Here is a 121,896-nt window from a genome sequence, read left to right on the forward strand (position 1 = left end):
CGCTGGACACAACCGCAAATGCAGCGGGTCTTGGGCTCAGACGAGAAGGACTGTTTCTGTTCAAGATGGATTCGATGGAGAAAGGACTACTGAACTTCACCCCGCTTCTCTTCTGGATATGAAGCCTAGTGTGGGTTGGTGTTGTTGAGGTGGCAAAGCGCTCTGATATCTGTTCTGCCTCCATTCGCACTTTGGTGGACAACTCCGGGAACAAGTCCAGTATGCCCTTGAAGTGGCGTCTTGCCATCTTCGCTGTAATTGGACTCTCGTCGACTTTCCAGAAATTCTTCTTTGAGTGTGGCAAATATGGACTAACTGGAACCTGAAATAGATAAACAAGATAAACAAATTAATGTCTATTAATCTCAGGGTGGTTGAATCAAGCATACAATAAGTACTGTCTGATACGGTTGATATACTTGTTGTGGACATACCTTGACAAAACAATCGTTGGATGATAAGCAGACCCTGATGTTGTTCTCGATGCCTTTTCTGTCTCCTGAGAGGAAAGCTCCCAACTTGTCCATCAACTGCAAATGATAGCACTCGTCATTAATTAAGCACCAGTAATTCCTTTTCAGATCAACATTGAAATGACACCCTGGGTGATAAAATATTGGTTTTACCTGACTAAATGTGAGCATCTTGTCTGGAGAGTCCTGAATGACATAAGCAATCAGTCCCAGATAGGTGGTGCTCTTCTTCTTGCCATAACGTTGGTTCTTCCTTCGCTGAACAACGTTGGACGGAGCCTGTGGAGGTAGGAGAGTTCCCATGATGTTCTCTGTCGTGTTCTGCATCTTTGACGGACCCTGTGGAGGTAGGAGAGTTCCCATGATATTCTCTGTCGTGTTCGGCATCTTTGACGGAGCCTGTGGAGGTAGGAGAGTTCCCATGATGTTCTCTGTCGTGTTCTGCATCTTTTTCGTTGTAGAGTTCTTCTCACACCAAGTCACACACAGAGCACTGATATCAGGACCTTCTCAGATGAACTGTTAACCTGGAATGATGCCGTTCCAGACCTCTGGATATATGTCCTGCTAGAACAATAGGACAACGGAAGGTGCGCATTCTACATTAACTAGGCCTATAGGACCTTTTCATACTGAGAGAAGGTGTTAAACGGCGGGGCGGGGCGCTGAGGGGGGACATGTAGAGTTTGTCCTTCTCTTTAGGATTTTCTTATTTTTAGATTACCATGGTTCGACTATAATTTTCGTTATTATGAAATAATCAGTTATATGACAAACGTGCGGCCTGTTTACTCAAAATGCTGATATTGTCCAGTACTAGGTCATGCGTTGTGTGTGCTTTATTTGTTCCCCATTATAAGTCGGTAGAGTCCCACTGTTGCCCTGGCATGATTTAAGACTTTTAACCCCTTGTGAACATTGTGTGGTTACAGACTTCTGGTTTGTACCATTGGATTCGTCTAGTGTGTCTGGGTCAACCATTAGTCTATCTGATTAACTGAGCTAGAGCGGTGATGGTGAGACACTGAGTCTTTTTTGTTGTTGACAAAAACGTATGTAGAGTCAGAATTAAAAGCTATTAAAAGTTATCTATGTAAAGTTGACACTCTCACGAACATTCATGCAGCATGCTTTGATCATTTAGGCTCACAAACTACAGAAGAGTAACGGCGGGTGAGTGAAATGAGTGAGGAGTCAAATGCAGAGAGCGAAATGAACGGGAAAACGCTTTAATGTCCTTCAAAAACGTAACAGGTCCAAACATGGGTGAATGCCCAAAACACTGGCGCTAAACAAAACCCAAACCTTGTTAAAAACACTGGACAGCGAAAAACCCAAAACAAGACACGCTACATCACCAAACGTAACAACCAATAAGCCCGCACAAACACTAGCGGGCAAAACGAACCTAAATAGCACCCATCCCAAAACGCCAACAAGGAACAGGTGAAAACAATTAGACCGAAATAAACGAAAAGGAAAAAGGGATCGGTGGCAGCTAGTAGACCGGTGACGACGACCGCCGAGCGCCACCCGAACAGGAAGGGGAGCCACCTTCGGTGGTATTCGTGACAAGAAGAGTAATTTGTAGGTAAGGGGTTCTTCATAGAAGATCATAGAAAATCCTAGAACATAGTGTCTATAATATTTTAATAAGCTCAAATAGTTGCTGTCACAAACCCTTAACTCCCAACAACAAAACTCCACACAGTTGTCACTGACTATAGTCATCTCCGTCTGAGCAAACCATTTCTGTACTTACAGCATTCGGGAAAAAATCATTTGTATCAGATTTTTGCTTTGGCTGACCTTTTTTTAAATGTATTGACATTTGTCAATGAAACTCATGAATGCAATTATTTTGTCTGTGCAGTTGTAGCTAACTGGTGGTGAAGGCGTATGAGTATTTCCTTTGATAACAAATTCTTTGAAAGTGGCCCATGTAGCAGTACCTTAATAAATCTTTCACTAAGACTTTCATCTTCTTTGACATAACTGTACTCTACCAGCCCTGGCTATGTGTCTACTGTGTATTGATTCTGTAACATTACTGTGTGATTTTATTGCACTTTTAAAATACATAATCAAGCAATTTATTGGTCATTCACAGTCAGAAAACAATCTAAATAAATCAAACCTATAAAATCCATTCTTCTTAGAGTAATGTGTACACTCCAACATCCACAGTCACAGCACTCACCACCATGTCCCCCTCCAACATTTTAGTTTTCTAACCTTGAAGACAGAGGGGGTTGATGTGATGGGGAGAGAGAGAGACTACTATTAGCCAGACATTGAACACTGAGGCCTTTAATCATAGGACATATTAAATATATGCATGGGTGTTTAATATATAGTTGACATATTTTACATATACAATAGTAGTAGGCCTAAGTAATGATATTATGTTTAAATATACAGTCTATTTAGCTACATATGTTTAGTAACATGATGTAAATGTAAACCCAGGATAGCCCTCTCCTTTGCTGAACACCTCTGATTCACAAACTGTCTCACTATATAGACTCCACTGTCCTGTCGTTCTCCTTGTTAAGTGACTGTGACTGTTAACATGGGGAGAGGAATTTACAACCACGTTGCCAAGTTGGGCTCCATAAAACACCCTGTTTTATTAATCCAATTGAGATGCAGGGGAGTAGGTGTGTCCAAACCTTTGACTGGTAATGTGTATATATACAGTACCAGTCAAAAGTTTGGACACACCTACTCATTCAAGGGTTTTTTATTTTTTATTTCTACATTGTAGAATAATAGTGAATACATCAAAACTATGAAATAACACATGGAATCATGTATTAACCAAAAAGTGTTAAACAAATCAAAATCGATTTTATATTTGAGATTCTCAACCAGCTTCATGAGGTAGTCACCTGGAATGCGTTTCAAATAACAGGTGTGTTTTGTTAAAAGTTAATTTGTGGAATTTATTTCCTTATTAGTGCGTTTGAGCCAATCAGTTGTGTTGTGACATGGTAGGGGTGGTATACAGAAGATAGCCATATTTGGTGAAAGACCAATTCTATATTATTGCAAGAACAGCTAAAATGAGCAAAGAGAAACGACAGTCACTACTTTAAGACATGAAGTTCAGTCAATGCGGAAAATGTCAAGAACCTTGAAAGTTTCTTTTAGTGCAGTCGCAAAAACTATCAAGCTCTATGATGAAACTGGCTCTCATGAGGAGGAGAACAGATGATCTCTGCATGTATGGTTCCCACCATGAAGCATGGAGGAGGTGTGATGGTGTGGGGGTGCTTTGCTGCCATTAGGCTGACACTTAACCACAAGTGGATCTTCCAGCAAGACAATAATCCCAAGCACACATCAAAATCTACAAATAAATAGTTAATTGACCATAAAATCAACATTTTGCGATGGCCATCAGTCTCCGGATTTAAACCCTATCGAAAACAGGGGTGCCAATCATTTTGGCACTTATCTTTTTGAGAAAAAAATAATGAATTGTTAAACAAAATATCTTTCTCTGAGTAATTGTATTACTATAAAAGTATGTATTTCCCAAATTTTTGGAGCGTACAATATAGCTCAGTATTGGTATTATTTATAGACAAAAGGCCCATACACCTGGCCCACCATTGGACTACTATCCCTCCATTGGACTACATTTATTTTGTAATAATCAAATGTTTAGACCCCTAAAACTCAACTCTGGACCTTGAAGCCAGTTCCACTGCATATATTTGTTCCCCCTCTAGTCAGGGACTGATTTATTTAAACCTCTGACACCAGGTGGCTCCTGAGTGGTGCAGCGGTCTAAGGCACTTCATCTCAGCCCAAGAAGAGTCAATACAGTCCCCTGGCTGTATCACATCCAGCTGTGATTGGGAGTCCCATAGGGCAAAACACAAATGGCCCAGCAATGTCTGCTTAGGCTGTCATTGTAAATACAAATTTGTTCTTAACTGACTTGACTGGATTAAATAAAGGTTACATTTAAGAAAGAAAAACATATATTATCAGGTAGAACAGAAAACCAGCAGGCTCCTGACCTCGTGGGGGAGGAGTTGAGTACACCTGGTTTAGACCCCTGTCCCTAAAGACAAACAAACGGTGAAAAAAAATGTAAATAATCTGTGGATGGGTCGGGGTAAGGTCAAAACTGTGATTTCGAAACGTTCCAATGTGAAAAACTATTTACTGCATGTGAATGGTACAGGTAGCCTCATCAGTAAGCCCTTTTTTCCCTGGACAATGGAACTGATAGGCCTAAATGGGGGAGAATAATTGGACTATAGGTAGGGCCTTTAGGCTCCAGTTTTTGTGTAAAATAGTAGTCGAGCCACATTAAATAATGCCTGGGATAAATATTTAGTAGACTGGATAAAGTATGTTTATAATTTATTCCGTATAGGCTTACAAAACCAAAATTACATATTAAATTAACTTCAAATGTATATTGTTTTCAAACGATTTAGACTACTAGCTATATGTAGAAGGAAGGTTTTTAAAAAACAGCGTCGTCAATCTCATGTAAGGCTTATCTATTACAGTCTAATACAGTTATTTGAGTAAAACGAAAGAAAATAAACAGCCCATTTGAACCAACAATATTTAAAGCTTACTCGATGATTACAAAACAACATGGACTGCACTGACTGTTTTATCAAATGACATGTGAATTATAAGACGTGCTTACAAAGATGTCCTGAACTTCAGGGATAGATCTTGCATTGAGAATTTCGACCATTATTGTTTTAAAATAACCATATAATGAATCAATGAAACACAAAAAACATTGTTTTAATTAAAAACCAGGAGGATCCAGTTAAGTCTGAGGGACATTTCCTCAGGGCCCCGCCCCGCTGTTTCCCACCTTCTCCTGGTATGAAAAGGTCCTATAGGCCTAGTTAACCTGGAATGCACACCTGTAGGTGTAGTTATACCCTGTGCCTACATATGCTTATGATGATCACCGTTTTACATGGTAAAAAACGTTTTTCACTTCTCATTATGCACCTTTAAGTCGTTTTTGTCTCATTATAGTGTATAACAACTTAATAAGCTACTTTTACCCATTCATGTGCTCCCATCCCTGATTAAATTGGTAACATTTTTATATACATTGTTATTCTATAACCTTGACAATGTCAATGTATGCGTTTCAGTAGACAATGTCAATGTATGCGTTTATAAATGTCTGTTGACACAGTTTGAACCTCTCATTTAAAGAAAACATCTAAGAAAAACTTGGACATTTGTAGCCAGCTGGTGTTTTTTCTTACAGGTTGATGTTATATTTCGTAGACATAGAAATCAGATTCGTTCTTTGTTCAAATCTAATTCGCAATAAAAGTAGGATGGTCCTAATCTGATTATATGATCATTTGGGTATCTATACAAAAACGAAGTTCAATGTAAGACCTAAGGTTCAATGGCTACAATATCAAGGATTTAAGGGCAGATTTAAAAACGTTTTGTTCATCACCTCATGTCTTGTTGTAGTCATTATGTTTTGTACTCTTTAAGAATTTATTTATAAAATGTTTTTTTTCTTTCATTCTACCTAAATAACTGGACATTTTTATCAAATGGATGATTTAAGTTGTTTGGTCAGCTATTTTCCACAAACAACGTTTTTTTTATTTTTAAGTTCGTTATATACAAAGGACCCTAACCTCATTGAAATGATGTTCACCTCACTCATCTCTTCCATTGTCCCAGCTAATGCGTTCTGTATAACAAAGGCTTCTGTGTCATTTGCATCCACTAAATATGTATTAGACATTCACAGGACTACAACATTCGGAATGCTGTGAAGTGCTTCCTTGCCACTCACAGTTTTAGCCTATAATTGAAAAGCAGATAAACAGGGGACTGTTTTATAAATGCTTTTTTCCTTGCCTGTGTATCGTTTAGGCAATCCTGCTTTGTATAGCTTTCTCCATCCTAACATTCCATTGAATGTGATTCAACAATTCTTCACTAGATGGAAATGTTGGACAGGAAATGAACTACTGTTCAGCGAAAAGTAACCTCAATTCTAGGACTACACTGAGATATTTTGTAGGCTGATTGATAGGCCAGGCCTGCCAATGCAGTTTCAATAACGCGTGCTACTTTAGGTTAACCCTGCAGTGATGTCTAGTTTATAAATAATGAACGTAATTTTTTTAATTCATTTTTTCACGACTATGAAGATTGTGTTTTGGATAGCTCTAGGTAATAGTAAATGGGCTAGGCCTACATGGGCTTGAACCGGCTTGAACTCATCACATTAGTATGCTATAATAGGCCTGCAGAGAAATATCCATTGTCATCTCCAAGTCCTGTGCATTTTACATTTATTTAACTAAGCAAGTCAGTTAAGAACTAATTCTTATTTACAATGAAGGCCTACCCCAGCCAAACCCTAACTACGCTGGGCCAATTGTGCGCCACCCTATGGGACTCCCAATCACGGCCGGTTGCGATACAGCCTGGAATCGAACCAGAGTCTGTAGTGACGCCTCTAGCACTGAGATGCAGTGCCTTAGACCGATGCGCCACTCGGGAGCCCATCTGGTCCACAGCATAGGGTTTGTGTAGCCCAGTCCAGCCGGCGATTCGAATTCCCGCCATAACGACTTCATTCTTTTCCCATTTGTCCCAAAATCATGCATTCAGAATCTTGACTGAGGCACGTAGCTAGTGGGATGAACGTCAGTGCATATGAACCCAATACTCCGCCTTAGAATTGATATTATCTACTAATCACAAACCTACACCAGTAGGCTAATAACTTGTTTAGACACTACTCTATCTGTTGACAAATAGTCTATTGCAGGCCAGACTGGTGCACATAGCTCGAAATATAACGTTATGACAATTTCCAACAGCCATGCGCTGAGATCGCCATGCAATGCACGCGTTCTGCTTGCGCTAGTGCTGGGTGTCTTCCTGCTTCTTGGTCAGGGTAGCTTGGCAACATTAGCTATAGCCTAGTAAGTTAGTGGCAAGCAAGTTTGAAATGATAACGATTGATTAGATGGCGACTGAACTTGAGATTGTATAGAGTTCTCAATCACGACTAATCGAATGCGGCCGATGCAGACAGACTAAACATGATTCCACATGTCTCTTGTTCTGTTATCTCCTTTTGTCGAAGTAGCAACAATGCGATACAATGTAACGTTTGAGTGGAAGGATAGTGTAATGTCTTGCTACTTTGTAACCACCATGTAGACAACATTCTGTCACAATCTATAATGGGCTATGGACATTTGTAGCATTGTTGCAATCATTGAAGGCAGAAGTAGGGCAGTTCTTGCAGGTTATTTTATTCTTCAACCATGAAACTAACGTCGATAGTAAGTAAGGTCATTCCATATGATTTCAATCACTTTCTGACTGCATCCCTTTTGATTTGAACGAAACTTTCCGTAGGCCAACATGTTTTCCCCATAGTAGAAGTGGTCACAAATATACTTTTTGGACCTGAATGCCAAAACATTCCGGAGATAGGTGCTCAAAGTTGACCCATTATCAATACCCCATCCATGTCTTCATCACTGAAAAAGTTAAACGGTTGATATCATTTGAAAGCTGACAAACAGGCTTGTTAAACTGTTTTATGATTTATATAAAAATATAATTTTGTCATTTTTTAAAAACTTTAACAGCAATTATCAAAAAAAGTGTACAAAACATTTTTAAAAACCTGCTCTTTCCATCACATAAATTGACCAGGTGAAAGGTATGACCCCTAATTGATGCCACTGATTAAATCCACTTCAAACAGTGTAGATGAAGGGGAGGAGACGGGTTAAAGAAATATATATTTTTATGTCTTGAGACAATTGAGACATGGATTGTGTGTGTGCGCCATTCAAAGTGTGAATGGGCAAGACAAAATATTTGAGTTTGTGTCAAGACCTGCGACGATGCTGGGTTTTTCATGCTGAACAGTTTTCCGTGTGTATCAAGAATGGTCCACCACCCAAAGGACATCCAGCCAACTTGACACAACTGTGGGAATCATTGGATTGAACATGGGCCAGCATCCCTGTGGAATGCTTTCGACCCCTTGGACTATGCCCCGACGAATTGAGGCTATTTTGAGGGTAAAGGGGAGGTGGGGGGTGTATGTTGTAGCTTGGACCCTGTTTTACATAAACTGAGGTGCTTGTTGTGCCTGCCATCAGTTGAGACATGACATACTCTTAAATACAGGGTGGGTGTCATGTTTGGGTTAATAAATGTACTAACATTTTAAATGGTACCTCAAAGATGTTTTTAGGTCCACACATCAGAGAATGTTGGCTTGAATGGGGATATCCATTGTTATAAATTCAACTGTCAATCTTCCATAGGAAACTGATTGAGATAATAGAAATATAGACAATAGAATAAACATTCCCATTCAAATTGACATTTGAAAATGGGTGGACCAGCGGCCATCTTTCTGGTAGTAATTGGAAGTTAAAGTTTCAATTCAATTTAAATGTCAATGGTTTACCAGCTATATTTCAAGGGTCTGAAAGGATAGGCCTATGAATTCGATTTATATGATTTAACTGACGACCACCTTGTATTCAGCAGTATACTGTGTCTCAACCGATGATGGATGGGCACAACACAAACATTTAAGATGATGTCAAATAGGGTATAAGCTACAATATTTGTGAAAATAAGAGGTGACCATAACACTTCTAATGGTTTCCCCTGTAATGATCCAATATGCCTTATCATCTTGAGTGTAGGTTATACAGCTGGAGACTACAATTGACCATTTGGTTGACTTGGGTGTTGAGAGGTCGTACCACTGCGTAAGAGGAGGAGTATGTGGTGCAATTTGTCCTCCAATACAAATTCTGGTGAGTCAAGAGTTGGGCTGTTTCTTTGTGCTCTTAAATGGTTTACACTTTTTATATTGAAATGTGATCTCTACATATACACATTGCTGCATTTCTTTGGGATTCCAGTGAGAATTGCTTGACCACAACCTCTTCTACACATCCACCACGAGAGGGACCTCACAAGGAAGCTTTACCAAGTGCTTTGGTCCTACCTGTAGAGCCACTGAGAATTCAGCAGCTCCTTGCCCCCTGCATTGCCCCCCTCCCCACCCCTCTCTTTCAAAAGGGTCCACATGACCCCCTGTCCCCATGCCAGAGAAAGGAGCGGTGGTTTCTCCACTCAGTCTAAATGACGTTCGAGATGCCTCCAGACGTCTAGTTGTGGTTGTTTTTGAGGTCTGGTCTTGGCCAGATGCCTGCTGCTCCTCTTAGGACGGGGTCATATTCAGTAGGCACATAATGGTATAAAATCATGTGAAACAGGGAGATACTACCTGAAACTTTACAATGAGAAGCACTTGTTTTTATTTTCTCTTGTGCCCTAATGGAGGGTTTCCCAAACTCTGTCCTCGAACTTGATGATTAGTTGGTTATTTGAATCAGCTGTGTAGTGCTAGGGCAAAAAACAAACTGTGCCGGAGGCCCCAGGACCGAGTTTGGGAAACCCTACCCTAATGAACACAACCCTTTTATTTTAGCCTAATTTAGCCTGTTTCTGCATTTCTACTCTACATTCAGCTCTGTACCTTTCCAATGAGAAACACTTGTTTTCTTTCTCTTAGTACCTAATGAACACAACCCTGTATTTAGTGAAGTTGCTGCTCTACATCTGGTCTTTCAGAAAATAAACAGCGACTTCCACAAAATCAGTGTGTCGTTCCACATCAAAAAGCACAGGAGGATTTTGACTGTCAGATTGTGTTGGAATTCATTTGTTAGTCAAGTAAGATTAGTGTCCCTGAAACATTAATTTGTAGAAATATAATTTAATCGGAGAGATTAAGCTAATTGATTGCCCCCAAATTAGTTATTTTAATTTATAGGATTCATATAGTATTAATTAAATATAGTACCTAACATCTAATTCGGACCAAACTCCTTCCTATCATTAAGTACGACATGGGGTATTCAATAAACTGATCAAAAGCCACCCACAGACCTCCATGCCAATCCAACCCAAACAACCAGTATATAGTATCAGTTCTCTATGTCTGACAAGTAGTATGGAGCTGTGGCTTGGAGTATTGCTTCTTCATACTATGACATGTATTCCCTGTGAATCTGGTCGTTCACCCCCCCCCCCCCCCCCCCCCACCACCGTTCAGAGAAATTAGCCATTGAAGTCACTTGCATTATTTACCATAGTAAATGAGTTTGAATTACCAGATTGCCACACTAGATGCTGCTGTACCTGCCACACCCTTTTATCGATGTTGTCTTTAGTGTTTATTATATAGATCACAACATTTTCTTTGCAACTTTGGGTAGAAAACCAATAGCTTTTGCTCATGATGACAATAAATTGTGTGGTCAACCTCACAATTTAAGCCAGTCCTCCATAGAGCGAGACACAAAGGAAAGAGAGGGGAGGGGGTTGTCCAGACTGTTTTCACACTCTTGCTTTGACCACCATGCGACAGAAAGAGAAAGAAAACATTGAGCTGCCAGTGGATGGGAGTACAGTAGCAGGTGGCCCATTGGTTAGAGCGTTGGAATAGTTACGGAAAGGTTGCAAGATCGAGTCTTGGAAGAACCTTTTGGGGGCAATTTTCAGTGCCAAGAACAGTAAGATTCTTCAAAGAACTTTGAGGATCTTAGATGAACCCTTGTTGAACCCTTAATTTTTAGAGTGCATTGTGATAAATATTAGGCTGACATAAAACATCTACATATTAAATGTAATATCATTATGTGTCTAGTACACTTTTTTTATAGTGCTACATCTAATTTGTGATCAATGTAATGCCAAACAGGGTCCTTTATCTCATTACTCTATTTATTTATTGGTATTTTATTTAACCAGGTAAGTCCTTGAGACCACGTTCTCTTTTACAATAACGACCTGACCAAGATGGAACAGTGTAATAACTATCAATAACATTTCAGCTGTCTGTTTAGCAATCAGTTATTAGTCAAATGAAGGAAAAATAAAAAGCCTGTTTGAGAAGGAAATCAGACAATGATTAGAAAACAACATGGACTGCGCTGACTGTTTTATCACAGGACGTGATAAATCAAAATACATATAGTATATAACATGAACCTCAGATAGGCCTAGATCTTGTATTTATGATCATTTTGATCTGTTTTGTTTTAAAAGAACCTCGTAGCCTAATGAATAAATGAAAAACAACATCCTCTACCACCCGCCACCTGAACCGTTACTTTTATAATTCATCCTAATAAAGTTTGTTTTAAATAAAATAATTTCGGGAAAGAACAATAGTTGAATTTATAGTTAGTTATTTTTTTAATCAACAACCCATTTAGGCTGGGTGGATGTCTTGCTTTGACCACACCCTCCTTCCTTCCTCCTGGTCTGCCTCTCCCACCCATCCATGTGTTTATATGGACAGAAAAGAGCAGCTCCGAGCTGTCCAATCAGGCTCAGTGTCTAGTGTCTCCATCATTCCACGTCCACAGTTCATCTGAGAAGGTCCTGATATCAGTGCTCTGTGTGTGACTTGGTGTGAGAAGAACTCTACAACGAACAAGATGCAGAACGTAACAGAGGACACCATGGGAACTCTCATACCTCACAAGTGTCCATCCACGTATATTGCCTGAAGAGTGTTCAGCGAAGGTGTTAGTGGCGGTTCTAGCTTGTATGTCTCCCTTCAGCACCTTCATGTTTTATTTACACATTTTGAACAACACAAATAAATAATCATAACATTTAAAACTATATAACTATAAATATATATATACAAAAATAAGACTCATAAATATCAAAAATATGTATCAAAAACAAAGAGAAACAAATTGTAGTATATAAATACAAATAAAAAAGAGATTCGAATTATTACACTACTGCCCTATTGCTAACAAAAAACACTAATAAAACTAAATTGCACAAATCCTATATCACACAAATACACAAATAGAATAACACGTTTAACATTTTTAACATTTATATATATATGTTTTCAATAAAGTTTATTTGGAAGATAAAATGTTGCCATATCTATTGATTTTAATTGATATATAAGAAATGGTTAAAAGGCATAGGCCTACTTGATGCGTGCAGTATATCAGGGGTGTCAAACCCATTCCATGGAGGGCCTAGTGTCTGCAGGTTTTTGATTTTTCCTTTCAATGAAGCCCTAGACAACCAGGTGTTGGAAGTACTTTACTAATTAGTGACCTTAATTCATCAATCAAGTACAAGGGTGAAGCGAAACCCCCAGGGTCTCTGTGGAATGAGTTTGAAACCTGTGCAGTATATGTTCCAAATAAATGTCACTTGGAAACAGCTTAAGAAAATGCGGCTACTTTGTTGTTATTCTGGCTGCACTTTTTGACTGTAAGTTAGCCGTAGTTGGTTAGCTAGCAAGTAAGGAATAAGAACGTCGGCAGCAAGTATGGCAATGGTACATTTAGAACAAACGACTGGGTCGCATCCATAGATACAGAAACTGAACGACTGCGTCACGTCTCTAGCAACCGAACCTATAGAACGAACAACCAGCCGGCTTGGTTAGCAACCCTAGATTTGTGTCGGGACTATATCTTGTGGAAGGATGAAATAGTGTGAATAAATTCATCAAAATAACGTTTTTAACGAAAATATGTCAATAATTATTTGAATATGTTGGTAACCTGTGGTATAAAAGTGATAATGCCCACGAAGCCGATGTTGGAGGGTATATTGGCATGGTTTGACAAATATTGGCCAAAATATCCTCCAAACACTGGCTTCGAGGGCATAATGAAGCAATAAGGCAAATACATAATACGGCTAAGCGCTGTTATAACGCAGGACGCAACGTGGAGTGCCTGGATACAGCCCTTAGCCGTGGTATATTGGCCATACTGTATACCACTAACTTCTTAGGTGCCTTATTGCTAGTATAAACTGGTTATTAACGCAATTAGAGCAGTAAAAATACATGATTTGTCATACGCATGGTATAGGTCTGATGTACCACGGCTGTCAGCCAATCAGCATTCAGTGCTTGAAACACCCAGTTTATAATAATTTAAATAGGTCTATGCAACTTCAAATACAAGTTAATAATGTGTAACAACATTCATTAATGAACAAAGTTAATTAGATTTTGTATAGAAAGTGTGTATAGACTAAATATTGTCTATTTAGCCATGGACATCTCTTGAAATTGTGGCGGCAGCGTAGCATAGTGGTTAGAGCGTTGGAATAGTAACCAATCGAATCCCGAGCTGACAAGGTTCATAATCTGTCGTTCTGCCCCTGAACAACCCATTGTTCCTAGTCCTTCATTTAAAATAAGAATTTGTTCTGAACTTACTTGCCTAGTTCCGCCAAAGCCGTCCCTCTAGAAAATGTGTGGGTTAAATTAGTGTTCCACATTGCCACTGCAGGGCGCCTTTTAACCAGTTATCACATCAATTAAAATAATTAGATTACATAATTTTCTTTTCCAAGTAGACTTTATTGAAAACATATACAAAAGTTAAAAGTCCACAATGACAATAAATGAAAAAAAGTTTGTTACAACTCAAAAATGTAAATCAAATATGGAGGTCGAACTGATGTCTGTGCCCAGCAGGGCGCCAGTTATCACATCAATTAAAATAATTCGATTACATAATTATATTTACCAAGGATTCCTTATTGAAAACATATACAAAAGTTAAAAGTCCACAATGACAATAAAAGAAAAAAAAAGTTTGTTACAATCCAAAATAGTGAGCATCAAAAGCGTTAATCAGTGTTCCGCATTGCCACTGTCTAATAACGGATGTAAAAAAAGAACGATAGCAAAAATTTGTTATGAAAAAATTATTTCATATTCCACATTTAGGGGGGGCCACAATTGTTGACACAGGGGCACCCCCCCGAACCGCTAGTGCGATTGCATTTCGTAATTTTTTCAATAAACTTTTAACCTAGTTTAAACATTTAACCTAGTTTTAACCAAGTTTGTTACAATCCAAAATAGTGAGCATCACAAGCGTATGTGGGCAAAGGGTACTTCAAATAACAGTTAAGTGGTGGGTCGGCAAAACGAGGAGCAACGCTGGGTCTGGAGTGGATCAGATAGGAGGGCTCAGCACACATGCACATCTTCTTGATATGCCTTACATCACCATCACCAATGAGTCCGTGGACTGTGGTTGCCACTGTCGTGTAGCTGGGCGCGCTGGACACAACCGCAAATGCAGTGGGTCTTGGGCTCAGACGAGAAGGACTGTTTCTGTTCAAGATGGATTCGATGGAGAAAGGACTACTGAACTTCACCCCGCTTCTCTTCTGGATATGAAGCCTAGTGTGGGTTGGTGTTGTTGAGGTGGCAAAGCGCTCTGATATCTGTTCTGCCTCCATTCGCACTTTGGTGGACAACTCCGGGAACAAGTCCAGTATGCCCTTGAAGTGGCGTCTTGCCATCTTCGCTGTAATTGGACTCTCGTCGACTTTCCAGAAATTCTTCTTTGAGTGTGGCAAATATGGACTAACTGGAACCTGAAATAGATAAACAAGATAAACAAATGAATGTCTATTAATCTCAGGGTGGTTGAATCAAGCATACAATAAGTACTGTCTGATACGGTTGATATACTTGTTGTGGACATACCTTGACAAAACAATCGTTGGATGATAAGCAGACCCTGATGTTGTTCTCGATGCCTTTTCTGTCTCCTGAGAGGAAAGCTCCCAACTTGTCCATCAACTGCAAATGATAGCACTCGTCATTAATTAAGCACCAGTAATTCCTTTTCAGATCAACATTGAAATGACACCCTGGGTGATAAAATATTGGTTTTACCTGACTAAATGTGAGCATCTTGTCTGGAGAGTCCTGAATGACATAAGCAATCAGTCCCAGATAGGTGGTGCTCTTCTTCTTGCCATAACGTTGGTTCTTCCTTCGCTGAACAACGTTGGACGGAGCCTGTGGAGGTAGGAGAGTTCCCATGATGTTCTCTGTCGTGTTCTGCATCTTTGACGGACCCTGTGGAGGTAGGAGAGTTCCCATGATATTCTCTGTCGTGTTCGGCATCTTTGACGGAGCCTGTGGAGGTAGGAGAGTTCCCATGATGTTCTCTGTCGTGTTCTGCATCTTTTTCGTTGTAGAGTTCTTCTCACACCAAGTCACACACAGAGCACTGATATCAGGACCTTCTCAGATGAACTGTTAACCTGGAATGATGCCGTTCCAGACCTCTGGATATATGTCCTGCTAGAACAATAGGACAACGGAAGGTGCGCATTCTACATTAACTAGGCCTATAGGACCTTTTCATACTGAGAGAAGGTGTTAAACGGCGGGGCGGGGCGCTGAGGGGGGACATGTAGAGTTTGTCCTTCTCTTTAGGATTTTCTTATTTTTAGATTACCATGGTTCGACTATAATTTTCGTTATTATGAAATAATCAGTTATATGACAAACGTGCGGCCTGTTTACTCAAAATGCTGATATTGTCCAGTACTAGGTCATGCGTTGTGTGTGCTTTATTTGTTCCCCATTATAAGTCGGTAGAGTCCCACTGTTGCCCTGGCATGATTTAAGACTTTTAACCCCTTGTGAACATTGTGTGGTTACAGACTTCTGGTTTGTACCATTGGATTCGTCTAGTGTGTCTGGGTCAACCATTAGTCTATCTGATTAACTGAGCTAGAGCGGTGATGGTGAGACACTGAGTCTTTTTTGTTGTTGACAAAAACGTATGTAGAGTCAGAATTAAAAGCTATTAAAAGTTATCTATGTAAAGTTGACACTCTCACGAACATTCATGCAGCATGCTTTGATCATTTAGGCTCACAAACTACAGAAGAGTAACGGCGGGTGAGTGAAATGAGTGAGGAGTCAAATGCAGAGAGCGAAATGAACGGGAAAACGCTTTAATGTCCTTCAAAAACGTAACAGGTCCAAACATGGGTGAATGCCCAAAACACTGGCGCTAAACAAAACCCAAACCTTGTTAAAAACACTGGACAGCGAAAAACCCAAAACAAGACACGCTACATCACCAAACGTAACAACCAATAAGCCCGCACAAACACTAGCGGGCAAAACGAACCTAAATAGCACCCATCCCAAAACGCCAACAAGGAACAGGTGAAAACAATTAGACCGAAATAAACGAAAAGGAAAAAGGGATCGGTGGCAGCTAGTAGACCGGTGACGACGACCGCCGAGCGCCACCCGAACAGGAAGGGGAGCCACCTTCGGTGGTATTCGTGACAAGAAGAGTAATTTGTAGGTAAGGGGTTCTTCATAGAAGATCATAGAAAATCCTAGAACATAGTGTCTATAATATTTTAATAAGCTCAAATAGTTGCTGTCACAAACCCTTAACTCCCAACAACAAAACTCCACACAGTTGTCACTGACTATAGTCATCTCCGTCTGAGCAAACCATTTCTGTACTTACAGCATTCGGGAAAAAATCATTTGTATCAGATTTTTGCTTTGGCTGACCTTTTTTTAAATGTATTGACATTTGTCAATGAAACTCATGAATGCAATTATTTTGTCTGTGCAGTTGTAGCTAACTGGTGGTGAAGGCGTATGAGTATTTCCTTTGATAACAAATTCTTTGAAAGTGGCCCATGTAGCAGTACCTTAATAAATCTTTCACTAAGACTTTCATCTTCTTTGACATAACTGTACTCTACCAGCCCTGGCTATGTGTCTACTGTGTATTGATTCTGTAACATTACTGTGTGATTTTATTGCACTTTTAAAATACATAATCAAGCAATTTATTGGTCATTCACAGTCAGAAAACAATCTAAATAAATCAAACCTATAAAATCCATTCTTCTTAGAGTAATGTGTACACTCCAACATCCACAGTCACAGCACTCACCACCATGTCCCCCTCCAACATTTTAGTTTTCTAACCTTGAAGACAGAGGGGGTTGATGTGATGGGGAGAGAGAGAGACTACTATTAGCCAGACATTGAACACTGAGGCCTTTAATCATAGGACATATTAAATATATGCATGGGTGTTTAATATATAGTTGACATATTTTACATATACAATAGTAGTAGGCCTAAGTAATGATATTATGTTTAAATATACAGTCTATTTAGCTACATATGTTTAGTAACATGATGTAAATGTAAACCCAGGATAGCCCTCTCCTTTGCTGAACACCTCTGATTCACAAACTGTCTCACTATATAGACTCCACTGTCCTGTCGTTCTCCTTGTTAAGTGACTGTGACTGTTAACATGGGGAGAGGAATTTACAACCACGTTGCCAAGTTGGGCTCCATAAAACACCCTGTTTTATTAATCCAATTGAGATGCAGGGGAGTAGGTGTGTCCAAACCTTTGACTGGTAATGTGTATATATACAGTACCAGTCAAAAGTTTGGACACACCTACTCATTCAAGGGTTTTTTATTTTTTATTTCTACATTGTAGAATAATAGTGAATACATCAAAACTATGAAATAACACATGGAATCATGTATTAACCAAAAAGTGTTAAACAAATCAAAATCGATTTTATATTTGAGATTCTCAACCAGCTTCATGAGGTAGTCACCTGGAATGCGTTTCAAATAACAGGTGTGTTTTGTTAAAAGTTAATTTGTGGAATTTATTTCCTTATTAGTGCGTTTGAGCCAATCAGTTGTGTTGTGACATGGTAGGGGTGGTATACAGAAGATAGCCATATTTGGTGAAAGACCAATTCTATATTATTGCAAGAACAGCTAAAATGAGCAAAGAGAAACGACAGTCACTACTTTAAGACATGAAGTTCAGTCAATGCGGAAAATGTCAAGAACCTTGAAAGTTTCTTTTAGTGCAGTCGCAAAAACTATCAAGCTCTATGATGAAACTGGCTCTCATGAGGAGGAGAACAGATGATCTCTGCATGTATGGTTCCCACCATGAAGCATGGAGGAGGTGTGATGGTGTGGGGGTGCTTTGCTGCCATTAGGCTGACACTTAACCACAAGTGGATCTTCCAGCAAGACAATAATCCCAAGCACACATCAAAATCTACAAATAAATAGTTAATTGACCATAAAATCAACATTTTGCGATGGCCATCAGTCTCCGGATTTAAACCCTATCGAAAACAGGGGTGCCAATCATTTTGGCACTTATCTTTTTGAGAAAAAAATAATGAATTGTTAAACAAAATATCTTTCTCTGAGTAATTGTATTACTATAAAAGTATGTATTTCCCAAATTTTTGGAGCGTACAATATAGCTCAGTATTGGTATTATTTATAGACAAAAGGCCCATACACCTGGCCCACCATTGGACTACTATCCCTCCATTGGACTACATTTATTTTGTAATAATCAAATGTTTAGACCCCTAAAACTCAACTCTGGACCTTGAAGCCAGTTCCACTGCATATATTTGTTCCCCCTCTAGTCAGGGACTGATTTATTTAAACCTCTGACACCAGGTGGCTCCTGAGTGGTGCAGCGGTCTAAGGCACTTCATCTCAGCCCAAGAAGAGTCAATACAGTCCCCTGGCTGTATCACATCCAGCTGTGATTGGGAGTCCCATAGGGCAAAACACAAATGGCCCAGCAATGTCTGCTTAGGCTGTCATTGTAAATACAAATTTGTTCTTAACTGACTTGACTAGATTAAATAAAGGTTACATTTAAGAAAGTAAAACATATATTATCAGGTAGAACAGAAAACCAGCAGGCTCCTGACCTCGTGGGGGAGGAGTTGAGTACACCTGGTTTAGACCCCTGTCCCTAAAGACAAACAAACGGTGAAAAAAAATGTAAATAATCTGTGGATGGGTCGGGGTAAGGTCAAAGCCGTGATTTCGAAACGTTCCAATGTGAAAAACTATTTACTGCATGTGAATGGTACAGGTAGCCTCATCAGTAAGCCCTTTTTTCCCTGGACAATGGAACTGATAGGCCTAAATGGGGGAGAATAATTGGACTATAGGTAGGGCCTTTAGGCTCCAGTTTTTGTGTAAAATAGTAGTCTAGCCACATTAAATAATGCCTGGGATAAATATTTAGTAGACTGGATAAAGTATGTTAGAATTTATTCCGTATAGGCTTACAAAACCAAAATTACATATTAAATTAACTTCAAATGTATATTGTTTTCAAACGATTTAGACTACTAGCTATATGTAGAAGGAAGGTTTTTAAAAAACAGCGTCGTTAATCTCATGTAAGGCTTATCTATTACAGTCTAATACAGTTATTTGAGTAAAACGAAAGAAAATAAACAGCCCATTTGAACCAACAATATTTAAAGCTTACTCGATGATTACAAAACAACATGGACTGCACTGACTGTTTTATCAAATGACATGTGAATTATAAGACGTGCTTACAAAGATGTCCTGAACTTCAGGGATAGATCTTGCATTGAGAATTTCGACCATTATTGTTTTAAAATAACCATATAATGAATCAATGAAACACAAAAAAACATTGTTTTAATTAAAAACCACGAGGATCCAGTTAAGTCTGAGGGACATTTCCTCCTCAGGGCCCCGCCCCGCTGTTTCCCACCTTCTCCTGGTATGAAAAGGTCCTATAGGCCTAGTTAACCTGGAATGCACACCTGTAGGTGTAGTTGTACCCTGTGCCTACATATGCTTATGATGATCACCATTTTACATGGTAAAAAACGTTTTTCACTTCTCATTATGCACCTTTAAGTCGTTTTTGTCTCATTATAGTGTATAACAACTTAATAAGCTACTTTTACCCATTCATATGCTCCCATCCCTGATTAAATTGGTAACATTTTTATATACATTGTTATTCTATAACCTTGACAATGTCAATGTATGCGTTTCAGTAGACAATGTCAATGTATGCGTTTATAAATGTCTGTTGACACAGTTTGAACCTCTCATTTAAAGAAAACATCTAAGAAAAACTTGGACATTTGTAGCCAGCTGGTGTTTTTTCTTACAGGTTGATGTTATATTTCGTAGACATAGAAATCAGATTCGTTCTTTGTTCAAATCTAATTCGCAATAAAAGTAGGATGGTCCTAATCTGATTATATGATCATTTGGGTATCTATACAAAAACGAAGTTCAATGTAAGACCTAAGGTTCAATGGCTACAATATCAAGGATTTAAGGGCAGATTTAAAAACTTTTTATTCATCACCTCATGTCTTGTTGTAGTCATTATGTTTTGTACTCTTTAAGAATTTATTTATAAAATGTTTTTTTTCTTTCATTCTACCTAAATAACTGGACATTTTTATCAAATGGATGATTTAAGTTGTTTTGTCAGCTATTTTCCACAAACAACGTTTTTTTTTTTTTTTAAGTTCGTTATATACAAAGGACCCTAACCTCATTGAAATGATGTTCACCTCACTCATCTCTTCCATTGTCCCAGCTAATGCGTTCTGTATAACAAAGGCTTCTGTGTCATTTGCATCCACTAAATATGTATTAGACATTCACAGGACTATAACATTCGGAATGCTGTGAAGTGCTTCCTTTCCACTCACAGTTTTAGCCTATAATTGAAAAGCAGATAAACAGGGGACTGTTTTATAAATGCTTTTTTCCTTGCCTGTGTATCGTTTAGGCAATCCTGCTTTGTATAGCTTTCTCCATCCTAACATTCCATTGAATGTGATTCAACAATTCTTCACTAGATGGAAATGTTGGACAGGAAATGAACTACTGTTCAGCGAAAAGTAACCTCAATTCTAGGACTACACTGAGATATTTTGTAGGCTGATTGATAGGCCAGGCCTGCCAATGCAGTTTCAATAACGCGTGCTACTTTAGGTTAACCCTGCAGTGATGTCTAGTTTATAAATAATGAACGTAATTTTTTTAATTCATTTTTTCACGACTATGAAGATTGTGTTTTGGATAGCTCTAGGTAATAGTAAATGGGCTAGGCCTACATGGGCTTGAACCGGCTTGAACTCATCACATTAGTATGCTATAATAGGCCTGCAGAGAAATATCCATTGTCATCTCCAAGTCCTGTGCATTTTACATTTATTTAACTAAGCAAGTCAGTTAAGAACTAATTCTTATTTACAATGAAGGCCTACCCCAGCCAAACCCTAACTACGCTGGGCCAATTGTGCGCCACCCTATGGGACTCCCAATCACGGCCGGTTGCGATACAGCCTGGAATCGAACCAGAGTCTGTAGTGACGCCTCTAGCACTGAGATGCAGTGCCTTAGACCGATGCGCCACTCGGGAGCCCATCTGGTCCACAGCATAGGGTTTGTGTAGCCCAGTCCAGCCGGCGATTCGAATTCCCGCCATAACAACTTCATTCTTTTCCCATTTGTCCCGAAATCATGCATTCAGAATCTTGACTGACGCACGTAGCTAGTGGGATGAACGTCAGTGCATATGAACCCAATACTCCGCCTTAGACCTACCGGTATTATCAGCCCAGATTTTATCAGCAGGAAAACGACTGGTGAGTAAACTACTAATCACAAACCTACACCAGTAGGCTAATAACTTGTTTAGACACTACTCTATCTGTTGACAAATAGTCTATTGCAGGCCAGACTGGTGCACATAGCTCGAAATATAACGTTATGACAATTTCCAACAGCCATGCGCTGAGATCGCCATGCAATGCATGCGTTCTGCTTGCGCTAGTGCTGGGTGTCTTCCTGCTTCTTGGTCAGGGTAGCTTGGCAACATTAGCTATAGCCTAGTAATTTAGTGGCAAGCAAGTTTGAAATGATAACGATTGATTAGATGGCGACTGAACTTGAGATTGTATAGAGTTCTCAATCACGACTAATCGAATGCGGCCGATGCAGACAGACTAAACATGATTCCACATGTCTCTTGTTCTGTTATCTCATTTTGTCGAAGTAGCAACAATGCGATACAATGTAACGTTTGAGTGGAAGGATCGTGTAATGTCTTGCTACTTTGTAACCACCATGTAGACAACATTCTGTCACAATCTATAATGGGCTATGGACATTTGTAGCATTGTTGCAATCATTGAAGGCAGAAGTAGGGCAGTTCTTGCAGGTTATTTTATTCTTCAACCATGAAACTAACGTCGATAGTAAGTAAGGTCATTCCATATGATTTCAATCACTTTCTGACTGCATCCCTTTTGATTTGAACGAAACTTTCCGTAGGCCAACATGTTTTCCCCATAGTAGAAGTGGTCACAAATATACTTTTTGGACCTGAATGCCAAAACATTCCGGAGATAGGTGCTCAAAGTTGACCCATTATCAATACCCCATCCATGTCTTCATCACTGAAAAAGATAAACGGTTGATATCATTTGAAAGCTGACAAACAGGCTTGTTAAACTGTTTTATGATTTCTATAAAGATAGAATTTTGTTATTTTTTTTTACTTTAACAGCAATTATCAAAAAAAGTGTACAAAACATTTTTAAAAACCTGCTCTTTCCATCACATAAATTGACCAGGTGAAAGGTATGACCCCTAATTGATGCCACTGATTAAATCCACTTCAAACAGTGTAGATGAAGGGGAGGAGACGGGTTAAAGAAATATGTATTTTTATGTATTGAGACAATTGAGACATGGATTGTGTGTGTGCGCCATTCAAAGTGTGAATGGGCAAGACAAAATATTTGAGTTTGTGTCAAGACCTGCGACGATGCTGGGTTTTTCATGCTGAACAGTTTTCCGTGTGTATCAAGAATGGTCCACCACCCAAAGGACATCCAGCCAATTTGACACAACTGTGGGAAGCATTGGATTGAACATGGGCCAGCATCCCTGTGGAATGCTTTCGACCCCTTGGACTATGCCCCGACGGATTTAGGCTATTTTGAGGGTAAAGGGGAGGTGGGGGGTGTATGTTGTAGCTTGGACCCTGTTTTACATAAACTGAGGTGCTTGTTGTGCCTGCCATCAGTTGAGACATGACATACTCTTAAATACAGGGTGGGTGTCATGTTTTGGTTAATAAATGTACTAACATTTTAAATGGTACCTCAAATATGTTTTTAGGTCCACACATCAGAGAATGTTGGCTTGAATGGGGATATCCATTGTTATAAATTCAACTGTCAATCTTCCATAGGAAACTGATTGAGATAATAGAAATATAGACAATAGAATAAACATTCCCATTCAAATTGACATTTGAAAATGGGTGGACCAGCGGCCATCTTTCTGGTAGTAATTGGAAGTTAAAGTTTCAATTCAATTTAAATGTCAATGGTTTACCAGCTAAATTTCAAGGGTCTGAGAGGATAGGCCTATGAATTCGATTTATATGATTTAACTGACAACCACCTTGTATTCAGCAGTATACTGTGTCTCAACCGATGATGGATGGGCACAACACAAACATTTAAGATGATGTCAAATAGGGTATAAGCTACAATATTTGTGAAAATGAGAGGTGACCATAACACCTCTAATGGTTTCCCCTGTAATGATCCAATATGCCTTATCATCTTGAGTGTAGGTTATTGTCACGTCCTGACCAGAGTTCTTATGTGTTGTGCTTGTTTTAGTGTTGGTCAGGACGTGAGCTGGGTGGGCATTCTATGTTGTGTGTCTAGTTTGTCTGTTTCTGTGTTCAGCCTAATATGGTTCTCAATCAGAGGCAGCTGTCAATCGTTGTCCCTGATTGAGAATCATATATAGGTGGCTTGTTTTGTGTTGGGATTTTGTGGGTGGTTGTTTTCTGTGTCAGTGTTTGTGCCACACGGGACGGTTAGTTTGTTTTGTTATTTTGTAATTCTATATTGTTTTCATGTTATTAAATCATGGAAACTTACCACGCTGTACATTGGTCCTCCGATCCTTCTCGCCTCTCCTCGTCCGATGAGAGGACGAAATAGACTGCCGTTACAGAACCACCCACCAAACTCGGACCAAACAGCGTGGCTACGGGCAGCGACAGCAGCGACAGCAGCGGCAGCAGGAGCAGAGAAAGGAGGAATGGACATGGGAAGACGTTTTGGACGGCAAGGGTTGCTACACATGGGAGGAGATCCTGGCCGGAAAGGATCGCCTCCCATGGGAACAGCTGGAGGCAGCTAGGAGAGCAGAGGCACCCGGAGAGAGGAACCGGCGTTATGAAGGTACGCGGCTAGCACGGAAACCCGAGAAGAAATCGCAAAAATTTCTTGGGGGGGGGGGGGCTAAAGGGTAGTGTGGCGAAGGCAGGTAGGAAACCTGCGCCCACTTCCCATGCTTACCGTGGAGAGCGGGAGTACGGGCAGACACCGTGTTATGCGGAAGAGCGCACGGTGTCTCCTGTACGTGTGCATAGCCCTGGCCGGGCTAGATTGAGCATTGAGCCAAGTGCCATGAAGCCGGCTCAACATATCTGGCCTCCAGTACGTCTCCTCGGGCCGGTGTACATGGCACCAGCCTTACGTATGGTGTCCCCGGTTCGCCAACACAGCCCAGTGCGGGTTATTCCACCTCCCCGCACTGGTCGGGCTACGGGGAGCATTCAACCAGGTAAGGTTGGGCAGGCTCGGTGCTCAAGGGAGCCAGTACGCCTGCACGGTCCGGTATATCCGGCGCCACCTTCCCGCCCCAGCCCAGTACCACCAGTGCCTACACCACGCACCAGGCTTCCAGTGCGTCTCCAGAGCCCTGTTCCTCCTCCACGCACTCTCCCTGTGGTGCGTGTCTGCAGCCCAGTACCTCCAGTTCCGGCACCACGCACCAAGCCTCCTGTGCGTCTCCAGAGCCCTGTTCCTGCTCCCCGCACTAGCTTTGAGGTGCGTGTCTCCAGCCCAGTACTACCAGTTCCGGTACCACGCACCAGGCCTATAGTGCGCCTCGAGAGTCCAGTGTGCCCTGTTCCTGCTCCCCGCACTAGCCTTGAGGTGCGTGTCTCCAGTCCGGTACCACCAGTTCCGGCACCACGCACCAGGCCTACTGTGCGCCTCAGCAGGTCAGAGTCGTCCGTCTGCCCAACGCCGCCTGCACTGCTCGTCTGCTCAACGCCGCCTGCACTGCTCGTCTGCCCAGCGCCGTCTGAGCTGCCTGCCTGCCCAGCGCCGTCTGAGCCATCCGTCTGCCCAGCGCCGTCTGAGCCATCCGTCTGCCCAGCGCCGTCTGAGCCATCCGTCTGCCCAGCGCCGTCTGAGCCATCCGTCTGCCCAGCGCCGTCTGAGCCGCCCGTCTGCCCAGCGCCGTCTGAGCCGCCCGTCTGCCCAGCGCCGTCTGAGCCGCCCGTCTGTCCCGAGCCGTCTGAGCCGCCCGTCAGTCCTGAGCCGTCAGAGCCGTCCGTCAGTCAGGAGCCGCTAGAGCGTCCGTCAGTCAGGAGCCGCCAGAGCCGCCAGCCAGTCAGGAGCCGCCAGCCAGTCAGGAGCCGCCAGAGCCGCCAGCCAGTCAGGAGCCGCCAGAGCCGCCAGCCAGTCAGGAGCCGCCAGAGCCGCCAGCCAGTCAGGAGCCGCCAGCCAGTCAGGAGCCGCCAGAGCCGCCTGCCAGTCATGAGCTGCCCTCCAGTCATGAGCTGCCCTCCAGTCATGAGCTGCCTTCCAGTCATGAGCCGCCATTCAGTCAGGAGCTGCCAGAGCTGCCCTCCAGTCATGAGCTGCCCGCCAGTCATGAGCTGCCTTCCAGTCATGAGCTGCCTTCCAGTCCGGAGCTGCCTTCAGTCCGGAGCTGCCCTTCAGTCCAGAGCTGCCTCTCTGTCCGGAGTTGCCCCTCTGTCCTGAGCTGCCCCTCTGTCCTGAGCTACCTCTCTGTCCTGAGCTACCTCTCTGTCCTGAGCTACCTCTCTGTCCTGAGCTACCTCTCTGTCCTGAGATACCTCTCTGTCCTGAGCTGTCTCCTAAATCATGTGGGGGCCTTTTGGAGGATTCCTAGGCCAAGGTCGGGGGCGAGGGTCGCCACTCAAAGGACGCTAAGGAGGGGGACAAAGACAGTGGTAGAGTGGTGTCCTCGTCCTGCGCCGGAGCCGCCACCGCGGACAGATGCCCACCCAGACCCTCCCCTTGAGTTTTAGGGGTGCGTTCGGAGTCCGCACCTCAGGAGGGGGGTACTGTCACGTCCTGACCAGAGTTCTTATGTGTTGTGCTTGTTTTAGTGTTGGTCAGGACGTGAGCTGGGTGGGCATTCTATGTTGTGTGTCTAGTTTGTCTGTTTCTGTGTTCAGCCTAATATGGTTCTCAATCAGAGGCAGCTATCAATCGTTGACCCTGATTGAGAATCATATATAGGTGGCTTGTTTTGTGTTGGGATTTTGTGGGTGGTTGTTTTCTGTGTCAGTGTTTGTGACACACGGGACGGTTAGTTTGTTTTGTTATTTTGTAATTCTATATTGTTTTCATGTTATTAAATCATGGAAACTTACCACGCTGTACATTGGTCCTCCGATCCTTCTCGCCTCTCCTCGTCCGATGAGGAGGACGAAATAGACTGCCGTTACAGTTATACAGCTGGAGACTACAATTGACCATTTGGTTGACTTGGGTGTTGCGAGGTCGTACCACTGCGTAAGAGGAGGAGTATGTGGTGCAATTTGTCCTCCAATACAAATTCTGGTGAGTCAAGAGTTGGGCTGTTTCTTTGTGCTCTTAAATGGTTTACACTTTTTATATTGAAATGTGATCTCTACATATACACATTGCTGCATTTCTTTGGGATTCCAGTGAGAATTGCTTGACCACAACCTCTTCTACACATCCACCACGAGAGGGACCTCACAAGGAAGCTTTACCAAGTGCTTTGGTCCTACCTGTAGAGCCACTGAGAATTCAGCAGCTCCTTGCCCCCTGCATTGCCCCCCTCCCCACCCCTCTCTTTCAAAAGGGTCCACATGACCCCCTGTCCCCATGCCAGAGAAAGGAGCGGTGGTTTCTCCACTCAGTCTAAATGACGTTCGAGATGCCTCCAGACGTCTAGTTGTGGTTGTTTTTGAGGTCTGGTCTTGGCCAGATGCCTGCTGCTCCTCTTAGGACGGGGTCGTATTCAGTAGGCACATAATGGTATAAAATCATGTGAAACAGGGAGATACTACCTGAAACTGTACAATGAGAAGCACCTGTTTTTATTTTCTCTTGTGCCCTAATGGAGGGATTCCCAAACTCTGTCCTCGAACTTGATGATGAGTTGGTTATTTGAATCAGCTGTGTAGTGCTAGGGCAAAAAACAAACTGTGCCGGAGGCCCCAGGACCGAGTTTGGGAAACCCTACCCTAATGAACACAACCCTTTTATTTTAGCCTAATTTAGCCTGTTTCTGCATTTCTACTCTACATTCAGCTCTGTACCTTTCCAATGAGAAACACTTGTTTTCTTTCTCTTAGTACCTAATGAACACAACCCTGTATTTAGTGAAGTTGCTGCTCTACATCTGGTCTTTCAGAAAATAAACAGCGACTTCCACAAAATCAGTGTGTCGTTCCACATCAAAAAGCACAGGAGGATTTTGACTGTCAGATTGTGTTGGAATTCATTTGTTAGTCAGAAACAAATAAGATTAGTGTCCCTGAAACATTAATTTGTAGAAATATAATTTGATCGGAGAGATTAAGCTAATTGATTGCCCCCAAATTAGTTATTTTAATTTATAGGATTCATATAGTATTAATTAAATATAGTACCTAACATCTAATTCGGACCAAACTTCTTCCTATCATTAAGTACGACATGGGGAATTCAATAAACTGATCAAAAGCCACCCACAGACCTCCATGCCAATCCAACCCAAACAACCAGTATATAGTATCAGTTCTCCTCTATGCCTGACAAGTAGTATGGAGCTGTGGCTTGGAGTATTGCTTCTTCATACTATGACATGTATTCCCTGTGAATCTGGTCGTTCACCCCCCCCCCCCCCCCCCCACCGTTCAGAGAAATTAGCCATTGAAGTCACTTGCATTATTTACCATAGTAAATGAGTTTGAATTACCAGATTTTGCCCACTAGATGCTGCTGTACCTGCCACACCCTTTTATCGATGTTGTCTTTAGTGTTTATTATATAGATCACAACATTTTCTTTGCAACTTTGGGTAGAAAACCAATAGCTTTTGCTCATGATGACAATAAATTGTGTGGTCAACCTCACAATTTAAGCCAGTCCTCCATGAATGCAATTCAGTTTGTCCTTCTCTTAGGCTAAATCTGTGTCCAGGAAACGGCCCCTGTGTGTGTGGTTTATTCCCTTCAAAAAAGGTCTGGATTAGTTGGACCATTCATAGTGAACAACTAAACCATTGGGCTACAGCAGTTCTAATGACTTCAATGTTATGGTCTTCAATGGTAAAAGTCCCAAACATACCAATGTATAGTGCTTTGTAATGGTATGAGTCAATGTACGCGTGGAAATCTAATCAGCATAATAGAAAAATACCCATCTAATTCCATCTGTTTAATTCATTGTAAATGTCAGTAATGTTTTCTAATAATTTTCCTGCCTGCGTCTCTGTCTCTGAGTCTCTCACCAGTTTACCCGTTGCAGCATATATTTTCCCATTGAATGTAATGTATTGACTTAGGCATCATGAGTCATGACGTTCATATTTTGCGAACTGCATTTCTTTCATGGAGGACTGGCTTGACCTGTGTGGTTGACCACAACATTTATTTTCACGATGAGCAAAAGCTATTTGTTTTCTACCCAAAGTTGCAAAGAAAATGTTGTAATCCATTAAATAAACACAAGAAACCAGCAAAACTGATGAAAGGGCATCTAGTGGGCAAAACATGGTACTTTCTCCAACCCTAATCTAGCGCCACTGATTCTAATAAAAACAGTTTGTCCCCAGCGGTGTTAATGGTACTCTCCGTGCGTATAACCAGGCATAACAGGACACTAGGGAGGACCTCCTTTAGGGCTGTGTGGTGTTGGGTGTGTATAAAGCAGGCTGGTATGGTGGTGACGACGATGATGATGATGATGATGAAGCAATGTCTTAACTAGGCTCTCGTTAGGTGAAGCCAGTTTTGGGCCCCATTTTATAAAATGTTCTTAATTTTTATAGTACATTTCAGTGTATTTATTTTGTAAAATATGAGAACATTTTGTTTATATAATGTTACATGGAGAGGATGGGTGGCTGGGTTAACCCCTTGTGCACCACCATTGGGTTGGCTGCATGTTTGTGAGACTGTTTTACACTACGGAGTCCATGTCTCTCCTTCCTCCCAAAGTGCGCACTTATTCACTTCCCTTCACTGATTTGAAATGACTGATATAAGAAAAATGGTAGAAACTCCCACCAGCCCATGCCTCCACCAATCCAATGCTTTTAGGTTTGTGGGAATTAGTGAACGAGTGCACACTTCAGGAGAAAGGACATATTATTGGGACAACTCTATGCTTGCTGGAAAGGATGTGGAAGTTAAAAAGATTGGATGTAGATGACAAGAAGCTGCCATAGTTGTCAGGTTTTGGCCAGGACTGTTCAGGTTTTGGTCACTAGATGTCCCCATTGCACCTTTTTTGTACCTTTTGTTTTTTCCTTGCTCTAATTATTGTTTGCACCTGTGTGTCGTTCCCTTGTTAGTATTTAAACCCTGTGTGTTCCTCAGTTCTTTGCTCAGTGTTTGTATGTTAGCACCCAGCCCCAGCCTTGTTGTGAACATATATTTCTCTTATTGGATTTTCCAGAGGTTCTCTGGTTTAGTGCTTGTGTATTTTTGAGTAGTCTTTTGAGGTTTGTTTTTCCCTGCTGTTTTTACCACTTTGTGGAGTTTCTTTGTATTTTGGAGGATATCCATTTTGTGCCTCTTGGCTTTATTTTTGGACGTGGTGGATTTATATTCTTTGCCTGAAGATCTTGTCCTTTTATTAAACCACCATCTCTAGTACTGCTGAGTCTGCCTCATCTTCTGGGTTCTGCCGACTATTAGTGACTGTTTCTCTCACCGGGTCCTGACAATAGTGAAATGTTCCACGGTGGGGTCAGACTTCCCTGCTGTCATCTCACCAGGATTCATTCAAATTGGCCAGATTGCTGTTATCCAATGTATCAGATTCAGACCTTGGTTCAAAATCAAATACTATTTGAAATCTTTCAAATATGTTGAGCGTTTGCTCTAGTCTGGCTGGAGTGGAAGATGAGCAGGGTTTTGGGACTATTCTATTGGTCCATTAAGCTAGGCAAGCTCAACCAAGTCACATTGAGTAACATGAAAAACAAAGCAGGCTTTTCTAGATAGGTAGGTGGTAACAGGATGTGGTGGTGGAATGGACTTAGTTTTGTAAGTTTTTTGACAACGCTATGGTTTCAGCATGTACACAACACATGCTCCAGGACATTTTGGCTGTTCATGTTTTCTCTGGTTTCACCACAGTCTAATGTCTGACGTCATGCTGTGCAAAGGGTCATTTCCATGTAAAAGCCCCATGAGCACTAACGTGAAGTTCAAATGAAAGCTGACTTTTTAAAATATATTAATTACATATAATTATTTAAACCATTTTCCATCCTAAAAAGGAATAAGCATAGGTTTTGATTTCGGGTTTAACAGATGGAAAAGGGGTCTTATAAAACATCTAGCAGAAAAAGTCTTAAGGTATTAGAAATTCATCAAAACACTAAAATGTTGACGCAAAGACCCCCGCCAGTGCCAACTAATTACAATATTTAGATTTCGTTTTGCAGAAACTATTTGATTCTGTAAGTTTAAGTTCATGAGGAGGGAGGATAATGAAAGTTCACAGAAGTAACAAGTAAAGTTAAACCTACCAATTACTTTGTTTTTACTGTTGATAATTTGGTTTAGGATTTATTAAGTAATTAACCTTTTACTTCAGTGGGCTAAATCAGGGTCACGCAGAGTGTTTCTTGGTAGTCTTAAACAAATCTACTTTGAAACAAAAGTATACACCTCACACACATGGTTATGAGCTTAAAAAAATAAGACACCTGTACCATGTCAGATATAGAGTTTAAATACATTTTGAGTTTGCATCCCAATATTACACGTTATATACATCACAGAGGATCAAAATATAACAAAACCATTTGACATATAAACACCAGATTTTGGCGTGTTTTTAAATATAGAATTATGTAACATTCCACCCATGCAACTAGGAATTCATAGTAGTCACACACCACAGTTGGGCCACCTGCTACTGTACTCCCTTCCACTGGCAGCTCAATGTTTTCTTTCTCTTTCTGTCGCATGGTGGTCAAAGCAAGAGTGTGAAAACAGTCTGAACAACCCCCTCCCCTCTCTTTCCTTTGTGTCTCGCTCTCTCTCCCCCTGTCTCTTCTCTCTCTCTCGCTCTCTCTCCCCCTGTCTCTTCTCTCTCTCGCTCTCTCTCCCCCTGTCTCTTCTCTCTCTCTCTCTCTCTCTCTCTCTCTCTCTCTCTCTCTCTCTCTCTCTCTCTCTCTCCCCCTGTCTCTTCGCTCTCTCTCCCCCTGTCTCTTCTCTCTCTCTCGCTCTCTCTCCCCCTGTCTCTTCTCTCTCTCTCGCTCTCTCACCCCCTGTCTCTTCTCTCTCTCCCCCTGTCTCTTCGCTCTCTCTCCCCCTGTCTCTTCTCTCTCTCGCTCTCTCTCCCCCTGTCTCTTCGCTCTCTCTCCCCCTGTCTCTTCGCTCTCTCTCTCGCTCTCTCTCCCCCTGTGTCTTCGCTCTCTCTCGCTCTCTCTCCCCTTGTCTCTTCGCTCTCTCTCTTCTCTCTCCCCCTGTCTCCCTCCCCTCTCTCTCTCTCTCTCTCTCTCTCTCTCCCCCTGTCTCTTCTGTCTCTTCCCTCTCTCTCCCTCCTTCCCTCTCTCTCTCTCCCCCCTGTCTATTCTCTCTCTCTCCCCCTGTCTCTCCCCCCCTGTCTCTTCCCTCTCTCTCTTCCCTCTCTCCCCCTGTCTCTTCTCTCTCTCTCTTTCTCTTTCTCTCTCTCTCTTTCTCTCTCTCTAATTCAAGCTGCTTTATTGGCATGAAAAACATTGTTGCTTTGGCAATATTGACAATGTATACAATATACATTGTAATAAAATTATAAACAACAAATAATAATATAAAATGGCAGTAAATAATAATACAAAATTAAATACAAAAATAATAACAATAAAATGGTAACAGTCAATAGTAGAATGTCATGTAATAAATATGGAAAATGAAACTATAACTAACTTATAACTAAATAACGGTCATCTTCACCATTACAACTACTATCATCATTACCACTACTACCACCATCACTAAACTGCTATCATTACCATTACCACCCATACCACTACTATTTGGAATGATAAACAATAATAATAGTAATAACAATAATAGTAATAATAAGTAAGTTACTGCTTACTATGCAGATGTTATTATTCAGTGTAGCCATGTTCTCCTCTTTTGGTAGCCATGTCTTTTTATGTCTGCCGGTTTCTATTGCCAATCGGTGGTCACTTAGCCTGTACTTGGTAAGGATCTGTCTCTGCTTCGTATCTCTGACAGAGTAGAGATAATCAGCCAATTCATATTCTCTGTTTAGGGTCAGATAGCAATTTAGTCGGCTTTGGGATTTTGTTTCGTTTTTCCAATGTTGTAAATATGAGTCCTTTGATTGGTTCATGATTTTGTTTATTGGAATTCTTTCTTTTGAAGCAGTGCTGGTGTCAGCTTGGTTGGTTAGGTCCAACACCAGCTTACTGAGAGGGCTTGTTTCTGGGCTCAGCTCTTGGGTTTGAAGTGCTTTAAATTGCAGACTTGAATTTGGACTTGAATTTAGATGGAGCCAAAATTTTCATGATCTTTTCTGTGTTTTCATTACTACTGGAAAGCGGCCCAATTCTGCCTACATGCATTAGTTGGTCTCTCTCAATTCAATTTGCTTTATTGGCATGACGTAACAATGTACATATTGCCAAAGCTTATTTTGGATATTTACAATAAAAAAAATCTCGCTCTCTCCCCACCATGAGCCCTCATAGGGAATAGTGTTACATTTGTAATGCAGACAGACATGGTGTTTTCTATGCAGATTGGGGCTCCGGCTGTGACTCTCTGAGACCGGAAGCTCTGTGACATTAGCCTAGCTTTGTGTGTCTCATTTGAAATCATCCAGCTGCAGGGAATGGGAATATCCCCTTGAACACACAGCCAGAATGTGAGCCGCTTCCTTTGGTTTCTGAATCAAAGCTGTGGTGTAGCCCAAAGCCGGAGCAAGTGAGTGGAGTAGGACAATTTTGGTGTGTGACGAGGCTATCCCTCTGCGATGGTGTGTGACAAGGCTATCCCTCTGCGATGGTGTGTGACAAGGCTATCCCTCTGCGATGGTGTGTGACAAGGCTATCCCTCTGCGATGGTGTGTGACGAGGCTATCCCTCTGCGATGGTGTGTGACGAGGCTATCCCTCTGCGATGGTGTGTGTGACAAGGCTATCCCTCTGCGATGGTGTGTGACGAGGCTATCCCTCTGCGATGGTGTGTGACGAGGCGATCCCTCTGCGATGGTGTATGACGAGGCTATCCCAGAGAAGCCTGAGCAGCTCTTAGTGTAGCTTGACCACTTGAGCCAAGTAGTTCAACTACCAGGACTTTCTTTAGCACACTGTTGACCCATTACTGACAACATGGGGGGTTTGGGGGGGGCTCACCAAAACCACGATGGGACAATCCTGACCTACTGATAACTGTGGGAATTCTGACTCCCAGAGCAACTAGGGGAAAAAAGAGATTGATTTTATAATGTCAAATAAAAATACATACAGAGAGAGAGAAATCTCTTGTTGCCAAATCCCCAGCCCTTTCATTCTAGCCTACATTTAGCTCCTCTCTCTTTCACTGTCTTTCCTTTCTCTGATCCCTCTCAAATTCTTTCATATTCTGGAATGATCTCACTCTCAATCCATCTCTTTCTCCCTCTCCCTCTTCCTATAATCTATTTTCCTTCCTCCATCCTCCTTGCTTTCAGTTCACCCATTGTCTGTCTGTCTGTCTGTCTGTCTGTCTGTCTGTCTGTCTGTCTGTCTGTCTGTCTGTCTGTCTGTCGCTAGGGGAAGGGGTTCTCTGCTGTTGTCGAGTATAGTGTGTGTGCCTGCCTGTAACTCTGGACCTGTTCTTCTGCATCAATAGCCTTGGCTTTGACACAGTTCACAGTCAAGTGAACACAAGGTTAAAAACAATCTTGATTCAAAACAATGACTGGAATCGGGGTCAGATTTATCTGTGGAGAACAACAAAGGTAGTGACTGTGATGGACGTTCACCATGTACACTACATGGACATTTTCTCATTTAAAGGCCTATAGCCAATGTTTACTTGACCAAAAGGCACGGCCAGGCTGTTAGGCACCTCTGTTCCAAGTGCCGGCACTAATTTGCAAACCGATTCTATATGTAGAAACGGGCGAAAATTACGTCTGTCTGTTTCCCACTGGCGGTCCCTATAACACACCACACAGACAGCAAGCGAACAGACAGCAAATGGATGGCCCCCTACTGTACAGACTGACTTTTAATGCGGTGTGTTTTCTCCATAACATAGCACCTGCATTCAGTATGTTGTTGTGATGAATGAGTGGTCTTTAAACCCCCATCCTCTCATTTTAGTTTGATTTGAATTCCCTCTGCTCAGAGCCCTCAAGCAAAGTGATGTGACTAGTGTAGGGTGAAGTGGCCCGTAGACGCTGATCTGGAGTCCGTTTAGCGTTTTCTCCTCTAATGGTTAAGGTTACGATTGGTGGAGGGGAAGCTGATCCTAGATCTGTACATAGGGGAATCTTCAACAGAGTTGGTTCAGGGCTGTAAAGATGCACTGCTTGTGGCTGTGATTGGACCCAGAGGAGCTGCTGCGAGCGTTGTCGTGAGCACTGTCAGAGAAATCTGTTTGCCGCTCTGCTCGCACACTGAGAGAAAGTTCTGTAATAGCTGACTGAGTTACAATTCAGGGAAACGAGAGCGAGAATGGTAGAGGGGGAGGGAACGGGAGGGAGAATGGTAGAGGGAGAATGGTAGAGGGGGAGGGAACGGGAGGGAGTATGGTAGAGCGGGAGGGAACGGGAGGGAGAATGGTAGAGCGGGAGGGAGAATGGTAGAGCGGGAGGGAACGGGAGGGAGAATGGTAGAGGGGGAGGGAGAATGGTAGAGCGGGAGGGAGAATGGTAGAGGGGGAGGGAACGGGAGGGAGAATGGTAGAGCGGGAGGGAACGGGAGGGAGAATGGTAGAGGGGGAGGGAACGGGAGGGAGAATGGTAGAGGGGGAGGGAACGGGAGGGAGAATGGTAGAGGGGGAGGGAACGGGAGGGAGAATGGTAGAACGGGAGGGAGAATGGTAGAGGGGGAGGGAGAATGGTAGAGGGGGAGGGAGAATGGTAGAGGGGGAGGGAGAATGGTAGAGGGGGAGGGAACGGGAGAGACTCCTGGTTGGTGTCTGTGTTTAGTCACGACTCAGCCTGACTGACCTGTTTTTCCTCAGACTCTACGTAATGCAGAAATTAAACACAGACACACACCCACACACAGAATGAGTCACTGTGCCACCTAGACACCCAAAGCCCCCCTGCTTAACAGTAACACACACCCAGTCATTGTGGGGTGTGCTGTCTGAAAACGCCCGGCCGGCCTGGTGACAAATGCCAAGTAGAGGTTTTAATATGTGGTCCTGTGGCGTCTGAGGCACTTGGAAAAATCAGAAATCAGCCACTAGGCTATAGCTGCTAAGAAGATGGCGCCGACAGACATGGCAGCTCTGCTTCTAGCTCCTGAGCAACTTTGCAGTATTACATTATTAGCACAGAACGTTTTTTTGTGTTATTACATAGACTACTGTTCAAAAGTTTTAGAACACCTACTCATTCAAGAGCTATCCCCCCCACCCCACCATATCACAACACAACTGATTGGCTAAAATGCATTAAGAAGGAAAGATATTCCACAAATTAATTTTTAAGAATGGTGTCCCGTCATATTTCTCTGGGAGGGATACACAGGCATCGCTGAGCTGAGCGGGTTGCTGAATGGGCTGGTGTGCTGACTTGTTGGGTAGACTGGCTCTAGAATATCCTCCGCTGTTGAGACGGTGTAGACTGTGGAGAACCTCTTCCATGGCCGTCCCCAGTTGAGCCAGCTGATCATAGTGTTGACAAAGAAGGTCACCTTGTTCATTGATCGTCTGGGAGATGTCCGGTTGTCCTCCTCGCGCAGACCTCTTCTAAATAACGTGCTGAGCGCCGGCTCATTCCATCCACTGGAAGCTGCTACTGTCGCGCATACTCACCAGACTCAGCAGCCGTCTGGTTCCCAGGGATCTTCCCTTGGGTTGGTGTCCTGCGTCTGGAGCCGAACGCGCCGGGGAGGGGGTAACGTCAGGTATGCTCTCTCTCCGGCGTTCTAGGTCGCCATGCTCCTGCGTCTCAGCCAGAATGACAGGTTTCCTGCGCCTCTGCAGAGGTGTCCACTCCTGATCCCCGGGATCGTCATTTTGGTCGGCGTCCTGCGGCTGGAGCTGCGCGTCGGGGAGGGGGTACTGACACGTGTGCTCCCTCTCCGGCCTCTTGGTCACCAGGCTGCTCATTATGGCGCACACCTGTCACCATCGTTACGCGCACCTGCGCGTCATCAGACTCACCTGGACTCCATCACTTCCCTGATTACCTTCCCTATATATGTCACTCCTTTTGGTTCCTTCTCCAGGTGTTATTGTTTCTGTTTCATGTCTGTTCGTGTTTCTTGTTTTGTATTAAGTTGCGTTTTATTTATTAAAACACTCACTCCCTGAACTTGCTTCCCGACTCTCAGCGCACATCGTCACAGTGGACTTCTAGTCCGACTCTCAGCGCACATCGTCACAGTGGACTTCTAGTCCGACTCTCAGCGCACATCGTCACAGTGGACTTCTAGTCCGACTCTCAGCGGACATCGTCACAGTGGACTTCTAGTCCGACTCTCAGCGCACATCGTCACAGTGGACTTCTAGTCCGACTCTCAGCGCACATCGTCACAGTGGACTTCTAGTCCGACTCTCAGCGCACATCGTCACAGTGGACTTCTAGTCCGACTCTCAGCGCACATCGTCACAGTGGACTTCTAGTCCGACTCTCAGCGCACATCGTCACAGTGGACTTCTAGTCCGACTCTCAGCGCACATCGTCACAGTGGACTTCTAGTCCGACTCTCAGCGCACATCGTCACAGTGGACTTCTAGTCCGACTCGAGGCGCACATCGTCACAGTGGACTTCTAGTCCGACTCGAGGCGCACATCGTCACAGTGGACTTCTAGTCCGACTCGAGGCGCACATCGTCACAGTGGACTTCTAGTCCGACTCTCAGCGCACATCGTCACAGTGGACTTCTAGTCCGACTCGAGGCGCACATCGTCACAGTGGACTTCTAGCCCGACTCGAGGCGCACATCGTCACAGTGGACTTCTAGTCCGACTCTCAGCGCACATCGTCACAGTGGACTTCTAGTCCGACTCTCAGCGCACATCGTCACAGTGGACTTCTAGTCCGACTCGAGGCGCACATCGTCACAGTGGACTTCTAGTCCGACTCTCAGCGCACATCGTCACAGTGGACTTCTAGTCCGACTCTCAGCGCACATCGTCACAGTGGACCTCTAGTCCGACTCTCAGCGCACATCGTCACAGTGGACTTCTAGTCCGACTCGAGGCGCACATCGTCACAGTGGACTTCTAGTCCGACTCTCAGCGCACATCGTCACAGTGGACTTCTAGTCCGACTCTCAGCGCACATCGTCACAGTGGACTTGCTAGTCCGACTCGAGGCGCACATCGTCACAGTGGACTTCTAGTCCGACTCTCAGCGCACATCGTCACAGTGGACTTCTAGTCCGACTCGAGGCGCACATCGTCACAGTGGACTTCTAGTCCGACTCGAGGCGCACATCGTCACAGTGGACTTCTAGTCCGACTCGAGGCGCACATCGTCACAGTGGACTTCTAGTCCGACTCGAGGCGCACATCGTCACAGTGGACTTCTAGTCCGACTCGAGGCGCACATCGTCACAGTGGACTTCTAGTCCGACTCGAGGCGCACATCGTCACAGTGGACTTCTAGTCCGACTCTCAGCGCACATCGTCACAGTGGACTTCTAGTCCGACTCGAGGCGCACATCGTCACAGTGGACTTCTAGTCCGACTCTCAGCGCACATCGTCACAGTGGACTTCTAGTCCGACTCTCAGCGCACATCGTCACAGTGGACTTCTAGTCCGACTCGAGGCGCACATCGTCACAGTGGACTTCTAGTCCGACTCGAGGCGCACATCGTCACAGTGGACTTCTAGTCCGACTCGAGGCGCACATCGTCACAGTGGACTTCTAGTCCGACTCGAGGCGTGCACACCATACACTGTTTCCGAGTATATTAATAGCTAATGTTCAGTTTTGAAACATTTATTTTTAACCTTAATTTAACTAGGCAAGTCAGTTAAGAACAAATTCTTATTTACAATGACGACCTACTGAGGAACAGTAGGTTAACTGCCTTGTTCAGGGGCATAACGACAGATATTTACCTTGTCAGCTCGGGGATTCGATCCAGCAACCTTTCGGTTACTGGCCCAACACTCTAACCACTAGGCCAGTGGTCACCAACATTTTCTGAGTCAAGATCACTTTCTGAGTCAAAATGCTTGCCGAGATCTACCGCTCAGATTTTTTATTAATATGACTTTAAAAAATGTAAGCTTATGCAACATTAACCAATTAACAACAGTACTGTACCAATGAGGTGTGTGCAGTAAGCTATAGGCCCAATACATTATCACCGCATATTGGCTTTGCTTGAATTTACCTGCCAAAGCATTGTTGTTCGGGACATTTAAAAAAAACAATATTTCAAAATTTGAGGTAGGCTATATGATCACACCTGTAGTAGATCCATTGTTGTATTACTTGTGAGGCACAGCTGAGTGAACATATATTTTAAATAATTTGCTTTTTATTTTACTGGGCTGATGGTGCCTGCATCTGATGGTCAGTCTCAGCGGAGGGAGAGAGCAGCAGACTGAGGGTCTGTCTCAGCGGAGGGAGAGAGCAGCAGACTGAGGGTCTGTCTCAGCGGCAGGATAGAGCAGCAGACTGAGGGTCTGTCTCAGCGGAGGGAGAGAGCAGCAGACTGAGGGTCTGTCTCAGCGGCGGGATAGAGCAGCAGACTGAGGGTCTGTCTCAGCGGCGGGATAGAGCAGCAGACTGAGGGTCTGTCTCAGCGGAGGGATAGAGCAGCAGACTGAGGGTCTGTCTCAGCGGAGGGAGAGAGCAGCAGACTGAGGGTCTGTCTCAGCGGCGGGATAGAGCAGCAGACTGAGGGTCTGTCTCAGCGGCGGGATAGAGCAGCAGACTGAGGGTCTGTCTCAGCGGAGGGATAGAGCAGCAGACTGAGGGTCTGTCTCAGCGGAGAGAGAGAGCAGCAGACTGAGGGTCTGTCTCAGCGGAGGGATAGAGCAGCAGACTGAGGGTCTGTCTCAGCGGAGGGAGAGAGCAGCAGACTGAGGGTCTGTCTCAGCGGAGGGAGAGAGCAGCAGACTGAGGGTCTGTCTCAGCGGAGGGATAGAGCAGCAGACTGAGGGTCTGTCTCAGCGGAGAGAGAGAGCAGCAGACTGAGGGTCTGTCTCAGCGGAGGGATAGAGCAGCAGACTGAGGGTCTGTCTCAGCGGAGGGAGAGAGCAGCAGACTGAGGGTCTGTCTCAGCGGAGGGAGAGAGCAGCAGACTGAGGGTCTGTCTCAGCGGAGGGATAGAGCAGCAGACTGAGGGTCTGTCTCAGCGGAGGGAGAGAGCAGCAGACTGATGGTCAGTCTCAGCGGAGGGAGAGGGCAGCAGACTGAGGGTCTGTCTCAGCGGAGGGAGAGGGCAGCAGACTGAGGGTCTGTCTCAGCGGAGGGAGAGAGCAGCAGACTGAGGGTCTGTCTCAGCGGAGGGAGAGAGCAGCAGACTGAGGGTCTGTCTCAGCGGAGGGAGAGAGCAGCAGACTGATGGTCTGTCTCAGCGGAGGGAGAGAGCAGCAGACTGAGGGTCTGTCTCTCAACATCCCTCCGCTCTCCCTTTCCTCTACTGACACTGACCAAAAAGAGACCATTTTCTGGGTTATAAGTGTTAAATACAAAGTGTTGACAGTGCTGAGTAAGAACTTAAACACGAACTCACTCAAAAATAGCAGCTCTTTGCTGTATTTGTTGACAGTCTCTCTCTAGTCATGGTTTTGAAATCTCAGGGTTACTCAACCCTGCACCTTAGAGGCTGATTGATGCCTTTATGTACATAGACATGGAATCACTGGTCACTTTAATAATGTTTACATACTGCTTTACTCATGCCATATAATTGAAGTCAGAAGTTTACATACACCTTAGCCAAATACATTTAAACTCAGTTTTTCACAATTCCTGACATTTAATCCTAGTAAAAAATTCCCCGTTTTAGGTCAGTTAGGATCACCACTTTATTTTAAGAATGTGAAATGTCAGAATAATAGTTGAGAGAATTATTTATTTCTTCACATTCCCAGTGGGTCAGAAGTTTACATACACTCAATTAGTATTTGGTAACATTGCCTTAAAATTGTTTAACTTCAAACGATCAAACGTTTTGGGTAGCCTTCCACAAGCTTCCCACAATAAGTTGGGTGAATTTTCACCCATTCCTCCTGACAGAGCTGGTGTAACTCAGTCAGGTTTGTATGCCTCCTTGCTCGCACACGCTTTTCCAGTTCTGCCCACACATTTTCTATGGGATTGAGGTCAGGGCTTTGTGATGGCCACTCCAATACCTTGACCTTGATGTCCTTAAGCCATTTTGCCACAACTTTGGAAGTATGCTTGGGGTCATTTTCCATTTGGAAGGCCCATTTGCAACCAAGCTGTAACTTCCTGACTGATGTCTTGAGATGTTGCTTCAATATATCCACATAATCTTCCTGCCTCATGATGCCATCTATTTTGTGAAGGGCACTAGTCCCTCCTGCAGCAAAGCTCCCCCACAACATGATGCTGCCACCCCCATGCTTCACGGTTGGGATGGTGTTCTTCGGCTTGTAAGCGTCCCCCTTTTTCCTCCAAACGTAACAATGGTCATTATGGCCAAACAGTTCTATATTTGTTTCATCAGACCAGAGGACATTTCTCCAAAAAGTACGATCTTTGTCCCCATGTGCAGTTGCAATCCGTAGTCTGGCTTTTTTATGGCGGTTTTGGAGCAGTGGCTTTATCCTTGCTGAGCGGCCTTTCAGTTTATGTCGATATATGACTCGTTTTACTGTGGATACAGATACTTTTGTACCCGTTTCCTCCAGCATCTTCACAAGGTCCTTTGCTGTTGTTCTGGGATTGATTTGCGCTTTTTGCACCAAAGTACGTTCATTTCTAGGAGACAGAACGCGTCTCCTGCCTGAGAGGTATGACGGCTGCGTGGTCCCATGGTGTTTATGCTTGCGTACTATTGTTTTGTACAGATGAACGTGGTAACTTCAGGCATTTGGAAATTGCTCCCAAGGATGAACCAGACTTGTGGAGGTCTACAATTCTTTTTTCTGAGGTCTTGGCTAATTTCTTTTGATTGTCCCATGATGTCAAGCAAAGAGGCACTGAGTTTGAAGGTAGGCCTTGAATAAAAATTCACAGGTACACCTCTAATTGACTCAAATGATGTCAATTAGCCTATCAGAAGCTTCTAAAGCCATGACATAATTTTCTGGAATTTTCCAAGCTGTTTAAAGGCACAGTCAACTTAGTGTATGTAAAACTTCTGACCCACTGGAATTGTGATACAGTGAATTATAAGTGAAGTCTGTAAACAATTGTTGGAAAAATTACTTGTCATGCACAAAGTAGATGTCCTAACCGACTTGCCAAACTATAGTTTGTTAACAAGAAATTTGTGGAGTGGTTGAAAAATGAGTTTTAATGACTCCAACCTAAGTGTATGTAAACTTCCGACATCAACTGTATGTAAATGCTGTATTCTACTGTATTTTAGTCAATGCCATTCCGACATTGCTCATCCTAGTATTTATATATTTCTTAATTCCATTATTTTACTTTTAGATTTGTGAATTGTTCGATATTACTGCGCTGTTGGAGCTAGGAACACCAGCATTTAGCTACACCCGCAATAACATCTGCTAAATATGTGTATGTGACCAATACAATATGATTTGATTTGTTTCTTTATCCTAAAAATATGAACGCTTAGCGTAGTGTAATATCAGTCAGATTAGAATTGAGTCTAGTTACTCACATTAGGATGTTTCGGTTTTGGTTGGAAGGAGTAGATTGGCCTAGATTGTGGTAGTATATATTTTTTTCACCTTGACTGCTAGGATGCAGTGTCAGAAGTGAAAGGAGAAATAGGTTAAGTGGATCCTTGCTGTAAATTAGTGGTTTCTAAAAACTCACTCCTGTCTGTAGAAGCCACGAACAACACCCACACAAATGATCTTTCTCCTGAAGTGTGCACTTGTTCACTTCCCTTCATGGATTTAAAAGGAAATGACTAGTATATGGAAACTCCCTCTAGCCCATGCCAACACCAATCCAATGCTTTTAAATTTGTGGGGATCAGTGAACGAGTGCACACTTCAAGAGGAAGGAGAGATAATTTGGACACGCCCATTGTCTGTGACCTGCTGTGAGGGAGGCAATCTCCATAATGGGCCTTAGCTATGGGACACAACATCGGGAGTGTGTGCATTGGTTGAACTCCCAGTGTTGTGCATCGTTCTGGTGGTTAGCAACGGAAAATAACCATACCACAATATAGCCGGCTTCACCAAAGAAAAGTTTCCTGTCAACAAAAGCATATGTGTAATCTCTAGGAAGTGTATTTACCAGACAAAGTGAAATGTTTTATTTTCCTTTGGCAACCACCTTTGGCACAACTCAGGGATACCACAGTAGGCAACCAAGCTGAGCCAGCCCAGACACACTGGTCCTAGGGCCTGTCTCCTGTCCTTTCCCTCTTCCTTGTGTGTGTGTCACAGTAGACCCAGGGTCTGGTTCATTGATTGTGAGAATGGGGGAGGATGGAAATCATGATGAATCCATTTCCTCCCAATAATACAGAGCTGATCAGAGAGCGAAGCAGAGCATTGAACTCCAGACACTAGCACTCTATCATTAGGTTGGGGTAGAGATTTATCTTATGCACAGAGTTTACCCCTCATATCAACGAGCAACAGGTTCCTTAACACAGAAGGACAATAAAATGACCTACCAACTAATATTGTCTGTGTCTTGTGAAGTATGTCCTGTACACTGAGTATACCAGACATTAGGAACATCTTCCTAATATTGAGTTGCACCCCCACTTTTGCCCTCAGAACTGCTTTAATTTGGACTCTACAAGGTGTCGAAACCGTTCAACAGGGATGCTGGCCCATGTTAACTCCAATGCTTTCCACAGTTGTCAAGTTGGCTGGATGGCCTTTGGGTGGTGGACCATTCTTGAATAAAAAGAAAACGTGTCTTGCCCATTCACCCTCTGAATGGCACACATACACAATTCGTGTCTCAATGGTCTCAAGGCTTAAAAATCCTTCGTTAACCTGTCTCCTCCCCTTCATCTACACTGATTGAAGTGGATCTAACAAGTGACATCAATAAGGGATCATAGCTTTTACCTGGTCAGTCCATATCTTGGAAAGAGCAGGTGTTCCTAATGTTTTGTACATTCGGTGTATGTTGAATATAGGCTAAGTGAAGTGTCTTGTGATTTATTTTATTTTGATTTATTAGGATCAGGCGATAAAGGATTCATTCATTAAAATCCCATACTTTGTGAAATCACCATGTAATGCAGCAGATGACCATATGGAATGAAATTACAAAAGCAGCTTAATTTTGATTGGATGTTGCATGCCATTGAAACAGTGCTTTAGTTCCTTCATGTATCAGCACAGTTGATTGAGATGTCACTTGCAACTGCAACAAAAATTGTGTGAAAGTTTTTGAAAGTAGGCTTTGTTGCCTAACCATTAGGTGGGTAAATGCAAAACTGACTGAAGATCAGTGTTTGGGGCCATCATTACTGTGATCATGTATTCAGTCATGATGGCTAATGTTTTTCACTGTGGGTTGCTTGCTGACCTACTCCGTTTCCCATGGAGGAAAGGTTGTGTTCATGTGTTCAGGACATGGACATACCATGCCTGGAGTTTTGCTCCAGTTCTGTGTGCTGTTGATCGATGACAGATGTCTCTTTTGTTGCCCTCGTGATGACAGCCAGTGGAGGCCCAGCCTCGGTCAGGAAGGTTCCACTCAAAGGTCAGGGATCAAGTTATGTAAATGTCGGACGAGGGAATTCAGGAGCCATGTTGAGGCAATGAAAATCAAAGCCTCCCCACTCCCCCAACTGGTAAATACGACTCAAAATGCTAACCTCTAATGTGTGACTGGCTGCATAAAGAGTTTGTGGCGTAGTTCACTTCAGTTCAGGGTCGTGTCCACCAGGGCACACCGTAGCGGAACATTTTGCAACAGAAAGGGAAAATATGTGTGTTCATAATGGATAAATCCAGGAAGTCCTAGTCTACCTCCAGTTTCAAAACGTTCTCTCCCCTCTGAACACGACCCAGCCAAGTCACACTCTGTACATGGAGCTCCCAGGTCGGTTGTAAACCTTCACGCGTAGGCTGATGTTTCAGGCCTATAGACGTGACGCTGGTTTGAAATGGTTTAGAGGCCACCTGCATTCCTCTAGGTGGATGTATGAAATATTGCTGCTAATGACATCTGGGAGGGGGGGTGGTATTGACGCCTTCTGAAGCACTGACTTCTGGGAAAGGGCTCTCAGCTGCTGCTCCACTGCTTCTTCTGTTTGGGCACCTCCGGTTGCGACCTTTAACCCCTAGTGGAATGGTGCTGCTTTGAAGTTGGCTGCAACATCTTCATGAATGTATAGGATATTCTCACCCCATTGCTGTGTTGTGTGTTACCCTGCTACCATGACAACAGTGTTACAATGTGAAGCTTGTTGTAGCAGACCTATTTCATGCATTTGAAGTTTTATTGTTACTCTTATTGGAACGATTGGTGTGCTGTGATTTCTTGTTTTGGTAGTCTGTGTTGAAAGGTTACTGTAGGACATTTGTTAGGTATGTTGATGAAAATGGATTTGTTGCAACTAATTTAATTTCACCCCCCATATCAGTATCCATTTCCATGCCAATCATTTTTATTTCCTAATTTAGTATGGCCTGCCTTCTTAATTTTCAAATGGCAGTGGTCAGTGGATGGCTCAAAATTCATGAAGCACGTCTTTGATTTCAAAACACACACACACACACACACACACACACACACACACACACACACACACACACACACACACACACACACACACACACACACACACACACACACACACACACACACACACACACACACACACACACACAGCCTCCCTCCCCAACTCTCCCATGTTATGTCATACTGTGCAGCCCTCGGTTCTCTGTACCCACTGGCCTAAATGCATCAGAAAGCAGCTGGCAGGTTTATTTTTAGTTACGTTTCAGTTGAGAGAGCATCAGGTCCCCACTCAGGGAAATCGCTTCACTGAAGTGCCTGGTGTCAAAACAGCCCTGTTGGACATGGAGGTTACACACCGAGACACACACACACCGAGACAAACACACTGAGACACATACACGGACAAAACTCACACATAAACACACACACAGACCACATTCAGTCACAACCGTCACCCCGCCGCATGATGCTACACTCACTTGACCTCTCATATCGTGTCTCCACAACGATTAAACCATCATTCTTTGAAGAGGTCACCGCCATAATAATAAACGGCAGAATTTTAAGGAGGCCACCATCTTGGCACAGTGAAATTACTTGGCATTTCCCGAGTGGCGCAGCGGTCTAAGGCACTGCTAGCGGCATCACTACAGACCCTGGTTTGATCCCGGGCTGTATCACAACCGGCCATGATCGGGAGTCCCATAGGGCGGCGCACAATTGGCCCAGCGTCGTCTGGGTTAGGGGAAGGTTTGGTCAGGGTAGGCCGTCATTGTAAATAAGAATTTGTTCTTCACTGTCATGCCTAGTTAAATAAAGGTTAAATATTTTAGTTTTAAAAAAATATTCTCCAAAATAGCAACTCGACCTATCTGATCATCCACGTGCCTAGTCTGTCTCCTCAAACTTTTGAGAACTGAGCCTGAACTGAGGCCTCCAGGCAAGCACCTCTATGACCACCTCCAAGGTGCAGAAATAAATATCTCCAAATTCCAAGGGGACACGTTGCAACAACGTGACATGGGTGCTGAGTGCACGGGCACTAGGGATGCATCTGCACATGAAACCCCCAATGTTGATCCGGGGTGGACTGTTGGGCCCGGTGGGGGTGGCGGTGGTATCTTGAGGATGGATAGCAAATGGGCTCTCATCCCAAACCATGTTGGTCCTGAAAGGTGTGCAGTCGACCCTCCACTCCCTGGTTTCCGGTTTATTTTTAAGTGCCATCATGCCCAGGCCCCAGATGCCCACAGCTGCTCGAAAAATTGTCAGTGTAAAAAAGAGCTGGGTAATTGTTCTGAAGAGACAGCCACTCCATATTATAATGGCATATAGCCATCCCACTGGGCACAGATGTCAATTCAACATCTATTCCATTGAATGATGTGGAAATAAAGTTGACTCAACCAGTGAGTGCCCAGTGGGATGGGAGCTCAATGGAGGATAATACATGTGTGAGGGAGGGGGGGCATTTCCATCAAAAAGGACCCATGAGAACCAACGTGTACCAACAAAAACTAGTTCATAAGATCATTTCAAATTGGGTGTCAAATGAAAGGCTATTTTAAGAACAAAAAACGATGTTTTAAATGAGAAGTAGGCATTGGTCTGAAACTGAAAAAGAAAGGAAATTCTTGAAGAATTAACAAGTAATGATAGACCTGACAATTAGTTAGTGATTTTACTGATATACATTTTGTGGTTAAAATTTGAATTGGTAGTGGAATGACCAAAAACTCCTGAATTCCTGCAACTGAAAAATCATGGGAAATCATTATAGTCACAAACAACAGTTGGGTCACCTGCTACTGTCCTCCCTTCCACTGGCATACTGTTATGTTCAGCAACCTCTCTCTCTCGCAGTACAGTACATTGTAATGCACTGTACTGCACACTACTGCACTCTACACTACTGCACTGTTTGGAACTCTACCCTACTCTACTGCATTGTACTCTACACTACTGTACTGAACTCTACCCTACTTTACTCTACTGAACTCTACTCTACTGTACTGAACTCTACTGCACTGTACTGAACTCTACCCTACTTTACTCTACTGAACTCTACTCTACTGCACTGTACTGAACTCTACTGCACTGTACTGAACTCTACCCTACTTTACTCTACTGAACTCTACTCTACTGCCCTGTACTGAACTCTACTGCACTGTACTGAACTCTACCCTACTGTGCTGTACTGTACTCTACCCTACTCAGCTGCGCTGTACTGAACTCTACCCTACTCAGCTGCACTATACTGAATTCTACCCTACTGTACTGAACTCTACCCTACTTTACTCTACTGAACTCTACTCTACTGCACTGTACTGAACTCTACTGCACTGTACTGAACTCTACCCTACTTTACTCTACTGAACTCTACTCTACTGCACTGTACTGAACTCTACTGCACTGTACTGAACTCTACCCTACTGTGCTGTACTGTACTCTACCCTACTCAGCTGCACTGTACTGATACTGTACTGAACTCTACCCTACTTTACTCTACTGAACTCTACTCTACTGCACTGTACTGAACTCTACTGCACTGTACTGAAATCTACCCTACTTTACTCTACTGAACTCTACTCTACTGCACTGTACTGAACTCTACTGCACTGTACTGAACTCTACTGCACTGATCTGAACTGTACTGTACTGAACAATACTCTACTGCACTGTACTGAACTCTACTGCACTGATCTGAACTCTACTGTACTGAACAATACTCTACTGCACTGTACTGAACTCTACCCTACTCTACTGCACTGTACTGAACTCTACCCTACTTTACTGTACTGTACTGAACAATACTCTACTGCACCGTACTGAACTCTACCCTACTTTACTGTACTGTACTGAACAATACTCTACTGTACTGAACTCCACCCTACTCAGCTGCACTGTACTCTACCCTACTGTACTGAACTCTACCCTACTGTACTGAACTCTACCCTACTGTGCTGTACTGAACTCTACCCTACTCTACTGCACTATACTGAACTCTACCCTAATCTACTGTTCTGTGCTGTATTGTACTGCACTGTACTTTACTGTGTCTACTGTGCTGCGCTGTGATGTCCAAACCTGTGAAATGTGGAATTGCCCTTGGTGTGTCAACCATAGTAATAGAATGAAAACAAACTCATTCTAGTTTAGTGGTGTCAAAAGTCCTAGACCCATTAGATCGGATCCTTACATTTTTCACGTCAGTTCACGTGTTGTGTATGTGTGCATCCATCAACCTTGTACCTCCTGAGATTTACTGATCTCAACATCCCTGCCTCTCGCTTTCTCTCCTGTTGATTGCATGTGACCCTTGAGTCTAACCGGCACAAACACACAGCACAGCACCACACAATTAAGCTCCACCATAGGTCCCACTTGTACTGACTTCTGGGAATTGGACCCTCCTCAGGGACCTCAGCCTGTAATTGTGTGTTTCTGTTTGTTTAACTGCTGAGTCAATGCCCTGTGCTGCTCACCCACCTAGAATATGTTTGTCACTTCACTTTAAGATTATGGGGTTGGACTTTACTGTTTTCTCAAGCATCAAGCATGATTGTCAGGGTGGTATAGAATAGGTTTGCAATTTACTTGCCATTTAGTTGCCTGGGCATGCAAGGCAGGTAGAGGCTAGACCTAAGAGCTGTATGGCTATTGTTTAGAAAGGGTAGCTCCAGGGAAAGGGAGACCTGCTGAACAGACAAGGCAATGAACGGCGGCAATGAAAGCAAGATTGTGCCAAAAAGACATGGTCGCCCTGTTTCTAGCACCTAGCCAACTTGACAGTATTTAAAAATAATAATAATGTATTACATTATTAACTTCTTGCAACTATAGGGGGTGCTGTTCCGCATTAGCATTTTTTGGTCTCCAAATTAAACTGCCTCGTGCTCAATTCTTGATCGTACAATATGCATATTATTGTTATTATTGGATAGAAAACCCTTTCTAGTTTCTATAGCCGTTGGAATTTTGTCTGAGTGGTACAGAACTACTTCTACAGCACTTTTCCTGACAGGGAGTCAGATTTCAGAAATTTTGACCCCTGATCTGGGGTCGGTTTTAAGGTGCCTGAACATGATATGGAGAAAGCGACACTGCCTACGTCTTCCTCTGGGTGTCAGTACGTCATCACGCTTTGAATGGAGTCGATTGCACAATCAGAGCCACTATAAAACAAGAAGACGTGGAAGTACCGTCCTTTCCCTTCGCGCGTTTTACGCAAGATGAACATCGGACTTGCCTCTTTCCAAATGGTTGTTTAGCCAGTGATATTTCTCCGGTCATGTTTTTAGTCGTTAAAGTTGTTAAAAACATCATAATGTAGTTAATTTGAACCGTTTTATAGCAATTTATATCCGTTTAGTGCGATTTTGAGGAATTTCTTTGTCGTGCACTTTGAAGCTTTGGTCACGTTTCGGGGTCTCGGTCGATGTTTAGTGGACATTTCGAAGGACAGAGGACATCTATCGACCAAAAGAAGATTAGACCCAAGAAAGGATACATTGCCCAAGAATCTGATGGAAAATCACCTCATAGTAAGAAATATTTAATATGATAAATCGTTGTTCTGTCGAAATATTTTAAACGCATAATCCGCCATTTTGTTTGTTATCGCTTCACTTGGCGAACCCTGTATTGCACAGTAAGGATAATTTTAGAAATGTAAATCAGCGGTTGCATTAAGAACTAATTTGTCTTTCGATTCCTGTCAACCCTGTATTTTTTAGTCAAGTATATGATTAGCTTTCGATTAAACTATATCACTCTGAAAGATGACGTCCGACATTTTGAGGCTTGATTTGCCAGTATTGTCATTGTATAACCACGGTTTTGTATGGCTAAATATGCACATTTTCGAACAAACTCTATATGTATGTTGTAAAATGATGTTACAGGAGTGTCATCGGAAGAATTCTGAGAAGGTTAGTGAAAAAATTAATATATTTTGGCGATGATTACGTTATAGCTCTCTTTGGCTTGAATCGATGCTCTGGTAACGTTTGCACATGTGGTATGCTAACTTATCGATTTATTGTGTTTTCGCTGTAAAACGCTTAGAAAATCTGAAATATTGTCTGGAATCACAAGATCTGGGTCTTTCCATTGCTATGCTTTGTCTATTCTTATGAAATGTTTTATGATGAGTAAATTGGTCATACACGTTGCTCTCTATAGTAATTCTAGTCGAGTTGTGATGGTCGGTGCAATTGTAAACTGTGATTTCTAGCTGAAATATGCACTTTTTTCTAACAAAACCTATCCTATACCATAAATATGTTATCAGACTGTCATCTGATGAGTTTTTTTATTGGTTATTGGCTATCAATATCTTAGTTTAGCCAAATTGGTGATAGCTACTGGTGGAGAGAAAAAATGGTGGACAAAGAAATTGTGTATTTTGCTAACGTGTTTAGCTAATAGATTTACATATTGGTTCTTCCCTGTAAAACATTTTAAAAATCTGAAATGGTGGCTTTATTCACAAGATCTGTATCTTTCATCTGGTGTCTTGGACTTGTGATTTAATGATATTTAGATGCTACTATCTACTTGTGAAGCTATGCTAGCTATGCTAATCAGTGTGTGGGGGGGGTGGGGGGTGATCCCGGACCCGGGGTAGAGGCTCGTGAAAGGTTAACTACAGCCGGAAATAACCTTTGGATATTAGATCGGCGGTCACTTAACAGCATTTCCACCAGAAATTCAACTTCCCCGAGTTGGATCCTTTGTTTGAACACTAGACCCGCTACAATTTGCGTACAGCCCCAACAGATCCACGGAGGACTCGATCGTTATCGCACTGCACACTGCCCTCTCCCATCTGGACAAGAGAAATACATACACTGCACACTGCCCTCTCCCATCTGGACAAGAGAAATACATACACTGCACGCTGCCCTCTCCCATCTGGACAAGAGAAATACATACACTGCACACTGCCCTCTCCCAGTCTGGACAAGATAAATACATACACTGCACACTGCCCTCTCCCATCTGGACAAGAGAAATACATACACTGCACACTGCCCTCTCCCAGTCTGGACAAGAGAAATACATACACTGCACACTGCCCTCTCCCATCTGGACAAGAGAAATACATACACTGCACACTGCCCTCTCCCATCTGGACAAGAGAAATACATACACTGCACACTGCCCTCTCCCAGGCTGGACAAGAGAAATACATACACTGCACACTGCCCTCTCCCATCTGGACAAGATAAATACATACACTGCACACTGCCCTCTCCCATCTGGACAAGAGAAATACATACACTGCACACTGCCCTCTCCCAGTCTGGACAAGAGAAATACATACACTGCACACTGCCCTCTCCCATCTGGACAAGAGAAATACATACACTGCACACTGCCCTCTCCCATCTGGACAAGATAAATACATACACTGCACACTGCCCTCTCCCATCTGGACAAGATAAATACATACACTGCACACTGCCCTCTCCCAGTCTGGACAAGAGAAATACATACACTGCACACTGCCCTCTCCCATCTGGACAAGAGAAATACATACACTGCACACTGCCCTCTCCCAGTCTGGACAAGAGAAATACATACACTGCACACTGCCCTCTCCCATCCGGACAAGAGAAATACATACACTGCACACTGCCCTCTCCCATCTGGACAAGAGAAATACATACACTGCACACTGCCCTCTCCCAGTCTGGACAAGAGAAATACATACACTGCACACTGCCCTCTCCCATCTGGACAAGAGAAATACATACACTGCACACTGCCCTCTCCCAGTCTGGACAAGAGAAATACATACACTGCACACTGCCCTCTCCCATCTGGACAAGAGAAATACATACACTGCACACTGCCCTCTCCCATCTGGACAAGAGAAATACATACAGTGGGGCAAAAAAGTATTTAGTCAGCCACCAATTGTGCAAGTTCTCCCACTTAAAAAGATGAGAGAGGCCTGTAATTTTCATCATAGGTACACTTCAACTATGACAGACAAAATGAGAAAAGAAAATCCAGAAAATCACATTGTAGGATTTTTAATGAATTTATTTGCAAATTATGGTGGAAAATAAGTATTTGGTCACCTACAAACAAGCAAGATTTCTGGCTCTCACAGACCTGTAACTTCTTCTTTAAGAGGCTCCTCTGTCCTCCACTCGTTACCTGTATTAATGGCACCTGTTTGAACTTGTTATCAGTATAAAAGACACCTGTCCACAACCTCAAACAGTCACACTCCAAACTCCACTATGGCCAAGACCAAAGAACTGTCAAAGGACACCAGAAACAAAATTGTAGACCTGCACCAGGCTGGGAAGACTGAATCTGCAATAGGTAAGCAGCTTGGTTTGAAGAAATCAACTGTGGGAGCAATTATTAGGAAATGGAAGACATACAAGACCACTGATAATCTCCCTCGATCTGGGGCTCCACGCAAGATCTCACCCCGTGGGGTCAAAATGATCACAAGAACGGTGAGCAAAAATCCCAGAACCACCTAGTGAATGACCTGCAGAGAGCTGGGACCAAAGTAACAAAGCCTACCATCAGTAACACACTACGCCGCCAGGGACTCAAATCCTGCAGTGCCAGACGTGTCCCCCTGCTTAAGCCAGTACATGTCCAGGCCCGTCTGAAGTTTGCTAGAGAGCATTTGGATGATCCAGAAGAAGATTGGGAGAATGTCATATGGTCAGATGAAACCAAAATATAACTTTTTGGTAAAAACTCAACTCGTCGTGTTTGGAGGACAAAGAATGCTGAGTTGCATCCAAAGAACACCATACCTACTGTGAAGCATGGGGGTGTAAACATCATGCTTTGGGGCTGTTTTTCTGCAAAGGGACCAGGACGACTGATCCGTGTAAAGGAAAGAATGAATGGGGCCATGTATCGTGAGATTTTGAGTGAAAACCTCCTTCCATCAGCAAGGGCATTGAAGATGAAACGTGGCTGGGTCTTTCAGCATGACAATGATCCCAAACACACCGCCCGGGCAACGAAGGAGTGGCTTCGTAAGAAGCATTTCAAGGTCCTGGAGTGGCCTAGCCAGTCTCCAGATCTCAACCCCATAGAAAATCTTTGGAGGGAGTTGAAAGTCCGTGTTGCCCAGCAACAGCCCCAAAACATCACTGCTCTAGAGGAGATCTGCATGGAGGAATGGGCCAAAATACCAGCAACAGTGTGTGAAAACCTTGTGAAGACTTACAGAAACCGTTTGACCTCTGTCATTGCCAACAAAGGGTATATAACAAAGTATTGAGAAACTTTTGTTATTGACCAAATACTTATTTTCCACCATAATTAGCAAATAAATTCATAAAAAATCCTACAATGTGATTTTCTGGATTTTTTCCCCTCATTTTGTCTGTCATAGTTGAAGTGTACCTATGATGAAAATTACAGGCCTCTCTCATCTTTTTAAGTGGGAGAACATGCACAATTGGTGGTTGACAATACTTTTTTGCCCCACTGTATAAGCTTTTTTTATTTCAGCTCATGAAACATGCGATCAACACCTTACATGTTGCGTTTATATTTTTCTTCATTGTATATTTATATTCTAGACTGACATTGCTCGTTGTGACATTTCTTGATTTATTTACATTTTTTGGCATCTGTGTGTATTGCTCTGTATTACTGCACTGTTGGAGCCAGAAACATAAGCATTTTGCTGCACCTGCGATAAATATCTGCAAAATGTGTGTACATGACCAATAAAATGTGATTTGATTTGAAAACAACAAATGGGAACATTAGATCACTTTACTCTCATTGTTTATTTAGAGTGCAAATGGCAGGCCAAACATCATGGATTTATATGGTGCACTTTAAAAAGGAAAGGTTCCTTTAGGAGTTCTTCAAATTGAAACTGTGGGGAACCCCTATAAAATCTTTGAAGAAGAACCCCTTTTAATGGATCCTCGAACCTTTTGGGGTTAATTTTTGAACACCCCCACCATATTATGATTATTAATTATAATAATAAACATAACAGTAACACAATATTTTAGTTGTTAGTGTTTATTATGATTTTAGTGGCAAAGCAGAATACAAAAATCTAAATAGGAGGTAAACCCCCAGCAGAGCCCCAAGTCCAATGGGTATATCCTCTGGCTTGTTGATGTTAATGTGTTGATGTTCTCCGTATCCATAGCCAGAATGATTTTACAGTGCACGGGGATCGAACAGGTTTCCTGTTATACTCATCAGAGGTGTAGGAATGGTCTGTGAATCTAAAGAAAATATGTGCAGATGATTAAGAAAACATTCACACGACAGTATTTATACCTTGGTTTTTGTGGTAAATGTGAATGAAAAAAAACAGTTGATAATGGTTTTCATACACATTGTAACGGGTGTCCTCCTCTTCAGACGAAGAGGAGGAGTAGGGATTGGACCAAAGTGCAGCGTGATATTTGGACATAATGAAGTTTATTAAAGTACTGACGAAAACCGAAAACACTTCAACAAACTACAAAATAAGAAAACGACGTAGACAGACCTAAACATGGAACTTACATAAATGCACGAAGAACTCACGAACAGGAACGGACTACATCAAACGAACAAACAAACCGAAACAGTCCCATGTGGTGCAACATACACAGACACAGAAGACAATCACCCACAAACAAACAGTGTGAACAGCCAACCTATATATGGTTCTCAATCAGAGGAAACGTCAAACACCTGTCCCTGATTGAGAACCATATAAGGCTAATTACAAGTGACCTAAACATAGAAACACAAAACATAGAATGCCCACCCCAACTCACGCCCTGACCAACTAAACACATACAAAAATAACATAAAACAGGTCAGGAACGTGACACACATGCCTTGTCCATAATGTAGAGGTCTATCGAATTTTCATTGAAGAGGTAATGGAGGATGATAATGCAAGTGATCTGCATAACATACCAATTGACATACCTTTGTATACCTCCTCGTCTGTATCTGCCCCCAATACAGCTAGCCTTCAACATATTCTTATAGCATACATGTTCTTACCTCTTTGTTGATTGATATCCAATGAATCGTGTCCATTGTCAGATTTAGAAAGATTTGCACAAATATTAAAAGATAGATGGTATCATCATAAAACAATATATATTTAGATCATACAAACCTTTCCTTAAATTGAGGAGATCTTAAAAATGTTCAGGTAAGTGCCTGCACCTGCTGTCCTAACTGTCCAAATATTTCAGTTGGGCAGTTAGGTTCCTGCAAGAACCCCCACCAACTAACGAGGTTCCTTGATGAACCCCACCTCCTATGGAGTTCTTAGAAGAACCTTTTGGGGGCAATTTTCAGTGCCAAGAACCATAAGGTTCTTCAAAGAACTTTGAGGATCTTAGAAGAACCCTTGTTGAACAGCACCAGCTGTTCTGGATGACTGTGTGATAATGCTCTCTGTAGCCGATGTGAGCAAGACCTTTAAACAGGTCAACTTTCACAAAGCTGCGGGGCCAGACTGATTACCAGGACGTATACTCAAAGCATGCGCGGACCAACTGGCAAGTGTCTTCACTGACATTTTCAACCTCTCCCTGACCGAGTCTGTAATATCTACGTTTCAAGCAGACCACCATAGTCCCTGTGCACAAGAAACCGAAGGTAACCTGCCTAAATGATTACCGCCCCGTAGCACTCACGTTGGTAGCCATGATGTGCTTTGAAAAGCTGGTCATGGCTCACATCAATAGCATCTTCCCGGATACCCTAGACTCATTCCAATTCGCATACCACCCCAACAGATCCACAGATGACGCGATCTCAATCGCACTCCACACTACCCTTTCTCACCTGGACAAAAGGAACACCTATGTGAGAATGCTGTTCATTGACTACAGCTCAGCGTTCAACAATCTAGTGCCCACAAAGCTCATCACTAAGCTAAGGACCCTAGGACTAAACACCTACCTCTGCAACTGGATCCTGGACCTCCTGATGGGCCGCCCCCAGGTGGTAATGGTAGGCAACAACACATCTGCCACGCTAATCTTCAACACTGAGGCCCCTCAGGGGTGTGTACTTAGTCCCCTCCTGTACTCCCTGTTCACCCACGACTGCATGGCCAAACACGACTCCAACACCATCATTAAGTTTGCTGACGACACAACAGTGGTAGGCCTGATCACCGACAACGATGAGACAGCCTATAGGGAGGAGGTCAGAGAACTGGCAGTGTGGTGCTAGTACAACAACCTCTGCCACAATGTGAGCAAGACAAAGGAGCTGATCGTGGACTACAGGATAAGGCGGGCTGAACAGGCCCCCATTAACATCGACGGGGCTGTAGTGGAGCGGGTCGAGAGTTTCAAGTTCCTTGGTGTCCACATCACCAACACAATATCATGGTCCAAACACACCAAGACAGTCACAAAAGGGCACGACAAAACCTTTCCCCCCTCAGGAGACTGAAAAGATTTGGCATGGGTCCCCAGATCCTCCAAAAATTCTACAGCTGCACCATCGATAGCATCCTGACCGGTTGCATCACCACCTGGTATGGCAACTGCTCGGTATCTGACCGTAAGGCCCAGTACATCACTGGGAACAAGCTTCCTGCCATCCAGGACCTATATAATAGGCGGTGTCAGAGGAAAGCCCATAAAATTGTCAGAGACTCCAGTCAACCAAGTCATAGCCTTTTCCCTCTGCTACTGCACGGCAAGCAGTACCGGAGCGCCAAGTCTAGGACCAAAAGGCTCCTTAACTGCTTCTACCCCCAAGCCATAACACTGCCGGACTATTTACATTGACCCCCCCCCTACAATGCATAGTTGCTGCTACAATGCATAGTCACTTCATCCCATACCTATCCCTACCTATGTACAAATTACCTACGCACACTGACTACCCTCGTTTATTGTTATTTTATTGTGTTACTTTTTCAAATGTTTTATTTTATTTGGCAAATATTCTCTTAACTCTTTAACTGCATTGTTGGTTAAGGGCTTGTAAGTAAGCATTTCACGGTACTTATTGCATTCAGAGCATGTGACAAATACAATTTGATTTGAACCCTTAATTTTTAGAGTGTGGGGGACCTGAGCCTTTATTCATTTTAATAAACTTTCAAGAATCTCTTTACACAAAATATAAAAAATGTATGGAACATTGGCACAAATATTTCCATTGCTTTGAAGTAAGGGGAGAAATTCTCCTCAATTTCACTCTCAACCCTGGCGATTTGAATGGGTAAACTACATTGTAGGATAATCATTGGGGATAAATTAAAGATTTAGTGGAAGACGGTTGTACACTTCCCTGACAATGCTTATTTCTTCCTGCAAGTGAGAGAAACTTTTGGCGGGTTCAGCATTATTTACTGAGATGAGACTGAAGAATGAAGATGGGTGGGATAGACCGTTGTGGGCGGCTCTCTCTCCACTCGTATGAGCAGAGGCTCTGTCTGCTTTGCTGTGATATGAGCGGCAGACCCGACCGAGTGTAGCCGAGTAGGCTACGTGCCATAAATAAATCAAGTCTGAACTGTCTCAACCGAGTCAGAGAAAAGGGTATTTGGTGTCAGCTGTTTACCTCCAGTTATTCTCTTGGGAACAACAGAACAGGCTGAATTATTCCGATCAGGGAGCTAGCTGCGTAAGGTAGGCTAAAGCAGCACAGGGAGGGGCGAGAGCGCGGTAGAGACGGGCGCATAAACTCATTTGGCCACGTCTGTTCTCTCATAACCAGCCCTCTACAAGCTGAAAGCCGTTCTGCAAGAGATGTTTGGTCTGTCTTTGTCGTAGGGTGTACTCATAATTCGAGGAGCGGTCAGAGGATTCGATGTACGTGGACCAGTGCCATATATTTAGATAAATATATGGATCTGCTGTGGATTGAATGTGTTCTTCACACCGGCAGTTTTAAGTCGTCGGAGTGAACCGAGGTGCGTTTTTGCGCGGCTGGGGGTCTACCGTTGGTCAGTGTCTGTCAAACAGCGGCTCGCTGGGGGGCAGTCTTATTGGCTTTTTATGGCACTGATTGAATTGGATTTTGAGGTTATAAAGTTTATCTGTATTAGTGTGTGTCAGTGTAATGCTCCACAATTCTTCAATATTGTAGACTAGGCTAATAATTATATAATTGAATCTGGAGCAGGACTAAATGGGCAATTGTAAACAATTCCTGAAATCGTATTTTTTTATTGAACACGTATTGTATGTAGGTAGTAAAGCAGATAAATTCAGTTCTCTGTGAAAATTTTCTCATAATTGTAATGTTTTTATTGTTATTTTGACCCTTAGAGAATCATTTCCAGCATATCTAATGTGGAAAATTGGTTGGGGAAATGAAAACAGTGATGGAAGGTGAATTGAAGGCCTTTTTGTGGCTCATTTAATAAACAAACCATTATTTTATGATGCACACCATCTTGAATCATAATTTACATACAGGGCTGGCCCAAGCCTTTTGGGGGCCCTAAGCGAGATTTGGTTGCAGCCCCCCCCCCCCCCCCCCCACCTCACAGCAAACATTTTAGTGGCCCCCCTCTTGATGATGGAGAGAAAAATGTCAATTTTAAAGTTAATTTTCTTTTTACACATTTTGCCTTGGGGAGTAGAGAAAATGTTGTAGATTTAAAGCAAGCTTTCTGCAATTCTACACATTTTGCCATTGGATGGAGACATTTTTTGCAGTTTTTAAAGCTGATTTCCTGCAATTCTACAAATTTTGTGAAGACTTATGGTTGAATCAATGCTGTTTCCACGTCATTTCAACAACAAAAAAGTCAATATGATGAATTTGAATCAACACGAAAAACTAATTGAATTTGCAAAAAGTCATCAATGTAAAGGAAGATAGTATTTTTTTCACCCAACTTTTAACCTAAATTCAATGACGTGATTTTTGTTGTTGTTGTTGAATTCACATTAGTTCACAACTCAACCAAATGTAAATAAAAAATAGACGTTGAACTGACATCTGTGCCCAGTGGGATGTTAATGATATCTGAGTGAGAGTGGCAAACAAAATAAATTAGTGCCCCTAGTGACATATCCTGCATGCCCGGTCGGCATTCGGCCATGATTACTACAAGTTTAGATAGATTGGTAAATTAGTCTAGCCAGCTAAGAATTGTTAGCTGACATGGTTAATTGAGTGACTGTCAGTAGCTATGAAATATGTGCATTTTCCCACCAGTGGTGTGTTTCCACCAAACTGACTTGTTGCGGAACTCTACAGATAGTTGGTAACAAAAACTGTTGCGTTAAATAGCAAATGTGGTCTTGGCACGTGTGCTCTAGCCAACAGTGCGGCTAGGCTAGTCTACATGATGAGATTATTATGGATAAGGAGAAAAATATTTTTTGGTTGTCAAACGGCAGTCAAGTATTGATCATCATGTCACCAGAATAAGATCACTCTACATTTACTGGAAAGGTGCGTCAAACTCATCCCTGTGCACTTTCAGCACCCTGGGAAGTTCATCACAATTGATTTAATCTGTAGCTCAACAAACTGCATGGTTTCCCGTGTCTTCGTCGGAGGACCACACACCATATCATTGCGTGAGTCCAAGTTTACTTCGATATGATGGTTATTATATCACTATTTGCGCGTAAAGGAATTTACACCTCCATTTCTCGCATAATACATTTTACAGACACAAAAAGATCCCACCATGTCAAACGAACAAATGATCTGTTGGCATTTATAAAATTATGCCGAAACTTCCTGTGTCCCTCACAGCTGTCGTGATATTTATTTATTTATTTTATTTTATTTTTATACATGTTATGACTTTACTTGCATAAAAACTGTGGATGGGAACTGACTGACATAAAAAGAGAAACTGCTGATGCACAACCAAATTTTGAAATTGCACCTTGTTGTAGTCTTCTATTCTAACTCTCAACAGGAAATTGAGACCTCAACTGAGTCCGCCCCCCCATAAGAAAGTATGTGTATATACAGTCGTGGCCAAAAGTTTTGAGAATGACACAAATATAAATTTCCACAAAGTTTGCTGCTTCAGTATCTTTAGATATTTTTTGTCAGATGTTACTATGGAAAACTGAAGTATAATTTACAAGCATTTCATGTGTCAAAGCCTTTTATTGTCAATTATATGAAGTTGATGCAAAGAGTCAATATTTGCAGTGTTGACCCTTCTTTTTCAAGACCTCTGCAATCCGCCCTGGCATGCTGTCAATTAACTTCTGGGCCACATCCTGCCTGACTGGCAGCCCATTCTTGCATAATCAATGCTTGGAGTTTGTCAGAATTTGTGGGTTTTTGTTTGTCCACCCGCCTCTTGAGGATTGACCACACATTCTCAATGGGATTAAGGTCTGGGGAGTTTCCTGGCCATGGACCCAAAATATTGATGTTTTGTTCCCCGAGCCACTTAGTTATCACTTTTGCCTTATGGCAAGGTGCTCCATCATGCTGGAAAAGGTATTCTTCGTCACCAAACTGTTCCTGGGTGGTTGGGAGAAGATGCTCTCGAAGGGTGTTTTGGTATCATTCTTTATTCATGGCTGTGTTCTTAGGCAAAGTTGTGAGTGAGCCCACTCCCTTGGCTGAGAAGCAACCCCACACATGAATGGTCTCAGGATGCTTTACTGTTGGCATGACACAGGACTGATGGTAGCGCTCACCTTGTCTTCTCCGGACAAGCTTTTTTCCGGATGCCCCAAACAATCGGAAAAGGGATTCATCAGAGAAAATGACTTTACCCCAGTCCTCAGCAGTCCAATCCCTGTACCTTTTGCAGAATATCAGTCTTTCCCTGATGTTTTTCCTGGAGAGAAGTGGCTTTTCCGCCATTCTTGACACCAGGCCATCCTCAAAGTCTTCGCCTCACTGTGTGTGCAGATGCACTTACACCTGCCTGCTGCCATTCCTGAGCAAGCTCTGTACTGGTGGTGCCCCGATCCCGCAGCTGAGTCAACTTTAGACTTTCTTGGGCGCCCTGAAGCCTTCTTCACAACAATTGAACCGCTCTCCTTGAAGGTCTTGATTATCCGATAAATGGTTGATTTAGGTGCAATCTTACTGGCAGCAATATCCTTGCCTGTGAAGACCTTTTTGTGCAAAGCAATGATGACGGCACGTGTTTCCTTGCAGGTAACCATGTTTGACAGAGGAAGAACAGTGATTCCAAGCACTATCCTCCTTTTGAAGCTTCCAGTCTGTTATTCGAACTCAATCAGCATGACAGAGTGATCTCCAACCTTGTCCTCGTCAACACTCACACCTGTGTTAACGAGAGAATCACTGACATGATGTCAGCTGGTCCTTTTGTGGCAGGGCTAAAATGCAGTGGAAATGTTTTTGGGGGATTCAGTTCATTTGCATGGCAAAGAGGGACTTTGCAGTTAATTGCAATTCATCTGATCACTCTTCATAACATTCTGGAGTATATGCAAATTGCCATCATACAAACTGAGGCAGCACACTTATATTTGTGTCATTCTCAACTTTTGGCCACGACATTTTGTTAGGTTACAGCCTTATTCTATGTATATAAAAAAAAGAAATCTGTGTCAATCTACACACAATACCCCATAATGACAAAGAAATGTATTCAGACCCTTTACTCAGTACTTTGTTGAAGCACCTTACAGCAATTACATCCTTGAATCTTCTTGGGTATGACACTACAAGCTTGGCACACCTGTATTTGGGGACTATCTCCCATTCTTCTCTGCAGATCCTCAAGCACTGTCAGGTTGGATGGGGAGCGTTGCTGCACAACTATTTTCAGATCTCTCCAGAAATGTTTTCGATCGGGTTCAAGACAACGCAGGAATGCCTAAGGGACAAGTCTCTGAATGTCCTTGAGTAGCCTGGACTTGAACCCGATCAAACATCTCTGGAGAGACCTGACAATAACTGAGCAGTGATGCTCCCCATCAACTTGACAGAGCTTGAGAGGATCTGCAGAGAAGAATGGAAGGAACTCTCCAAATACAGGTGTGCCAAGCTTCTTGCGTCATACCAAAGAAGACTGGAGGCTGTAATCACTGCCAAAGGTGCTTCAACAAAGTACTGAGTAAAGGGTCTGAATACTTACGTAAATGTGATATTTCCATTTTTGTAGTTTTTTAAAATGAAAGCCTGATTCACACAGTCTCCTCTGAACAGTTGATGTTGAGATGTGTCTGTTACTTTAGCATTTATTTGGGCTGCAATTTCTGAGGCAGGTAACTCAAATGAACTTTTCCTTTCCTGTGGCGGTACGATTGAGAGACAGTTTCATCATAGCACCTGAGTAAAGTGTCTGAATATTTCCATTTCTTTATTTTTAATACATTTGACCAAAATTCTAAACCTGTTTTTGCTTTGTCATTATAGGGTATTGTGTGTGAATTGATGAGGCAATTAAAATATATATTTTTTGAGTAAGGATGTAACGTAACAAAATGTGGAAAAAGTCAAGGGGTCTGAATAATTACCGAATGCAGTGTGTGTGTGAACAGAAATGTTATTTCATCTCGTGAAACATGGGACCAACACTTTACATGTTGCGTTTATATTTTTGTTCAGTGTGTGTGTATACTGTGTATATATACCAGTCAAAAGTTTGGACACACCTACTCATTCCATGGTTTTTCTTAATTTTTACTATTTTCTACATTATAGAATAATAGTGAAGAACTTCAAGAACTTTGAAAGTTTCTTCAAGGGCAGTCGCAAAAACCTTCAAGCACTATGATGAAACTGCCTCTCATGAGGACCGCCACAGGAAAGGAAGACCCATAGTTACCTTTGCTACAGAGGATAAGTTCATTAGAATTACCAGCCTCAGAAATTGCAGCCCAAATAAATGCTTCAGAGTTCAAGTAACAGACACATCTCAACATCAACTGTTCAGAGGAGACTGCATGAAACAGGCCTTCATGGTTGAATTGCTGCAAAGAAACCACTGCTAAAACACACAATAATAAGAAGAGACATGTTTGGGCCAAGAAACACAAGTAATGGACGCTAGACCAGTGGAAATCTGTCCTTTGGTCTGATGAGTGTACATTTTAGATTTTTAGTTCCAAACGCCGTGGCTTTGTGAGAAGCAGAGTAGGTGAACGGATGATCTCCACACGTGTGGTTCCTACTGTGAAGCATGGAGGAGGTGTGATGGTGCTGTGCTGGTGACACTGTTGGTGATTTATTTAGAATTCAAGGCATACTTAGCCAGCATGGCTACCGCAGCATTCTGCAGCGATACGCCATCCCAACTGGTTTGCGCTTAGTGGGATTATCATTTGTTTTTCAACAGGACAATGACCCAACACACCTCCAGACTGTATATATCCAGCTATCCATCTATCTCTATCGCTCTCTCCTATCTATCTATCTATTTATCTATCTATTTATTTATTAATTAATGAATAATTATTATTATAAAAATGTTTTTTCTCCATTATTTGGGGTTCGGGGGCCCCCTAGCGGCCGGGGACCCTAATCAACCACTGATGTCGCTTATGCTTGGAGCCGACCCTGTTTACATAGTGCCAGTCATGTGGGAGGGGAGAGACGAGAGGGGGAGAGTGAGAAAGAGAGGGAAATATCATTGTGTAATCTGTTCTCCAGACAGTCCTTCCCGAGGATACAGCCAGTGTTTCGTGTTTGTTTCTCAGATTTATCTTGCTTGTGGTTAACTCTCTCTTCTGTCTTTCTTTGCCTCCCCCCTTTCCTCCCCGTTGGCTCTGCACAGTTTTACACCCTTGGCGCTGTGCTTTTGATGGCGTTCTTGCAGAGGACTGGAGACTACTGCCACGCTCAACATCCCAGAGCATAGGCTGATCCAGGGGAGGATGCCCACTGCTCTGCCTTCTCCGCCTAATACCCTGCACTGATCCCTGGGTACCAACGCATCGAGGGCTCCCTGCCTCCCAGGACTCTCCACACCCTAGGTCTGTCACTCTAAGACCCTCTCTCAGGAACCCTAATGGGGTGATTGGACTAACTATTCCACTACTCTTCAGTGAAAGCCCCAAGACCTCATCTAAACCAACCACAGTGACCCTCCCAAGGATCGACAAACCCGAGGACAGACTTGTATTTATCTATCTTCTTAAAGGAGGGACAGGACTGAGAACGTCTGCAAGGTTAAAGGCGACAGGAGTTTAGCCCACCAGCGACCGTGGCCACCGTGGACGACCAGTTTGTGGTCCCCTTGCGTCCCTGTCCGTGTTGCGTTCGCACCCCCAGCTGGGTAAGGGTTGTCAACATGGCCCGTATGAACCGTCCGGCGCCGGCCGAGGTGTGCTACAAGAACATGCGGCTGCTCATCACGCACAACCCCACCAACTCCACCCTCAACAGCTTCATCGAGGTGAGGACCACTCTATCCCCGCTCGTTTAGACCTGCTAATATGTTTTTTCTCATGATTCTCTCTCCATACATCCCTTTTCTTTTCTCCCATTTCTCTTTCCCTCTCATCCTCCCTATTTTTTGCCCTCTCTTCATGTTGTTATTCTCTCTCTCCTTGTCTTTCTGTCTCTCTCCTTGGCTTTGTTTCCACTAACACATCTTCTTGACACTGCTCCAAGGCCCTATCTTAAACTTCTTAAGGCTAGGCCCCTCGATAACATCCGCTGAAATGGCAGAGTGCGAAATTCAAAAAAATATTTTTTAGAAATATTTAACTTTCATACATTCACGAGCAATACACCAAATTAAAGCTTAACTTCTTTTTAATCTAGCCATCGTGTCCGATTTTAAAAAGGCTTTACAGCGAAAGCACACCATATGATCGTTAGGTCAGGGCCTAGTCACAGAAAAACATACAGCCATTTTCCAGCCAAAGAGAGGAGTCACAAAAAGCAGAAATAGAGATAAAATTAATCACTAACCTTTGATGATCTTCATCAGATGGCACTCATTGGACTTCATGTTACACAATACATGTATGTTTTGTTCGATAAAGTTCATATTTATATCCAAAAATCTGAGTTTACATTGGCGCGTTATGTTCAGGAATGTTGTGCCTCGAAAACATCTGGCAAATTTGCAGAGAGCCACATCAATTTACAGAAATACTCATCATAAACTTTGATAAAAGATACAAGTGTTATGCATAGAATTAAAGATATACTTCTCCTTAATGCAACCACTGTGTCAGATTTCAAAAAAGCTTTACGGAAAAAGCACACCATGCAATAATCTGAGTACAGTGCTAAGCCACAAAAACAAGCCATACAGATAGCCGCCATGTTGTGGAGTCAGTAAAAGTCAGAAATAGCGTTATAAATATTCACTTACCTTTGATGATCTTCATCAGAATGCACTCCCGGGAATCTCAGTTCCACAATAAATGTTCGTTTTGTTCGATAAAGTTCATCTTTATGTCCAAATACCTCCTTTTTGTTAGCGCGTTTAGTTCACCAATCGAAATTCACAAGGTGCGGGCAAGTCCAGACGAAAAGTCAAAAAAGTTATATTACAGTTCGTAGAAACATGTCAAATGATGTAAAGAATCAATCTTTAGGATGTTTTTATCATAAATCTTCAATAATGTTTCAACCGGACAATTCCTTTGTCTTTAGAAATGAAAAGGAACACAGAGCTCGCTCTCACGGCTGCGCGCGTGACTTAGCTCAAGGCATTCTGCCAGACACCTGGTTCAAACAGCTCTTATTCGCTCCCCCTTCATAGTAGAAGCCTGAAACAAGGTTCTAAAGACTGTTGACATCTAGTGGAATCCTTAGGAAGTGCAATATGACCCCATTTACACTGTATATACGAAAGGCAATGACTTGAAAAACTACAAACCTCAGGTTTCCCACTTCCTGGTTGGATTTTTCTCAGGTTTTCGCCTGCCATATGAGTTCTGTTATACTCACAGACATCATTCAAACAGTTTTAGAAACTTCAGAGTGTTTTCTATCAAAATATACTAATAATATGCATATTATAGCTTCTGGGCCTGAGTAACAGGCAGTTTACTTTGGGCACGCTTTTCATCCGAACGTGAAAATACTGCCCCCTATCCCAAACAGGTTAAGAAAGGTGTTTCTATGACACTGAGAAAAAAGCACAGACTATAGAGAGGATCTGATGATGACAACGGTGCGCTGGCTGCTCCAGTTTCCATGGCGATGTGTCCCGCTGCCACGTCGGTCTCTTGGCACGGGCAGTGAGAGGAGTGTGTCGCGCGGTCAGACAATAGCAGAACTAAGGCTGCCCTTCTCAGAACCACATGTGGGCCACGTGCCCTATCTTAAAGAGTGCCACAATGCCACGGACAGGCAGGCAACAGACAAACAAACAGTCAAACAGGCAGACAGACCGTCCCAGGCAGACAGACCGTCCCAGGCAGACAGACCGTCCCAGGCAGGCAGACAGACCGTCCCAGGCAGGCAGACAGACCGTCCCAGGCAGGCAGACAGACCGTCCCAGGCAGGCAGACAGACCGTCCCAGGCAGACAGACAGACCCAGGCAGACAGGCAGACAGAACCCTTAAAGTAACTAAATCAGCCTGCTGTACTGCTATGAGTATGGGTCCATGCACGTGTATAGGCTATATTTTTGTACACACATGTCCCCGCCCCCCAAAAGACACACAGTGTGAGTTATTTTTCAATGGAACTCCTTCCCTCCTTCCTCCACTGTAGGACCTTAAGAAGTACGGAGCCACGACGGTAGTGAGAGTGTGTGAGGTCACCTATGATAAGGCTCCATTGGAGAAGGATGGCATCACTGTGGTGGTGAGTACAGACCAAGGTCACGTCCCTCACACTTCATTGTGAAGTGGACACACAAACACACACGCACTGTGAGGAGAAGAACAGGGTAGAGCGGAGTGTTTCGGTCGTGGACAGGACTTCCAGTACTGATTCCAGGGGTTTCAGTCGGGTATGGTAGGGTATTGTCATTGGTTGCACTGATTGCGCTATTTGTCTACATAACCTGGTTCAAGCATTCATGACATTACCCTGAAGAAAACACAGTGAGGTGTTTTACCCAATAAATGACTGGGAGTTTACACATATGGAGTGTGTGACTCTCTTTGTTTTTATGATAGGGTATGATAGTTGCCATACCCTAGCTCAAAACCCCACATTTTAAGTAGTTACATTTTTTTGGGGGGGGGGCTGAATTCATTCCAGTCCCGATTTTAAAATTCAACCGCTGTTTATAGTATTAAATGGCTGACTTTAAGACCATGCCAGCCTGCGCACCTTTTCTGTCACTTTTAGAAGGCATGGAGCAGATACGGGGCCATCTGCTTTGCTGGTCAGCTGTTTAGCTAGACAGACCGCTGAAACACTCGGGCTCCTGAGTGCTGCAGCGGTCTACAGAACTGCATCTCAGTGCAAGAGGTGTCACTGCAGTCCCTGGTTCGAATCCAGGCTGCATCACATCCGGCCGTGATTGGGAGTCCCATAGGGCGGCGCACAATTGGCCCAGCGTCGTCCGGGTCTGGCCGAGGTAGGCCGTCATTGTAAATAAGAATATGTTCTTAACTGACTTGCCTAGTTAAATAAAGGCTACATTATGCAGTGCGCCTATTGCTTTGAATTTGATTTTGGCATTTAACTCAACAATGCTTCAATATTCGCAGAATATTTCCCTTCCCTGGCGAATAATGCAGGCATGCAGAAATTAGCTGGTATTCATCTCTGGATGCAAAGCAATGAGACAGTGTTGGTGGGAAACGCAGGAGACAGACCGTGTAAGAGCAGTTCCACAAGGATGGCTTCATATAGCCTATAGCAGGGGGTCGGCAACCTTTTTTCATGTGGAGTGCCAATTTACCATTTCTAACGATCTGTGTGCCAGTTATGATTTTCATATGGCTACTATACGGAGGTGCTGTCCATTCAGGGCCATGCCACAGAGCTCCAGTATAGACGGGTTAGCTGACAACGCCACAAATTATGTGAACGCTTCAATGGGGCAGAAGGCAGTGTGTTGTTGTGACTCTGGATGGCCAGATAGCTAGCAACAATGACAAACTGCCATGTGAGGAATCGTAGGTGGTTCGTTTCAGTTAGTTTTATCTTGTTCTTGATACCATCTTGTTTTGAGGTGTTTTGACTGATGTCATCTCAATGCCAATATGACAGAAACGTATGTATGTTAGTAGGGTTGCAAAAGTTCGGAAACCTACCGGTAAATATCCAGATTTTTTTCGGACATTTTCCATGGGAGTTAAGCCCGGGAATTTGGGGAATTCTGCCTAAATTCATCAAAAAAGTTAGTTTATAACGGTGAACCTTTTTTGTGTGATACAGATAAGGCAATTTTAGGTCTTGTGGCATATTTTGGTGAAACTATCCCCAATTCAATGGAATTGCAACCTTCTGCATGCACAGTGCATTCTTCCATCACATGTACAGCTGATTCTCAAGACCTTGCACACTAATGAGATGCTATTGAGCCCACTCTACTACACTGTCTGAGCCAAGGACTACATGCTTTCTGGTAAGTTTTGATTACAATACTGAGTGGGGTGAATATATTTTATGACATGCATGATTTTTTGTATATATTGTTTTTGTATAGTAGTCTACAGCAAAGTGTGTTTAAATCATTTCTGACTTGTTAACATTTTCTGCTAGTTAGTTTTTGCTACGATGTGGGTTTTAGCTTGCTTGAGCCTGCTTACTGAAGAGTGTTAATTCACCTGTTTCCATACATGTTTCATTTTAAAACATTTATCTTACAAAGGAGTTGTTTAACTGCTTAACTCTTTATCTGTACATGGAATTGTATTTGTTGTTTTTTTACTAATTTTTTCTAATCTTTACAGGAAAATTCCACGGGAACGATCTGATGTGTGGAGACATTTCACTGCAGCTAATGTAGAAGGAAAGGCTGTGTACATTTTGAAAATACTGTGCCAAGTCATATGTGAAGAATGCAATAAAGATGCAGAATCATCTGGCCAAGTGCATAAAGTTCCCTCAGCGCTCACAACAAGCAACCTCTGACAAAAGTCCCTCTACTTCTATTTGAGGTTAAAATGATGAATCGGGCACCTTATCGATAGCAACAGCTCATGGTCCTCCTGGAATCAGAAGTTTTTTTGACTCAATGGAGGAACGTAGACAGAGAAATGCTGATGAATGTCTTGCTCGAGCTGTGTATGCAACTGGTTCACCTTTGATGCTCACAGGCAATGTGTATTGGAAGAGATTTCTGAATGTTCTTCGCACAGCATACACCCCTCCAACCAGACATGCTTTATCTACTCATTTGCTGGATGCAGAGTTCAAGTGAAGGTCAAGCAAATCATAGAGAAAGCAGACTGTATTGCAATCATCTCTGATGGGTGGTCTAATGTTTGTGGGCAAGGAATAATTAACTACATCTCCACCCCTCAACCAGTATTCTACAAGAGCACAGACAAGGTACACCAGACACACCGGTCTCTACATTGCAGATGAGTTGAAGGCAGTCCTCAATGACCTTGGACCACAGAAGGTATTTGCACTGGTGACAGACAATGCTGCGAACATGACGGCTGCTTGGTCTAAAATGGAGGAGTCCTAGCCTCACATCACACCCATTGGCTGTGCTGCTCATGCATTGAATCTGCTCCTCAGGGACATCATGGCACTGAAAACAATGGATACACTCTACAAGAGAGCCAAAGAAATGGTTAGGTATGTGAAGAGTCATCAAGTTATAGCAGCAATCTACCTCACCAAGTAAAGTGAGAAGAATAACAGCACCACATTGAAGCTGCCCAGCAACACCCTTAGGTGTGGTGTTGTCATCATGTCTGACAGTCTCCTGGAGGGGAAGGAGTCTCCAAGAAATGGCCATATCACAGTCTGCCGATATGGACAGCCCCATCAAGAGGATCGATCCTCCTGGATTATGTATTTTGGGAGAGAGTGGTAAGCAGCCTGAAACTCCTGAAACCTATAGCAATAGCCATTACACGGATTGAGGGAGACAATGCCATCCTGCCTGATGTTCAGACTCTGCTTTCAGATGTAAGAGAAGAAATCCATACTGCCCACTTCACTGTTGCTCCAAGCAGAGGAAACTGCAGTTCTGAAATACATCAAAAAGCGTGAAGACTTCTGCCTGAAGCCCATACACGCCGCAGCGTACATGTTGGACCTCAAGTATGCTGGTAAGAGCATCCTGTCCGGTGCAGAGGTCAACAAGGCCTATGGTGTCATCACTACCGTGTCTCGCCACCTTGGCCTGGAGGAGGGCAAGGTTCTTGTCAGTCTGGCGAAGTACACTTCCAAGCAAGGGCTTTGGGATTGAGATGCAATATGGCAGTCGTGCCAACATATCTCATCAACCACCTGGTGAAAGAGCCTTTGTGGATCTGAGGCTCTTTCCCCATCATCCTCCAAATCTCACCAACATCAGCCACCTCAGCACGCAACTGGTCCTTGTTTGGGAACACACACACCAAAGCACGCAACAGGCTGAAAAATTGAAAAATTGGTGGCCATCAGGGAAAATTTGAGGCTTTTTTAGCCTGACAACGAGTCATCCTCAACAAGGTTGGAAAGTGACAGTGAAGATGAGGCCTCAGAGTCTGATGTTCAAGAGGTGGAAATTGAGGAGGTCCAGGGAGAAGACATGGAAGCCTGAGAGGAAGACAACCAAAGCTTTAGTTTCTAGACTATCATTTTACAGATGTATGTTGAAAATGTTTTTGGGAGATGCGATGGATCATTCAATATCCCCTTTGTTATTCAGTGAAATTATCCTATGTGAAGAGTCAACTAATTTAATTAAAGTTCAATTCGTAACTAAATTATTATATATATATTTTTTTTTATTGAAGGATTTAATAATTTGCAATTATGTCTACTTATGATAAGGTAAAAGGTTTATATTTCTGTCTCCATAAATGGTAAATATATCCAATGCAAAAAACATCTACATTTAAATGGTATTAATATTAATTTGCATATATTCCCGTTAATTCCCACAGAAAGTTTCCACCTCTGAATATTCCCCAAAATGTGCAACCCTATATGCTAGACAACAAGTGCATTGAAAACACTATTGTCTGTGCCCAATAATGTTTGTACCATGTTGTGTTGCTACCATGTTGTCTTAGGTCTCTCTTTATGTGGTGTTGTCGTGATGTGTGTTTTGTTCTGTATTTATTTAATTGTTTATTTTTTATCCCAGCCCCCGTCCCTGCAGGAGGCCTTTTGGTAGGCTGTCATTGTAAATAAGAATTTGACTTGCCTAGTTAAATAAATACAAATAAATATAGTTTACATGTTGTCAACATTCTAAACCAACTGTCTGTTTTGCCCCATAGTTGCACATGTGTCGGTTTTGTTGCTAAACAACCTACCTGTGCAAAGACGCTGTCCATTTAGCAGTGCTGAATCATCGGCGCCGCCATAATATGTACGTTTTCCTTTCATATTTCATGATTTTCGTCATTCTTTGGTCGAGTTTGTTTGACGCCACTGACTATTTCCACTAAGGCCATGACCGTGTAGGGAAGGAGGAGGCAGAGGGTTATCAAACAGACTGTTCTGTGTTCAGAGGAGGGCAATGGGGTTGGGGGCCAGTTCCTGGAAGAGCATGCCCGGTCCTTATAGGCTCGTAAACAAACACACATACACACATCAATACTGATATACACCCAACAACCTGAAAGCAGCCCAAACCCTTTCAAAGACTCATCTGGGTCACTCCTAAACACACACACACGCGCACATAACTCAGACCCGTATCTGTAACTGAACTTGAAGACACGTGTTTCTGATTACCAGTACATCAACGTTCCTTTGTTGCCATGGCAGCTGCAGAGTCTGGTTACCCCGCGTGGCCTCCTCTATTAAATTTGTTCCTTTTTCTATTTTCTCTCTTTCACTCTCTCTTTAATCTCTCTCTTTCACTCTATATTTTTCTCTCTCTTTCTCTCAGTGAATAGTGTGGTTATGAAAGGAGAGATTTACAGGGTATGCTGTTACGTAAGCACAAGACCATGGACTGCTATTTATGTGAAGGCTGTACTTAGCTTTCTGCCAGAGCACTGGAAAACATTGAGGATCGTGGCAATTGGTACTAGCTCTCCAGAGTCTTGAAAAACAGAAGTGAGTGCATGGGAGGGAGTTGCCTACCTCTCCCCTCCCCTTCCTCTGTCTCCGTAGTGATATAGGGGAAATCTGGAGAGATCTAGTTAAAGGCTTGTACACGATCAAGCCATCAGCTTGGGGTCAATTCCATTTAAATTCCAGTCAATTCAGAAAAGTAAACCCAATTATTGACAATCATTTAGGATAATTGGAATTGGAATTTCAGTATACTTATTGAATTTACTGGAATTAAATTGGAATTGACACCAATTCTGCTGTCCAGTGACACAAAATATCAACAACAATGAAGCTATAGGACCAGACAGACGGATAGAGCTGTACTCTGTTATCATAGCCCTGGGAGGATGGCTATTATTAGTTGCTGCTTCAATTGTTGAATAACTGTTGTCATGTAAAATGGGGGATGTTTGTGGCGCTTTTCAGCTGAAGACATGTAAACTGGATGTGGATATAACTGTTAACTAGGAATTGATTGGAAATCTGTAGTGATTTGTTCATCCGGTGTCTCCTCTCCACTGTCGCTCTGATGCAGTGAGTTGCTTTGGCTACAGGCTTTCAAAGCTAGGGCCTCATAGTGGTATAGCTAATGAGTGAACAGTGTTGTATATTGTGTGTGTTGAGGGCATGGAATTGTTGCAGGTCATCTTGACATTCTAAAAAGCATTCCAAGGTCACGTTGAATGGAACCGTGTGTGAGCGTGCGAGGCAAGCGTATATGTGTGTGCCCATACCTCGTCCCCAAAGTAGGCCAGTGCTGCTGTGGTTCCTGCCCTGTTGAGCCCACATTACCTCAGCCAACATCATGCAGCAGCTTACAACATGTACTACACTGCAAATATTGAACCTTCAGGAGCTGATGCTAATACCCCAGGAAAACAGTGTAAGACACAGCTCAGGCAAATAAATAGTCTAACCCCCAAATGAGAACTGGTCTGTTGTGGTGGTGGCTGATTCCGTGTCTGTGTTTGTGCGTGCGTCCATCTGTGTGCCTGTATGTATGTGTCGGCTTTCCTGAGTCCAGTGGTGTGATGAGGCGATCTCCTCTCTCAGAAGGTGTTACTGTGGTAATTCTACACTGTTTACTGTAAACGACAGACACCTGCTGAAACCAAATTGTGTGTGTGTACTGTTTTGTTCTAATACCTGTTTGTTCTTCTACATGGCTCTGCGTGTGTGTGTGTCTGTGTGTGGTTGCATTGTGTATTTGTTGTAGCTATGTGGGACTATTGTTAAGATGTATGAGTCAGTCGTGCATTATAAAATCTCCCCAGACAGCCAGGTGTGTCTCTCCCTCCCTGGAGATACTGTGTGGCTGAAGATCAACAGGCCCTGGGTCCAGACCACTAAGGCTGATACTGTGTGGCTGAAGATCAACAGGCCCTGGGTCCAGACCACTAAGGCTGATACTGTGTGGCCAGAGATCAACAGGCCCTGGGTCCAGACCACTATGGCTGATACTGTGTGGCTGGAGATCAACAGGCCCTGGGTCCAGACCACTATTGCTGATACTGTGTGGCTGGAGATCAACAGGCCCTGGGTCCAGACCACTATGGCTGGAGATCAACAGGCCCTGGGTCCAGACCACTATGGCTGGAGATCAACAGGCCCTGGGTCCAGACCACTATGGCTGAAGATCAACAGGCCCTGGGTCCAGACCACTAAGGCTGATACTGTGTGGCCAGAGATCAACAGGCCCTGGGTCCAGACCACTATGGCTGATACTGTGTGGCTGGAGATCAACAAGCCCTGGGTCCAGACCACTATTGCTGATACTGTGTGGCTGGAGATCAACAGGCCCTGGGTCCAGACCACTATGGCTGGAGATCAACAGGCCCTGGGTCCAGACCACTATGGCTGATCAGTATCCATGGTTCATCCTTGGGCTGCTGTGAGTAAGCCTCTAATCACTGACTGACTGGCACTCACCTATCTCGTCACTACCCTCCTGACTCCTGCGTCATGTCTGTCTGTTTGTCTGTGTGTGTTTCTATCTGCTTTGTATCTGCGTCTGTATTGTACCCCTCTGTCCCCAGGCAGCTGTGCTAAATCAAATCTGTACCATAAACCATGTGTGTCTTAGGCTGGAGGCTGCTGATAGGGTGAACTGTCTCTAACATATAGATATCTATAGAGGGGCTATGGCTCACTCGCACAACCTCAAAATGAGGTCACCCTACCCTGTGTTGAATCAAAAGATGAAAGGATGCCTGCTCCTTCTGTTTACTGATAGGTGTGCTGTGCTTGGCATTGCAGTGGCATACAAACCAATGTTTGCACCACTGTGGTCATCGGTCATTTCGAATGACTTTATTTGTTTATGAAGCTTTGAAAATTACAACAAAGAACACTTACAGTACAGTCAACACAACATTACAAAACAATATACATAAGATTCCAAACCATACCAGTTCCCAGGAACATAATTTTAAATGTTTTTATTTTACTTAACCTTTATTTAACTAGTCAAGTCAGTTAAGAACAAATTCTTACTTACAATGATGGCCTACCCCGGCCAAACCCTAACGACGCTGGGCCAATTGTTCGCCGCCCTATGGGACTCCAATCATGGCCGGCTGTGATACAGCCTGGAATCGAACCAGGGTCTGCAGTGCCTTACACCTCTGCGCCACTCGTGTGTTTTTGAAACCTAAGATCTCAGTCTAACACTATTTCTCCATCTCTCCCCAGGACTGGCAGTTTGATGACGGTGCGCCCCCTCCCTCTAAGGTGGTGGAGGACTGGCTGAGTCTGCTAAGGTCTCGTTTCCTGGAAGATCCGGGCTGCTGCGTGGCCGTGCACTGTGTGGCTGGACTGGGCAGGTGAGGGGACCAGCTCAGTTGGTAGAGCATGGTGCTTGCAACGCCAGGATATTGGGTTCGATTCCCGGGACGACCATACGTAAAAATGTATGCACGCATGACTGTAAATCGCTTTGGATTAAAAAAAGGCATATTCAGATTACAGATGCTCTGTAGGGGACCAGTAGGATACTTTGTAGGGGTCCAGCAGGATGCTCGGTAGGGGTCCAGCAGGATGCTCGGTAGGGGTCCAGCAGGATGCTCGGTAGGGGTCCAGTAGGATGCTCTGTAGGGGTCCAGCAGGATGCTCTGTAGGGGTCCAGTAGGATGCTCTGTAGGGGTCCAGTAGGATGCTCTGTAGGGGTCCAGTAGGATGCTCTGTAGGGGTCCAGCAGGATGCTCTGTAGGGGTCCAGCAGGATGCTCTGTAGGGGTCCAGCAGGATGCTCTGTAGGGGTCCAGTAGGATGCTCTGTAGGGGTCCAGTAGGATGCTCTGTAGGGGTCCAGTAGGATGCTCTGTAGGGGTCCAGTAGGATGCTCTGTAGGGGTCCAGTAGGATGCTCTGTAGGGGTCCAGTAGGATGCTCTGTAGGGGTCCAGTAGGATGCTCTGTAGGTCTCCAGCAGGATGCTCTGTAGGGGTCCAGGAGGATGCTCGGTAGGGGTCGAGCAGGATGCTCTGTAGGGGTCCAGAAGGATGCTCGGTAGGGGTCCAGCAGGATGCTCGGTAGGGGACCAGGAGGATGCTCGGTAGGGGTCGAGCAGGATGCTCTGTAGGGGTCCAGTAGGATGCTCTGTAGGGGTCCAGGAGGATGCTCTGTAGGGGTCCAGGAGGATGCTCTGTAGGGGTCCAGCAGGATGCTCTGTAGGGGTCCAGTAGGATGCTCTGTAGGGGTCCAGTAGGATGCACTGTAGGGGTCCAGTAGGATGCACTGTAGGGGTCCAGTAGGATGCTCGGTAGGGGTCCAGCAGGATGCTCTGTAGGGGTCCAGTAGGATGCTCTGTAGGGGTCCAGTAGGATGCTCTGTAGGGGTCCAGTAGGATGCTCTGTAGGGGTCCAGTAGGATGCTCAGTAGGGGTCCAGTAGGATGCTCTGTAGGGGTCCAGTAGGATGCTCTGTAGGGGTCCAGCAGGATGCTCTGTAGGGGTCCAGTAGGATGCTCTGTAGGGGTCCAGCAGGATGCTCTGTAGGGGTCCAGTAGGATGCACTGTGTGGCTGGACTGGGTATGTAAGGGATACTTTGTTTACTTTCATCTGAAAATGACTACTGATCAGATTCACAAATCCCAGACTGTACCTTTACACCTGGGATATATAGGGGAGACAGTCAGTGAAAAATAAAGTAGTTCATTTAGTTTGATGTGAATGGACAACAGTGTTTGAGTCATCATGCCTATCATTGCTTATAATCAGATCAAGGGGGCATTGTTGATCAAGGTATCACGGGGAACAGGACCCAAGAGGTTGTGTTGACTGTCACTGCAAAGACTGAGCTTTGCACAGTGTTTACCATGTTAATCTGACAGTCAGAATGAGCCCCCCTTAACCCAGGTTTAACCAACTAACTGTACCCAACACCCAGTGGCAGTTGGTGCTGTTTAAGATCATGGAGGATTCATTTGTTTTTTATGAGCACGTCCTTATTTCTATTACAGCATATTGGATGACTGTCATTCATATTCCATTCACCCAGTTCAATGCAACATCGATAGGTTAAGCTACTACATTATACTCAAATGTTCCCTATACCCATCATGAGGTTGTTACAACCTAGTCTACGAATGAAAGTTTACAACGTAGGTGCACACAGGTCGAGAGACCAATTGGAGAAATCAAGGTGACTCATTCAATATCGCCTTGCACACTCTTGCCTGCATCTAGCTGAACTAGGCTGTAATCATTAGTCCAAACAGTTGCAAAAGAGTTTCTATTGGAGAAATGCAGATAGGTTTATCCCTGTTTCATTCTGTTTGCTTCCATTTAAGAAACGTTTTTCAATAGAATCGGCAGAATGAATACACCCCTGATCACCTGCACACAAGTTGACTTTCATAGCAGTCACATACGAACAGCATCATCACTTTGCTCGTTGTATAATTCCTTCTCGCATCTACACGCTCTCCTCCTCTCACCTTTTCCCTTCAGTTGTGCACAACACTACAGCTGTCTGTGACCAGGCGAAAAAACCTTTCCAAGCCTTCATACCATAACCGCTACACACACCCTACATCGTTGTCACCATATTAGCTAATCTCATAGCCAACATAGTTACTATATCTAACACATTAGTAATCCCGCTACAATCACGCAGTACAGTGTACAGCAAGCAGTTTAGCAGTTACACCGGCGTGCCCAAGTGGCAATAAATGTATAAAACCGAATGCTTACCTTGACTTGGAGGAGTGTTATTTGGGGATGTGAATATATTTAGTATAGTCTTATCTAAAAAGTATGTTACACAAAAACAAAACAAAAATCACTGAGTAGGAGGGTCCTCCCCTTCCTCTTCTGAGGACCCTCTGCTGCTGACACCTCTACCGGTTCAAGAATAGGATGGGCACCTAAATGGCCCTCTATTCCCTGTACACTGTATATGGAATAGAGTGGCATTGGGGACACACACATCTCCAGGGAAAGGAGAGCGGCCTTCTGAGAAAGCCAGATAATGGGACCGAGTATCCTTCTAGCTCAGAGCTTCCCTCTACACAGCCACAGTGAGGTTGCCTGGTCCCAGATCTGTTTGTGCTGGCGTGACATGTCCAAAGGAGTTGACAAGAAATCACAAACAGATCTGGGACCAGGCTAACCGTGAGGTGTCCACCACATCAAACTGAACCCTCTTTCTAGACCCATGTCTGTAGACCTAGACCCCCCCCCCCTCTAGCCTAGCACTGGGCCAAAGTCAACACCAACCGTCCCCTTGGTTCCGCAGTAAGGCAGTAATCCCACAGTATTATTAGAGGCACCGGGGGAGTCTGAAGACGAAACAGGAAGGAAGCTTTCGGAGGCATTTGTTTTTGCGGTTCCCGCTATAACATGCAAACGTTGGGCTCTTTCCATGACCTTTTTGCTGGGATCAGGCCCGGCCCCAGTCGGAGAGGAGCAGGGGGTAATACCCTATAATTGAATCTGCTGTTCCATGCTGTTCCTTTGAGTGTTTATATCAGGCCCCAGCCCAGCTCTCAGCGAAGGATAACTAGAGATGACCCTGGATCCACCCCTCAGTTTCTGCAGCAGGGATAGGCTAACTTTCCCTCCATTCTCTCAGAAGCTGTGAAGGGAGAAAGTGACTTGTAGCTAACAACCGCCAAACTGGGTCACGTTTTTGAACAATATGACAGTATTATACTGATCAGTCTTTCTATAAACACATACACACTGTGTGGCTGCTGCCATTCTTCTTCTTTGAGTGTGTGGCGCGCATGTACACACACACATACACACTCACAGTGTAGCTGCTTGAAGTGTATACTGTAGGAGACACACACACACCTGAACACCAGAAACAAACGGCTCAACAGAATGTAGTGGGGGGTAAAGTCATAAAACACAGTGACGTGGGGGGGAGGGGCCACCGCCCCTGGCGGTCTGGTTTGGGGGCGGTGAAACCCCATCTCTGACGCACGTCTCTTCCTCCCCAAGGAGCTAGCCTCAGCTTTTGAAAGGGTGCCAATGTTTTCTTGGACCAACTTCTTTTTCAAATGTTTCAGATGGGGAAACACTTTTTCAGCACTTGTACCCTTTTCTTATGAGGGGAGGCTCACTAAAAGGGGGTTGCAGGCTTCAGTTTAGGTAAAGTCTTTTGGATTTGTGTGTCTACCAGTAAACATCTTGATGGCCGCAGATTGATCTGTTAGTCAGCTCCTGGTTATGCTGAGAACTGCCATGTTTTTGTGGCGACTTAGAAATCTCTATCCTCCCTCGTCATTAAAAAGACCCCAAAATTCAGAGTTTATAGCGGACGAGCCCCCTTCCCTTCACCTTATTAGGAAGCAGTGTTGAGCTAAAGCTTTTGTGGATTAAACTGGTTACTGGAAGTGGAAGATTGTCTGGCTTAAAGCACATGGCTCTGTCCGTGCCTTGCAAGGATTGTGCTGTTTGAAGAGGTTGTGAATGGGACCGTGTACACACACACACAGCCAACTACAGGCACATATGTATTGTTTCAAACATGGAGTAGCCTTTCTATGTCCCACCCTCAGCACCCCCTACTTCCCAAGGCTATGCTTAGGGATCCTTTGGTCCCATCTGGAACGTAATCAAAGAAAGAGAGATCTTTTTATATCAGTTGGTGCAGGTAATCAGCTAGTAGTAGTTTGACTGGGACTGCTGTGCTTGTTCCGTCTTGGCAGAGCCCCGGTGCTGGTGGCGTTGGCACTGATCGAGAGTGGGATGAAGTATGAGGATGCCATCCAGTTCATCAGACAGTGAGTATCCCCGCTCTCTTCCCTCCCTCCCTCCCTCCCTCCCTCACTCACTTTATATTCTTCTCTTTTCTTTTGTTCTATCAAACCATTGCTTGATCATCATCTACTGCAGTAATGTTATGCAACTTCCCACTGGGCACACACTGGTTGAATGAAAGCTGTTTCCACGTCATTTCAATTCAATTACGTTGAACCAGAGGTGGGACTAAGTCACTATTATTTGAGTCACAAGCAAGTTACAAGGTCTTATTGTTCTGGCAAAGAGAAAATAAAACAATCGCTTTCTGGTCGCTAATCTAGATATATGAGCCCGCCTTTGCTCGCCAATGTTGATGCTTGGTCATTGGTCAACAGTCAAGATGCGCAACTTTTTGGTTCTGAAGCACAGATTATGTTTTTGAAACAAGAATTTAGTGCAATGCCATAGGCCTATGTTAGTGACCAGATTCAGTTCCCCCCCCCCAAAACCTTCTCACTGTGCTAGCTCACCCGACCTGTGTTGATTGACAGTTTACTTGTCCAATCAGTGTCCCGAGTGTGCGTTTCACTAGCCAATTAGTTTTTTTGCAAGTGCGATACTCTTTCTGGCTGCATGGAGTAGCTTAATCCACAGAGACTGTGCCACAAAATGAGCGACAAAACGTTACAAAACCTGGCCATAGAGATTCAAATGATCAGTCTCAAGTCAAAGTCGAGTCCCGAGTCTTGAGGCTCCAAGTCAAGTCTCAAAGTTATTTTATTTTCTACCAAGTTGAGTCTTAAGTCCATGTCATGGGACTCAAATCCACACCACTGCGTTGAACCAATGTGGAATAGACATTGAATTGACGTCTGTGCCCAGTGGGTTGTTGCTCTTGAGTTGAGACAAACTATTCTTTGACTATGATTAAGTGACTTATGTATCTGTATTTGTTTGATTAAATGACCCTATTATGAGAGGATTTCAACCTCTTCAGAATCAGATTAGGTATTTTGATCTAGGGCTGGGCAATATGGCCTAAAAATCATATCTTGATTTTTTTTTTTCAAATTGATGAGCAATTCATGATATATATCAATTCAAGGGGCTTTATTGGCATGGGAAACATATGTTTACATTGCCAAAGCAAGTGAAATGGATAAACAAATGTGAAATAAATTATAAAAAAATTACTTGATTTTCTCAAATTAAGCTTTGTTGCACAAATAAAGGTCGATACACTACTTTTCCAACAGTCCGGAATAATATAAAATTATACCTAGGCTAAATATACTGAACAAAAATATAAAATGCAACAATTTCGCTCTCGCTCTCTTTTTATATACAGTTGAAGTCGGAAGTTTACATACACGTAGGTCGGAGTCATTAAAACTTGTTTTTCAACCACTCCACAAATTTCTTGTTAACAAACTATAGTTTTGGCAAGTCGGTTAGGATATCTACTTTGTGTATGACACAAGTAATTTTTCCAACAATTGTTTAAAGACAGATTTTTTTTACATATAATTCACTGTATCACAATTCCAGTGGGTCATAAGTTTTCATACACTAAGTTGACTGCCTTTAAACAGCTTGGAAAATTCCAGAAAATTATGTCATGGCTTTAGAAGCTTCTGATAGGCTAATTGACATCATTTGAGTCGTAGGTGTACCTGTGGATGTATTTTAAGGCCTACCTACCTGCCTCTTTGCTTGACAAATTAGCCAAGACCTCAGAAAAAAATTGTAGACCTCCACAAGTCTGGTTCACCCTTGAGAACAATTTCCAAATGCTTGAAGGTACCACGTTCATCTGTACAAACAATAGTACACAAGTATAAACACCATGGGACCACGCAGCCGTCATACCTCAGGAAGGAGACGTGTTCTGTCTCCTAGAGATGAACGTACTTTGGTGCGAAAAGTGCAAATCAATCCCAGAACAACAGCAAAGGACCTTGTGAAGATGCTGGAGGAAACGGGTACAAAAGTATCTATATCCACAGTAAAACGAGTCCTATATCGACATAACCTGAAAGGCCTCTCAGCAAGGAAGAAGCCACTGCTCCAAAACCGCCATAAAAAAGCCAGACTACGGTTTGCAACTGCACATGGGGACAAAGATTGTACTTTTTGGAGAAATGTCCTCTGGTCTGATGAAACAAAAATGGAATTGTTTGGCCATAATGACCATCGTTATGTTTGGAGGAAAAAGGGTGAGGCTTGCAAGCCGAAGAACACCATCCCAACCGTGAAGCATGGGGGTGGCAGCATCATGTTGTGGGGGTGCTTTGCTGCAGGAGGGACTGGTGCACTTCACAAAATAGATGGCATCATGAGGTAGGAAAATTATGTGGATATATTGAAGCAGCATCTCAAGACATCAGTCAGGAAGTTAAAGCTTGGTCGCAAATGGGTCTTCCAAATGGACAATGACCCCAAGCATACTTCCAAAGTTGTGGCAAAATGGCTTAAGGACAACAAAGTCAAGGCATTGGAGTGGCCATCACAAAGCCCTGACTTCAGTCCTATAGACAATTTGTGGGCAGAACTGGAAAAGCGTGTGCGAGCAAGGAGGCCTACAAACCTGACTCAGTTACACCAGCTCTGTCAGGAGGAATTGGCCAAAATTCACCCAAATATTTGTGGGAAGCTTGTGGAAGGGTACCCAAAACATTTGACCCAAGTTAAACAATTTAAAGGCAATGCTACCAAATACTAATTGAGTGCATGTAAACTTCTGACCCACTGGGAATGTGATAATAAATAATTCTCTCTACTATTATTCTGACATTTCACATTCTTAAAATAAAGTGATGATCCTAACTGACCTAAGACAGAGAATTTTTACTGGAATTAAATGTCAGGAATTGAGAGAATCTGAGTTTAAATGTATTTGGCTAAGGTGTATGTAAACTTCCGACTTCAACTGTATACTCAACAAAAATATAAACGCAACATGCAGCATTTTCAAAGATGTTACAGTTCATATAAGGAAATCAGTCAATTTAAATAAATTCATTAGGACCTAATCTATGGATTTCACATGACTGGGAATATAGATATGCATCTGTTGGTCACAGATACTTTAAAAAATGTAGGGCCGTGGATCAGAAAATCTGTCAGTATCTGGTGTGACCACCATTTGTCTCATGCAGCACGACATCTCCTTCGCATAGAGATGATCAGGCTGTTGATAGTGGCCTGTGGAATGTTGTCACACTCCTCTTCAAAGTTGCTGAATATTGCCGGAAACTGGGACACTTTGACGTACACGTCGATCCAGAGCATGCTAAACATGTCTGGTGAGTATGCAGGCCATGGAAGAGCTGGGACATTTTCAACTTCCAGGAATTGTGAACAGATCCTTATGACATGGAGCCGTGCATTATCATGTTAAAACATGAGGTGATGAACATTAAATTCTCTGGCAACAGCTCTGGTGGACATTCCTGTAGTCAGCATGCCAATTGCACGCTCCCTCAAAACTTGAGACATATGTGGCATTGTGTTGTGTGACAGAACTGCACATTTTAGAGTGGCCTTTTTTTAATTGTCCCCAGTACAAGGTGCACCTGTGTAATGATCATGCTGTTTAATCATCTTCTTGATATGCCACAACTGTCAGGTGGATGGATTATCTTGGCAAAGGAGAAATGCTCGCTAACAGGGATGTAATCAAATTTGCACAACATTTTAGAGAAATAAGATTTTTGTGCATATGACAAATTTCTGGGATCTTTTATTTCAGCTCATGAAACATGGGACCAACACTTCACATGTTGCGTTTATATTTTTGTTTAGTGTATAAGCCTTCCACAACTATAATAATTAAATTATTTTACCAAAATAGTTTAACCTGCTTTTTGTTTATTAATAATCACTGATCTGGCTTTCAAGTCTGTCTATGAAAATGCAAATTTTCTTACACATTTTACCAGAACCATGCACATCCACTAATAATGCCAAACTTCTGTTAGCAGGTATTATAGAAAATTAACACAGGTCTCATAAACAATCTATCAAGCACAAGCCCACGTGCTAGTGAGTAGCCAGCTAATCTTAATATTTAAAGTCTAGCTAACTTGGATGTAGGTAGAACAGTTGAACTGTATAGACGGGTTGGTTGTTTAGCAACAAAACCAATGCGTGCGCAACTGTGGGGCAAAACAGACGGGTTGACTTAGAATGTTGACAACATATAAACTATATTTTGTCTCCAATATTTATTGAAAACATAAATACATTTGCACAATGAGCACTTGTCTCTCACATACATCCTTACAGTTGTTGGTTAGCTATTACATTTGGTCATATTAGCATTGACATGACATCAGTCAAAACCCCTCAAAACAAGACATGGTATCAAGAACAAGATGAAACTAGCTGAAATTAGCCATTTATGATTCCCCACATGGAAGTTTCTTGCCATTGTTGCCAGCCATCTGACCATCCAGAATCACAACAATTCATGGACTTCCACCACATTGAAGTGTGCACATTGTTTTTGTGATGTTGCCAGCTAACCCATGTATGAACACACCCTCCTGTCCATCACCAACTGTTTGAACAACATAGCCTGCTCACTATGTTTAGATGTTGAACTCAAGTGGCCTACCTGGATAAGAAGATTTCTCAGAATGAGAAGGTTGCCAATTCCTTATATAAATGTGTATTTTTTTACAGGAAGCGCAGAGGGGCGATCAACAGCAAGCAGCTGACCTACCTGGAGAAGTACCGCCCCAAACAGAGACTGCGCTACAAAGACCCACACATCTTCAAGAACAAGTGCTGCATCATGTGACCCCCATTTCCATCCTCAGCCAATCAACTGCCTGCCACCTGATCGATCTGACCCGAATGGATAACGACGATGGACGAGTCCACAGCCAATGCACTTTGTGGCTGAACTATGAGAACTATGAATCATGAACTGAGCTAAGCTAAGCAGCTCCACCAAGGGAAGGGTGTGATGAGTCTCCCTGGTGCCTAAATATGGCTCTTACTGAGGGGGCCCATGGATCAAGCCCTCCTTGAATCTGACTTTTTATCCAAGAGCCAGCCGGAGGTAGCTTGGAATGGATGGTGAAAGGGGCACAGGACGTTGACACATTGAACTCCGTCATCACCATGGGGTTGTGCCTCGCTGCAAATTATTTGACTTGCAGTTGACTTTGTCATTGTACCTCCAACGCCCCCTTGCTACCAAATGGTGGTAACGCCTCAAATCATTGTCTGAAAGAGAGACAGCTTTGGCTGTATGAATATGAAACCAATGTGAATCATAGGGGGGGAAATGTTTGTGCCTGGTTGCCCTTTATCTCGCTGCCTACAGTAGGGGGACTGAGCTGTTTTCTGTTCACTCCTTGTTCCAAGGTTAATGCTATCCAGAATCCTTAGGACATCCTTAACCCTTACCTAACCCCAACACCATCCTTAACCCTTACCTAACCCCAACCATAACCCTTACCTAACCCCAACCTCAACCATAACCCTTAACATTTCAAATTTAAACTTGAATAGAGAGAAATAGTAATGCTGTATTTTTGTAGCCACTAACTCTGCCGTGGTTCGTTGGACAAAGCCTATGGGGAAATTAATGCCATTTTGTTGGGTTTTTGGATAAACGCCGAAAATAAAGTCTGTGGTAAACACCGGCTTAGAACACAACGTACAAGATCTCCTATGAGATCATCTTCATCAGCTAATGTCGCTTTTTGTGAATTCTGAAGCATTTATGTAATCAAAAAAGCACATAAAGGCTTCATCTGTAAAGGTCATGTTAACTGACTGATATTATCTCATAGAACAAAACATAAAATCTCCTAAACCTGTGTTAACCCTGACCTTATTTTTGGCTTTTATCCCAAAACCCTATTCTTTCCCCATTTAATTTTCCACATAGGTTCGTTCAGCCATAGCCTAAGGTAGCCTATTTCCGTTTTTTAGGACTACAACCTGGCGAGTTCTATGGGGTGACGTCGAAGTTGGACGTTCCAAGGATACCGGATAGCAAAGACCCTTGTTCCAATGCCCTGATAATGTGTTTACTGTAATATATTTTTGTCATGATGCTACTTTCTAGCTTTAATATTCAGTGGTCTTGCAGATGAGAACAGGTGGGAAGGTTATAGGAATAAGGTGGGGTGCACTTGGATGATAACCAACAGGTTTATTTGTACTGTACCTACACTATGTAATTGATGTTAGGACAGGTAGGACTATTCAGTTACACTGGCTCATGTGGCAAATGGGTGTATGGGACGAAGTAGCGTGAAGTTGCCCCTAGATGCTGATCTTGGGTCAGTTTAGCATTTTCCCCACTAATGGTTAAGGTTAGGATTGGTTGAGGGTAAGCTGATCCCAGATCTGTACCTAAGGGACACCACCCCAGAGCGTATAGGACATACACTGTGAGTGGAGCACACTTGGGTGGCTCTATGTGCATATCCTGTACTGAAACGTGGCCCTCTCTTTCTCTCTCTGCACCATGCTTTTTGTTACATGGAGGCTGTACGCTGAATCTACCCACATGGAGTAAAATGCCGTTGATAAAGTTTATGGTCAGTGGCCTGTCGAGGGCCCTGTGATTTAACCCACCCGCTCCCATCTGCATAGCTGGTTAGGCCTACGCAAAATGAATTGTTGTTTTCTAGTTACTAGCCCAGTTTCTCTGATATCAGGTCAACTCTTGTACAGGTGTAGTTAGTTTACACCTCACCAGACAGACACACAGCCTTGTCTCTGTTCTCCGCATTGATGTCGCCTTCTTCTGTCAGCCTTTGAAGAAACCACCTTCAGTTGTATAGAAATAATAAATATTTCAGTCATCCACTGTCCATTCCTGGTGCTGTCTGGTGTGATGAGTAGAGCTGAGTGGGAGTATTGTGTGATGTATTGTGTAAGAGTGTGAATGAGGCCCACCAGTAGCAGCCATCCACTGTGTTTTAGTGACTCACTACTTTCATTACTCCCTCTTGAAGCAATGCTACCACCGGCTGGACGCAGAGTGTGAATTTCAAACTGTTCTTGATGGACTCAATCCAAAATATTTTTTATATTATTAATAAATCAGTATGACAAAATAGTCTTAATTGTTATGAAAGTCATAAGCAGTCTTATGGCTTGGGGGTAGAAGCTGTTCAGTGTCCTGTTGGTTCCAGACTTGCTGCATCGGTACTGCTTGCCGTGCAGTAGCATAACTTGGGTGGCTGGAGTGTGACAATTTTTAGGGCCTTCCTTTGACACCGCCTGGTATAGAGTTCCTGGTTGGCAGGAAGTGCGATTTCTTATAAGCGTCCGGGTTGGTGTCCCGCTCCTTGAAAGCGGCAGCCCTAGCCTATAGCTCAGTGCTGATGTTGCCTGTAATCCATGGCTTCTGGTAGGGATATGTACGTACCGTACTGTGGGGACGACATCGCCATCGCATGAGTCCCAGAACATATTCAAGTCTGTGCTAGCGAAACGGTCCAGTATGTAGCATCCGAGTCATCAGACCACTTCCCTATTGAGTGCGTCACTGGTATTTCCTGTTTGATTGTAAGCAGGAATCAGGATAGAATTACGGTCAGATTCGCCAAAATGGAGGGCGAGCTTTGTATGAGTGTGTGGAGTAAAGGTTATCAAGTTTTTTTTTACCTCTAGTTGCACAGGTGACATCCTGTAAACTGCTCCCACAGACCTTTCACCCAATCAATCAATTCGTCCCCCACTTCCTCTGGCTGTGTCGTCACTAGTTACCACAGCCACAAAGTCAAATCCAGCCTATTTCTACAATTTCTTAAATTCAGATGTTTATCCACACTGGTAAACGTATGCCTAACCCTCTTAAGTTGTTAGAAATTTTACGATGGCCAATTGATTTTGTGGCTATGCTATCTAGTGGAAATTCATCAGTTATTTTACTCAAAAATGTGGGCAATCAGAACATGGAAAGATGAGACGTTAGCACCAGGTATAAACAGAGTTCTTGAAAGCCCGTTACCTCAGGTCAACCCTCATAAGTCAACTCACAAGTCCCCCCAAAATACTGTCTCACTTGTCTATGTAGTGGCCCACACATATTTCAGCTCTCCATTTCTCCACCTCAGCAGGCAGGTCCAGGGCCCCATGGTTCCTGTACTGTGTTTCCCTTCCTAACCTTCCTCAGATAGTAGGGAGCCTCTGGGCTAGCATGGGAAGACTACGTTGGGTTTAGATTGCCAGGCTGTGTCCCAAATGCCAACTTGATCCCCCCTATAGAACCTGGTCAAATATAGAACACTATATAGGTAATTAGGCCACAGGTACCCGTGGACCCAGCACTGACCCAGGACTCAATGAGATCTAGGTGGGTGCTCTGCTCCTCATCCAGTAAAGGTTGCCTGTATCAAATTAACCAGAGGACTGACTTTGTAACACTATCCTCCTTGTGACTCACTCACAGCAGGGAAAACCCCCTCAGCAGTACTCAATCTAATAGATAAGATGTACTGCTGTTGAATGTACCCACTGTTAGGGAGACTGCATTGCATGAGGGCCGGGTCTTTTCCACTTGACATTACCAAATCTACAGGTTCTCATAAGTGTCCACCTCTAATGTTCAGTAGGGCACACAAAGCACATTCTTTTGCAACAGAAAACAAAAAAAATTGTGTTCATACTGTACCAGTTCAGTACCTTCCAGTTTCAAATGGTTTATTCCCTTCTGAACACAACCCTGGGGGTGTGTTCACTCCTAGTCCTACCTGACAGATACTGAACACTGAGCTGCAGCCTTTCAGGCCATTGTTTACAGTAAGGGCTTTATTCAACTTGGATCGCTGAAGTGTCAACAATATAAATGGTCATTTCCGATTGAGACGATATATGCAATCTCAGGAAGATTGCCTTTAAAATGTCATAATCACACTAACAGATTTAATAGAGCCCTAACTCACCCGGTTCTGAATCTATTAAACCAAATTGAATCTCAGAATACCCCTTTAGCTACAGAGTTAGAGATTCCATTCCTGGTCTCATTGATGCATCTACTTACATGGTTGTTTAATTGTACAAAAAAATAGATGAATTATTCCTTCTGGGTTCTTTCCTTGCCTGAGTTTTCTGTAAGGTAAGCAACTCAGCAAGCAGATTTAGAGAAAAGCCTCTAATCAAGCCAACTGAACTTTCTCCATGGTCCCCACTTTCTATCTCAGCTTCAAACACAAGTCAACAAAACAAATGGGTCAGTGAAGTCTCTTAAACTAGAGGGAACTACACACTGTGCACTGGATGTAGTAAAAACAACATGGGCTTATTGAATACATTTTATAAACACAGTCATATGTCACCGTAACTCCTGTACAAAAAGTTTGTTCAATGAGCCTGAAATAGCCACACCAAAATAACAAGCATAATCATTGTGAAACTGCCTCGTGATAAAAACATTAGGGATGACACTGGAATAACTAAATCGGGGGTGGCGTTCTATTGAGAGAAATTCAATGAGGAAAATATGACCAACAGAAAACGTATTTAACAAAGTGTTACAAGCAGCCCATGAGTCATTTGATGTGACCACCATCGGTTGGTAAAACAAGCAAAAGAACTAGAAAATCAACAACCTCAAACATGTACTTTAGGGACATATAAAATCATTTTTATTATCCATTTTGCTTACTTTCTACATAGTTGCATTTCTAGACGCCGTCATCATGAAAGAACGCAGCTACAGTTTTTATCCAGACAGACGCAAGTAATGTTTGTTCTCTTCTCTCTCCCCCGGATCTCAATATATAATTATTGTATGAAAAAAAAGGGGGGAACCTAATATCTTTTCCTTCTCTGTTATACTCAACATAAAAATGGTTGTTGGCTGGGTAGGCCAGGCCAGACAGAGGGTCCATCCCAGGCCCCAGGCTGAGGGCACCGTTCAGGGCTGGGCCCCGGCAGCGGCTGGGACCTGAGTGGCCAGTGCACTGGGGGAGGAGATCACAGGAGAGCCCGCCACATTAGCCAGGGGCTGCGACGAGGACATGGAGGTGATGCCTGGAGAAGAGAAATTAAAAGATGAAGAAACCGCATCAGAGGAAGTGGCTGGGGACTTCCTCCATTAGCAAATTATCACACAAGAACTGATTGTTTTTTATCAATAACCAAATAACCATCCTCCTTTGCATACATATCATCAGACCCTGTGTGTGTTACCTGTCATCATACTGGAGGAGCTGACTGGGGTAGAACCAGTCGACAGCCCCGATGTAGAGCCCATCCTCGCCTGGTCTTTCACAATGGGGTCTGACAGAGAGACAAACTCAATGACAATCACACAAGCAAACATAGCACGTCATTGAATACACAAATGGCGTGCAGAGATGCATGACAGTCCAATATATTCCAGTGTAGACTGTTGAAAAACTGACACGGAAACTATGGATAACAGGGAGGTAACGTTAAAGCTCACAGAAGTAGGGCTAGTCCACGGTGAGTGGGTGTGAGAGATGGATAATGAGGTGCAGCTCACAGAAGTAGGGCTGGTCCATGGTGAGTGGGTGTGAGAGATGGATAATGAGGTGCAGCTCACAGAACAGAAGTAGGGCTGGTCCATGGTGAGTGGGTGTGAGAGATGGATAATGAGGTGCAGCTCACAGAACAGAAGTAGGGCTGGTCCATGGTGAGTGGTTGTGAGAGATGGATAATGAGGTGCAGCTCACAGAACAGAAGTAGGGCTGGTTCATGGTGAGTGGGTGTGAGAGAGATGGATAATGAGGTGCAGCTCACAGAAGTAGGGCTGGTCCATGGCCTCCCGGGCTGTGAGGCGGGCGTTGTGGTCGTAGCGCAGCAGCTTGTCCAGGAAGTCCAGAGCCTCGGTGCTCACCAGGTGCTGGTTCTCACTATGCACAAACCTCTCCCACCGTTTACGGGAATGTCTGGGTAACAAAAAGAGACTAAACGATCAGCAACAATACAACATGGACACAGCCTCTCCTCAAACCTCTCCCACCACTTGACAGAGCATAAATGGTCACACGGTAAGTGTTAGTGTGTTGCAGTTGGGTATGTGCTGAATCGCTGATCTACAAATCACCTTGCATCCCACATAACTACTCATGTGATTCTATGCCTCGTCTTGCTCAAACTGACACCTTCAAACACGCTGACAGATAGACGCAACACCGAGATTTGAGATCAACCTACCTGCCCAGAATGTCGTTGAACCGTGGGTCTAGCTCGATGTTGTACTTATCGATGTAGTCATAAAGGTCTTCTGTGCCCAGGACTTTTGCGATTCGTACAAGCTGCAAAACAAACGAGACTGACATGCATTAAACACTGGGGGGCAGCACCTGCTGTCTGAACATCACTAGATGTATAGAGGGGTTAGGATAAAGCAGTACACACATGAACAGGACAGTAATATTCTATCTTCTCTTTGGGGGTTAAGGCCAGGTTACTATTAAAACACTGACATTTTAGTTAAAAGCACTATACAGATACAATGTAATTGATTGATATATAGTTTGGTTGATTTGATACGGTGGCTGAGCTCTCACCTGGTCGTAGTTGTCGTGTCCGTGGAAGAAAGGCTCCTTCCTGAAGATCATACTGGCCAGCATGCAGCCCAAGCTCCACATGTCTAAACTGTAGTCGTACATCTATACAGGGGCACAGTCAACAGGGAACAGCATCAGGGCACAGTCAACGGCACCGGGGCACAGACAACAAATGTTCTAAAAAGCCAGAGAACTGCCTGACCTGGTAGTCAACTAGCAGCTCTGGACCCTTGAAGTATCGGGACGCCACTCGTACGTTGTACTCCTGAGCAGGGTGGTAGAACTCTGCCAAACCCCAGTCTATAAGGCGAAGCTAGAAACAACCAATCAACAGCGACTACAGAACCAAACAGCCAGGACTTTATAGTCAGAGAAAGATCAAACCAACACTCAGGACATTTTGTCTGAAACTTAGCACATATGCATGTGGGTGGAATACATGAATGGTTATTTGTGTATATAGAATCAGATTATCAATTAATTAGAGTTCTACACTTTCAAGTCACAAAAACCTTAAATAAAAATTATATTAGAAAAATAAACCAAAGACTATCTCTGAAATGTGTCTTACCTCAGGAGGCAACATGAAATATCCTACCAACTGAATGAAAAGGTAAAAAAAAAAAAAAATATGTGTATTGTCACACACCAGATAGGTGCAGTGACGGGTTGTTTTACAGGGTCAGGCATAGTAGTACGGCACCTCTGGAGCAAATTAGGGTTAAGTGCCTTGATCAACAATTGGCTAAATGCCTTGTATGTCACAACTGGACCAATCACAGATGAGACCGGGTGCTTCGTGAACCAACTAAACAAGTCGCACACTGTAGGGCAATACTCCACCCATTCGATGGTCTTTGGTGGAGTAAGTTAGCCAATCAGGGAAAGAAGGGAGGGAAAAGGGAGAAATAGGCCAGTACCTTTCTGTGTTCGTGGTCAATCATGACGTTGTGTGGCTTGACGTCTCTGTGCATGATGCCCATACTGTGACAGTAGTCCAGGGCCTGTGGGTGGGAACAGAGAAGAGAGATGAGAGCAGAAACAGCTGGGAACTGGCTCAGGTGAACTAGGACACAGAAAGTTGTGCAACGGAAAACAAAAATGCCACGGTGTTCAGGCGAATAACAGGTCCCGCTCACGTATTCCAGCCAATTAAGCAGGGACAATGGCCCTGTCAGTCATCTTTATGGCTGCATTAAGTACTACTGATGTAAACATAATGGAAAATACTTGGCCAACACCCATTGAGTATCATTGGTGATGATGGTGTAATGATTAATTTGCTTTCCCACTGTCAGCATATAGCCCTAAACAGCACTTAAACTGACTTAATAAGTCCATTTTAAATACAATAATCCTACTGAAAAGCACAGATGACACTATAGGCCACTGATCCTCATCAACCCTTCTCCCGGAGAGCTGAAGGTTTTTGTCCCATGATCTGAGATCACTACTATTCTATAGGCTAACAACCATGGATTGGGATTCATATCCTTAATTCCAGATCTCTGACAGCTACTTTAGCTGATGTTTCACCAGCACCAGTGAGGCCAGGGAGAGAGCATCAGATATGCGAGAAGGCCAAGTCTATGGGATAAGGACCGGAGCAGATGCTTTTCCGTGCTTGTGGGCTGGGGAAAGCTTTCCGTGATCCAGCTTAGCACACCTTAGCTTGGCAGCACGTATCAACAAGGCTGCTACCACTGAGACAGAGCAGCAAACCATGGTGAACCCTGTGACAGACCATAGTACTGTAATCCACCACCAGCCATTTATAGAGAAAAAGATGAAGACAAAAGTACAGTATCTTCCCATTGTCCTCAGTCAAATTTGGTATATGCTTAATTTTTATTAAAATAAATATAAAACCAGCAGGTTTTCATCCATCCATCCATACAGGATACATAATAAACTGATGAAGTCTCAGGCATAGTAGTTTTCCTGTAGCACCAGTGTGAGGAGCAGCTGTGGTATAAATACTCCTAGCTGAGCAGGGGTTGGGCTGGGAGTACAGAGAGACACAATGTGTCAGGCCTGTCCACGCATAAATCCTCATGCTTTTAACACGTCTCCTACATATGGGTTGCCTCTTCCTCGCCTGCCCTGCTCAGAGTTTCTGCTCGCCACAGTGAAGAGAAGCCCTCAGCAGTGGCGGCGGCTCAGTTAATTTCGTCAAGAACCACAACGAAAAACACTTGTCAACTACCTATTTTTCCTGACAAAAACGAATGACTATAACAAGACGCCCTGGGGAAAAAACAATTACTAAATGACTATTTAAAATTACTTTTCATTTTAGTTCACGAAAACGCCACAAATCTCCTTTTCAACTGTTTTGTCCAATCATAAGCATGCATGGCTTCTCAGAATATTTAATGCAATCCTCTCAATGGCTGATAACTTCTTTCAGTTGCGCGGGCTGCTTGAGCAAAGCAGGCTCTTCCACACACAGTTCCAGGGAGGTCATTCAATCACTCGCCTCTTGAACTGCCGCGTAGCCAGGACACTTCAATTGCAACTTCCCTCAACTAGAAACAATGTCTTTGATAATCTTTGCTTTCGTATAGGCAATTTTTGCTCTGATCACATGAGAAGATCTATTTTGCCACATGCGCCTTTATTCATCTGTTTTGCCACTTTCGAGGTCTGCAAATAAGAGTTGTGGTTCCTTTAATCCGATTGGAAAAACAAAATGCTATTTGCTGAATTTTAAGAGTACAGTAATACTTCTAGCATTGTTGGAAAGGTCAGATTCTACACTTTAATGAAATCACTGTTTTTTACCCCCCTCCAACAGTTATGTCAATTGTTTAGGCTGTAGCCAAGGCTTTATAGCCTGTATGGTTATTATGGCTGGCATTGGTTACAATATCAATGTTGCCAGTTAAGGCATAAGAGTGGACAGTAGGCCAAGTTGGACAAGGCTATCTGATTGTGCCAATGATGAACGTTAAGGGCAAATGTTAATTATTTAAAATGGAAAGAAAATGCACTGTGACTAAAACTAGACAAATTGTCCAGCGTTTTAGTCGACTGATAACTGATGAAGGATAAAATTGCTAAAACGTGACCAAGACTAAAACAAACACAGCTGCCAAAATGAACACTGTAGCAGCTAGGCTAAATCCCCTCCCCAGTGGGAGAGAGACTGACTAGATGCTCCCCACCCTAGTCCTCCCTAAAGCTCTATAACATGTCCTAAATACAGTACAGGAACCGTGCATCAGAATGTAGGCTAATCTCAGAGGTGAATGCAAGTTACTGGCCGATACCCTACCGATATCAGGCCATAATGTCATTGATGCAGTCTGACTCCACTCTAACATAACAGTCCAGTACCAGGTGGATAATATGCTTGTGACATTTAATGTAAGTGGCAGGTGTCGTTTACATCCATGTTAGTGAGCATTTCTCCTTTCCCAAGCATTTCTCCTTTCCATAATCCATCCACTTGACAGGAAGCTGATTAAACAGCATGATCATTACACAGGGCCACCTTGTGCTGGGGACAATATAAGGCCACTAAAATGTGCAGTTGTGTAACAACACAGTGCCACAGTTTGCCACGCAAAACACCAGTCTCAACATCAACAGTGAAGAGGCGACTCTGGAATGCTGGCCTTCTAGGCAGAGTTCCTCTGTCCAGTGTGTGTTCTTCTGCCCATCTTAATCTTCTCTTTTTATTGGCCAGTCTGAGATATGGCTTTTTCATTGCAGCTCTGCCTAGAAGGCCAGCATCCCGGGCTCACATGGAATAGCCTTCATTTCTCAGAACAAGAACAGACTGACGAATTTCAGAAGGTCATTTTGAGCCTGTAATCGAACCCACAAATGCTGATGCTCCAGATACTAAACTAGTCTAAAGGCCAGTTTTATTGCTTCTTTAAATCAGTACAACAGTTTTCAGCCATTTCCAGCTGCATTAGTCATTTACAACATTAACAATGTCTACACTGTATTTCTGATCAATTTTGATGTTATTTTAAATGGACAAAAAATGTGCTTCTCTTTCAAAAACAAGGACATTTACATTTAAGTCATTTAGCAGACGCTCTTATCCAGAGCGACTTACAAATTGGAAAGTTCATACATATTCATCCTGGTCCCCCCGTGGGGAATGAACCCACAACCCTGGCGTTGCAAGCGCCATGCTCTACCAACTGAGCCACACGGGACCACATTTCTAAGTGACCAAACTTTTAAACGGTAGTGTATATATAGACACTTTTAAAATGGACAGCCATTTGCTGTCTACCCCCCCATAATTAGGTCTTACCTTTAAGATCTCGTACATGTAGAACCGTATGTCGTAGTCTGATAGCGTTTGATATAATTGCTACAAGAAAAGAAAAAGAAAAACAGTTCACTAGAATGACATGTTCAGTTAAAGCGAAGGCTTCCATTCTGAATGGAAACAAATGAGTGATGCTACTTACCTTGAAGTCTGTGTTGTTAACGTGTTCAAAAACCAGGGCTGGAGTCCGGGACTGCAATCATAAGACAAAATGCATTTTTTTTTTTTTTAAATGGTGCCCAAAATGTCATAAGTGGTGCCCAAAATGTCATATGATATGTACCGAGCAGCATGACGGCATGTATTATTAGTAGTTGGAGAAACTGACCACTGGATCCTTGACGATGTCTAGAAGTGTGATGATGTTGGGGCCGCCTCGCAGGTTTTCTAGAATCTTGATTTCTCGCTTGATTTTCTTCTTCTTTACTGGCTGTTAGGCACAAGAGAAGAACATGCAGGGGATTGGAAGGAAAATAAAGTTTGACAGTGCTTCTGTGAAATACCATGCTGTGAGCAGTATCTAGAAAGCCTATCTAGAAAGCCTTACCCAGAATATGTACTTAATTTTTTATTTAATTGGGTAAGTCAGTTAAGAACAAATTCTTATTTACAACGACGGCCTACCCCGGCCAAAACCTAACGATGCTGGGCCAATTATGTGCCGCTCTATGGGACTCCCAATCACGGCCGGCTGTGATACAGCCTGGAATCGAACCAGGGTCTGTAGTGACACCTCTAGCACTGAGATGCAGTGCAATAGGCCGCTGCGCCACTCGGGAGCCCATTGTACAGTCTATAGTCCAAATTATAAACAAAAGGCTAGCTGCCAGGCCCTTACTGAAGCCCATCCACAGCGTGAGAAACTTTGGGATTGAGGTGCAGAGTCCGTAGTCTAGTGGTATCATGTCTCGCTCGTTCAATCCCAGTCTCCACCGTTCCTACTGTTATTCCCGCTTGCCTGTCTCCTACTGTTTCCAACTGTCTAAATAACATGAAAATAAACTCAGCAAAAAAAGACACATCCTGTCACTGTCAACTGCGTTTATTTTCAGCAAATTTAACATGCATAAATATTTGTATGAACATAAGATTCAACAACTGAGACAAACTGAACAAGTTCCACAGACATGTGACTAACAGAAATGGAATAATGTGTCCCTGAACAAAAGGGGGGGATCAAAATCAAAAGTAACAGTCAGTATCTGATGTGGCCACCAGTTGCATTAAGTACTGCAGTGCATCTCCTCCTCATGGACTGCATCAGATTTGACAGTTCTTGCTGTTAGATGTTGCCCCCTCTTCCACCAAGGCACCTGCAAGTTCCCAGACATTTCTGTGGGGGGGGTGGGGGGGGGTGGCCCTAGCCCTAGCCCTAGCCCTCACCTTGAGATCCAGGCTCTTCGCTGGCCATGGCAGAACACTGACATTCCTGTCTTGCAGGAAATCACGCACAGAACGAGCAGTATGGCTGGTGGCATTGTCATGCTGGAGGGTCATGTCAGGATGAGCCTGCAGGAAGGGTACCACATGAGGGAGCAGGATGTCTCCCCTTTAACGCACAGCTTTGAGATTGCCTGCAATGATAACAAGCTCAGTGCGATGGTGCTGTGACACACCACCCCAGACCATGACAGACCCTCCACCTCCAAATTGAACCCGCTCCAGAGTACAGGCCTCGGTGTAACGCTCATTCCTTCAACGATAAATGCTAATCCAACCATCACCCCTGGTGAGACAAAAGCGCGACTCGTTAGTGAAAAGCACTTTTTGCCAGTCCTGTCTGGTCCAGCGACGGTGGGTTTGTGCCCATAGGTGACGTTGTTGAGGCCTATAGGACTACAAGCCCTCAGTCCAGCCTTTCTCAGCCTATTGCAGACAGTCTGAGCACTGATGGACAGATTGTGCGTTCCTGGTGTAACTCGGGCAGTTGTTGTTGCCATCCTGTACCTGTCCCACAGGTGTGATGTTCGGATGTTCCGGTGCAGGTGTTGTTACACGTGGTCTGGCACTGCGAGGACGATCAGCTGTCCATCCTGTCTCCCTGTACCGCCGTCTTAGGCGTCTCACAGTACAGACATTAAAGTTTATTGCACTGGCCACATCTGCAGTCCTCATGCCTCCTTGCAGCATGCCTAAGGCACGTTCACGCAGATGAGCAGGGACCCTGGGCAGTAGAAAGGCCTTTCCAGTGTCCTAAGTTTTCAGAACTGTGACCTTAATTGCCTACCGTCTGTAAGCTGTTAGTGTCTTAACGGCCGTTCCACAGGTGCATGTTCAATAATTGTTTATGGTTCATTGAACAAGCATGGGAAACGGTGTTTAAACCCTTTACAATGACGATCTGTGAAATTATTTGGATTTTTACAAATTATCTTTGAAAGACAGGGTCCTGAAAAAGGGACGTTTCTTTTTTTTGCTGAGCTTATATATTTGGAAAAAACACTGGTCTCTAACTGTTCAATGGAGTGAAATAGAAGTCCAGAGCCAGTACCTTGAGTATTTTGACTACTACTTTTTCGTTGTTTGTGATGTTGATGGCTTCAAACACTTCGCTGTATTTGCCCCGGCCGAGCTTTCGCACCAGCTGGTAATCATCTTGATTCCTGAGGGTCAGACAGAGAATAAAACAATGAGTAATATTCACAACAATGTTAAGACGGATAAGCCCACGATTCCACCAACAGAGTTAACACTGATACGGGATGATAAAGCTGGCACATTCCAAGTTCTCAATATGAACTGCAACGCACCAGGGCCATGTTGTAGGTGGAATGTGATGAATAGAGCTGATGCGAGTCCTTACTCTAAATAAGGCATGTTTGTTCTACTTCATATATTTCTATGTGAACACTCCATTTCCACACTGTTGTGCCGTGCTCTGCTGAACATGGCCCAGATAGGGGAGCATGCCATAGCTAAATCCCATAGGGAGAATCTAAATTGCATACTCCTCACGTCCTTTCTCCTATCTTCTTTCTCAAAACCCATTGGATGAGAAAGCCAGAGGCCCCTTCACTCTGACCTCCTCCAATAGGTTTTGAGAAGGAAGAGAGGATGCGAGTACGTCAGTATGTCTGACACTAAATTGGGTAAGGGTGCCGTGGACAATCACATGGCTTGATGGCTAGCTCAGCTCACCCCCACTCCACAACGTGTGACTCGTAGTCCCAGTACTCCCGGGGTCTCTGTGTGTTCACGTCGGGGTAAACCCGGGATCGACTGGTGACCGGGCCAGACATGTTCAGGTGGACGCAAAGACTGTCTCCTCAGGACCTGCGGGTCAGGGCAGAGAAGACCATAGAAATGCATTAAACAGAGAGAAACACACACACGGATGGACCAGAGCTGTGAAGCCGCTGCGCTCCCATGATGCATTTCACTAGCTGCATCGACATGGCTAAAGTCATTTTTTATTTTACCTTTATTTAACTTGGCAAGTCAGTTAAGAACAAATTCTTGTTTTCAATGACGACCTCGTAGAAGTTGTAGAATCTTAGCCTATCCATTCCAAATGGTCATCATGTGGTCGCTGATTTTTGTTAAATTTAGCAGGATAACTTCATTAATATTTGTGCAAATTGGATTTCTGCTACTGAATCAATGAACAGGGAAAAACATGGCCTCTAGCTACATGTAAATAGGCAAAATAAAGACCACAATACAAGTTTGGTTAATTCAAGACGTTTTTCCGCCAACTTTAGCATTTCACCAACGTTTCTTTATATATGAAAGGTATTGCCAGCGACAAAGCCTCTACTTTAATTTCCGGCTACCAACCTATGCTGTAATGTTCGCGTGGTGGTATTGGCAGCACTACTTTCTTAAGCCCTTGATGGTTGCTAAGCAGCACCCGTTACTACTATCCTCCTGGAAGTTCTAAACTTTGCGAGCCATGTCACTTCACCCATCTCTTCGCATAGCCAACCACATGCACAATTTTCTTAACCACAACTGGACAAATGCATAACGAATTACTGTGGGAATAAATAATAACCAAATTACTAAAATATTGGAATAAAGTAGACCAATGCAATGAAGGCATCAACTTGTTGCTTACTGAAACTCCCAGTCATCCAATTGTTATAGAACATTTAAAAACACTAGCCTACCCACGTGTGGTCAACTATTTCAGCACCGTTTCGCGCTGCTTTGAGAGAAGTGTGGGGTCTTGATAAAATCAATTAATGTCCGATTTTTCTCACTGAATCGACATATTGGTTAGTTTACAACTAGGCTCTGGAAATGTTAGTTAAATTGACCTGAGTGGGGTCACCAGAGTGGCGCAGTGGTCTAAGTAGCTGTGCCACTGGAGAACATAGTTCGAGTCCAGGCTCTGTCGCAGCCGGCCGCGACCGGGAGACCCATGGGGCGGCGCACAATTGGCCCAGTGTCGTCCAGGTTACGCGAGGGTTTGGCCGGCAGGGATGTTCCTGTACCATCGTGCACTAGCAACTCCTGTGGCGGGCCGAGCATAACGCACGCTGACTCAGTCGCCAGTTGTACAGTGTTTCCTCTGACACATCGGTGTGGCTGGCTTCCGGGTTAAGCGGGCGTTGTGTCAAGAAGCAGTGCGGCTTGGCTGGGTTGTGTTTCGGGGGACGCACAGCTCTCGACCTTCGCCTCTCCAGAGTACGTACGGGAGTTGCAGTGATAGGACAGGTCTGTAACTACCAATTGGATTCCATGAAATTGGGGAGAAAAAGGGGGGTTAAAAAAATCGAATAAAAAAATATTTTTAATTTGACGTGAGTGCTGCTCATGATGATCTTGTCTAGTTGGCTCATTTATTAGGACTGACATTTTGTCAGCATGTTATGTAGTTTAACAAGTGGATTATTTTACTCTTCACTCGCAGTCGCTCAGTAGCCTAGGCCTATTCACAACCAAAAAGCCTGTGACTCGTCTTAATGTGATAGCCATTTGCGTTGCACAACCCCATCCCGCAGAGGCTATAGCCATGTAAATAAATGAGACAAAACAGTTCTATTCTCTTTGATTTAGTTCCTATTGCAACTCAGACAAATGACAATGAATGACATAATGACTGAACTGAATGAAGGATTAATTAAAATGTTCAAATATGTTGCACGCATCATGCATGCCCTCCACTTAATTTGGCTAGTAGGCAAATAGACCTACAGTCGGGTATAATGACTATGGTTTCATTCCTCCAGAAGGGCATCTTCTGAGGCCGAGGTGTGCTTTTCCCAAGGCGCTGCATGGAGATCACAAGCTCTTCAATTAGGCAGCAGTGTCGCGATGGAGAGAATAGCCTATACGGAGACTACCTAAGACCACTGCAACAGAGATATTGTAAAGTGTGGGAATAAGCTTATAACAGATTTAACCTACATTTAACCTCTACATTGTTCATTTCACAGTACATATGTTCATGACCCAATTCATATAAATCATGTCAAATTATTTCAAATTCATATTAACCCTTCCTACAGAATATGCTTTGGCAAGAATGAGAGATTAAATAATCAAAATATTGAGTGGTCATACATATTTCATAGATTCACCAAACATCTATTATTCTGTTTAATTATTCCTGGTAGATACGGCTGGTTGTGATTGCAGACAGAGCCCAGAGAATGGGATGGTGCAATATTGAATTAGTCATATTTTGATAAGGTGCATGAATGGCGATGTCCACGTCACCCAGAGATATGCCCATGCTGTAGAGGTACACCTAGTGGACTGAAACTTCACTGTTGTAGGCATAACACAGCTAATGCTGTCTAGACTTGGGCTGGCAAACAAATCCATGACATTAGCCACCTAAATGTGAGGTCAACTCAACTGAGTAATTGAGACTTAACTTGAAAACATGCAGAATAACTCATTCCAGTTTCCATATATATACAGTGGGGAGAACAAGTATTTGATACACTGCCGATTTTGCAGGTTTTCCTACTTACAAAGCATGTAGAGGTCTGTAATTTATCATAGGTACACTTCAACTGTGAGACGGAATCTAAAACAAAAATCCAGGAAATCACATGATTTTTAAGTAATTAATTTGCATTTTATTGCATGACATAAGTATTTGATACATCAGAAAAGCAGAACTTAATATTTGGTACAGAAACCTTTGTTTGCAATTAGAGATCATACGTTTCCTGTAGTTCTTGACCAGGTTTGCAAACACTGCAGCAGGGATTTTGGCCCACTCCTCCATACAGACCTTCTCCAGATCCTTCAGGTTTCGGGGCTGTCGCTGGGCAATACGGACTTTCAGCTCCCTCCAAAGATTTTCTATTGGGTTCAGGTCTGGAGACTGGCTAGGCCACTCCAGGACCTTGAGATGCTTCTTACGGAGCCACTCCTTAGTTGCCATGGCTGTGTGTTTTTGTGTCGTTGTCATGCTGGAAGACCCAGCCACGACCCATCTTCAATGCTCTTACTGAGGGAAGGAGGTTGTTGGCCAAGATCTCGCGATACATGGCCCCATCCATCCTCCCCTCAATACGGTGCAGTCGTCCTGTCCCCTTTGCAGAAAAGCATCCCCAAAGAATGATGTTTCCACCTCCATGCTTCACGGTTGGGATGGTGTTCTTGGGGTTGTACTCATCCTTCTTCTTCCTCCAAACACGGCGAGTGGAGTTTAGACCAAAAAGCTATATTTTTGTCTCATCAGACCACATGACCTTCTCCCATTCCTCCTCTGGATCATCCAGATGGTCATTGGCAAACTTCTAACGGGCCTGGACATGCGCTGGCTTGAGCAGGGGGACCTTGCGTGCGCTGCAGGATTTTAATCCATGACGGCGTAGTGTGTTACTAATGGTTTTCTTTGAGACTGTGGTCCCAGCTCTCTTCACGTCATTGACCAGGTCCTGCCGTGTAGTTCTGGGCTGATCCCTCACCTTCCTCATGATCATTGATGCCCCACGAGGTGAGATCTTGCATGGAGCCCCAGACCGAGGGTGATTGACCGTCATCTTGAACTTCTTCCATTTTCTTATAATTGCGCCAACAGTTGTTGCCTTCTCACGAAGCTGCTTGCCTATTGTCCTGTAGCCCATCCCAGCCTTGTGCAGGTCTACAATTTTATCCCTGATGTCCTTACACAGCTCTCTGGTCTTGGCCATTGTGGAGAGGTTAGAGTCTGTTTGATTGAGTGTGTGGACAGGTGTCTTTTATACAGGTAACGAGTGGAGAACAGGAGGGCTTCTTAAAGAAAAATGAACAGGTCTGTGAGAGCCGGAATTCTTACTGGTTGGTAGGTGATCAAATACTTATGTCATGCAATAAAATGCAAATGAATTACTTAAAAATCATACAATGTGATTTTCTGGATTTTTGTTTTAGATTCCGTCTCTCACAGTTGAAGTGTACCTATGATGAAAATGACAGACCTCTACATGCTTTGTAAGTAAGAAAACCTGCAAAGTCGGCAGTGTGTCAAATACTTGTTCTCCCCACTGTATATATATAAATTAAATAACTCAGCAAAAAAAGAAACGTCCCTTTTTCAGGACGCTATCTTTAAAAGATAATTCGTAAAAATCCAAATAACTACACAGATCGTCATTGTAAAGGGTTTAAACACTGTTTCCCATGCTTGTTCAATGAACCATAAACAATTAATGAACATGCTCCTGTGGAACGGTCGTTAACCTTTCTAGGACACACGTTCCGCCAGCGGAACCCCCCCCCACAACATTCCGCTGAAAAGGCACCACGGGAAATTCAAAAATATATTTTTTAAATATGTAACTTTCACACATTAACAAGTCCAATACAGCAAATGAAAGATAAACATCTTGTTAATCTACCCATCGTGTCCGATTTAAAAAATGTTTTACAGTGAAAACACAACATATATTTATGTTAGATCACCACCAAGTCCAGAAAACACACAGACATTTTTCCCAGCCAAAGATAGGAGTCACAAAAAGCAGAAAGAGATAAAATGAATCACTAACCTTTGATGATCTTCATCAGATGACACTCAAAGGACATCATGTTACACAATACATGCATGTTTTGTTGATAATGTGCATATTTATATCCAAAAATCTCAGTTTACATTGGCGCCATGTTCAGAAATGCCTCCAAAATATCCAGAGAAATTGCAGAGAGCCACATCAAATAACGGGAAATACTCATCATAAACTTTGATGAAAGATACATGTTTCACTTAGAATTAAAGATACACTTGTTCACAATGCAACCGCTGTGTTAGATTTCAAAAAAACTTTACGGGAAAAGCACACCATGCAATAATCTGAGACGGCGCTCAGATATACACAACATTTCTCCGCCATGTTGGAGTCAACAGAAATACGAAATTACATGATAAATATGCCCTTACCTTTGATGATCATCAGAATGCACTCCCAGGAATCCTAGTTCCACAATAAATTGTTGTTTTGTTCGATAATGTCAAATATTTATGCCCAAGTAGCTACTTTTGATAGCACGTTTAGTTCACATGTCCAAACGCTGGCGCCGGTCCAGGCGAACTCGGACGAAAAAACTTAAAAAAGTTATATTACAGGTCGAATAAACTGGTCAAACTAAGTAGAGAATCAATCTTCAGGATGTTGTTATCATATATATCCAATAACGTTCCAACCGGAGCATTCCTTTGTGTCTACAGAAGTAATGGAACGCAAGGCGATATCATGAGGAATGCGCGTGACCAGGAACTGGCATTCTGCCAGACCACTGACTCAAATAGCTGCCATCCGGCCCCACATCACACTAGAGGCTTCATTCAACATTCTACAGACTGTTGACATCTAGTGGAAGGCGTAGGGAGTGCGAACAGATCCATTTCTTACTGGGATGTGAATAGGCGATGAGTTGAAAATCAACCAGCCTCAGAATTTCCACTTCCTTTTTGGAACTTTGCCTGCCATATGAGTTCTGTTATACTCACAGACATAATTCAAACAGTTTTAGAAACTTCAGAGTGTTTTCTATCCAATAGTAATAATAATATGCATATATTAGCATCTGGGACAGAGTAGGAGGCAGTTCACTATGGGCACGCTATTCATCCAAAGTGAAAATGCTGCCCCCTATCCCTAATTAAGAGACTAACAGCTTACAGACGGTAGGCAATTAAGGTCACAGTTCTGAAAATTTAGGACACTGAAGAGGCCTTTCTACTGACTCTGAAAAACACCAAAAGAAAGATGCCAAGGGTCCCTGCCCATCTGCGTGAATGTGCCTTAGGCATGCAGCAAGGAGGCATGAGGACTGCAGATGTGGCCAGGGCAATAAATTGCAATGTCCGTACTGTGAGGAAGACATCACTACAGGGAGACAGGACAGACAGCTGATCGTCCTCGCAGTGGCAGACCAGGTGTAACAACACGTGCACAGGATCAGTACATTCGAACATCACACTTGCGGGACAGGTACAGGATGGCAACAACAACTGCCGAGTTACACCAGGAACACACAATCCCTCCATCAGTGCTCAGACTGTCCGCAACAGGCTGGACTGAGGGCTTGTAGGCCTGTTGTAAGGCAGATCCTCACCAGACATCACCAGCAACAACGTCGCCTATGGGCACAAACCCACCATCGCTGGACCAGACAGGACTGGCAAAAAGTGCTCTTCACTAACGAGTCGCAGTCGCAGCGGGATCGATTTGGAGGTGGAGGGTCATGTTCTGGGGCGGTGTGTCACAGCATCATCAGACTGAGCTTGTTATCATTGCAGGCAATCTCAAAGCTGTGCGTTACAGGGGAGACATCCTCCTCCCTCATGTAGTACCCTTCCTGCAGGCTCATCCTGACATGACCTTCCAGCATGACAATGCCACCAGCCATACTGCTCGTTCTGTGCGTGATTTCCTGCAAGACAGGAATGTCAGTGTTCTGCCATGGCCAGCAAAGAGCCCGGATCTCAATCCCATTGAGTACGTCTGGGACCTGTTGGATCGGAGGGTGAGGGCTAGGGCCATTCCCCCCAGAAATGTCTGGAAACTTGCAGGTGCCTTAGTGGAAGAGTGGGGTAACATCTCACAGCAAGATCTGGTGCAGTCCATGAGAAGGAGATGCACTGCAGTACTTAATGCAGCTGGTGGCCACACCAGATAGTGACTGTTACTATATATTTTGTCTGTAATCGTAACATGGTGTTTTTATGTTGACAGATAAAATTTCACAGTCATGTTTCACGCAAGGATTTTCTTACGATCCTAACGATACGTACGTTTAACATTTTGGCAGGTATCTGGCTCCATCCAAAAGCATGCATAGGTTGTGAAATATGAACACATGCTTTAGAAAATAATATCAATCTATATTTTCAATGTATCATGAAGAAGTTACTCAACGTAAGACCCTACGCCTGCTCCCTAACAAACCAGAGTGCGGGTAAGAAAAATATGAAACCTGGATCAATAAAGTATGGGCATGCCTTTTTTTTTTTTACGACAATGGCTCCACACGTTGCCATGACGCAAGTTGTGTGGGAAAAATGTCCTTTATATTTGATTCTGTTATATTTCATATTATTCTTAGCCTACTATAAAATATGTATTGACTATGATCAGGGTAGCCTAAGTGTGTCTCAAAATAACTACCGAGTTCCTGTGCATGGCACAGCCACGTAGCATATAGACTGCACAGACCAGTAACATAATTAAACTCAAAATATGCCTTTCTATTATTTTGAAAATACATTATTAGTTTTATATTTCTTAGGACCTGCCCATAACCATTTAATAATTATTTATTTATGATGATATATACAGTGGGGAGAACAAGTATTTGATACACTGCCGATTTTGCAGGTTTTCCTACTTACAAAGCATGTAGAGGTCTGTAATTTTTATCACAGGTACACTTCAACTGTGAGAGACGGAATCTAAAACAAAAATCCAGAAAATCACATTGTATGATTTTTAAGTAATTAATTTGCATTTTATTGCATGACATAAGTATTTGATACATCAGAAAAGCAGAACTTAATATTTGGTACAGAAACCTTTGTTTGCAATTACAGAGATCATACGTTTCCTGTAGTTCTTGACCAGGTTTGCACACACTGCAGCAGGGATTTTGGCCCACTCCTCCATACAGACCTTCTCCAGATCCTTCAGGTTTCGGGGCTGTCGCTGGGCAATACGGACTTTCAGCTCCCTCCAAAGATTTTCTATTGGGTTCAGGTCTGGAGACTGGCTAGGCCACTCCAGGACCTTGAGATGCTTCTTACGGAGCCACTCCTTAGTTGCCCTGGCTGTGTGTTTTGGGTCGTTGTCATGCTGGAAGACCCAGCCACGACCTATCTTCAATGCTCTTACTGAGGGAAGGAGGTTGTTGGCCAAGATCTCACGATGCATGGCCCCATCCATCCTCCCCTCAATACGGTGCAGTCGTCCTGTCCCCTTTGCAGAAAAGCATCCCCAAAGAATGATGTTTCCACCTCCAAGCTTCACGGTTAGGATGGTGTTCTTGGGGTTGTACTAATCCTTCTTCTTCCTCCAAACACGGCGAGTGGAGTTTAGACCAAAAAGCTATATTTTTGTCTCATCAGACCACATGACCTTCTCCAATTCCTCCTCTGGATCATCCAGATGGTCATTGGCAAACTTCAGACGGGCCTGGACATGCGCTGGCTTGAGCAGGGGGACCTTGCGTGCGCTGCAGGATTTTAATCCATGACGGCGTAGTGTGTTACTAATGGTTTTCTTTGAGACTGTGGTCCCAGCTCTCTATATATATACACACATACAATGGACTTATTAAAATAAACATCCACCCACATCTACTCTCACTCCTAAAGTTGCCAGCATGTGCACAGAAGATAAAAGGCTTATCTAAGCAATAATGTGGTACAAACGGGACAGTATGAATTGTGCGCAATTTTTTATTTTATTCAGGCAACATACGGTAAAGTCTGTCTGTAAAAGGTATATGGTAACTGTGTGCCACTGCCATTTTAAAAACAGCAACAGCACGGGAGGGGAGTATCACTGCCTAACTTCACAAAAACACGAGACACCCCTCCTGTCCTGTGTGAAGAATGAATTCTGTGCAGCAGACCTAACGGTATAATATCTGCAGCACACTATAAGAACTGTAGGATTGGGAATTGTCAGGGACCTCACAATACAATATTATCAGGACACTTAGGTGCCGTTACGATATGCAGTGTGATTCGGTGTCGCGATTCGATTTTCCAAAGCATTCTGCTCACTATAGGCCTATGTCAGTGTAACAGTATAACTTTAGTACGTCCCCTCGCCCCGACCTCGGGCGCGAACCAGGGACCCTCTGCACACATCAACAACTGACACCCACGAAGCGTCGTTACCCATCGCTCCACAAAAGCCGCGGCCCTTGCAGAGCAAGGGGCAACCCTACTTCAAGTCTCAGAGCAAGTGACGTAACCGATTGAAACGCTATTAGCGCGTACCCGCTAACTAGCTAGCCATTTCACATCCGTTACATCAGCTGCAGAGAAACAAAATTTGTTTTGATCAGTCATATAAATAAAAGTTATGAAAACAAGTTAGTTCACTATTTACAGAGGAGTTGACGTAGGTACAGAAGACAAGTGCAACCCAGAAATAAATATATTTATAATCTCTTCAAATAATATTGCAATATTCAACTTCACAGATTCCCCCACCACTAAAGAACAGACCCTTCTGTCCTTTCCTTCAGTGAATGTTGCTGACCCTTATTTCACCCTGTAGGCCTATACAAGCTAAAGATGAAGCATCACAAACATAATTGATTAACACGACGATAACAAAAGTGAGTAGTAGTATGCTACAGAAATAATTTAAGGAAACGTAGGTTAGGCTAGATCTTTATAATAACAATATATTATTCAGAACTGTTCCATTGTCATTTAACCTGTCGTTACTGCAACAAAGCGAAACACTCAAAAATCACACAAACCCATATTGCCTCACAACATGACAATGACACATAGTATCACAATGGCTTCACATACCAAAACTTGAAACTAGACACATTCCAGTCAAACCAAAACACCAAAGCCACCGCGCATAATAAAAATGTAACAGACACTTGTGCATTGTATGAGGTGAACCAGAAACAACAGCTATTGTGTTTTGCAGCATAACTTTTTGGTTAAAATACCGTTCCAGAGACTCCAAGGCCCCCCTTTCCAACACACTACCTTAAAGTGAGCTGTTTTGTTAAACAGTACCATAGCTAAACTAACTTCAGATCACATGCTCCTCTCAAAGTTAGAGCCAGTCACAAGGCCTGTGCCAGCACTTAAGGCAGATCTTTGTTCCCCTCATAGATAAAAAAGGGGAAAATATAAAGATAGGGAGTCGAATCTACAATACCAGAGACATTCTACGTAAAAAAACAACCACGCAAAGGGATCTTGATCGCAGTATTTGGGACTGCACCATATGAGACCTAGACTTGATCAAGCATAGGCTACATTAGACTTTCATTGAAAGACTGTCTCAATTAATATCAAATTCTTGCATAGGCCTAGATAAGATAGCAGCTGGCTTTCAACAATAACAAGGGCAGAGGGGCATTAGCAGAATGATCATGGGAGACATGATCCCTGAGAGTACACCTAGCCTATATTGCACCTGATAAATATAGATGCCCAGGTAACATGGTTTCACCTTGAATGGTAGGTAGAGGAGCTACCATTGCAAACCAAGATGTGATACATGGCCCAAAAATGTGATGGGGTCTGGGACACAGACATTTTTAAAATGTGGCTACATGAGTCATACCAACATATTAGCTACTATTTTTGTGAACTCTGGTTCCACTTCCTTAATTTCCCTATCAGAAGTTACTGTCTGTATAGTGCTGGACCTAATTGAACACAGGAAGGAAACAACGGCAAAAGATAGCTAGCTACCTTGCTAGAATTCCCCTGTAATTAGCTGACTAAACTCAACTCCATTAGAAACTTCTTTCACCATGGATTTGAGTTTAGTCAGCTACCCTGTAATAGGCTACACATAGCCAGAGCTTGAGTCAGGCTTGTGATCATTCAAGGAATTGATGAGCTGTTAATCATATTAATTAATTTTTCTCGATAGAAACAAGTTGTATTATTTTAATTGAATATTAGTCAGACGAGAGACATTGCACAAATTAGCTAGGTAGCTGGCTAGCTAGATAACTTGTCTTCCAACAAAATGTCCTCTTTAACTTCACACTCAACATCAGAATGTCAGCTGTCAAAATGTAAACCCAACTATCTAGACGAGTTGGACAAACACCTCTACAAGATATAACACACAATAAAAAAGGTAATTCAATAGACCCCTAAAGATAGCTTTCCAACTAATATTGGCTAGAATTATAGCTAACGTTAGCTAGCTAGCTATTGATATATTCATCATCTAACCGGCTAGCTAACGTTAAATATCTAGCTAACTAACAGTTAGCTGGATATTCACTAACGCTTTGCTAGTTCCAGTAGTATCTATAGTTCAAACCCATTTAGAACTATCACTATCACTATAGGTTCAAACCCATTTAGAGCTATCACTAGCCCCATCAACATTGGTAGTTATGCTTGTTACGAAAAAGCAAATTTCATTGATTATCACACGGCCATCAGGCCGCAAGCATGGTGTTTTCCTAGCTAAATAAAGTCTGGGTCTGGGACTAATCGACGAGGCTAGCTAAAACCGGTGGTTCAGAATAGTAAAAAAATGTCCACATTTTGAGATTTTATTCATGTTAAAACTAGTGTGTGTATTAGCTACTTCAATATTTTTACCTGAGTACAATGTCATATTTCTATCCCGGTGCCTTGGTTTACGCCTTGCCACACAACCATAAGAGATAGTTAGCTATATTAGCTTGCTAACATTAGCCGCTCACCAGCAAGCCGTGGCCGGGGGAAAAACTCCCAGTAGTTAGCAAGCTATAGTACCGCATTTATTCCACGAAATGATAACATGCGCGCGACAGAACAACTGTTGAAAGCTACACTACAATCTAAACATTCATATTTTTTCTACGCAAAACGGGGCAATTAAACGTGGGTAAACTAGATTCAAATATACAGTATATTACCTCTCAGAGCTTCGGATTGAAAATATGGCGACACCGAACTCCGGCAACCAGTTTGCGATAAAGGAAGGCAGTTCCTCAAGACTTCCACTCCTCGGGGTGGCGCTTGTCTGCATTTCATTTGATGGGCACTATTCGGGGTTTCCCAAACACGATCCTGGGGCCCCCCATGGGTGAACGTTTTTGGCCCTAGCACTGCACAGCTGATTCAAATAATTAAAAGCTTGATAATGAGTTACTTGAATCAGCTGTGTAGTGCTAGGGCAAAAAACTAAACGTGCACCCAGGGAGTGCCCCAGAACCGAGTTTGGGAAGCCCTGATAGACAAGTGGGCTAGAAGTATCCAAGCAGGTCAGAATAGAGCTAGGGACAAAGCAACATCACAACAAGCCCCACACTGTAATTGTTGCTGGTTAAATGTGCCTTGAATTCTAAATAAATCACAGACAGTGTCACCAGCAAAGCACCCCCACACCATCACACCTCCTCCTCCATGCTTCACGGTGGTAACCACACATGTGGAGATCATCCATTCGCATACTCTGCATCTCAAAAAGACACAACGGTTGTAACCAAAAATGTACAATTTGGACCATCAAGACCGAAAGACACATTTCCAAGGGTCTAATGTCCATTGCTCGTGTTTCTTGACCCAAGCGAGTCTCTTCATCTTATTGGTGTCCTTTAGTAGTGGCTTCTTTGCAGCAATTCACACAGTCTCCTCTGAACAGTTGATGTTGAGATGAGTCTATTACTTGAACTCTGTATTTATTTATCAGCATTTATTTGGGTTGCAATTTCTGAGGTGCAGTTAACTCTAATGAACTTATCCTCTACATCAGACGTAACTCTGGGTCTTCCTTTCCTGTGACGGTCCTCAAGAGAGTCAGTTTCATCATAGCGCTTGATGGTTTTTGCGACTGCACTTGAAGTAACTTTCAAAGTTCTTGAAATTTTCTGGATTGACTGACCTACACGTCTTAAAGTAATGATGGACTGTCATTTGTAATGATGGACTGTGACTGTCACTGTCAGCTGTTCTTGCCATAATATGGACTTGGTCTTTTACCAAATAGGGATATCTTCTGTATACCACCCCTACCTTGTCACAACACAACTGATTGGCTGAAAAACATTTAGAAGGAAAGAAATTCCACATATTAACTTTTAACAAGGCACACCTGTTAATTGAAACACATTCCAAGTGACTACCTCATGAAGCTGGTTGAGAGATTTCCAAGAGTGTGCAAAGCTGTCATCAAGGCAAAGGTTGGCTACTTTGAAGAATCTCAAATATAACATATATTTTGATTTGTTTAACACTTTTTTGGTTACTATATGATTTCATATGTGTTATTTCATAGTTTTGATGTCTTCACTATTATTCTACAATGTAGAAAATAGTACAAGTAAAGAACAACTCTTGAATGAGTAGGTGTGTACAAACTTTGACTGGTACTGTAAATCCAGTGCTGTTGTGCAACACAATTTACCAAAAACTAAGTGTTCTCTGTTTGTACCATAAAGGGAACATGAGTACTTTTTAGATAATCTATATAGATAGAAATTCTTAACTAGTCTGGAGATATCATATGTTATAGGTGTTACCTTCATAAATGGGTGTTGAACATGTCACTCAGCACAACCCAAAAGACAGGTAAGTCTCGATACTGCTCATTAGAGTTGGTGAGTCCACAGATTATAGTCCAAAGATTATTCCCCATCACAATAAAGACAATGCATCATGATTCAGGTTAATTCTAGGCCTATGTGTGACACTTTAGATATTCAATACCATTCCCAGTTGAATAAATCCTGTCTGGTATGTGCTGGTCGAAGGGTCTAATTTTTCATGGTGATGGAGAGCTCTGAAAATTGCGGCCAAATTTTTATAGGCAATTTCTAAAGTTGGCACCGAACGATCTTATTTAATAGTATTTGAGAGGACACTGGAGACCCGAGAGTGTTGTGCTCTTGTCTTCTGTCATCACATTGTCTTCAAAACAGATTTTTACAGTAAAAGTCGAGTAAATCAATATGTTGTCTTGAAAAATAATATTGTGGTTTGTAATTAATATCAAGAATATCGTAATTTCTTTCCCCCCACTTTTTTTGTGAGGTGAGACCTTAGTAGAGGCCAGTGTATAAGGTCCATACTCAAGGATTTGTATGTTGTTTAATAAACCATACATAAAAAATAGTGAAGGTCAATGAGTTCCGTATAATGTGTTTACAATCTCATGAACTTTCCCTAAGAGGGGTCACTGCCACTGTCATTGATATGCAGTACTGTAGTCTTCTTATTTTCTTACTGTATGACGATCCCTAATTAAAAGTGAAGTTGGGTCCCAGTCCTTTCAGTGCTTGGGATGGAACCCTAGTAGTCCATTGCACTCATGGGCTTCCTCCTCCCTATACACATGTAAATCTGACCTTACCAACTTTCAAAAGGCTTTCCAGGCCAATGTTTGCCTTGAAAAGACAGCTCCCATCGGCCTGATCAGGGGATCCATAATGTGAGAGAGAGAGAGAAACAGCTAATTATCCTTTTACACTTAAAGAGAGAAATCCTTTTAGTGAGAGCAGACAGAGGACTCCTTTGATACCTGGGCCAGAGCAGGCCTAAATACCAAAGCAAGGGGACGTGTGAGATGTAACTGTACTACAGGGGGACTACTTTCTCCCATTATCAGTGCTCTAACCTCTGTTCTGCTCTGGAGAGGAGCCTTCCTTTTTGCGTCGGCTCCCCCATAGAAAGCCAGGAAAGGTAAAACCCAGATGGTTAGACTTCCTGTCTTGTCTGAGGACGGCCAATTCATTTCCATTGGCATTTGTTCCGTCTGATAAAAAGCAAATAATCCCGCAGATCGGATGACGGCGGTGGACGAGATGCGAATGGGGGGGGGGGGGGGCTTACAAGGGCATTAGTCTTAGCTGCATGAGCTTGTGAAATTGACCATGTCCGCGCAGGTAGTGCTGGATTTCTTTCTCATCTTTTTCAGGTTATTTTGGATGCACATGGGGCAAACTTTACCGCAGTCTGGGGCTCAAATTTGCCTTTCATTCTCCAGAGAGCAATGTCAGTGTTGCCATTGTATTCAGACTGGGGTAATGAGTTCACACGCAGCTTCTGTACTCTAATTACTCTTATTCTATACTTATGAAATTGCTATCTGTTGGAAACAGTTTTCATTCATTAATAGCTGGTTTTGTTGAAATAAGTTCCATAATATTTTCACACAACATTGGATTTGGCATTCGTGTATTAAAGGCCTGCATATACTACACTCTTAGAAAAAAGGGTTCCAAAAGGGTTCTTGAAAGAAGGATAGAGTTCTACCAATAGCTGTTTTGATCAAAAGATGGGTTCTTTGTAAGTCAAAGGGTTCTACCTAGAACCTTTAACATCCTAAGAACTGTTTTTGGAATTAAGGGTTCTTTGATGATTCTTTGGAAGGCAAGAAGGGTTCTACATAGAACCATATACAATATTTCCCAGCATGCTCTATTGCAGGGGGATTTCAGGATTGTTTGTTTTACTGTAATATATGTGTTTGTACATGCACATTGGTTGGTTGATTCATTTTATGCTATACAAAGATACATACCATCTAAACTAATCCAATCTGATAGTAATTAGATTTATTGCACCCATAACTGAGATGGTTGTTCCAGTTTACCCTGGCAGTCATTCTGACTGAAGGCAGGATGCAGATGATTAACAATTCCACATGTTGGATATTGTAACTTTAGCTGGATTCCAAAAGAAATCACGCATCACTTTGCAACCCAGCATAATGTGACTTGCAGGCCTGATTTTGTATTTGTATTTATTATGGATCCCCATTAGCTGTTGCCAAGGCAGCAGCTACTCTTCCTGGGGTCCAAACACATTAAAGCACTTACATTACATATAAAACAAAAGATAAAACAGTATCATATAACATTATTACACCACTACATATCTACAATACAAAATGTATAATACCACCATACAACAATATTACAATGTATGTGTATGAGTATGTCTGTACCTTTGTGTGTGTCTCTTCACAGTCCCTGCTGTTCCATAACGTGTTTTTCTACAAAACTACAAAACTGATGTGGCCTGTAAACCAGGAGATTCCTAACACCAATGTGTTAGGGTATAACTAGGCCTTATGATACATGCAATGTATTGTCATAAATAATTAAATTTTAAAGGCTAATAAGACTAGTCGAACCGTTCATAGAGGATTCTAGGAAGAACCTTTAGATGATAAAATGGTTCTCAGTGGAACCCTTCATTGAAGATTCTAGACAGAACCCTTTGTAGAGGGTTCTAGGTAGAACCATATACAGTAGTTGTTTTAAAGAACCCTTATAGTGGTTCTAGATACCTCTGCAAAGGGTTCTACCCAGCACCAAAAAGGATTCCCCTATGAGGATAAACCAAAGAACCCTGTATGGTTCTACTTAGCACCTTGTTTTCTAAGAGTATATCCTTAGGTCAGTCAGGGCCTGAGGCCTTCTCCATAACTCTACATACATTAGTAACTATATACTGTAGGCTACCCTGAGACCACGAAGTCTGCATTGTAAGGCGAGATTTTACTTCCACGTCCACTGCACTTAAAAAGTGCACTCTTAGAAAAAAGGGTTCCAAAAGGGTTCTTCGGCTGTCCCATAGGAGAACCCTTTTTGGTTCCAAGTAAAACCCTTTTTGGTTCCATGTAGACCTATATGTGGAAAGGGTTCTACATAGAAACCAAAACGGTTCTACTTGGAACCAAATGGTTTCTACCTGGAACCAAAAAGGGTTCTCCTATGGGGGCAGCCGAAGAACCCTTTTCGGTTCTAGATAGCACCTTTTTTTCTAAGAGTGTAGTATAAGCTACTGTACGTAGAGAGTTTGAAGAGGAATACCACAGGATAAGATCTGCCTGTGCCAAGCTAAGACTGTTGTTAAGTTTGATACAATCTTGGTTAAGTCTATCAAGCCCATCTATAGAAACTAGGTCCTTGGGATTATGTTTGAATGAAACAGACCCTTGTAACCTTATTTCACCAACTTTTTGGACCAAAATCAGACTGTTCCTCCTGACCTTCACCTAGTCCGGGTTTGCCTTACTTAATTACTTACTTACTTACTTAAATTTCAGTCTAGGATCCCTATTTGGGACCAGGGAATTCCCCTTATCGAGATGCTGCCGCCCACTAGCCTAAAATGCAGGAAATACACACATTTCTCAGGAGAAGCAGTGTGTGTAATCCTGGCCAGGTAGTCTGGTCTGGACAGAGGCTGTTCAAAGCTTCCCATCATCAGGGCTACGTCCCAAATGGCACCCTATTACCTATTAGTGCAATACTTTTGACCAGAGCCCTAAGCCCATTCTGGTTTCCACCTTAACCTTGCTTCTTGGCACAGGTTCCCAACACCCCCTCAGACAGTCACTGTAGCGTAGAGGCTGAACTTTACAGCGACTGTAGTGCAACGTCTCCTTCAGATAAAAAAACACACACAGAAAAGAGAGGGAAATATGATGTTAGAAACACCCTCATATAACAAAAGGTTTTCTGTGATATTTAGATGTGCCTTTTGGGGGAATAAGATTCCTTTGAGAGAATGCATGTCGGTAGGAGACATATGAATCTGTACATTAAGCCACGCAACTAATGAAATCTAATAGGTATGACACAGTTTTTTTCTTCTTTCACAGGTTTTCCACAATAAGCAGGCCACTCCTCCTTCCATCTCCAATGGGCTTTGGGAAAGGTATAAAAGCGCCACCACCATCCTCTGCGTCAGGACCAGTTGAAGTGCAATATTGAAGCCTCTACTGTACGATTCAGGATCCAGACTCTAATCTCAAGGCATGTTGACCAGGTAAGTGTATTATCGTTAACATTCTTTTTTATAAGGTTAAGTGTATGATGCAGAATGTGACATGTCATCATGGACCCTAAGGCTGCATTTACACAGACAGCCCAATTATGATATTTTCTCCAATTATTGGCAAAAGATTTGTTCTGATTGGTCAAAAGATCAATAATTGGGCAAAATATCAGAATTGAGCAGACTAAGTGCTGTTTTTTTTTTGTTTACATCTTTAATTTGAATGATTATCACATAACCGGGGCGGCAGGTGGCCTAGTGGTTAGATGGTTGGGCCAGTAACCGAAAGGTTGCTAGATCGAATCCATGAGCGGACAAGGTAAAAATGTGTCGTTCTGCCCCTGAACAAGGCAGTTAACCCACTGTTCCTAGGCTGTCATTGTAAATAAGAATTTGTTCTTAACTGACTTGCCTAGTTAAATAAAAAATACATATATTTATTTTTTACACACTTTACCTCTTTTTGATACCACTATACCTTCACAATCTAGATTTTTTTTGGTTCCAGGGTTTTCAATAGAAAATGGATTTAAAACGCCACATTAGGATGGCTTAGGTATTTTACAATGGCCATGCCATACACTGGTTAAAGAACCACTCAGGTCAATGGGAATAAATTGTGGATAATTTCAGAGATCCTTCGGTTGGCACCTTAATTAAAATATCCCCAAAGCAGCCTGTTGATTACAAGGATTTGGTGTGTGATTGGAAATTAGAATTCAGAATAACAGATGGTCATAAAATCACTGAGACAGGCATAAAGTCAAAGAGCCTCAAACAGAGAAGGCAGCTGTGTCGAGGCCATTGCTTCTTTAACTAGTCTGCAATTAGCATTGTTTTTTAAATTCCAATTTTGAATTTCTGTTTCCAGGAATTTTCTCATCTTCTGCTCTCTGGCAGTTCTGCTAGTACAAGCTGACTTCGATACTAATAACGGTAAGTGTTGACAATTATGATTGAATACAGAAAAACAGATGCTGAATCAAAACAGCATGTACAGTAACATTAGCATAAAGTAGTTATTACCTGTTATTAATGAGTTACTAACAGTATCTGTGAATGGTGGTTACAATGTGTGCTTATGTGTGTCTCTGTGTGACACTTTCAGATCATGCTGCCCAAGCCATGTCCACAGGTATTCTGAGAAATGTTCTGATTTTGCCTAACTCCTATGTTGACCTTTATGTGACTTTGAAAATCATTTTTATTCAGTCATTTGTATATTGAAATTGCACTGCACTTACCCAGCCTACTTGCTTGTAAATATCCATTGCTATTTTGATCTGTTGTTTTTAAAATGTGACTTTGTCTGTATGTATCGTGATTGCTGCAAAATGAATTGCCTCTTTAAGGACATTAAAGTTGTCTGAATCTAAATTTTATGAATAGAATATTTAAAGAAAGGCCCATTGCTAATTGATTCTGAACCACACTCCCTTTTCTCACAAACAGATAAGGACTCAACCTCGGAGGAAGCTCCAACTGGTAAGAGCATCATAACCTCATTGGCTAACTCTTTACAACCAGTGCTCAATATGCCTGTAGTCTAATCCATAATCTGTGGTCTATATGTGTTCTATATACCGATTCATAACGGTAATCAATCTGTGGTCTATATACCCGTTCATAATGGTAATATCTGCTTTTTCCACAGAGAGCATAAATGCCATCTCCTCGGATCAGCCTAACGGTGAGCACAGCAGAAAGTGTGTGTGTGGGGTGGGGGGTGGGGGTGATGTCCTACCTATGGGAGAGGGGGAGGTCTAGGCATGGGGCAAACTCTGGAAGGGAGAGTACGAGTGCACACAGGAAGAGAGTGGATTACTGGGACGAAGCCTCTGGTGGGTCTTGTAGTCTAGTCTTGACTAACCCAGGTCAGATGGTTGTTTGTCTGCTGAATCACAGACCCCCCCATTACTATGTGACATGAGACTGGGCACACTTGTTCGTAAACCCAGGCAGGTGTCGAGACTGGTTATTTGAAAGTCAAATAAATACATGTTCTCAAGAAAGCGTGAGGAAGCTACAATAGTGGTGTAACTATGTCGACTCTTGAGTGTGTCTAGCATAAACAGGTAAGCCATGCCCACTGAAAGTTAAAATTAGCTGAAAAAACTAAAATGTTAATCTTCAAATCTATGCCAAAGATGTGATGTTAAATGACTAGTTCTATAACATACTGCCTGTCAACTTTGTGACAGCCTGCTCTTGCGAGAAATTGAGGTTCTGTTCTGTGCATGGACATTCTGGAGTGTTCCTGAGAAAAAAATAGAGATTTCACTGTCTCTCGGTGTAGATTGGAGTCACTGTCACAGGAACAAATATATACATATATTTTCCCACTGGAAGTGAGCTATGGAAGGGCTAAACAGACCAACTAGCCCAAATCAAAAACTGACCTTTAACCCTTAACTTAACCAGACTCATTAGAACCGCCCAAAACAGGAGAGATCCTGGAACCTTTTGTCCTGCATCGCCATCTAGTGGTACTTCTTGTATCCTGCAACATTTCCTCTGTATAGTGAAGCTTGATGGCAGACAATAACGCAATCCATAAATGTTGAATCCATAAATGAGACAATATAGCTGGTGATACTGTTTTTTATGATGCAGTTTTTCTGCAATTTCTTTATAGATATGCCACAGTATTACAGTGAGGGATTGCTGGTAGGCGCTTTTTTAATGATCTGATGCAGTATAATTACAGTTTGTCAAAAAGCACAAGATTAAACACAATAAAATATGATGTCTTTAAAAGAAACAAAACATTATTTAGACAGAAAATGTATGCCTTGCTCTGTAACATGTCAACATGTCTCATCTTAGATGTAAGCAGCACAAGTGTAGAGGTTAGACAAGATGATGAGTTTATGTCATTCTGTATTCACAATAAAACCATTGAAAGAATACTGGTATAATAACAATTATGAATGAACAAATAAAAGTAATTGTGTGGATATCTAAAGTATATGTTCATAATTTCTCTCCCTACTACAGCTCCTAAACCTAATGGGGTCACTGGACCTGGTAGGTATCCTTTATGTGTAGGAATATAACCCGTAGACCTATGGGTTCCATTTAGTCACAAATGTATGCCTGGGGGAGAAAAAAATAACATTTATATGAATGTGCTTTCATTCCTTATTGTAGGTGTTGCAGCAAACAGTGTTGAGAACCAGGAGGGTAAGAGACCATATTCAAACAGGGACGCACACACACACACACACACACACACACACATTTTTAAAATTGTTTATTTTAAGTATTTTAGCAGACGCTCTTATCCAGAGCGACTTACAGTTAGTGCATTCATCTTAAGATAGCTAGGTGGTCACAACCACTTATCACAGGCATAGGAAGTACAGTTTTCCTCAATAAAGTAGTTATTAGCAAAGTCAGAGCTAGTGACGAGGAAAATGTCAAGTGTGAGTCTTAGTGGGTTGGGCATGAGAAGGGGGTGCGATCGGGGGAGGGGGGTGCTGTGGGATTAATTAAAATACTCTTTGAAGAGGGGTGAGAGGGCCAAAAGACCAGAGGTGGCAGACACTCTCTCTCTCTCACACACACACACACACACACACACACACACACACACACACACACACACACACACACACACACACACACACACACACACACACACACACACACACACACACACACACACACACACACACACACACACACACACACACACACACACACACACACACATATGTTTGTTTTGCTATCCTTGTGGGGCTCAAACAATTGATTCCCATTCAAAATCCAAATTTCCCTAACCCATAACCCTAAACCTAACCCCTAAGCCTAAAATAGCCCTTTTCCATGTTTTACTATCCTTGTGGGGACGAGAAACACACTCACACACACACCTTTTCAACACAAATCATAAATACCTCACATGAATCATTCCAGATATTTTAAGTGGACAAAAATGATGAATATTGAACCAATTAAATGTGTGTCATGTTCCACAATTAAGTTGAACATTTCCTTATCTTTCAGAGGATGAAAGCTCAGATGAAGGTCTGAAAAAAATAAATGTTCCTCCTCCTCCTCCTCCTCCTCCTCCTCCTCCTCCTCCTCCTCCTACTCCTGCTCCACAACAAAACTCAGGAAAGTTAGTTGGGCCAGCAGGTGGGAACCGGAGAAAGGCCCCACAACAAAAGAGGAGGTCACGACCCTCCCGCCGTCAGCAGTGAAATGCCAAAAAGACACACAGAGGCAAACATTTACTTTTAGTTAATTGCATAGAAGAAGAAACATATTGTATCCTATTACTGTATATGCCATAACATGAAGGTGTACAGAACCGTATTCACATGATGAAGCTGCTTTGATGTATCTTGAGCAGCAGAACAGTCAGCAAGACATGACATATTGTTTACTGTAACGTCTGTGGAAAAAACTCAGTGGTATGTTCAATACAAACTCATGGGCATTTCTCTGTGAATAAAATGTAGGATTAAATGAACAATGTATTGTGATGACATAAAACCAGGCCTAATATCATAACTGACCTTGACCTTAAGAGCCACTGAAAATGCTCTAAATTCACCAACCTGTTTCAAAATAGCAAGGACCTCACTCCCATGAAAATACCTCCATTTCTAAATGAGCGCACACACCGCACCAAATGTCGATCGCCGTTCGTTCGGCGTGGTGTGTTTTATGGACCACTTGCCGGTGGGCGTCTGACTGCCAACATTTTCGCGTGGTTTGCACTCGGTTTGCAAATTACAGCTGGCACTCTGTTCAGAGGTGCTAAGTACTCTCGGCTGGCAAACGCTGCTGGTGTGTCAGTGCCTTTAGAGAGACTCTTGCTATTTTGATCATGAGCCAGTTGGTGGAAATGTGGAGTTACGAACTAGCAATACAAACTGTTGTTAGCTAAAGTGAAAAGACTAGATATTTTTCACAGAAAAAGGTTAAAGAAATCCCATAATTTCTCTCAGAGTTGATGAGGATACCTTTGACTGGTGCTGCCTACCCAAAGACTGTTATACTGTCCTCAGTCAGCATATCTTTTAGTGCATAATCTTTCAAAACAACCCTGCTCTCGAACACAAAACCAGTGTTTCAATCAAAAGTGTTTCTTTCTTTTTTCTAATCATCATTTTTATACACACAGTATTCAACACATTATGTATGAAACATGTTTGATGAATATCAATTTCAAAACATGTTTAAGTGTAAACATCTGTTTCTTACATTATATCTTTCTAAATAAACCTCTTTGAGCAAAGTGATATTTCGGACTGTTTTCCATCCTTGAACCATGCCGGATTGTTAAAAATGAATAATAATAATAATAATAATAATAATAATAATAATAATAATAATAATAATGAATTGACAATACATTCCTAAATAACAAAAATTATTTTTTGTTTATAATGAAGGGCCTTGATTTGCTGGCATTTCAAAATGTATTATTCTGGTTCACTTGTAAAACCTAGATAACTGTGTTCTACTTTAAATCATTTC

General features: G+C 43.0%; 4 protein-coding genes across 10 annotated transcripts in view; 2 read left to right on the forward strand and 2 right to left on the reverse strand.

Moving 5' to 3' along the window:
- Positions 1–1,251, reverse strand: part of LOC139558887 (forkhead box protein H1-like) — a 1,577-nt gene extending 326 nt beyond the window's left edge. The window contains exons 1-2 of the mRNA XM_071374400.1: positions 435–1,251; positions 1–322 (exon numbers count right to left, since the gene is read on the reverse strand). The exon at positions 1–322 is cut by the window's left edge and continues 326 nt beyond it. Coding sequence (XP_071230501.1) covers positions 1–322; positions 435–920 — 808 coding nt within the window. The 5' untranslated portion in view covers positions 921–1,251. The remainder of the gene's footprint in view (positions 323–434) is intronic.
- Positions 1,252–21,708: 20,457 nt separating this feature from the next.
- On the forward strand, positions 21,709–86,554 carry LOC139559325 (protein tyrosine phosphatase type IVA 3). 5 transcript variants are annotated; one of them, XM_071375221.1, is made up of 6 exons: positions 21,721–21,866; positions 64,202–64,822; positions 67,106–67,198; positions 75,221–75,351; positions 79,682–79,756; positions 84,402–86,554. In XM_071375221.1, exons 2-6 carry the CDS (start codon positions 64,718–64,720, stop codon positions 84,517–84,519), a joined length of 522 nt encoding a protein of 173 aa, XP_071231322.1. In that variant the 5' UTR covers positions 21,721–21,866; positions 64,202–64,717; the 3' UTR covers positions 84,520–86,554. The 5 variants fall into 5 exon arrangements, with proteins under 5 accessions (XP_071231326.1, XP_071231322.1, XP_071231324.1 ...); XM_071375223.1 differs by lacking the exon at positions 21,721–21,866 and adding an exon at positions 57,945–58,142; XM_071375222.1 differs by lacking the exon at positions 21,721–21,866 and adding an exon at positions 58,165–58,426.
- A 2,435-nt stretch (positions 86,555–88,989) lies between these two features.
- Positions 88,990–110,722, reverse strand: LOC139559326 (casein kinase II subunit alpha). 2 transcript variants are annotated; one of them, XM_071375226.1, is made up of 13 exons: positions 110,535–110,722; positions 98,661–98,795; positions 98,014–98,125; positions 95,851–95,952; positions 95,665–95,715; positions 95,505–95,564; positions 92,149–92,232; positions 91,431–91,541; positions 91,229–91,330; positions 90,873–90,973; positions 90,456–90,604; positions 89,883–89,972; positions 88,990–89,723 (listed from the first exon to the last, which is right to left on the reverse strand). In XM_071375226.1, the coding sequence occupies exons 2-13, from the start codon at positions 98,759–98,761 to the stop codon at positions 89,608–89,610; spliced, it is 1,179 nt and encodes a 392-aa protein (XP_071231327.1). In that variant the 5' UTR covers positions 98,762–98,795; positions 110,535–110,722; the 3' UTR covers positions 88,990–89,607. The 2 variants fall into 2 exon arrangements, with proteins under 2 accessions (XP_071231327.1, XP_071231328.1); XM_071375227.1 differs by lacking the exon at positions 110,535–110,722 and adding an exon at positions 110,236–110,372.
- A 5,570-nt stretch (positions 110,723–116,292) lies between these two features.
- Positions 116,293–121,658, forward strand: LOC139559327 (uncharacterized). Of its 2 annotated transcripts, none has more exons than XM_071375228.1 (8): positions 116,293–116,397; positions 117,278–117,342; positions 117,515–117,541; positions 117,859–117,891; positions 118,061–118,096; positions 119,404–119,433; positions 119,557–119,589; positions 120,415–121,658. In XM_071375228.1, exons 1-8 carry the CDS (start codon positions 116,387–116,389, stop codon positions 120,609–120,611), a joined length of 432 nt encoding a protein of 143 aa, XP_071231329.1. In that variant the 5' UTR covers positions 116,293–116,386; the 3' UTR covers positions 120,612–121,658. The 2 variants fall into 2 exon arrangements, with proteins under 2 accessions (XP_071231329.1, XP_071231331.1); XM_071375230.1 differs by having other exon boundaries at positions 120,526–121,658.
- The last annotated feature ends 238 nt before the right edge of the window (positions 121,659–121,896 follow it).

Source organism: Salvelinus alpinus, chromosome 29, assembly GCF_045679555.1.
Source record: "Salvelinus alpinus chromosome 29, SLU_Salpinus.1, whole genome shotgun sequence".
NCBI classification, from domain to species: Eukaryota; Metazoa; Chordata; class Actinopteri; order Salmoniformes; family Salmonidae; genus Salvelinus; species Salvelinus alpinus.

What these genes read in the sequence shown, in the direction of transcription:
- LOC139559325 (XM_071375221.1), top strand. Translation starts at nt 64,718, where the DNA reads ATGGCCCGTATGAACCGTCCGGCGCCGGCCGAGGTGTGCTACAAGAAC. An exon ending in CCCTCAACAGCTTCATCGAG is followed by an intron (nt 64,823 to 67,105) that starts GTGAGGACCACT and finishes CCTCCACTGTAG; the next exon opens with GACCTTAAGAAGTACGGAGC. An exon ending in AGGATGGCATCACTGTGGTG is followed by an intron (nt 67,199 to 75,220) that starts GTGAGTACAGAC and finishes ATCTCTCCCCAG; the next exon opens with GACTGGCAGTTTGATGACGG.
- LOC139559326 (XM_071375226.1), bottom strand. Translation starts at nt 98,761, where the DNA reads ATGTCTGGCCCGGTCACCAGTCGATCCCGGGTTTACCCCGACGTGAAC. An exon ending in TCACACGTTGTGGAGTGGGG is followed by an intron (nt 98,126 to 98,660) that starts GTGAGCTGAGCT and finishes TCTGACCCTCAG; the next exon opens with GAATCAAGATGATTACCAGC. An exon ending in ACATCGTCAAGGATCCAGTG is followed by an intron (nt 95,716 to 95,850) that starts GTCAGTTTCTCC and finishes TTATGATTGCAG; the next exon opens with TCCCGGACTCCAGCCCTGGT.
- LOC139559327 (XM_071375228.1), top strand. An exon ending in TGACTTCGATACTAATAACG is followed by an intron (nt 117,343 to 117,514) that starts GTAAGTGTTGAC and finishes TGACACTTTCAG; the next exon opens with ATCATGCTGCCCAAGCCATG. An exon ending in CAGTGTTGAGAACCAGGAGG is followed by an intron (nt 119,590 to 120,414) that starts GTAAGAGACCAT and finishes CTTATCTTTCAG; the next exon opens with AGGATGAAAGCTCAGATGAA.